Source organism: Marmota flaviventris, chromosome 11 (genome assembly GCF_047511675.1).
Source record: "Marmota flaviventris isolate mMarFla1 chromosome 11, mMarFla1.hap1, whole genome shotgun sequence".
NCBI classification, from domain to species: domain Eukaryota; kingdom Metazoa; phylum Chordata; class Mammalia; order Rodentia; family Sciuridae; genus Marmota; species Marmota flaviventris.
The window spans coordinates 108,836,673-108,980,851 of record NC_092508.1 but is presented as its reverse complement, the minus strand read 5'-3'; the positions used below and the strand labels follow the sequence as shown (position 1 = coordinate 108,980,851).

At 37.3% G+C, this 144,179-nt stretch overlaps 1 pseudogene; it reads right to left on the bottom strand.

The window, feature by feature from the left end:
- Positions 1-24,555: 24,555 nt before the first annotated feature.
- LOC114106863 (large ribosomal subunit protein uL30-like) lies at positions 24,556-132,364 on the bottom strand (annotated as a pseudogene).
- Positions 132,365-144,179: the final 11,815 nt, after the last annotated feature.

Genomic DNA, 144,179 nt, shown 5'->3' with positions numbered 1-144,179 from the left:
TCAAGAAAGCCAAAGAGCAGGAAGAAGTTGGTCATGTTTATAACAATCTACCCTTGTGAGAACTAACTGGAGTTCCACCAGAACCATATTAATCCTTTCCAAGGGCAATACTCCCAGTGATCTTATTGCCATCTGATAGGCCCTTCCTCTTAATGGTCCTACCACCTCTTGTATCTCCACATTGGAGACCAAGCTCCCAATACATGAGCCCTTGGGAAACAAAACACACCCAAAGTACAGCAGGCATGCTGTGTGCTGTGCTTCCTATGGCTTCCTTCTCTACAGACAGGGCTAACACATTGGCAGTGGCTTGTTCATCTTCCTCCAACCTCTGGGTGTGGAAAAAAGATGTCCCAGCATCCCAGACTTCCTGCTGCCCACATGTGTGGTAGACAGCTTCTGGTGTCCACCTGGCCGGAGTTCCCTGCTGTTCTGCTGTTCAAGGTGGTAGGGGAGAGAGGATGGTCTCACTGTGGAAGTGCCAGCTTGATGGAGGTCCTGCACACCACAGGCTGCAGACGTGGACACAAATCCCTTTCAGCATCATCTTCATGCTCTGTTCTGAGAGCAGCTCACCATACAGACCCTGTTTCTGAACCCAGGTGAGACTTCCTTTATCTAGAAGTCACTTACTTTCTAGAGCTTTGTTGGCCTTCCCTGTCACTGAGGCTGGGTTGGAAAGGGTCTACTTCGGGTCACCTAACCTCCCTGTCTTGGAATACTAGGGGGTTAGTATGTAAATTCTTTTCTTTCCAAATATATTTTATACTAAAATTAATATTCTTCCTATAGTGACCATCTTGGTACGGCAGTGTCGTGAAGGAATCATAGGCTGACTGGGTCACCAAACTTTGTTACATCTTAACCCCAGGGTGCTGGTTAGCTACTCATTCTTCCCTAGCCTCAGGTTGCCCCCTCAAAGGGCAGAGTTGAGTTTCTTTTACGTTAAAGCGGACAGGTGAACACAAACAAATAAGATAACCCAATGTCTTTCCAGAACAGAAAAAAAAAATAATTAAAAACAATGCAAGGTAGACATTTCTTTCAGTAACTTTACCTACAAGAGTATGTATTGCCTGGGTAGTGAATTCTTCAGAGAGTGATTGGGGCCATCTCTTATTTCTTTGGAAACCCCCAGGGTAGTTCATGATCCAAACCTAATAAACCTTGGTGACTGACTGCTTTGTGGTAAGCTTGTCACCTCTGAAAGCCAATGTAACTCTCTGGTGTCTCAGGTATAATTTTGTTACTTACAACAAATAGCTCACTGCAGACATGTGAAACTCCCTGTTAACCTCTAGGAAGCGGTTGCCAAGCAACCGAGAGACTGGGTGTGCGTCAGGTTCTGACCTCTGGGCTCCTCTTCTCCATGGGCTTCCTTGTAGCCCTCGTGGCTTTCCTGCCATCTCTTAAATCCACTTCTCATCACTATTTCAGAATCCAGACTGAAATGTTCCCTTCCCTGCAGGACAGATCTGCCTTGCTACATGTCCCTCAAATTAACACATATAATCCAAATGCATTGCCAATTTATTTTAAAATTGAAATTGTGTATATTTAAGGCATAACGGCATAAAATCTTGATATACACATACTCAGTGAACTGATTACTACAGTCACACTAATTAACATATCCATCTCTTCCCAGAGTTACTGTCACTATATATATATATATATATATTTGTGGCGAGAACAGTTAAGATCTACTCTCTTAGAAAATTTCAAGTATACAAGATTGTATTAGTCCTTATGCTCTAAGTTAGATCTCCAAAACTTATTCATGGTGCATAGATGTAACTTTGTACCTATTGCCCAACATCTCCCTGTTTCCTCCATATCTCCTCTGTGGTAACCACCATCCTACTCAAGGCTTTTATGAATTTGACTTTTTTAGAGGTATCACATATAAGAGAAATCACATAGGATTTTTTTTTCTCTGTCTGGGTATCTCAGTTGGCATAATGTTTTCCAGCTGTATCCATGTTGTCACAAGTGGCAGGTTTCCTTACATTTCAAGGCCAAATAGTACTCGCGCGCGCGCGCGTGTGTGTGTGTGTGTGTGTGTGTGTATCCAACTCTGATTTCTGTTTTTCTAACACTTGAATAAAGATAAAGCATATAATCCATCCATACTAACATCATGAGAATAGAAGAAATCAGCACTCCTGTGGCCTTTCCTTTACTGGAATTGCTGCAAAAATTCTCCCCCCAAAATTTTCCAGTTGTGCCAGTGAGTCCCCGGAGGTGTTGCCTATGTGTCTCCAAGTTCTGTGTGGGCTTCTATCTCTACCACTTTTTCCTTTCTTGCTCCAGATGTGAAACTTGCAGGTATCTTATTTGCAGAAGGTCTTGCTGAGGCCTTTCTTTCTTATGCAGGGTTGGTGGCCTTCAGTGTGAGGCCCGTGTTGTATTCCTGACCAATTTCCCTGAGGCCCAATTTGTGTGACAGGTTTGCACGCAGGACACTTTTTGCTCTCTGTTTTTTAAACAGACATGACTCAATTGAATTTGTATGCTTCAGTCTCAAAATTGTGGTGTATTTGAGTTACTTAGCTCTGGAATGGTGTCATCTTTCCAGAAGTGCGATTTTATAACCATATAGTAATAGGAAAATGACTCTGTTTTCTCTTTTTTATCTTCCTAAGAACATTCATCCGCAGCAGCACCTTTCATATCTTCTTTCCTCGCCTCAGTTTACTTGCATCTCCTGCTGCTTGGAGCTTCTCATTCACCACTTGCTTCTATTACTAGGCCTTTATTTCTTTTTCTTCTTACTTTTATCTGTAGACGGATATAACTTTCTGGGTAAGATGTGGTCATTCTCTTCATTCCTCCTCCAGGTCTTGTTAGTCTGTGTCCATTTTAAAATCCTAAAAGATAATGTAACATGGAGTTGGGCAGTTGGGCTCCTTGTCTTGCAAATTCGAGGAACGAAATACACACAAATTCAAGGAATGAAATTCATAGACACAAAGGTGAGAGCATAGTAACAGAAAGAAAGCAGAGCTCCTGGAGGGGAGGGGCCCCAAGAGAGGATGCCAAGGAGTGTCTGTTGTCTAGGGGTTTTGAAAGGCATATCTAATGGCCCGGCACAGGTTGGTGGAGGGATGCCAGCCTGGAACAATCAGGCTCTTCAAGCTCTGAGCTTAATAAATCAATCAGAAGTGCACAATCTCAATCTCTTATTTACATAATTAAGAGGACAAGTCCAACCTTGTGATTTGACACACCTGTGGGGGAGAGGAAGCATTTTAGATAGGGATCTATTTGTGGTTGGCCATTACTAGGGATAAAAGCAAGGGTAACTAAGGAAGGACTGCTGTGGTGAAGGTGTGAGGAACAAAACAGATATTTTTTTTTTGTGTGTGTGTGTGTGGGGGGGGTACCAGGTATTGAACTCAGGGCCACTCAAATACTGAGTCACATCCCCAGCCCTATGTTTGTATTTTATTTAGAGACAGGATCTCACTGAGTTTCCTAACACTTCACTATTGCTGAGGCTGGCTTTGAACTTGTGATCCTCCTGCCTCAGCCTCTTGAGCTGCTGGGATTACAGGTGTGCATCACTGCTATTCTAACTTGGAAGAACTCATAAAACAGCTATTCTAACGTGGAAGAACTCACTGTGTCTAATGCTGGCAGGGAGGAGTAAGTCACAGGATGTCTTTCAGGCCCAATGTCTGCTTTCAGGTTGTCATGAACCTCCCCCCTCCTGTCCTCCTGCAAGGCCCTTATCCTAGGTGTCTATGGAGATCTATCTTCCTACCTCATAAAGGTGATCTTTTCCTCTGTGGGCAGAGGTTGAAGCAAGGGAGTTGATTTAGTAATGGTAGAATCATATCTGGTGGGCTGGAGAGGAGAATGTGGCTACGCTTGTATGAATATGTTTTATTTAGCCCTATGGCTTGCATGCTGGGACAGAAATATGCAATGGAGGTTAAGAGAAAGAATCTTAGAGTGAGAACTTGACCTTCAGACTTTTCCTCCCTCACATCGGGACTCTGAACAAATGGCTTCAGTTTTCTCATCTCTAAAAGGGGTTTTGGTGAAGTGGAATGAGATAGTTCACATGAAGTGCTTATGGGTACCATCTTCATTCTCCAGGTTCTGACAATTCCAGCCCAGTTGTTGGGAGGTGGGGGCATTGATGTGGGGTTGGAGGACAGATCTTGCTGAACGTTTACTCTCCCCTTCCCTTTGACCACAGATAGGCTTCTGTGTTTTGTGCTTCCTCTTCTCCAGGATGAGCTACCTCTATGATCTTTCAACCCAGACTCTGTGGGCAAGAACTGCAGACTCACTGGTGCTGAGCCTGGAGAGAATATGGAGTTCCTTCCACCATTCTGGACTTCTTACTCTAAGTGGGAGACTAATAGCCAGGGAGTTCCAAGTCTAAGATTCTTGTTCAAGGTCCATACTAATTTGGAAAAAAACACTTTTCCTTTATCAAACAATTCCCAACCTACAAAATTAGAATGTAGAAACAGAACATTTGTAAGTCCTTCTATCTTTAGAAGAATTATAATTCTCATTGTGATGGGAGCCACTGGACATTGATACCACAGGATCACTCATGAACTATCGTTGCAGTGTGTCCTCTTGACGGTGGTTCCGGGAGGTGAGCAGACCCCTGGGGATGGAGATTAGTCATTCTGCACAGATTTGCTCCTCCCTCTGAAGTTCGTCTAATCCCCAGCATATCATCAGAATTGCTCCATGCGTACATTTATGATCTATGAATCATGAACCCAGCGTGATAACAGGAAGTTTTTATTAAGTGAGGAATAAAAAGTAATTTGGTGCAAAGCACTTTTTTTTTTCCTGTTTCAATATTTCTCAGCCTTTGTCAGTTCCACTGGGCAAATAATGTGCTCTGGCTCCCGCCTGCAGCCCACTGGTTTCAGTGCTTTCGCTTTGTCATGGCCACTGAAAGCCGGCCACTGGCAGCTCCTCATTGTGCCTCCGATTGTTACGGTGCCAAGAGTGAATAATGTACGAGTAGAATGTTCTTTCTCCTCCAAATGGTCACAAATGGCCTGCCACCGTATTATAATGTATGTGAGCTTTCCTCTAATGGTCAGAAAAGGTGGTTTGAATGTTGCAATCAATACTTTGATAGCTTGTGGCATTTTTCTCTGTTAGAACCCTTTTTTTTCAGAAGACATCCTCAAACTCTCAAAATGAATTCTCTACTTCTTCTTACCTACGCAAAGTCCATCCATAGTTTTCTCTTGACAACTCGAGTCTTCCTAAACCTCTGTTACTCTTAATCTTATAGAATTTGCATTACGATTTATTCTTTCATTCATACATCAATTTTTTCTTCCTAAGCCAGACTTGTAAACTCTCTGAGTAGAAATCATACAGCCTATCCTTTGTATGGGGGTAGCTTATAATAACTTTTGCATCCATATAGAAGATCAAGATGATATGTTTTTGCTGTGCAACCAATGAAACCTGAATATTAGTAACTTACATTTATTTTCTTTTCATATGTCTATAGGCAGTCAGGGTTTGACTGGGTCAGCCTGGCTGTGGTGACATCTTCTCTACATGGCTTTATCCTAGTGATCAGTCTGAGGGGAGAGAGGCTCTTCATCCCTGATTGTCTTAGGCATGTTCTTCATCCACAAATATTCATGGCTCACATGGTTCAGTTGACAGAAATGAGGTAGAGAAATTACTCTACCCACTACAGGAGGCACTACAGAGTTGAGTTCCCTATTTCAGGGATATGAAGAGATGAGAACAAAAATCCCACCACTCCAAAGAGCTAAATCACTGTCCTTTGAGCTAGAGTGGACCTGGAAGATTATCCACATCACCTCCTTGCCTTCTGGTGTATGGTATATGAAACTTGTTGTTCCAAGTATGATCCAAACACAAGCAGCATCTGTGTCACCTGGGAGCTCATTAGAAATGCAGAATCTCAGGCCTAACCTCAGACTTGCTGAATCAGAATCTTGGTCTTAAGATAATCTTCAAATAGTTCATGTGCACATTGAAATTTGAAATAGTCTAAAACAGCATTTCCAGAACACATTTCATGAAAGATTAATAGACATTTCATGGGAAAAAAGGATTCTCTAGTTAAATAAACTTGGGGTATTTCAAGACTTCTCAAAGCTTTTAACATGCTAATCTGCCTTACAGAATTTAAGGATGGGAGGTTGTGTTCATTTCCTAGGGATGGCTTAACAAATGTCCAAAAAAATGGGTTGCTTAAAAACATTTACATTTATTCTCTCACAGTTCAAGATCAGAAGTCTGAAACAAAGGGGTTTGCAGAGTGGGTTTCTTCTGGAAGCTCTGAGTGAGAATCTGTTCCATGCTTCTCTCTTGGCTCTTGGTATTGCTTATAATCTCTGGTCTTTTCAGTCTTTGCCTTGATTGTTGCATGATCTTCTTCCTTATGTGTGTCTCTGGGTGTCCTCTCCTCTTCTTATAACAATGTCCTTCATTGCACTTAACATCTATCCTAATCAAGTATGACCTCATCTTGTTTATATTTGTGAAGACCCTATTTCCAAATAAGGGCACATTTTGAAATTCTGAATTTCAGTGGGGTACCATCCTCTCAGTACAGAGGTGGAGGGTTGGGTGTGGAATGCAGCACTCCTCTAACAAAATTGGCCAAGGAACTTTTCTTCATGGAAGAACTCATAGTATGGATTTGGGGAGATAAGAATCAAACCCACCCTATGCATTTGATTGTTAGTTTTCCTCCCAGAGTTCTCTAAGTATGAAACCCTATGATGCACTTTGTAGCCTGTTCCAAAGTGATCCCAAGCCTCAGCTTTCTTTATTTATCAGCTGAAAATATGTAGCCTAAAGCTAAATATGGCTCTAATATGTTTTATTTGACTATCTCAAAAGCTTGCATTGAGAAAGAACCCTGCTTTCATATGAAGGTTTGATTAGATTTTTATCTGGAATGACTGTAATTTTTTAAAAATTACTAGCTCCTCATTCCTTCCCATCTTCATATGAAAAACTAAATACTGGGAATTCATAGTTAATTCATTCATGAAGCTAATGATCTCTAGTGTGAATAAAATCAACAATATTAAAGGAAGGTAAATTTGAATATCTAGCCTACAAATTTTATACAAAACAAATAACAGGTTCCCAAATCAAAACAATATTTTTAGAGCACTAAGACATGTTGCTTGAGGATCATTGCAAGTCTTTCTGAACCATTCTTTATGAATCTATGTTGTCTGGGGGAAGCAAAATTTTTGCCACTGAACTATTACCAATGGTTTGTGCATTTTTTTTCATTTTCAATAAAAAATTTATTGGTACAATTTTAGCTTGATTCACCAATTTTGAGCAATCACACAGAGAGATCCTGTGTACACAAAAAAACTACACTACAATATCACAGTCAAGATAATGACCTTGAAGCTAGATGAGGTGGTGCATGCCTGTAATCCCAGCAACTTGGGAGGCTGAGTCAGGAGAATTGAAAGTTTAAAGCCAGCTTTAGCAACTTAGTTTAGGCCCTAAGCAACTTAGTGAGAACCAGTTTCAAAATAAAAAAAATAAAGGAGGCTGTACATAAAGCTCAGTGTATGTGTGTGTGCACATGCGTGTGTATGCATTTAGCTTTATAAACTTTATATATGGATAGGTTCCTGAATTTACCACTACAGTCAAAATGCAGAACAACTGCATCACTATAAGGAGCTCTTGGGTTGCCCAACTTCTTGCATGTGCATTTTGAATTTAAATTCTCCCTGCAAATCTTCCTGAGTCATCCATGCTCATGGAAACCTGGAGTTAATTCTGCTTGGAATGAACAGTCTCCTCCTTGAATTGGCTCACTGAAAGTGTCAGTCAGCAATTCCACAACATTGCAAAGTCAAACTGGACAGTGTTGGAGACAAATCTGTGCCCTTGGCCTCCTTAGCATCAGGCATTAACTAACTGAGCTAACTGGCCAGAGATAAGGACTTCATTTCAAATAACAAATTAACAGTTTCCCATAACTCCATTAATGCATGGCTGTGATCCCATGAAATTGCATCTCTGACAAACTGGCTGCACTAAAATTTACTCTATGTAAAATGATTGTGCTAATTACTTTCTCTTTATGCTTTTATAATCGGCTGGCTGGCAATAACATTTGCAATGTAGTCATGCACTAATGAGAAAAGCTATCGGATCTCATGCTGCAGGTCATTAGCAAATGGCTTCAGGGGTCAAAGGGTAATTTCCCCCTTTGGTGCCATTGGAGAGGCTAGTGGAACTAGTGTCTGTTCTTTTCTTTAAAGACTCAGGTGCTAACCAAATCGAGGTTGATTAAAGAGTTTGCCAAGGCTGGGGGTCTCAACTTTCCTCCTTAAGAAATGGATCTCTGAAATATTAAGTATCTTTTAGCTCCACATCCTATTTCGTATTTCTGTTTTTTCTTCCTCTTACCCTTAACAGTGTGCATATGTGCCTCCACATATGTGTGCACATACACACATGAGACCAAGGCTATTTTTTTAGGTCTTGCTATACTGATGCTTCTCAACAAGATTGGTATTGTCCATCTAGTACTTCACACCTTTGTTGGGTGTGTTTTTGAGCTTTCACAATGAAAATGAATTAGGGTCATGGGTGTCAGACATCAGCAATGCCTAGAGTCACACTGTACACCAATAATCAGTCCTTCCATGAGTCTTTCAAAGGCTCCACGAGTCATGCATACATATTGATGAAAAACCTGATTACAATTGACAAAAACTGGAACCTAACTTCACTACATTAATTTATCACAAAGTGTTTATGCTTGGTTTTAGTAGACACTGACTCTTCCAGGAATATAATTGCTGTGTGAATTGCAAAAAGATCCATGGCATTTTATCTTGTTTTGGAACTGGGATTGTTCACAGTTTGGGGAATCTCACATCTCAATGGTGATGGCCCTTGAGAAATGTTTAGTTGCTAACATAGCATGTCTCTGTCAGTCAGCATTTGGAGCTCTTGCCTGCAGAGTAATTTTGGGTGATTCTGGATATGGATGAGTGCTGAACATGTCATTCCATCTTCTGGTCTAGTTGTGCCTGAGCCTTGGTGTTTTGAAATATATATATGATCTAGCCAGGTTCAAGGGTGCATGCCTGTAATCCCAGCAACTCAGGAGGCTGAGGCAGCAGAATTGTAAGTTTGGCAACATAGCAAGACCCTGTCTCAAAATAAAAATAAAAGGGCTGGGAATGTAGCTCAGTGGTAGAGAGCCCCTGGGTTTTATTTCTGGTGCTGAAAAAAAAAGAAAAGAGAAATATATATAATCTTTTATAAAGTTACTTTTAAAATTCATTTTTTTTATGAATGTGTAGGAAAAGTATGTAGGTAGTACATTGTCATTAACTTTTGTTTCATCAAGGTAAAAGGGTTTTAAAAATATTTAATATTAGGGCTGGGTTGTGGCTCAGCGGTAGAGCACTTGCCTAGCATATGCGAGGTGCTGGGTTTGATTCTCAGCATGACATGAAAAAATAAATAAATAAAATCAAGGTATTGTGTCCAACTACAAATAAAAAAAAATTTAGTAGTAAAGAAGGTACTGGACTTTCTAGAAGCCACACTACTTCTTTAGAAAATTACATTAATAATGATGACGATAATAATATTACTATTATTCCCTTCACCTGGACCTTCTCGCATGGGTTCTCTAACAGCTGCCAGACTAGTCCTCCAATGCCTAGTTTCCTCTCCCTCCTACCTACTTCCCCTAGTGTTTTTATTGAAATGAAAATCTGATCATGTCACTTGCCTGCTTCCTGGCACTTTGTCACCTTCAGGTGTTCTTCACTTGCTATCTTATGCTTTGTAATCTGATGTATTATAATTTTATACATATAAAAACAGTTTTTTGAAAGGGGATCCACAGCTTATTCAGAATTCCAAAGGGATCTGTGGAACAAAAAAAGGGTAAGAATCTAGATCAAATTAGACCGTTTGGGCTGTCTGAATACCTGTAATGATCTGGCCCTGCCCCTGTCCAGCTGTATCTCTCACCCTCCTTCTCACCCACCCACTCATTACCCCAGCCGAGCACACCTTGTGCGCTACTAGAAACATCCCCGCAGCCTTTTGCACATGCAGCTGTAGCTGCTGGAATGCATTCCTATTGCCCTAACTTGCCTGAGTGACAGCTTTCGGGGAAGGTCCCCTCTGCCTAATCTATGCTTGGTACAGATTTCAGTCTGAGCTGTTTTTAATAGTGTTTTATAACTTGATTGATGACCTTGTTTCCCCAATAGACATTAAACTCTTTGAGGTCAGAGTTTATATCTTCTAATTCCTGAATCCTCTGTACCTAGCAAAGTGACTGGCATATAGTTATTGGATAGTAAATAGGAGTTAAATGATTGTATAAGTATATTAAATTAGAATTAGGCATAGGTGATGGTATGCCACAGAGCCTTGGATGTAAGGTGTGCTGATAGAGGCCAGTAAGGGGAGGAAGAGTGAGACTGAAGACTGTAGACACTGGCAAGCCATAGAAATGCCATTGCAGCCTGGTAATGACAGTCATTTCCACACCTTAAGCTAGTGAATATCTCTTTCCTGACATCCTGATATTCTATTCCTGTCTCTCTGCCCTGCCCTCCTTTCCTGCCCATGACTGAATTTGTTCTCTGTTATACTACAGAAAGGTAAGGAGAAGTTGGAAGGAAATATGGAGTCTCTAGAAAGATAACTAAGGCCACATGGTAACTATTTGTGTAATTGTCAAATCTTTAATAATGTTTTTCAATCCAGGAGATGGGAAGAATGGGTTGTTACTGGCAATCAGGGGAGAAACTGAACTTCATTTTCACATTGATATGGGATAAAACCAAGGCAGTGAGATGAATGGGAGAGGGAAACCTTGGGCTTCCACAAAGTTTTGAAATTGAGGGTTGAGTCAATCTTAACGAGATCTGAATAGGATAAGGAATCATGCCTGACATTTATGTTAGACAACAAAAGACACACCTAAAATAATATCCTTCAAAATGCATGGTCAGAAGTAAAAGATTTAACTTTCTTTGGCACTTGTCTTTATGCTTGAATGTTTTCACCACTGATGCCTTAAAGAGAAACTCATCAAGAAGACTATCTCCTCACTGAATTAGTTGGGGTAAGGGGAGGCTGTTCTTATAAAGAGAATCAAGAATTCAGGGATAACACAGGGGAGTTAATTTCTCCCTTATTGGGAAGTTGAATGTGCCAGGTTGCTGAGCAGTTCTATTGTATAAATCATTCTGAGATTGATAGTCTTTATCTTGTTTCTCTGCATCCTCTTCAAAATACAGAAGATCAAGTAAATGCGGTTTCCTGTTCTAGAATGGGGCCCAAGATTCTGCATTTCTAGTTAGATCTCAGGGTAGCAAGGCTAAAAGGCATTATGTTCTTTACCTGATTGACCTTTGGTCTTACAGCTTGCACAGAGGTGGCAGTGTAGAAGAGACCACATGCAAGGTTTCAAGGACCAAGCCTGAAAGTGGCACATTGCAGATCTGCTCATGTTTCACCAGTTAGAAGTTAATTATGTGGCCATACCTGTTGCAAGGGAATCCTGGGAATGTAGACCCTGGGTAGGCAGCTGCATTTGTTAGCTTTTTATGGCTGTGACCAAAATACCCAATAAGAACAACATAGAAGAAGAAAAGTTTTTAGGAGCTTATGGTTTCAGAGGGTTCTGTTCATAGTCAGCCAAATCTATATCTCTGGGCCTGAGATAAGAAAGAACATCATGGCATAAGGGCATAGAAGGGGAATCCTGCTCAGCTGGAAGAAGAGGGTAGTGGCCAGGGAAAACATAACAATCAGAACCCCAGGGCATGCCTCTATTGACCTACTTTTCTCAAACAAGATCCCACCTCTCAGTAGTCCATTCAACTATCAGTGAATTAATCCAAATGCACTGATGAGGTCAGAACCCTTATGAACCAAGCAGTTCTTAGAAGCCCTACCTCTGAACCTTGCTACATTGGGGACAATGCTTTGAACCATAAATTTTTGGGGAACAGTCCAGATCCAAACCATAATAGCAACCATAGTCCCAAGCTTCATTCTGTGACTCTTGGAGAAAAAGAAAAGGAATATTAGTGTAGAAGGAGCAGATTCTCTTACTTTGCCAGATCCTGCCTTAGTAGCCTGCTCTGAGTAATCATTACATGGCTCCATTTTCTTAACTATGGTGTTATAATGCACTGGTTATTAGTAATTTATAGAATATGAAAACATATAAATTTGAGAGCACACATAAATATGAGTGTGCAAACTTAATTTTTTCTCACAGTAATTTACCTATCGCATGCTGAAATACCTTATATAAGGAAAATGGGAGGATTAGAGCTAGTGTGCTGGTGTGAGGTATAACGACTTGACCGGCCAAAGGATGTCCAGAAAGCTGGTAAAATATCATTTCTGGGTGTGTCTCTGAAGACATTTCTGGAGGATATTGGCATTTAAATTAGTGGACTGAGCAACAAGGGTCAACCCTTGCCAATAGAGGTGGGTATCATCTAATCCTCTGAGGGCTGACTTAGTGTTAGAACAAACCAATGAGGAAGAGTAGACCAATTCTTTTTCTTTTGTGAGTGGGGACATCCATAGAGCTCCTAGTTCTGGAGACTTCAGTCCCTCCATCACCTGCCTACCCAGCTTCTTGGGCCTTCAGCCTTGGACTGAATTATACCACCAGCTTTCTTGGTCTCTATCTTGCAGAGATCAATTCATGGGACTTCTTAACCTCCATAATCATGCAAATCAGTTCTGACAGTGAATCTTTCATGTATCTACATATATACTATTAGTCTGTTTATCTAGAGAACTCTAATGCAACAAGCAAAACCATATATTAACTTCATCATTCATTTGACAAATTTTTGAACACTTATCTAAAATTCACTGTACTTCGTGTTGGGGTGTTGTGTTTACTTATGAACAACATAAGTAGAGGAGGTAGGCTCAAGTTGAAGGGTTTACTTTGTAAACTGAGTTCCAATTCCATCCCTACCACTTGACCTTGGGCAAATTAGTAAACATCTCTGCCTCATCTGTAAAATGGCATAATGGTGATATTTCATAGATGACAGTGAGGAGTCTCTGAGATAATTTATCAGCCAGTATTATTATTACACTTATTCTCAGGAAGTTTTTGTTCCTCATGATGCCCATGATGGTTAATCTGGATTGTCAGCTTGATTGGATTGAGAGACACCTAGGATTTAGAGACCTGTTGGTATGTCTCTAAGGGTGTTTCCAGAGACCATTGGCATAGGGGATGGCAAACTGAGGGGGAAGAACCACCCTGAATGTGGGTGGTACTGTCCAATAGGCTGAGGACCTTGTGGAACAAAAAGCTGAAGAAGGAGAAAGTCGAGGTAGATACAAGCTCAATTCTTCTTGATCAGGGACATTGGTTGCTGCCATAATCCTCTGTGAACATTAGACTCCAGCTCCTTCACTCTTCTTATGTGCACTCCCATCAGTGATTCTCTAGGGAGTTCTCAGGACTCCCGGTCAGACTTGGGCTGCACATTTTTCCTGCTTGTTCTGGGGTTCCAGTTTCTTGGACTGAGAATCTACTATTTCCTCAGGCTCCCCAGAATCCCCCATTGTGGGATGCCCAGCCTCTGATTCTAAGTCTATTTAATAATGTACTGATCCTGTTGGTCCTGTTCCTCTTGAGAAACCCTGACCAACACAGTGTGTATCCCTGAAGAATATAAATTGGGATTCATTGCTCTATAAATTGGGATTGCAGAGACATGGATCTAAGAAGTTATATGCTCCCCTTTAGGCAAACTGGGAATCAGTTGGCTCTGGCTTGGGGCCCACTCTTACTTTCCATCATTTTCCTTGAGGGAGAAATGGTTCTCTTAGTAGGAGCAGGCTATATTTAACCAGCAGCTTTCAACTTTCTTTCTTTGATGAGGTATAAGCATTTTGTCAACCTTTCCACATCACCTCAATTTCATTTCTGATGTTAGAGATTACTCTGTCAACCATGTAATAAGCTTACTAGTAGTAGGTGGTCTTTCATTTCTCCTATATCCCCAAAGAATTTCCTCTTATTTACAGGAATGAAGTGACCTTAACTTGCGGAGATTTTCATATCCGCTTGAGCTCAGGGATTCTTTATGCTACCTCCTCTCATACTGCGCAGCTCTTATTTAAGAGTTCTGTACAGCACATCTTATGTATTGTGACCCCAGTGATTTAGAATTCTCATTTGGACTGAGGTTACAAAATAAGGCACCAGGGTCATTGTAGGTGTCTCTCAAATAGAATGTCTACAAATCATGTGTTAGTTTCCTGGTTGTTTGGTAATTTTCTAGTTTTTTTTTTTTCCTTTTTATTTACCTAGAAAACAGGAAAAACTGACAAGGGAGTTTAGGAATATGTATATGTGTTGGGCATTGTCTTTTATGGACCATACGTTCCTGTGACAATCTGACAGAATTCATGGTGCTCTTCCTCAGAAATATATACATACGCAGCAGCAGATATAACTACAGAAAACTCCAGGTATATTTTCCCCCACAGATCTCTTTATGTCAGTGGACTCCAGGCCAAGAAAATATCAAAATGGACATCCCTGAAAATGCACAGTTAATGGCAAATGCAATATATATTTGAGTCAATAATGTTAAAGGTTTTATTTTAAGAAAACAAGTCAACATGGATTTTATTGAAGCAACTGTCAACATTTATTTATTTCAGTCATATTTTTAAAGATCCCTTCAAAACCCACTTTTACTGATTGATTATTAGTCAATGTATTTCCCACTTTCCTACTGAGTTCATCTAATTGAATCATCCTGTTGTGTTTGCTGGATCATCTTCTCATCATCCAGGTCTTTAATAAAAGTGGCAAAAGCTTTCTTTGTGAAAATTGCTACTCAAGAGATCTGTAAGACTGGGCAATTGGATTACTTATTGCAATTCTCTTTTTATATGTTTTTTTCCCCCACATTCAAAGATGTTAGACAGTAGTTTGACCTCCTGGCTTTGGGGCAGGGCAGACAGTGGAATTTGCCTGTAGGTTGTTTTCTCTTGGGTTTTGTATTCTGAAAGCTGATGCAAGGGAGATATGATTGGGGTAGAGGAGATGAGACAGAGTGGGGGAGATTTTACCAAGAACTAGGGAGGTCTGTATGGCCTTTGGTCCCTCCTACCTGTCAGTACCTGGGAAGAAGACATGCTTAGATGCTGAGGGAAGATGAGGTAGGCTACCTCATCTGTCTCCTGTCAAGGGAGGTTTAGGATACCGTACTACCCACATGAGTTAGAGCTAGATTTTTTTTTTTTTTTTTTTTTTTTGGTATTAGGGATTGAGCCCAGGATTGCTTAACAATTGAGCCACATTCCCAACCCTTTTTAATTTTTTCTTTTTAATTTTGAAACTGTCTCACTAAGTTTCCTAGGGCCTTATTAAATTGCTGAGGCTGATCTCAAACTTGTGATCATCCTGCTCAGTCTCCTGAGTTGCTGGGATTACAGGTGTAGGAAACTGCACCTGGTGACAGAGCTGGTCTTGAAGGGACCATGTGCATGTCAGCAATCACTTTGGGGAATACTAAAGAAGATGCCTTCCAGGAGTTTTTTTCCTCATGCCTGGGACATACCAGGAGTGAAGGGAGGAAACATTTGAATGGTGACCATGATTGAATTTCCCGTCAGCATAGCCACAGTGGATGTCAGCATCAGTCCTACTATAATTTCAAGAGGATAAAATACCAGGACAAGTGCTGCACACGTGGCGGCGTGCAGTAAGGTCCATGCCTATGCAGAGATGCAGATTGCTGGTCTTGCCTCCATGAGCTCACGGGAAGTGGAGGAATAGGACACAGATGCAGTGATGATAGGCAGAAATGAGGAATTAGTCGAATTCAGAAGACAAAAGAGTGTTTTTTTGAGACAATCAGGACAAATCTCATGGAAGAAAGTTTTTTTGAGCACACTTTGAAAGCTCAGAACAACTGAGATTTGTGAAAAGGAAGAGGGGAATATGTGAGCAGAAACATAAATATGGGGTACTGTGAATAATAAAGGGGAAGTTTGGTTAAATCCTCAGTTGTGACAAGTCCACCCATAGGAATAGTCCTTGGAAAGCAAGGCTGGTTCCACTAAAGACTTAAGAGAAATATAGAATGCTGAAATGGAAGGACACAGAGGAGGTCAATATCTTAATGCTTTTGGCCTGGGGTAAGTTTCTTAATCTCTTTGAGGCTAAATTTTCTTACCCATGGGGTGGAAATAATGATACCTTGTAGGGTTGTGCTTAGATTGAGAGCTAGCACGAACTGAGCACCATGGTTTCTGTATCTGGAATATACTGGTGCTTGCTAAAAGTCATTCTTGTTATTATTACTGTTATGACAACCACAGTACTAGTCAGAGTGATGTAGTAAAATCTGTGAGAAATACTTTGCTAGTACTAGATAGACTTCACATCCAAATTTCTACTTCTTTCTTCCTGAACATGTAACTTCCTCAAACTAGGTGTAACCATGTAGCTTGCAATGGACAATAACATGTGGATGGAAACCATGTTCTACTTTTGTGCAGAGGTATTTCAGTGATGGTGCACAAGTCTCTGATGGGAGCTTCTGGCAGCATGGTCCCTAGGTGATCATGATGAACTGAGTTCCCCTCTTTCATACAGTCCTGGGACACTAGATTTGCTCATCAATCCTGCCCCCACCCAATTAGAAATACCACCTTTATGGTCTCTTTCTATTGCATCAATTCTATCTTTAAGCAATTCTTTTTGTGTGTGTGTGTGTGTGGTGCTGGGGATTGAACCCAGGGCTTTGTGCATGAGAGGCAAGCTACCAACTGAGCTATATCCCCAGCCCTAAGCAATTCTGATTTTAATTTCAAAACTACTGGTTTTATCATTTTTCTCTTTTTTCCTTAGCAATAATCTATTTCTATGTTGTTTCTTATTTTTCAATTGATCTGTCTGTAGCAGAACAATGAAATGTGCATCCCGTTTCACTGGGAAGATGGCTATTAATCCAAACTAAAATGATAATTACAGTAGCAGTAATGGAACATTCACTATATGGTAGGTATAAGTCAGCCCTTTGTGTGCCAGCTTGTGATTAATCATCACACCATCATGTAAAGGAGGTACAGCTGCTATCCCTGCTTGAAAAACTTTAGAGAAATGGAGGCAGAAAGCAGACAACCCAATTAGGAAGGTGGGGAACCAAGATTTAAACCTACAGGTTCTGACTCTGGAGCCCTAGCTCTAAAAAGCTCCTCATTACTACATTTCTGTAGGGTCCAACTGTTATTTTGCCAAGAGACTCTATTTGTGCAATACCTGCAAGGTATCCTCCCAGGTGTTCTTCAATATAACCAGTCAAGTAGCAAGTATATTTTGGATCGATCGACCTCCCCCTCCCTCCCTCCTCCCTCCCGATACAATAACTATTATTTTAAAAATTCCCCCCAAATCATAATCTAGCTTCTCTGGTTTTTATGAAGTCACTACTGAACAGCAGGATTCCAAACACACAGCTGAGTGCTGAGTTATCACACTGGTGCTGCTGAAGTGTGAATGAGCTGGGGAAGGGGAAGTCAGTGTGGCTGGGAGTGAGCAGGGACGCTTTGGAGATCCGGCCTTGGAGGATGGGTAGGGAGGGATTGGATAGTGCAAGGGAGGGAGGAATCACAACCAGTAATTAAGTAGAATCTGAGATTGATAAATGGATAATTTGAGGAGTTTTTACTGAGAAAGCACAATGGTAGTTAACTCTCAGCATGCAGATGTGCTTCTTAGACCTATGTCTCTGAAATTACTTCTCACCGTATCTTAAAATAACAACAAGGTTTCCAAATTATAGAAGCAGAAATTATAGAAATAGAGCTCAGATTTTTTATGGGAAAGTATTACTCACAGGGAGTTAAAAGCTTTTATGCTTTATAGATGCTCTTAGGGTTGAAGCAAATCTAGTATTCATTTATAGCCTAACTCATTTTTGCATTGCTGGGAGATTTTGCAAATCTAACCTCAATACTGCCCTTCCTTAAACTCTGAGAATGCCCTAGGCTGTATTTGTTCATAAAGGTGAATTTCACTTTGAAGAGCAGTTTGATTTAATTTTTGTTTTTCATGATGCCTATTACTCTGTGTGTAAAACTTTCAAGTTGCCAGGGCTCTGTTTTCTCCTTCTGTAATAAGGGAACTGTGCATTCATGTGCGCTTCTCTGAGTGCCTAGTTCCAATCACAGTCATGCTTTTAGAAAGAAAATGCAGTTGTCATGGGAAACAAAATCTTTTTTGGGGTTTTCATCAGGATCCGCCAGCATTTGTTATTTCTTGCAGTTGGCTCTCATGATCCAAGTGTATTTATGAATCATCAACCAGGATCCACTAAGCCCTGCTTTTATTGAGTTTGGAATTGCAAGAGTTCTTGGAACCCATCTGGTCCAATCACTTTGTATTAGAGGTGGGACTCCATGGTCTGGGAAAGGTGCCCATAGCCAGCAGCGACAGAGCTGAGCACCTGCCTCTCTGGCCACCAGTTCTGTCTTTTCCTTGCTCTCTGATGCTTTGTTCTCATGGTGAGATAGGGTTATGAGAATTGTGGGTGGATTAGCGACTGATTGTTAAAGACTTCCAAGGAAGAGGTATAGGGAGGAGGCAGATTACGTGGTCAGGAATGGTTTTTATTTGATTTTTCTGAAAATGGAGTCTTTCCTCTTGATTGGTTCTCAGTGGAGGAGCAGAGTGAGGTTATTAGGACCCATGATCATAACCTTGTATGTAATGATGCTTTAATCAACAAACACCTGCTGGGTGTTGACCCTGTTTACTGCCCCCTGCCAGGTGTTGTGACTCATGCTAAAGGGTAGGCCATGGCCCTGACTCAAAAGGATGGTATAATATTTTTGGGAGATGAAATTAAGCAATATGTATATGGAGTTTCAGATACATGATGAATGTGCTATTGGTGTTTCAGAGAAGTACAGAGGGGATCAGTATAGTTGGGATTGGGGCCAGCTTGGGGATCCTTAAGGAAGAAATGGGACTTGAGTGATATATATTGACAAACATCTAAAGATAGTAGTAGGGTGCCCCACCTGCCCTAGTCTTCTCTGTCAGTTATCACATCTGTACATACCCATCTGTGTTCATGATTTTACAGAACATCTCTGTTTCAATTAACTAAATTTCATTTGATCAAATTATATAATTTATTGTTAAACCAAAAGTGATTTAAAAACTTTTACATACATTTGTATGATTTAGATATGAGATGTCCCCCTAAAGCTCTTGTGTGAGACAGTGCAAAAAAGTTTAGATGTGAAGTGATTGGGTTATGAGACCTTATCTTAATTAGTTTGTTAATCCAATAGTAGTGATTAACTGGGTTGCAACTGTAGGTAGGTAGGTCACTGAGGAGGTGGGTCACTGAGGGCATGCCTTTGGGGTATATATGTTATCTGTAGTGGGGAGAGCTCTCTCTGCATCCTTATTGTCCATGTCCTGAGCTGTATTACTCCTCCACATGATGGAGGAGTAATGATACTGGTAATGATAATGATGGAGGAGTAATGATAATGCCCTGTGCCTCATCTCAGGCACAGGGCAATAGAGTTGGCCATATATGGATAGAGACCTCTGAAACTGTGAGTACCAAATAAACTTTTCTTCCTCTAAAATTGTTCTTGTTAGGCATTTTGGTTATGGCAATGAAAAAACTGACTAAAACAAATTTGAAAAAAAATTTCTTTGTCAGAACAAAAGGGACATTTTATTTAGAGAATATGGTTGCAGTCATTTTTTTTTGTGCTCAAGCTTTTAAATTCTAATATTTTATATTTTCATAAGATTTTATAGTTTGTAGTGTAATTTCTCAAACACCATTTTAATTGATCATGAAATCAAATTGCCAGAAGGTGGGATAATTTTAATATTCCTCCTTTATAGACGAGAAGGCTGAGACTCAGTGAGGTTCCTACCTGAGTACATAGAACAGAATTTGAAATAAGTCCTCTGAGTTCCAACCCAGGGCTCTTTTTCTCAAATTACTTGGTTAATCAATTTAATTGGTACTTTTTTCTTTGGTTCTTATTCTTTCCTGTACCTGAAGATACTGTAAAGGTAAACCAGCCAAATATGGTATGGTCTCCACAGAGATACGCAAAATAAAATTTTTAGTCTACAGTTGTCAATGAAACTTTTGGAATGACAAGACTTGCTATTAGTTCCAGCCCTGAGTTTTGGTTGGCTTTAGTCTACCACGAATTGATCCTTTTCTGTAACATTCTTTTCAGTTGTACTGAATCCAAGTATGTTTTTCAATTACACATTTTCTGATTCTTTCCCATTTCATTGTTTTTACCCAGGCTCCTAAGAAATTGAAAATCACTCATCACTCTTTTTATTCGTGACAGATGGTAGAATATTTTTATAGTTTTTTTTTTAAAAAGAACACCATCGCTACTTTCTGCAAAGGTTGATATTACAGAAATGCGGCATCTAAACTTTAGGAAATTAGCATCACAGAAGAATTGGGTGCATTCTCAGTGTTAGCCAACATCTATGACCTCTCTTAAGGCAATTTTTCCTTTGTGACAAAGTCATGAAACAGTTTTCTTGTTTATTGTTTGAAACCAGTCGAGGACCATGCTTCAACTTTATTTGTGTACCCTAAACTAGTCACTTGGATGTGTGTGTGTGTGTGTGTATGTGTGTGTGTGTGTGTGCGCTCGCGCATGCATGTGTACAGTAGGAATGAAAAATGATATTGAAGACACAGTCACTATTCTTGAAGAGCACATAGTCTATTTGGGGAGACAGAATTTACTTGCATGAGTGGCATTAGAATTGGTAGTGATTACTTGTGATGGTCAATTTTATGTGTCAGTTTGATTGGCTAAGGCATGCCAGATTAAACATTGTTTCTGGATATCTGTGAGGGTGTTTCTAGATGAGCTTAGCACTTGGATCATGAACTCAGTAAAGAAGATTGCTCTCCATGATGCGGGGTAGCATCAACCATCTTCTGAGGGTTAGAACAAAGAATAGAACAAAGGGCAGAGGAAGGAGTGATCTATCCCTGTTTTTTTCTGTCTCGTCACTTGAGCTGGAACATTTTATATCATCTGCTTTCAGACTGGAATTTGCACTATCAGCTGCTTTGGTTCTTATGCCTTTGGACTTGGATTGAATTATACACTGGCTTTACTGAGTCTTTAGCTTGCAGATATCATATTATAGACCTTCTCAGCCTCTTTAATTGTATGAATGAGTTCCTCATAATAAATCATATGTGTGTGTGTATTATATATATGTATATATGTTATATACACATATATAACATAGAAGATAAATACATATTTACCTATATCTATATTGCATATAGACGTATATGATATAGATATTTACTATTAATTTCATTTCTCTGGAGAACACTGACTAATTACACTTCCCTATTAGTTTAAGTAGAATTCATTCAATCTTTCAAAATATAATGAGTAAGGCCATTCTGTGTGAAAAAAAAAAGGCATAAACAAAGATTTTTTTGTGTGTGTGTGGCTGCACTCTGGCTGGGGAGATTTCTCATTTACTTTACAAATAATTATGATACAAGGCAATGTAATATGAGGGACTTAAGATAAAACAATTTTCCAGTGAAGAAGAAAACATTTTTGGAAGCTAATTACAAAGGTCTTGGAAAAGTTCAGATTTGAAAAGTATCTTGAAGGGTGGAGAGATTTTTGATAGATAGAATTGGATAAAAAGAAAAAAACCTGCTGGAAATCTTGAAAATTGAGTAAATGAATGAATGAACAGACAGATGCTGGACAAGGTCCATGTGCTCTGAGAGCAATGTAGCTGGGTTAAGGTGTGTGGAGTGAGGAGCTTGGGTGAAGAACAATATCAAACTTTTTCTACGGAGGGTTTTCTTTTACCTTTCATGTCTTCACTGAAACCAAAAAACTCAGTGACTGCATTTATCATGTTTTATTTTTAAGCAAATGGTTGCACAGTTGAACTAGCTAGTGTGAGGATGGGTTCTGAGGGATTGGTGAAATGATGGGTGCACATTCCCTGTGTTTACACTTTATATTCAAATGGTCACATTAATTTCCCTATTTGAAAAACCTTTGAATAGCCTAGAGACTTTCCTCTTCTTAGCCCAATAAAAAAGTTTGGTGTGTTAACCTTTACAAGGGCTCCAGTCTGATCAGAGAACAGCATGTCTGTGACGCTCAGGTGTTGATACAACCTCTCAGTGCTGGGTGACATCCAGCTGGCACCCTCTAGGATGGCTGTTGATGACCTGTCCATGACTATGCCTGTCAATTACTAGAGATGTCTAACATCACCTTTAAATGTAAGGATAAGTGAAATACTTTGTACTACTCTGGGCCAAAATCACTCATCAGAAAAAAAAAAAAAGTCATGTTGGTGATATGTCATGATTAGTGCTCTGTCAATACACTGAATGGGAATAATTTTTATTAAAATCCCAATTATTCAAAGGGTAACCATATTAGAAGTTCACAGTGGTAAAATTATGTCTCTTTCTTCAACAATGGAAGCAGGTTTAAAGTGGTTACTAGGATAATGTGACTAAGGTAAAGATAATAGGTTGAAACAGGCACATGATGTATTGTAGGCCCTGGACTGAGTTCAAATCCTGAATCTGCCATTTGTTAGCCAGGTGACCTTGGGCACTTTTCTTAACTGTTGTGTGAAATGAATGTGACCAGTGCATGCATTTCTTAAGATTGTTCTGAAGATTCAGTAATGTAATGTATGAAAAGCCCATAGGGAAGATTCCGATATATAACAAGTAATAATACTAGTAATTATCCCATCATTATGACTATATTTATTTGGAACGAAACTAGGAGGTACATTGTTCTACAATGAATGCATATAAATGAGGATTAGTGAACATTTGTTTCCTAGTTATACTACCACATGATTTTGAATGTACAGGAAGATCTTGGTTACCAAAGTAGAGTTACATTTTTATGGAAATTTCCCAACTAAAAGTAAAGAGTTGTCTTTGAACTGCACCCTCTGTCCTCTACTTCTCATGACAGATGAGTTATTTTAATGCTCTTAAACTTTCAGCAAAGAATCAAGGAATCATTCCCTAAATCTGGAAGAGAGTCTTCCCACCTCAAAGGAAGGGCACTGCAATGCTTTCTGACATCCTGATGTGACATGGAATGCTGAGGTGTCTGATGCAGGACACCCAGACCTCTGATCGCAGAGTAAAACTACAGGGCTAAGCATCTAGAAGCTAAGTCTTGTGGACTCAGGTGAAGGAAGCTGTCAACTTTCCCTGAGTATATTAGAGTGAAGCCAGTCTTCTTGGAAGCCAGGTGATAAGGATTCAGATGAACTCCCAGTAAACTCAGATTAATATTTCTCCTGAAAGGATGGGCCTCTTAGGCCGAGGGAATCAATGAGCACAGGCTCTGAGGTCTGGCTTGCTTAGGAGCCATGGGGAGATCTGGGCAGTGGAGCATAGGTGAAGATTCAAGAGGAGATAATTGAGAGTAAAAATAGGCTGAGACAGTTTCAAGAATACTGTTTATTAAATATTAGTTGAACACCTGCTATACACCAAGAACTGCTTTAGTAATTAAGATGGTCACAACCGTCCATGTTCATTGAGCTTATGTGATGCAGAGGACCTTGACTATCTGGCTAAGCAGTTTGTGTTTTATTCTGCAGGGGAGTAATGGAGGTTGCCGTAGTACGGCTGCAGCAAAATAGCCGGGTGGGGGGGGTGGGTGACGAACCACTTGTGTAGATTGATACAGCAGGAGTGGGAGCCGTTTATTGTAGGACAACAGAGGGATATTTATACATTCCACACAGCTTATCTTAATTAGCATAAACTAGATACAGCAGTCAACCAATAAGAAATCTCCACACTTAATGGCTCGCTGGCCTTACTTCACAAACCACTCCCTTTGCAAGATGCCAGGCGCCATCTTGACTTGTTTACAGACTCTAACATTTCCCCCTTTTGTTTAATTTAAATAATGACCATAGTGGTTTTTACACAAACACCATAAATAATCTGCTACAAGCAGAAGGGGAGGATACAAAATGCCACAAAACCAAGCCAATTGATGGCTCCATGCAAGAAGCCCTTGGAAAAATTATACCAGCAATGACACCATTAGCAAAGATACCGAGTTACAATTTGTTGTAGACTACAGTTTGTCGTCTCAGTCCAGGTAAAACAGTGTCTCAATAGATTAACTTACAGTCCAGGTAAATCACAGTCCAGGTAAGTTCTGCAGGCAGCTAGCTTGATCCGAAGTCTCATCGGTTTCTCAGCCGAAGTCTCGTCCGGTTTTCAGCAACACTGGAAATTCTTCCACCCTCGTCCTCACCGGCACTGGAATGAAGGCAGGAACTCTGGATGGCTAAAGAAAATCCTATAGTATTCCACTAAGAAAACAACCTTCTGAACAATTTAGTACATTATCTCAAGGTTTTTTACATTTGAAATAAGCCTCAATATAGTGCTCATTACTCATTAGCTTCCAGGTGTGGGAGAACCATTGTAGCTACTGGCCTTGGAAATGATCAAACTTCAGGGACGCAGGCCATCTTCCGTCTGCAGCGTCCCGGGCAGCCCCAGATGGCCCTGGGGAGAGTCTGGGGAGTGTTCCGGACTCAAACTGCCACTGGGCATGGGGAGCAAGAGCCTGTGCCTCCGGGTCAGGTTTGGGTTTGGGCTCTCGGTAGTGGAAGAGCCGGCTGCCGCCGCCTGGAAAGTCCTTGCTGCGCCATGACCGGCTCTCGCACATGGCAGCCGCCGCCAATTCACGCACCTTCTGGTAACGAAAAGTATTCAGTAATAGCCTTTTGCTGCAACTTTTTTCCTGATAATCCTTCTTCTTCTGAACTTTCTTTTTCTTTCTGACTAGAGTTCCTGGGCTCTTATCAACACATGCCCTAACTATTCTTGGTTCCACTGGGGTGCCTCCTTCCCTTAGTAATTTACTTCTCACCCCTTCCATATTTTCGTCACAAAGACAATACAACATTTCAAGACAAAACAAGACACAAACATACTGTATCAATCTTCTCCATTTTCTTTTCCTCTCGCCCTATCTGCCTAGGGACGAGCAGATTTGCTCCCATCCTATCTACGGATGGGCAGCTTTTTTTTTTTTTTCGTCACTTACCCCCGAGTGTCCCGGGGCTCCCCGTAACGGGCCACCATCTGCCGCAGTCTGGCTGGCTGGGCAAAATAACCGGGGGGTGACGAGCAACTTGTGTAGATTGATACAGCAGGAGTGGGAGCCGTTTATTGTAGGACAACGGAGGGGTATTTATACATTCCACACAGCTTATCTTAATTAACATAAACTAGATACAGCAGTCAACCAATAAGAAATCTCCACACTTAATGGCTCGCTGGTGTTACTTCACAAACCACTCCCTCTGGCATTTTGCCAGGCATCATCTTGACTTGTTTACAGATCCTAACATTTCTCTGGCAAAATGCCAGGCGCCATCCTGACTTGTTTACAGACTCTAACAGGAGGTGTATTAATTGATGCAATGAAATTATCAGAAAGGCGTTTTTGGAAGATCGCTGTGATAGAGAGGCAGCCAATGGGAGCCTCATTGTCTAGAAAGCCACTCCAGATGTCTACATAAGAGAAGGCTTACGTGTTAATGATGCAAAGCATAGATATTTAGAAAGTAGAATTGGTGGGATCTGATGACCAACTTTAAGTAGGTGGTAAGGTAGAAGGAGAAGGAGAAGTCAATTCTCAGAATTTAGTCCTTGGCAACTGGAAACAAACAATGATGCATGAAACTTCTAGAAGTCAGCTGTCTTATCCACAGTCAAGTTGTGCCTGGGCAGTGGGGTATACTGCAGGCAGGTCAAAGAAAGTGCCCAGAGATAGCATGGGAGACATATGGTGTATCAGGGAAAGCCTGCTCCAAGAAGAGTTCAGTGGTGATAGGTTGACAGATATCACCTCTATCCCTCTTGGTACTTTGTAAAGTGGTGCCTCCTCTTCCTCCTGGTGTTTTGTCTAATGGAAGCCAGCTGGATGAGTGATAAGTTCCTTTCCTCATTTTCTCAGTTTCACGCCTGTCCCCATTCAGAGGGGTTTTATATGTTAGACTTTAGAAGCAGGGATATCATCAATATTAGTTTTCTTGATTTGCTTGTCTGACCAGCATCCCAAGGAGCAACTGTCCTGTTGTACATGCTAGAAAGTAGTTTCCTATAGAAAACACTAACTTGCATAACAGCAATCCTTTAAGATAATATGCCTCTGGTCTTTCAAGCCCAGAATTGCTCTCACTGTTCCCTTAATTTGGCTAGGTTTTAGAAAAGAAAGGGGGTATTCAGGGACACGGTGTCTTACTGTCCCCTTTTGCTTTGGGGATGATAAACCAACACAGAGCTGGGTGAAAAAATTTGTACCCATTAATGCTTTCTGTGTTTAAATAACTTGCACGGTACTTAACCCAGTGTAGATACTCAATACCTGTTAGTAGAGGGCAAGATAATGTCATTTCATATTGATTAAAGTATGGCAGTTCCAGCTGGATCAAGGACAAAATCTACATGGCATACCACAATATTCAAGAAGGAAAAGCGTGGCTAGAAGAGAAATTGAAGACATGGCTACTATTCACGAATGGTACACAATCTAGTTGGAGAGATATATCTTTTGGCACATGGCATTGAACTCAATGGTCACAACTCTATTCCCTTGGGTAGAATTCAGTGTATCAAAAAATGATGAATAAAGTCCTTCCATGTAAAAAAAAAAAAAAAAAAAACAAAACCAAATAAACTATGGCTGTGCTTAATCTTTACAGGAACTCAACCTATATCAATTCACAACCCTTTGTTGTATATCAGAATCATGTAGAGGGTAGATCAAAGCAGATTGCTAGACATCACTCCCAGGGGTTCAGATCCAGGTGCTGTGGGACTAAACCTGAGATTTTATATCTCTAAACAATTTCCAGAGGAAGCTGCTGCTGTTCCTTTTTGGGGTCCCCATTTTGAGAACCACTTCTCCACACTCTGAGGCATTTTGCAACCATCTGGTAGGTTTTTAAAATTCTGAATGCTGAGATGTCTCTCCCATCTAGTCTACCACAATCTCGGAGGGTGGAGCCCAGGCATCAGCAGTGTCTACAACTTCTTGGGTGATTCCAGTCTGCCCCGATTGGAGAATCAGTTCTCCAATTCTTTGATTCTCCTTCTCCCAGGAGTGCAGCTCATCTGGGGGTTTGACTAAAATGCAGATTCCGATGCCGTAGGTCTGAGGTGGAGCTGAGCTTCTGCATTTCTTTCTTTTTTACTTCCTGAGGTATGATTTACATACAAGAAAGGGCACCATTTTTAAGTGAACAGTTTGATGTGTTTTGACAAATGTGTATATGTCTATGCACAACACAGTCAAGATATAGAACCTTTCATTACACTACAAAGTTTCCTCATGTCCCTTTATGGCCATTTCTGACCTCCCAGCCCCAAGAAATTGCTAATCTGCTTTCTGTCACTCTAGATTAATCTTGCCTGTTTTAGAATTTCACACAAATGGAATCATACACTATGTATTCTTTTATGTCTGCCTTCTTGCTCACTCAATAGAGAGCCTGAATTTCTAATAAGATCTTAGGTTTGTAGACCATACATTTTTCCAAAGCAGGTATTTAAGGATTTAAGAATCTTTGATTTATAGCATTTAGCCCAGAGACTTAAGCATGATTGATACTTATTAAATAGATGTACTGAAGTGATTTTTAATTTTTAACTTTTAATATCAAATATTTAGCATCAGAGTCTACAAAGACTAGAAGTTCTTTAGGAGAATAAGTCAGTTACAGTCTATCCCATGCAGGAGATCCTTGGGACAAAAGCAGGGAGATGAGTATTTCAGAAAGGCTAGGAGTGGGTGCAGCAAGGCTGCTGATTAGGAGGTAAGATCTGGGGGTCTCCAAGGTAAAGCAAAGACTCTGTACCCCAACCTGAGCTCGGGTTTTTACTACTTTTCACTTTTATGCTTCCATATCCAAATGATAAGGTGCTTCTTTTCTTGGCTTTGACAATTTTGGGGAATTGCAAAGCTCAGGAGAAGGTAAGATAAGATGCCTGCAACTGCATTTTAGAAAAATGATGTGTAATATCCACTTTATGACATCTAAATGAGGTCTTTTTTTAGCTCTTTCCCAGGGTCGTGCCCACTCTAACTTTAATACACCCAAATGCTCATACTCATCTTTCATCATGTCACCAAACTTAAAGAATACTTTGTTTGTTTTTATCTATCATGTCCCTTGTTAGATGAGAGTATATTTTATATTTCTTATTAAATGGCAACAGTTATTTCTGAAGGCTGATAATTTATAGCTTCACTACTAGGAAAAAAGTGAAGGGGTTGGTGGGAGAAATAAACCTTTTGTTTTATTATGCTCTGGGAACTGATTATGGGCATAAAAAAATAAAACAACTCATACATCCACCAGAGCTTATTGTATTATCAGGTAATTCACCTGCCTCTCTGATAAATAGGACTCCGTAGAACAGTTAATAAAAGCCTGAGAGTTATTTGGTGCAGAAATACAACAGTATAAAGTTGCTTGAGTTCAATCTACTGCGATTTTTTTTTTCATCGTAAGAAAGGGCTTGAAATTCTAACAGTAATTGAAGGTAGTAATTGAAGTAAGTGAAGTGCTTTCCTTGTCTTTAGAACAGAGGGAGGACATTTCATGTTTTGCATGGAATTTTTCAGGGAATCTAAGTCCCAGGAGTTGGAGATTTTTGCAAACACATAGAAATAACAATGCACCACAAATCACACTTGAGTTTTTATTAAGTTTTTCCATACGTGATCTCTTGAATTCTAACAATTGTTAGTCTCCTGACTAGCAATTCTAGTCAACAACTTGCTACAAACACCTTCCTGGGATTCACCTCTGGGTTTTTTTGTCTATAAACCTGGTGCATTTTCCTCTTCTAGGCTTTTCTAGTCTTTGGTTCTGTTTTTTTATTTTCTCCCTTTATCATTTATTTATAGCCCAAACAATGTTCATTTTAAGGTAATTATTTCTTTCTTGCTGATTATTTTTTCCTTCTTTTTGATCTTGTGGTTTATATCAGAACAGTTTCCCAGCAGGAAAAAATGGTAACCGTTGCTTTAATCACTAAAGGAGAAATAATGAAATTTTAACTTGCAGTTCAAACACACATACGGAAATGCCAACTGGATCTTGTGAAAATGAGGCCTTAGCAGAGAAGGGTACTCTGTGCCTTTTCAAAGGGCAGCCAGAGATGGGACTTCTGCAAGAGTGCCATTGTCAGCATTCTACTCTCAGGGTGAAAGCAAAGTTCCTTGAAGCCTTATGGTATTTAAACACTCAATTCAATTCTTGAATCAAATTCTCATTTTGATAATTTTGTCATCAGCCTGGAATTCAGTCGGGGCAGAGGTGACAACCGATTTGTAGAGTTCCATCATTTGCATAAATGCCTAGTTGCACAGAGAGCCCTATCCAGGATCTCATTTGGTTTCAGAAGGTTTGTAACTCTGATGAGTCATTTATTTTCTTTGGGCCTCATTTTCTATGAGGTCATTTATTTTCTTGGCAAATAATGATTTGGTATTAGCACTGTCTTAGCCTGTCCTTTGTGCCTAGAAAGGATGCCAGGGCCCAGAGCATAGTGTCTCTGGGTGAGAAGAGTGATGGTTCTGGAAAGAGCCATAAAGAAGTGCAAGATTGGAGAGATGTCCTGCATATAAAAAGGTGATTGTAGGGGTCAGAATGACCACAATTATTCCTAAACTGAAGAGGAAGTATCGATGGAGGAATTGGTGGTCTTTTCAAAGCCATTAGCATAATTATGAGTTTTTAAAATTCAATCAGATGGAGTAGGATTCCTGGACATTTTCCTCATCTGTAAAACATAGCACTGTGTTGGCATCTCACTTGCAAGGGCTAAAAAGTCCAATGATACCAAGCATTGGTGACACTATGGAACAAGACAAATCCTTAGACACTGCTGGAAAAATATAAATTAGTACAGCCTTTGATGTTTGCAGGACTAGTCTTATACTCATGCATTCTTCATCCCCTTGCCTTCTCACTTATAGTTATCAAGAATAATTGTAGAATGTTCTGGGAATGCAACACCCTGAGGCAAGGAAGAATGGGCAAAAGAGCCTGGTCAGTGTTCCTGTCCCTCTTTTTTGCCCAGGGAGTACTCTTTCCCTAGAGTAAGCTTACCAGTGCGTCCACTCTGGACAACTTTCCTGGGCTGTAGGGCAAGGACTCACCGTGAATCCTAGACTACTCCCTTGCAGCCTATCTGTGAGTAATAAGGTTTTTCCATGTAATTTGTGTGAATGTTCTGTTCTCAGAGACTCATGTTAGTGACGCAGCAATTGGCATCCTGTGATCTTGCTTTGCAATGTTATGGAATGAAGCTGAAAATACACATGACTTAAGACTGCTAATTCCACTTCTAGAGAAGCTCCTAAGCATGAGTGCTAGGAACTTCTCTATGAACACTCTCTTCATGTCTTACCCTACCCCATTTCTTTTCTCTAGTCTACTGATTTCCCTTTGATTTTCATGAGATACCACCCACCTTTCTTTATCTTTTTCTTCTCTATCTTCTACATATGAAAGAAAACATATGACCCTTGATCAGGGTTTGACTTATTTCACTCAACATAATGTTCTCAATAGTGTTCTCAACATAATATTCTCATAATGTTCTCATTGTGCCAGACTGTTCTTAACAGTTATACACTGGAAAAGAAACCCTAAATGTCCACCACTAGCAGAATGAATGAGTATGCTAGTCACATGGTGGATTAGCTTCTAGAGTTAACAAAGTGGATCAACTATAGTCACATGCAGTGGCAAGCTATGATTTCGTAGAAATAATGTTGAACAAAAGAAGTAAGATATTCCATTTATTTGTACATTTGGGGGAAAAGGGTGATACCAAAGTATATAAAACCAAAAGGTATATGGAGATGAAAAACCTACAAATAACTGCTAGGAGATAATTGTTGTGAGATTTAAGATATTGATGACTTCTAGAGAGAGAGATTGGGCTTTAATGAGGGAAGAACACAGCACATGACCCCTGAGAATGGTAATGTGTCTGTTTTGTGTTACCTAGATATACAGTTTATATGTACATAGTCTTTTTAAAAAAATTTTTCACATTTTTATTGATTTATTATAGCTATATACAATGATAGGATTTGTTATTACATATTCATATATACATACAATATAATTTGGTCAATTTGGCTCACCTTCCTTACCCTACACCATCCCTTTTCTCTAGTCTACTGATTTCCCTTTGATTTTCATGAGATACCACCCACCTTTCTTTATCTTTTTCTTCTCTATCTTCTACATATGAAAGAAAACATATGACCCTTAATCAGGGTTTGACTTATTTCACTCAACATAATGTTCCCAAGTTCTATGCATTTTCCTACAACTTTTTTTTAAAGATAAACTATTTTTCCCTTTTGGGGGTTTTTTAATTAATTACAAATGACAGCAGAATGCATTTCAACTTGTTATACACAAATGAAGCACAACTTCTCATTTCTGTGGCTGTACATGACACAGAGTCACAGTGTTCGTGCAATCATACACGTACATAAGGTAATAATGTCCATCTCATTCCACCACCCTTCCCACTCCAACATCCCCCTCCCCTCACTCCTCTCTTCCCAATCCAAAGTACCTCCATTCTTCTCTAGCCCCTCCCATTATGGATCAGCATCTACATATCAGAGAAAACATTTGGCCTCTGTTTTTTGGGGATTGGCTTATGTAACTTAGCATGATATTCTCCAACTCCATCCATTTACCTGCAAAGGCCATAATTTCATTCTTCTTTAAGGATGAGTAACACTCCATTGTGTACATATACCACAGTTTATTTATCCATTCATCTGTTGAAGGGCATCTAGGTTGGTTCCATAGTTAACTATTATGAATTAAGCTGCTATAAACATTGACGTGGCTGTATCACTGTAGTATGCTGATTTTAAGTCTTTTGGGTGTAAACCGAGGAGTGGGATAGCTGGGTCAAATGGTGGTACTATTCCAAGTTTTCTAAGAAATCTCCATACTTCTTTCCAGAATGACATAATTTCATTCTTCTTTATGGTTGAATAAAACTCCATTGTGTATATATACCACATTTTAAAAAATCTGCTGATAGACACCAAGGCTGGTAGTTTGGCTACTGTGAATTGTCCTGCTCTAAACAAGAGAATGAATGCATCATGACAGAATGCTGACTTTAATTCTTTAGGATAAATACTGAGGAGTACTGTAAGTGGGTCATGCGATGGTTCCCTACCTAGTCTTTTGAGGAACATTTATACTGAGATCCATAGTGGTTGTACCAATTTATAATCATACCGAAAGTGTGAAAGTGTTGCTTTATTTCCATATCCTCTCCAGCATTTATTATTTGTGTTCTTGATGACTGCCATTCTGATTGGTGTGAGATGAAATCTCAGTGTTGTTTTGATTTGCATTTCCCTAATTGCTGGAGATGTTGAACATTTTTTCATATATTTCTTGGTCATTTGTATTTCTTCTTTTAAGAAGTATCTGTTTAATTCATTTGGCTATTTATTAATTGGGTTATTTGGTTTTTGTTGTTAGGTTTTTCCTTTTTATGTTCTAGATTTTAATATTTTAATATTAATATCTAGATATTAATGTTCTGTCAGAAGAGTAGTTGGCAAAAAAAAATTCTCCCATTCTGTAGATTCTCTCTTCACATTCTTAATTGCTTTGCTGTGCAAAAGTCTTTTTAACTTGATGTCATCCTATTTGTTAACTTTTGACATTCCTTAACAAAGGTGCCAAAAACATTCACTGGAGGAAAGATAGCCTTTTTAGCAAATGGTGCTGGGAAAACTTATTATGAGTATGTAGAAGAATGACACTAGACCCTTATCTTTCACCCTGCAGAAAATCAAAACAAAATGAATCAAAGACCTAGGAATTAGAGTAGAAATTATGCAACTCCTAGAAGAAAATGTAGGGTCAACAATCCAGCTCACACGCACAAGATACAACTTTCTAATAGGACCCCTCAAGCCCTGGAATAGTCTTTACATCTTAGGTATGTTTTAATTGTCTTCTGTAGGTTTGATATGCTAACATTTTGGAAGAGACACTGGTGACTGCCTCTATGTATATTGATAGGCATGTGTGTATGTATGTATAATGTTGTTGAGAAACTGAAGAACTTGCATGGCCTCAGCATCATTATTACAGATATTTATGCTTTTGAATAAGATGAAAGATAGAGAGATAGATTGTACTGAAAATGGGATTGAAGACACTCAGACTTAAAACATCCTATGGAGTTTTTTTTTTTAACATCAATATTTTCAATTTTCCTTTTTTTTTTCCATTTCCTCCTAAAATAGAGAGATGGCAGCAGGCCTGGTGCTATAGTGTAGATCCAAAATGTTCCTCAAGGACTCACGTATTAAAGACATGATCCCAAGTGTGTGGTGCTATAGAGAGGTGGTGGAACTTTAAGAGATGAAAACAAGTTAAGTCTGTGGGGTTATTCCCCTGAAGGGAATATTCACACTTCAGCCCCTTCCTCTCTCTACTTCTTGGACACTGTGAGGTGAGCAGCTTCCTTTACCCGACACTCCCACCATGATGTGCCAGCCTCCCCACAGGACTCAAGTAACTGAGTCAATCGGTCATAGACTGAAACCTCTAAAACTGTGGACCAAAACCAAACCTTTCCTTTATTAAGCTGAATTATCTTGGGTATTTTTTTATAGCGATAGTAAGATGACTAACACACGTAGATGACAGTGAACCCTAAACGGTTAAATTAGTAGAATATTAGTATCTTGTAAGTAGAAAACCACAATTTTTTTTTGTTCAAACTGGACTACTTCTGAAAGTGAAATGTGGCCCTATTAATAGTAATATTGGGAAGAAACATAAAGCAGGACCATCTATGGTACAAAGGATGTATGATCACTTTACTTGGGACTGCCTTGGAAATCACATTGACTTAGTCCACATGAGGGAGTGGTTCTCTTTAATCCAACAAGAAGAATGATCTTTTTTTTTTTTTTTTTTAAAAAAAAAAAAAGAGGTAGAAAGAAGAGCTCCTGATGAATGCTTCTTGTTTTTCTCCCCCACTTTCCCCAGAATGATCAGTTTTGATGCTCATTGTCACCATTTTGTCTAGGCTACCTGTAATAGTATCCTGGAACCATCCTAACAGTTCCACTTAACAGAAGAATATTGCCTCGCAGATCTGGATACTGCAAATGCAGAGTCAAGGTGTTGGCTGGGCCATGCTCCCTTAGAAACCACTAAGTGAGGATCCTTAGTTACCTCTTCCTGCTTCCCATAGCCCCTGGCATTCCTTGGCTTGAGGCGGCCTCACTCCAATCTCTGCCTCTGCCTTTAACCAACTGTATTTCTGTGTGTCTCTATTTTCACATGGAGTGTCCCCCTTCTTACTAGGATGCTAGTTCACATGGAACCAGGACCACCCTAATTATGTTCTGTGTTGTTATGCATGGAAAGATGCTATTTCTAAATAAGTAGGTGGTGAAGGTGTCAACAAACTTCTTTGAAGGGACCACAATTCAACTCAGAAAACTGCCCTTCTCGAACAAAAGCTTTTTTTTCTTCTTTGGCCCATTGATTTGTTGCACAGTTCAGATAAGCTAATATTTCAAAAGGAACCTTTGTGAAATTCAAATGGGAAAATAACAACATCACTTCCAATGGCTATTTCCAATAAAAGCAGCAGAGAGTTCTTTGTGTCAAGATAATCAGATTATCAGGGATAATGTCAGGGATGCTTGCTGTATTCTCCCCACCTGAGATTCTTGTCTCTTTCATAGATAAGACCTGTGGGAGCCATCTTGTTTTCCTAAGACTAGAAGCTGTTGTTCTTTGATAGATCTCCCTGTTCACAGTCAAATCCCAATTCCCCCAAACTAATCCCTTTTCCTCTTTCAAGTGGTCTTTTCCAACAAAACATATCACACTGAGTTCTGTGGGAGGAATCTGTCTAGGTTACTATTAATGGATACACATAGACATAAAGGGAATGATCTTGCTTTTTCCTGACGTAGGTTATAAGCATGGTTCCTTCTGGAGATTTCTGAGATAATACACTAATTATTTTTCTTCATTTTCCTCCAAATCCCCACAGGGGAAAGTTTATATTATAATATTACAGACAGACCCCCTTTTATTTGATAAATTGGGACTAGTAGTTGTAATAAAAAATAAGATAGATTATAAAACTGCTACATACAATTAAAAAATATTTTTTAGTTATAGGTGTCCCTTTATTTTTTATTTATTTATATGTGGTGTTGAGGATTGAATCCAGTGCCTCACACATGCTTAGGTAAGTGCTCTACCACTGAGCCATAACACCAGCCCCACATACATACATTTTTAGGAGTGTCCCTCTTCTTACTAGGATGCTAGTCACATGGAACTAGGTCCGCCCTAATTATGTTATATGTTGTTATGTATGGAAAGATGCTGTTTCTAAATAAACACATTTTAGAATAAGCATATCAGTGCATATTAATTTAATAAAATATAGAATTTACACTATAAGAGAACTTATTTTTCTAGTATGGTTCAATAATTTTAAAAATGGTTATAATATTAATTAATATTTAATATTAATTCAGGTTTTTTAATCAAAAAGTTAATTTGTGTATCTTTTTTTTACTATGTTAATAGTATTTGCAGTCTTGATGTCATATCTCTTACTCCCGTTCTTCTTCCTCAACTTTATTTATTTGTTTATGTCATGAGTGACATAATTTCTAAATCATTCGTGATTCTCTTTCCTGTATATAATCTCCAGTAATCTATTTATTGTTTGTTGTTTTCCTTCAGTATGTCACAAATCTGGTGGACTATTCAGAGTAAATGGATATTTTATATACTTTTCTTTTTTTGGTATTGGGGATTGAACCTAGGGCCTTGTGCATGCATGCAGGCAAGCACTCTACCACTGAGTTACATCCCCAACCTCCCAACCCCTTTTTTAAAGAACATAAAAGTTACCTATGATTTACAATGACACTTTTAATTATGACAATTTTTTTTTTTTGTAGAGGGGATTGAATTCAGTGGCACTTGACTACTGAGCCACATCCTAGCCCTATTTTATATTTTATTTAGGGTTTCACTGAGTTGTTTAGCACCTTGCTTTTGCTGAGGCTGGCTTTTGAAATAGCTATCCTTCTGCCTCAGCCTCCCCAGCTGCTGGGATTACAGGTGTGCATCACTGTGCCCAGCGACAATTATTTTGACAGATGAATGATCTTTCGGTTTGATAGCCATAGCTTTGTTGGCTGGAGTTTTTTTTTTTTCTTTTCTTTTTCTTTTTTTTACATTTATCATATCCATATTGTGTCCTTTGTTACTTACATTTTGGATTACAAAGTGGATCTAGAGTTATATATATAAGAGATATGCTATTGCTGGCTGAAGGAACCCAGGGAGACTAGAGAGTGTACTTTATCTAGCGGCTTCTTACCTGCGAGATGGTTAAGAGAACTTGTACTACACACGTACACAATCTCTCAGTAGCCATTCTCTCACACTCACTGTTCTCACAAGTGAGAAAATGAAGGCCCAGAGAGTTTTAGTGACTTCACAAAAGCATGGAGGCAGTGCTGAAGACACAACACATTTTTCTAGTCTCTGTCTTCATGAGCTTTTCTGTTTTGGTATCACAGGATCTGATTGTTAAGGTCCTGGCTGAGAAATCCAACAGGAAGTGTGGGACTCTTTGATCATATTATATTTGTAGTCTGGGTAACAAGACTGATTTTAGCTTGAGGAAATTTGTAAAGTATATATTTTTTTCACCAAAAGACATGCTCGTTCTTGCTTGATCTTAAAAACGTTATTCAAGTTTGAAAGCTTAGACATTATAGGAAACTCTTCTCATCACACTGAAAAAGAATTTTAAGCAGTTCTGATGTCCGTTGGGCCTCCACATCAATTACTCTGGTCTTCTTTCTCGGGAACATTAAGCTTCTCTTGCAGAGATGAATGACTTCTTGTGAGGTTTTGCTTCAGCGGGATTTACACTGCTGCTCTCCCAAGGCGGACAACTTTCCCTTTCTGAGAATTCCCAGGAAGAAGAGTGATGGTGCAGGGAATGGGTAAAAACTGGGAAATATGCATCAAAAAAGTAACAGGAAATACTTGGGTTTGAAAAATGAGATCTTCCCATCTTTCAGGGGGATTTTGTAAAAGCCAATAATGTTTAACCAAAACCCAAACCAAACCCCCCACAACAATATAAGGACATTTTACCAACAATAGCAAGTCACGTCTTCCTGATTATTTTTAACATGGTATGAGCAGCTGGCACAAGGATCAACCAAAAGAGAAAAATCCAGTCCATGGTCTACATGGTTAGACAATTTGAATGGAGGGCAATTTTTCAAGTTTTTAACCCTTATTTACAATAAACAAGCTTGCTATCTGGCAAAAAATAATTCTGGCAAACTGTAGTTTAAACTAAAATTAAAGGCTCTCCCAATCTCTGCCAACCCTTGCCGGTGCTGAGGTTCACTGGGAGTGAGAATCTCTAGAGACTGCAGTATAAAGCCATTCTCAATTATATTTCTTCAGAGAACTTTTTGAAATCATTCAACATGTCTTCAAATTAATATTGAAAGAGATTAGTGTAGGAAGTCCTGGTTTTTCTTTTCTTTTTTTAAAATGTTTTTTCCCCTTCTGACCATATTCTTTAAATTGATGTCTGAAACAGAAAAAGGGACAGATACTTTGGAAATTATTTTTACTATTAGCACTTCAGTGTCATTCACAGAAGGAAGTAATTGCTCACTGGCCCAAATGCAGCCACCACTTTGAGAATCTGCTTTCTGCATGATTTCTGGTTAATTAGACACTACAGTTAATTTGATGTGCTGATTCATCAGTCTAATATTTTCTTTTCTAAAAATTACTTCTCAGAAGTATTTTTATATTCAGAGCTTCAGTTTCACCTTGTAACTTATTTTAAAAATGGTGTTGTACATATTTTTGTCGGAGTCTTTTATGAAGAGATAATAAGAGTGTGTCCTAATAGAATTGGGCTGGAATGGGAAAAAAAATTCCTTTATATAATACTACTGTTGGGGCATAGTAATTAGAAATATATTGTCTATTAGGTATTATTGCTAAGGTTATATTTGGCAGAGTGGAGGTGGAACTGGAGGCTGTAGTTTGACAGTCTCTATCATAATAGAGCATAAGATAAAAAGATTTGCTTTGGATATGTCAGTTTCCATGATTGCAGAGAGTTGCGTATAATCATGTTATATCATTGCTGGCATTTTAAATCTCTCATGGTTCAGGTGGAATAGCGGGAATAGCAAAATCGATAAACAGTTTGGTTAAATAGTCGACCCTCAATGTGATGTTGATTGCTTGAAAAAAATTATTATGTGATAAAGAACCAGATATGCTCTGGTACCCCGGAAGGGTCTTTGCCTAAATTGGGAAAGTTCATTTGAAAAACTGCTGGTTCCACAAGGACAGACTTGACATGCACTGAGAAAGGTGGTTTTAATTAAAGCTGTGATGCTTCATCATCTGAACTTTGTTTATTGCTTCATGGATCTGATTTATGGAGAGCAGGGGATGAATAAATTCTTAAATGTGAAACTCTGGTTGAAAAAATTAGAGAGAAAATTAATTTTAAAGTGTAACCAGGAGCATAAATATATTTTCTTCTGTCTGGAACCAAAATATCAACTTGGTTTCTGCATACGAAGAAGCCAATGCTGTTGCCACATCATGCCGACAGATCTGCTTTTCTGACAGCACGACACTAAAACAGCTGGAAGACAGGCTAAGTTTTAAGCATTTCCAGATGACTCTGTCCATATATATCACATGAAAACCCTAGAACTAAAATTAGCACTCACCTAACATCATAAACAATATTATTGTTCTCATAGCTTTTAGCAAAGCTTGACCCATCTGATTTCCTGTAATGTTTAAAGCTCGAAACTCGCTGGGATTTATTAAAAGTTGACTGCTTGCTTGTAGCCTATGCCTAGACACTAAGTCTCAAGCAAAATAATTTATACATGTCAATTATGTAAAGAAAGTCAATTCTGTAGGCTATAACCCAGAAAAAAATTATTGGTATGTGTATATTTGTGTGTGTGTGTGTTAAACAAAGGATAAAAGTCAAGATGCAGGGTCCCTTCTGGCAAAGACTGGCTTCTGGGATTTGTCTCAACTTTTTCTTTTGGTGTTAAAAGAAATAGTGCTCATCACTGAGGTATTCTGTTCCAAACTTCAGAATTCTCCCCGGGTCTCCAAAGTGCTTAAAAATGGATTCTCAAGAATCCTAAGGGAAATTCTGTTAAGGTGTCTTTCTTCTCAGCTGCACTGATAAGTCTTCAGGGTAAGAATGATGTCTTCATCAGCTCCATGCATTCAGTGATGAATGTGCTACTGTAGGTGCTCAATAAACATTCGTTGCATGAGGGAATGAATGAATTGGGTTCCATGAGATAAATACTGCCTTCCCCATGAACCCTAGAGGGTGGTGCTTCTTAAATCATATGGTGGTTAGTGTGGTCTCTGAGGTACCTGCATCTCAAACATTGGGAGACTTTCTGAAAACATATTCCTACTGAAACAAACTCTGAAGTTGAGCTTCAGAACCCTGCATTTTCTGCAAATTCCCAGGTGACCCTCATACTCTTGGTTCTTAGGCATCTCTACTTCCCACCTCCATGCAAAAATAACATCTTCGCATCTTAAGATCACACAGATTTCATTAATGAAACTCTCTGCAGAATCATCTTCCTCAGTGTTAAATTCCCTGTGTTTTCTGCCATCAGGTGAGGAGCAGATAGTGATGATGGAGCTGCCATGTCCTTTAGCTGAAAATCTTCAGCAGGTAAGATCTGTGATATTGAATTCTACAGGCCAAATATATGGCTTCTGCTTTAACACAAAACAATTCCAAACAGTTTAAAATGAAACAACTTAAATTATCTTTTAAAAATGTTGATGTATTTAACATTACAAATGACAGTCTCTGGCACATAGGGGTGTTTTCCCCCAATGGTTCTATTTCTTTTTGTCAAAGTAATACAAATAAACGATTAAAAAACAAGCAAGAAGTGCTCAAAATCGAAAGAGTGCCTATTCTGTCTCTCACCGTGTTACCTAGAGACAATTTCTTTGAGTTATTTCCTCTTTCGGGTCTGATGGTTACTTCTATTGGTTAAGATGTGTTTATCTACAATTAATAGAAAACCCCCCAAAGTAACTTCAACAATTAGTTATCTATTATCTTACTTAAAAAGAAGACTGCATATGGCTTGTTGTAGGCCTTGTTCAACTGCTGAAAATTTTAAAAAATATAGTCCAATCTCTTTTTAGTTTCCATTTTTTTCTATGCTTACTTCATTCTTTTATTCTATTCTTATATATACGTCCAAGTTAAGAAGAAGGACAAAGAAGTCTTATATCTGAGACTCTTCTTGGAGAACCCCTAGTGGTGCAACCTTTATGTCTTTACATTTTTTTTTAAATTAAAAGCTGTCTCTCCAATATAACTTAAATACAGAAAAAGGGGGAGACATAGTTAGTGTGATGATGTTTATATAACAGTCCAATTTTTCCATTGATCAATTCATTCCTTCTCTTTAGAGATATGTCCTCTTGGACTTTTTCTAATGGTGGTTGGTATTTCTATTGGTGATGTGGTATCAGGTATCAAAGTATGCTCAAAAGGTGGGGCAGGGTGTGTGTGTGTGTGTGTGTGTGTGTGTGTGTCCCCACATGCGTGCACATGTGAGGAACTGGGCAACATGGATTGCTGGCTGATACAGTGACTGATAAGCAGAGTTTCAGTTAGTGTTCCTTCTTTGGGAATTCTTTTCCATGTCTTTTTCCTTATTGACTCAGGGTCTGGAAATTCTGTTGGCTTTTATGGAAGCCGATGGGTTTTTTCTTTTGGTTACAGCTTTCTGCTTCTTCTGAGCTTCCCTAACTAAAGATTTCCCTCCTTTTTCCTTTTGAAAATTTGTTGACATCTCTTGTTTGCTGATGGTTTCATCTTATTCTTTTTATGTTTGTTTTTAATTCTGTCACTTTCATTTTATTGGAGCCTAAGAGTAAGGTGACATGAAAGCTTTTCTGCTTTCATTCTGAACTCAGAATTCTGCTTGAACTCTTATGAATCATAATCATCCTTTCCTTTTCTCACAGTAGATATGGAAAAAAGTTCCCTCTTCCTGTTTTTGTAAATTTCCTGTTATTATAACAAAATGCCAGAGGCTAGATAATGCAGAAGGAAAAAAAGTTTTATTTAGCTGCAGTTTTGGAGAATCAAGAGTATGGTGCCAACATATGCTCAGTTCTGGTGAGGACCTCATGTTGAATGGCATCACAATAGCAGGATTGTGTGTGGCAGGGAGAGATCACATGATGAGACAGGAAGCCAAAGAATTGGGAGGGACCAGGCTTGTTTTATAAGAACACTCTCAAGAATGAATTTCATGAGAACTACCTTCTGAAGACAATGTCCCCAGTGACCCAGCTACCACTCATTAGACCCCACCTCTTAAATGTGCCACCATCTCAACAGCACCACACTGAGGACCAAACTTCCAACCCACAGACTTTTGGGAGATAAACTCAAATCACAGCTAAGCTATTGTGGTTCCTTTCATAGACCCAATTTTCTTAACTTTATTTTAAGAATAACTTACATTTGTAAGGCATAATTCTAATCTGTTTAGGTTATTTTTCTACTAGAAATTTTCTTAATTATTTGTTTTTAGTTCTTTTTTCCCCCTCAACTTGAGAGCAGTGATTGTTTATTAACTGAACAGGTTACCCAAAGTTCCATGGTATGGTAGACACATGAGCTCTTCCTTCTAATAAGCCTGCTGACCTGGTCTTCCCTGTGGCCAGTGTCTCCACCTTCTACCAAAGGAGTGGTCTTTTACTTCATTCTACCATGTGGAGAAGATGATTTGAAGGTTCCTAGGAAGTTATCTTTTTCATTGAGGCATTTCCAACAGGATAGCTCCTGTGAATCAAATCTTTCATGCAAATGGTGACATATTTACCAAGAGGTGAAGCGAAGTTTTGTCTGTCAAGGCAATGTGCTTATTGATTTTGCTCCAGCCATGCTTATAGATTAGATAACTTACTGACTTCAGGTTTGGACACCCCCATGCAATATATGGTTTCACAACTGAGATTAGCAAAGGTGCCGTTGAAGATCTGGCAAAGGCAAAGAAGCTGTAACACTTTCAGTGCTTTGGGCTCACAGCACTGCTACCTCTGATCCTGATGACAGTGTTGCCCGCTTTTCTTGCCATCTTAGCCATCCCGATCTCAGTTTTGTATATCTGCTTACGCACCTGGTGACAGCTCTTCCATAGATTAGCTTCTTTCTTGCCTTTTGAAGCTCCTTTTGAAGAAGCTTCTTTGTCTGATGCTTGATCTTCAGCTCTGCAAAATTCCTTGACTATTTAATAGGATTTCTGGCATGACAGCAAAGTTCTTTTTCTGGTCTTGGCACCCTCCATGGTTCCAACTATTAAAGAGTTTCTGTTGTGTTTTTAATAATCACTCTGCTCTCAGCAAACCCAATTGCTTGTCTTATCCCCACCATCCCTTGCTGTCTGATGACTCACTGTTCTATTCCCATGTGCTCTCATGGGCACTGCCACCCTCCTTGACAATCTCAGCTCCAGATCCCTGTTGGGTGGCCCTACATCCATTAAAGACCTGTGAAGTTCCATTTTATTTGGGGAATTTGTCTTCGCTCCTCTATGAATACATGACTGACGGCTTGTATTATATAGCATTTGTCATGTTTTTAAAAATTGCTTATCTGTTTCCCTCCTGACTCACTGTGCACCCAGTGAGGATGGGGACTCTTCTATCTCTTACTACTCTTCACTTGGATCTGCCACACAATGAGTGTCTTAATTGCTCACCAAATAAGTTAATGGCTGCATTCAAATCTCCTTCTTGACCAGTTTCATCTCTGCTCAGACAGAAGACAGTTTATCAAGGAAAGAGAACATGCCTTAGCATTTTCATAAGCTCTGCTTCTGAGTTGTAGGAAAATACCACCAGAGGAAACACAACTGCCTCCCCATTGCCTTCATCACCTCCTGGTGATGTCGCTCCATCACTGCTGTCATTTCCCTGGCCTTAACCTTTACTGGGAAAACACAAGATAACCCCTATCAATCTTTAGCTCCTTTATTTAATCTATCTGCACTGGTCACATTTGCTTATTAAAGTACAGAAAGAATAATGAGCTTTTTATGGGTCTTAGAGTCATGGAAATGTTGAGCTTCATGGCACCTTAGAAATTAACTAGAATGAACATTTCATCATGGATCAGGAAACTCTGTGTGACCCAGGAGAAAGAACAGACACCCCAGGGTCATGCAGTGAGTCTGGGATAGAATTAGAATTAACCCCTGGTCTCCAGATACAGACTTGGTGCTTTTTCTAGTTTGTGCAAAAAAGCATTTACTCACACAATCAAACAATCAATCAATCAATCTCTCTCTCTTTCTCTCTCTCTTTCTCCCCACCCCCTGCTCTTTCTCTCTCCTAGAGGGTTTTCCAGTTATAGAACTCTTTTAAATGAAGGAGTTCATTTAGCTGCTTTAAATGGAGGAAATTGAATGAAAGTTTATTTAGTGCTAAGATATTTCATCTTAGAAATATCTTTGAATTTTTTCATTCTTAATGTACTCTAACAGATTTCTCTAAAAAGGCGTAAAGTTAGGAATGCTAATGAGAAGATTCTTCTTTATATAGGACTGTTACAAGTACTGAAGGTCATTTGGCAACCTTGGCTACTTCCCACTAAATCCCTAGGTATAGGGACAAATTCTGCCCCATGCCAGTTTACTTTTCTAAATGCCCTTAATGGAGATATTATGGTCTCCTTGAGAATCACTCTGTGATCCTGGGAGCATCTTCACCTATTCCATCCTGTCTTCCTCACCCCGACTGCAACCCCTAGTGACAATTGATCTGTTTATCATTTCTGTAGTTCTGTCTCCTGTTTAATGTCATATAAATAGAACCATAAAGTGTGTATCCTTTCAGAATGGATCCAGAGCAAATGTTGCCCCTGTGTAATGATGCATGAGACCAAGAGCCCACAGTGCAGTGCCCAGAGCTTGGAAGAGCCAACCTAGCAGCTTACCTGCTAAGTGCTTGGCACATACTGCTTATATATATGTTGCAAGGTCTGACTCAAACTTGATTGTTCTTCCTTCCTTCCTTCTCTCTCTCACTCTCTCTCTCTCCTTCCTTCTCTCTCTCTCTCCTTCTTTCTCTCTCTCTCTCATTTTACATGTAGACATTTAATTTTTTCAGCACCATTTAATGAATACATTGTCCTTTCTTTGTTAAACTGCCTCTTTGTAAAACTCAATTGTCCATACCCACAGTGGTCTAATTCTTTTTTATTTTTTATTTTTCGTACCAGGGATTGAACTCAGGGGCACTCAACTACTGAGCCACATCCCTAGCCCTATTTTCTATTTTATTAGAGACAGGGTCTCACTGAGTTGCTTAGTGCCTCACTAAATTGCTCAGGCTGAACCCGTGATCCTCCTGCCTCTGCCTACCCAGCCACTGGGATTACAAGGCATGCACGACCACACCCAGCTCACAATGGTCTAATTCTTGACTATTCTATTTCCCTGAACCCTCGGAAAAGCCAGAGGCAAATCTTTATGCTGATATTATAGTTTCAGTTTCTAAAGTTTTACAATAAATCATGAAATTGGGTGGCATTAGCCTTTCAACTTCATTTTTTTTTCTGTATCCCTTTTAGTGTTTTACCCATTGATTATTAATTGGCACAAAGTTTCACCTAAACCAAGTGCCTTTTGTAGACAGAAAGCATGTTTTATTCATTTTTTAAAGTGTAAACTAGACATGCCACACTTTTTCTCCACCAGCCAATGGCATCCTACCACCCTCACAAAAGTGCTAGATCCTAGAGTGACTTTTTGGCACAGGCAAAGACTTGGGTTTTTTCTCTCTTGAATTCCTACCATGCCCCAGCCATGCTGGGCTCCCATCCGGCTACTTCACACACCAAGCACATTTCCATCTCAGGAACTAAGTGCTAAGATAGTTCATCTTAGAAATATTTAAAAAAAAATTTTTTTATTGGTTGTTCAAAACATTACAAAGCTCTTGACATATCATATTTCATACATTAGATTCAAGTAGGTTATGAACTCCCATTTTTACCCCAAATACAGATTGCAGAATCACATGGGTTACACATCCACATTTTTACGTAATGCCATATAATTAACTGTTGTATTCTGCTACCTTTCCTATCCTCTACTATCCCCCCTCCCCTCCCCTCCCATCTTCTGTCTCTACCCCATCTACTGTAATTCATTTCTCTCCTTGTTTTTTTCCCATTCCCCTCACAACCTCTTATATGTAATTTTGTATAACAATGAGGGTCTCCTTCCATTTCCATGCAATTTCCCTTTTCTCTCCCTTTCCCTCCCACCTCATGTCTCTGTTTAATGTTAATCTTTTCCTCCTGCTCTTCCTCCCTTCTCTGTTCTTAGTTGCTCTCATTATATCAAAGAAGACATTTGGCATTTGTTTTTAGAAATATATTACTTCTCCCTCTGATTTTCCCTTCTCTGATTTTTTTTCTCCCCAGAAGACTTCTTATTGTATATTCATCCATTGTTTTGACGATTATTTCTTGCATTAGATAGTTTATTTCCCTTCATGATGTAAAAACTTTGGTCTGATGTTTTTTTCCGGTGTAATCCAGCATTTGGAGCTGTGGTTTATGCATAGTGAATGACTAAAAGTTAAGTCTTTGTGACCCCTTCCTTTGTAACACCTGTTGGATATACGGGAGTGCAGAAAAGAGCTGACACACTACGCCTGAACTGCTGTCCTTAGAAGGGCCCTTGGCTGGCATGTGGGAATGTGGATCTGAGGAGGGTCCCCACCATTCCCAGAACTCAAACAGTGGCTCACTGTGGCTAATCTGTTTGTACAATCAATATGTTTATGCTGAACATTTTCCTTCCTGCTGGGAGTTTGGTATTTTGGTACATTCTAGGTGGAAGGTTGCCTATGTGACCATTCCCCCAAACAAAGGCCCTGGGCACTACATCTCTGATGACTTCTCTGCTAGATAGCATTTCACATGTGTTGTCACAATGTGATGCTGGAAGAATTAGGCACATCTGTATGAATCTCAAGAGGCGAAGAGTCTTGGAAGCTTGTACTGGTTTCCTCTAGCTCTCACCGTGTGCCCTTTTCTGTTTGCTGCTTTGACTTTGTCTCCTAGACCTCACCCCAAGCCATTTTCTATTAGCTGCTTTGACTTTGTCTCCTTTCACTGTAACTAACCCTGGCCATGAACTTGACTCTGTGCTGAGTGTAGAGAAGGCCTTTTAGTGAATTGCTGAAGCTGGGAGTGGGCTTAGGGACTGAAAGTTTTGTTTCATATTTTTAATGAAAAGCAGTTAGCATTAAGAAAAATTTCCAGGATGGGACAGGGACTGGGATTCAGGTTTGTATTCACCACAAGGGGTCACGAATGCAAGTCTGAGATGATCTAGGAGATTTTGCCTGGAACCAAAGTAGAGGTGGACATTCAGGAGCAGCAGTGTGGTGAGCAAGGATGCCTGGTTCCATAGCTCACTTCCTCTGCTTAGTGGCTGTATGATTGTTTGATATAAAATGAGGACCATAGCAGTGATTCCTTTAGAGTATTTTAAAGAGGATTAGAGGTCATTCATGTAAAAGAGAGCTTTCCATGGGAGTTATTATTCAGGAGCACTGTTTGCAAAGCATTTATGAAGTAACTTGCAAGCTGGGCTCTACCGTCTTTGAGTAGTGAGTACACTGTGGGCTCTGGGTCTTTGTACATCTATCACACATAGTACCCCCAATAACAACAAGACCTCCATATGGTTTCATATGGGAACTTAGGGAACCAATTGGCCAGAGGGGAAGGAGCAGATGTGGAGGCAGCAACTTAATTTGTAGGTACCATTTCAGATAAACAGAAGTCTGGGTCTTTGGGGCATCTAAACCATTCCAGGATCAAGTCTCGTGATTCATTTCTTCTCTGCTAATTCCAAGTATGAGTTCCTTCTGAGTTCCAGGAATATGCTGTATCTTCTCCCTTCTATATAAACTCAAATTTCCATATATAAAATCTTCATATGGGATCATTTAGTTTTCAGCCTTGCAGGAAGAACTGGAAGGGCAGGATCTTTGGGATGATGTAGCTGGATCCAGGAAGCAAGCATCTCAATAAGATGGCCTGGAGCCAGGGCTTCTTGGTCTCTCCAAAATTTTTCTGCATGGTACTGAGCAATGGGTAGATCTTCATTTCTTCTGCTTATGTTCTGATGACTAAGGAAGCCTTGTGTTGAGATGCCCCCAGATACAATAATCCCAGATCACATAGTGACTGCATGGACACCAGATGTCCTCAAAAGCTTCCTAGGCCAGAATGAGATTTGTATAAGTAAAAAGTAAAGTTTTGAGGCATGAAGTCATTTGCTGCCCAGCATTACCTACCTTAGTCTGATGAATACTTTTCCCTACACTTTTGCTTCATTCCAACCTCTAAATCATGCCAACTACTGTACTATCATTCAGTTGCCAATTTTGAGGCAGTTTTCCATAAACCACTTTTTCATAAAGAGGCAAGGAAGAAGTTTTGTTTGGAGAAAAGATAGAAGTCACCTTCTATTTATTTAGGATTAAAAACCTTCTAAAATCATAAACTATATTCCTAAGAATGACTGAGTGAGTATTTAACTAATCTGCAAAGCATTTCTACTCCTTTGAGTCAGGCCAAGTCCCCAGGAATGTCACTTTGCTAAAGAAGACAGCTCTCTCTGCCATTTGCCCATATTACTGACTCATCCATCATCTGTCCTTGTTATCTTCCCATCAACCATCCAAAGTGGGGAAGAGTACCATCACCAAATTCTGTTCCTCTATTTTAATGTCTTTTTTCTTAGTCCATTTTTCAGAGAGCTCCTTTTCAAATGCTAACAACCATAGATTAGCTTTAATAGCCTCTCTCATTAATTGTCTGACCAGAGTAAAAATATGTCTCGGGAGACAGATTTTACTTCCACACGCCTCTGATAATGTCAAGGTACCTGTGCAGTATCTCTAGGACTGAGGCCGACCCCAGAATACAAATTGCTCTTTCCAAAGTATTTGACTCAGCTCTTAGAGTCACTGCAATGTTGGTATGTCAATTTTGACATTTCAGTTAGTAGGCACTGCAATTTTTTTTAATAAGGTAGGGAATTATTAAGGGTACATAAAGGGAGACACAGAAATTCTAAGCAATGTCATTTACATTTATTCTATCAAAAGGGTGAGCAACAATTCCTCATACAAGGTTTACATGCCCTTCTTCTAAGGGTGAAAGCAGAGATGGTAGTAACACTATTAAACTAGACGATGCCTTAAGATCCTGTTTACTTTAAGAACACTATTGCATTTCAGAGATAAGAGTATCATTTCAGATAAATTCTTCATACATGAGGAAATCAAATACTATTGGGCTTAGCAACTGTCATGGTGAGGTGAGTCCAGAATCCCTGTTTTATTCAACATTTAGTAATCTTGATTGCCTACAATGTGCCAGGCTGGGGCTACTACTGTGGAAAACGTAGAGTTCCTGCCCACATTGATCTCATGCTTAATTATTCATTCCTATCCCAGTTTATATTGCAACAATTTTGTTGAAAATGGCTTCACTTCTAGATCATTTTTAATTCTGAGCTGCCAGAGTGGCCTAATATCTTTCCCACCCTGATATAATTACCTTAAAATAATCACTACTTTATGCTAAGCATTGCCCTTCACCAGGTCTTATTTATCAGTGCAACAGCCCATGGGAGAGGGGCTTAACCCCTTGCTGCTAACTGGTTTATCTTGTCATTTTTACAAGTGGGAAAACTCAGGCTTAAAGAGCCTAAATTGCATGTAGAGAACACAGAAGAAGTAAATTAGTGAGTTGGGATTCCAATGTACATCTGACTGATTTCAAAGCCATCAACCATCTTCCCTTCAAGCTACTTCAATATTCTATACAATATTCTATACAATATTCTGTACATACCTGAGGAATTCTTTCTAGAAAATCATACATAGAGAATCTAGTTCTTTTCTTCAATTCTTTCTTTTCCAGTGCCCTTTCCTTTATTATTCTGATGAATTTTGGAAATAGGTCCAGTGAAATGTTAGGTGTGTTAAATCCTCAGAAGGTAGAAAAGGATGGTTACAAGGTGAAAGGTCAGGGCAATCTCCTAGTATTACAAGTCCAAGATTCCAAATCTGTGAGTAAGAGGTTGACCAAAAGGTCAGAGTATTTGTCTGAGAACTGCCCTTAGTGAGTGGATTCTAAATGGCACAACGAGGCGTGTTGCTATGACACCAAATGATTCCATATTCAGTGCAATGGAATCCCCATTTGTGTTCTTAAAAAATTAAAGCAGTTTTATGGATATTAAATGTTTAAGTGGCTCCAGCAGCTAGAAAGAAAAATCACCTTATGAATAAAACAGACCAATGCCTGATTGCTTGCACGGAAAGTATTTGAAAAACGTGTTTGTGGAGTATGGAGCTTGGCAGATTTTGTTTTATGGTGTGCAGTGATAGGAGGAAATGGATGAATGAATATATAAATGATTGTAGGCAAACTACAGAATGTAAAAATTGTGGGAGAGAAATTAAATTTACTACAACACGTTTTTCCTGAGCACTTATTATAAGCTCAGCAACATGCAGGGCTTACTGAAGCATGCAAAAGCAGCCCCTGGTACTGTGTTGACTTCATTTTTCCTTCTTTCATTCATGAGATATCTACAATGACACTACGTATTTAGCTATGTACCAAATAAACTTCAAGATCTCAGTGTTTTCACATGGAAGGTTTTATAAAAATCAGTTTTGTTGAGGAATAATTTACATAGAGTAAAACTTATCTGTTTTAAATGAACAGTTCAACGAGCTTTGCTAAACATTTACAGCTAAGTATCTGCCACCACAATCAAGGTGCTGAATGTTTCCATTACTCCAGAGAGTTCCCTAGGAGCTCTTCTTTTGAGTTCCTTCTGTCCACTCTGTTAACAATCACTGCTCTGATTTTTGTTCCTATGGTTTTACCTTTTTCAGAATATTAGATTAATGGAATCATCCAGTTTATAGATTTTCTGTGTCTGCTCTCTTTTGCCTAGCATAATACATTTTGGGATTCATCTGTGGCTTTGTCTATATCAATAGTAAATTCCTTTTTATTTCAGAATAATTATATTCTGTTGTATGGATATGCCACATTATGTTTACTCATTTACTACTAGTTAATGAACATTGGGGTTGTTTGTGGGTTTTTAACTCTTATGAATAAAACTTCTATAAAACAGTTTCGGACAGATCTTTGTGTTAATAATAGAATACACTTTTCTTACTTAGGTAATCATTCAGTATAGTTTTTCCAAGTGGATAGATGAATTTTTTCCCTACATAGTAACTTGGGGATCAAGGCATTTTTGTTTTCTAGTGTCCTAATGGCCTACATTCTTAGACCTTGGGTTAGTTATTTTTTTTTCAAACTGTGACAAACAAATGAACAAACAAACAAAAACCCTGACAAGAACAACTTAGAGGAGGGAATGTTTGTTTTGGCTCATGGTTTCAGAGATTCAGTCCGTAGATGGCTGATTTCATAGCTCTGGACTGGAGGTGAGGCAGGACATCATGGTGGAAGGGTATGGTGGAGGAGCACTTCTCTGTTCCTGGCAGCCAGGAAGCAGAGAGAGAAAGGGGAAGGGACTGCAGGGGAGACAAACCCTTCCAGGGCATACTCCTAGAGACCCACCTCCTTCAGCCATGCCCCTTACTACCCAGTGAGTCCATTCAAACTATAATGAACATATTAGATTTTAGCTCTCATAATCTAACCATTTCACCTCTGAGTATTCCTGTATTAACACAGGAGCTTTGGGGGGACACCTCAGATCTTAATCATAACAATGCTCTTTATTTCTGGATGTTAAAGGGGAAAGAGAGCTGCTTCAAATACTCCATCCCAAGCAGGGACATACACCACTGCTGCTTATATCCTCCTGGTAAGCACCAGACATGTGGTCAGCAAGATTCAAGGGGGCTGGGAAATCAATCCCATAGCAACTCTATACTAGGCACAAAGGTTCACGAATTTTTTAGTGGACGAATATCTATTGATAACACAATTTACTTGTTTAGCAAATATTTGTTGACAGCCTGTCAAATATCTAGCACTGTGTGAGGTGCTGCAGATAAAGTCATCACACACACACACACACACACACACACACACACACACACACACAGAAAAACAAGTCCAAACTATAAACATCAGTTTTTAGTAGCTTGAATTTACAGTCTGGGTAGATTTAAAGGAAGTACAGTGTGTTTCTACAGCCAGGAAATAAGTAAATAGGAATTCAACTGCCATATAGGAAGAATAGGGGATGGTATAAGCATAAAAATTATAAAATGACAGATGATTGCAAGTAGATCAGAGAAATCTTCCTGGAGGAGGTAAGATTTCTTCTGGGTTCCTAAGGTTGTTAAAATTGTTGGTAGGCGGATGGGGATGGAGTGGGAACTTCAAAAGAGATAAATGATTGGGAAAAGGGAAAGGGAATGAAAGAAGCAATATGCCATCTGTATTCCTTGCTTGAGGGTGTGTAAAGAAATTTACCTGACTTCTCAGCTTTGCTAAGATGCCCACAAGCTGACCTTAAGGCCAAAATACAAAGCTCATTTAAATTGCTTTCAAAGGAAGCTCTATTCATTCTACTGTTTCAATGGCTGCTGCTCTGTTTTATTGATGGTGATTGATGCCATAAAATGTGGAATTGAATACCCCATGGTGGTAAAGTTTTTCATAAATTGAATAAGTAGTGCGTGGCCTAGTGGGTGTTTTCTAAATATTAATAGAGCTGAATAAATTAAGATAGTGGGAAGAAAGTTGCTTTTCTTCCTTTTGCAGAACAGTTTGGAGAAAGGTCATGCTGATTGCAAGTAAAACCATTGCTGTATAAATGTAGAGATCTAGGAATACAGTTGATATGTCATTAAATTAGTCCATAGTTAGTGAGGGGGAAAAGAAAGCTCTGATAGGTACTTAGGGCAGGACAGATTTCATCCAGGAAATTGATGCTTTCAAAATGATTCAAATCAGCAACGCAAGAGCCATCGCAGTAGCTGTGATTTGCTTCTATTGCATCTAGAACTGCTGCCCCTATGACACAAGAAAGTAATGAATAGAGGAACGCAGCAGTCAGCCACCACTTGGCTTGTCTGTTGCTGCAGCCCTGTTTACCCCCCAAATCTTGCTTGGGTTTATATTGCTCACAGAGCCTCAATTTCATTCATATTCCTATGTCTAACAGGTTTTAGTCTTCTAGACTCTGTGATTTAGGAAATCCGCAAACATAGTGGGGTAGTAATTGTAGTTATGCCCAGTTATCATCTTTGTTTTTCTGGTTTCCTCACTTGTCTTTGTCTCCCTTTCTGGTACTCAGAGTAAGATTTTAATACAAAAATGCCACATAAAAAGATACTGAAGTCGTTATTTTAAATATGTGAGTTTTTGTATACCTTTTGATTATGAGTTTTCATGAGAGTAACATTGTCAGACTGTCAGAACTTCTGCATCCGGACCCACCAGCCTTATCATTGGGTCAACTGTGCTCCTCCCACATCTTTGATGCATCTTCCCCAAATGATTTTCAATCAGTCATCTCTGAGGTCTAGATATTTTACTAAAGTTTTCATTGTACAATGGGGAAGAGACTTCGGATTATATCATATCTAACGAAATTGCTGAGGTGAGGTCACTCTATCTTCCTGTTGAAGTTTCTCTTCCTGCCGACTTCCTGCCTTCCCAGGAGTTCTAAGAAATCCTCTGTAGTGTGTCAAGGAATTTAGCTACCATCCTCAGCTTACCTATAAATACCACTCAGCAAAATAAGAACTGGGTAGTTAGCAGAACTGTCACTATCAATTGTTCCTCAAGTATGGCCTCTTGGAAGGAAGGTGGGCCCATAATGGAGTGAGGTTTCTTTTCAACTTGCACCATAAATGGCTTTTTAGAGTACTCACCTGACAAAAGAGCATGTTTTTACAGGAAAATTCTATTTCTTAAAAAAATGGTTTATTTCCTTTATTGCAGCTATTATAAGTTTTCTTTTTTTTTTAAGAACAAAAGACTGATAGGCATCATGATAGGAAAGTTACCACAAATTTTAATAGTATACAAGAAATAATGATTGTACAAAATAAAGATTTTTAAATTATGCATTAATTTACCAGAACCCTACATAATAATGGAACTATGATTTAATCAACATACTATGACTTATTTCTACACTAATAACTAGATAGATAACATTAGATGTGTAGATATCATATGAAGGATTAACTTGCTCAAAACCAAAAAAATTGGTAAATTCAAGGAATACCATTCATACGCAAGGATTTTCCTCCTTCTGTTTCTTGTTTCTTCTAAGTCGATTCTAGACCCACACAATTCAATTCAGTTAAATGAGTAATTACATGATGATGATGGCAGGACCCTTTGTTAAATTAAGAGTTTCAAGTACAGTAGAAGAACTTCAAACTAAATGCAGGGTCTTTCTTTTGAGGGTCCCTCTGTGACAATGTCCCTCTCATGTCCGTGAAGCTGGCCTTGGGTGTAGGCTTCTGTGACAGTTGCTGTAGCAGACCCTGCGGGTGTAAACAGCAATAAGCTGTCATCATCCTTCTGCAAGGGGAGCTTTCAGTTATGGGGGGGGGGTGATTTTTCTGCTGGAATTACCTGTAGAGTCAGCATCATATTCTTTTGAATATCTTCAGAGACACCAGTTCTTTATTTGAAACTTAAGATTTCTTGAAAGAGCCAGACTCACTGTGCTATCATAACTTTACAAGACAATCTAAGCAATTAGTAACTGAGCCCTTGGAACAAAACAAAGTGTGACTATAAAGAAGAAAGTTTGATTTTCTTAGGAGACCCTTGACTTAAAGATTCCAAAAATACCAGAAGCTACCAGTTACTCAGAAGGATCAGTCTATACCGAAAGCAGAGCTGATTTGGTCTTTGCTAGTCAGCAACAGAAATATCAGTTTCAGCGCCTTAACATCATGCTTTCTTTGCTTGGTAGATTTTTATCCTGATATTTTCCCTTTTAAAGACTATTTGCCCCTTTGCACTATCAGCTTTCATAACCAAGATTCACCAGAAACTGGTAATGTTGAAAATAAGCATGGGCTCAGGAAAAAGAACAAAACAAAACAATAAATGCATGATTCTTGTGAAATGATAAAGTGACAGAGTGGGTAGCATTTTTTGAAGTTGTTATGGTTCATACGCGAGGTGTTCCTCAAAAGTTCATGTGTGACACAACACAAGAGGGTTCAGAGGAGAAATGATTAAGTTGCAAGAGCCTTAAATTAATCAGTGAATTAATCCCTGGTGGGATTAACTGAGCAGTAACTAGAGGCAGGTGGGTGTGGCTAGAGGCGATGGGGCATTGGGCGTGGCTTTGGGGTCTATATTTGTATCTGGCAAGTGGATTCTCTCTCTGCTGCCTGATCACCAAGTGAGCAGCTTCCCTCTACCACACTCTACTGCCATGATGTTCAGCCTCCACTCAAGCCCAGAGGAATGGAGCAGACTGTCTATGAACTGAGACCTCTGAAACCATGAGCCCCCAAATAAACTCTTCCTCTTCTAAAGTGGTTCTGGTCAGGTCCGTTAATCATTGAACAGCGAAAAAGCTGACTAAAACAGAAGTTTCCTGGGCTGGGCTGGGCTTTTGAGTCTGTCTCACTGATGAGTTTGTGAGGATCACATGAGAAACTGTTAATGTGCCTTGTAAAGTGGAGAAGTAGAGAAATATAAGGAATTACATAGCCTATTCTCATTTTGCAGGGAACAAAACTCATCTCTCTGGGCCTGATCATCTGTCTTCTGATTCTCTTTGTTCCTCAAGGTCAAGCTGTTTTTGGTTGGGTCCCGCTCAACAACCAAGGCTGGGGCTTTTAGTTATAACCCAGCCGCTATCTTCTCACCACTACAGTAGCAGGGCCCTGTTTATTTTCTGGGTGATGAATTGGACCTGCCTAATCCCTTGGCTTCACCACTTTCTTTCCTTGAGTTAAAGGCTGGATGACTTACATTTATAGATTGGGTCAGCTATGAACGAGGTGTGAGCTGGGAAATGAAATGAAGAATGGACTCAGTTACTCTAAAGTTTATTTTCCCTACCAGGCACAGGAGAACTGTTTTTCTAAATAGGTAGGCTTGGGCAGCTGCCAATTTTAATCATCTTTTGACATAAGGTCGGTCTATAAATGCCCAGAATCTGAATCCCATGCCAGCCTGGAAATCCCCAAATAATTACCATCACTCTACTTATGAGATGTGCATGCTTTTTTAGTAAACACTTTGGCTAAAGCAGGTTGTGGACTGAAGACTACATTTTTTTTTTTCTGTTTACCTTCTGGCATTTAAACGCATGTGTGCACATAGTTGCATGTTTGCATGTCTGTGTTTGCATGCACACACACACACACACACACACACACACACGGCTCTGATATTCCTATTATTGGGAAATATGCTATTGTTCCATCAGTTAAAAGGAAAGAAAAATACCTCCTCACCATTGTGTCATTGCTGTTAAGAATTCAGGATTGAAATTTCTGAGGTAGAAATGCAGTGTAAACGGACTCACTCTTAACAGTTTGAGAATTTTATTTCTTAAAGAATAAAATCTAGTCTGCAATAAGTCTTGCCATCAGTTTGCAGGCTTCTCCCCAAACAGTCCTTATACTGGAAAGTCACTCTTCTATAGCTTGAACCAATGCTTTAGAGTTTTAAAAATAGGATTTAGTTCAGTATCTTTGGTTTTTAAATTTCTCATCTTTGTTGTGAAGGATTCAAATAACGCCAACTTGGAAATCTTGGCTTTGAGGATTTTATTCTTAATAGAAAACAACTGGCTGAATGATCTCCCTCTTCCCCCCCTACCCCCACAAATAACCTGATTTCTCAGACAATCTCTAGAGTTTTATTTCCCTTTGATTTCCTTTACCACTTTCTATCTTATCTCTCTGGATAATCAAATCCCCATAAATGTAAAAGCCTTCTCCTTTGAAGTTGCTGCCATTTGGAACATGACAGGCTTCTTATCTCTATTCCCTGAGCTGCTCCCTCAGTTCATGCCAAGCCTGGATTGAAACTAATCTTTTCTTCTTCTCTGTTATGACCCAATACTGAAGTTAACCTTGCATAATTTTGGGGATATGATGTTTGCATATATTTCACTTGAACTTGCTCATTTCTCTGGGCAGCACTAACAACCTCACTGATAAGGCTTTTGAATCAATCAGTCAATCAGATATATTCACTTAGCTGCTGATTTGTGTAAAGTGGGAACTAAATCACATATCAAATTCATGTGGGGTTCCTGGGAAAGATTTGCATTCGAGGACATGCAACCCTAGGACTTTGCGATGCTGCCCCAGGGCAAGGGGGGTTGTTTGGTATTTTGCCTCCTTTTTGTGCACACCCTGAACTTTGCCTTTGTTGTGACAACTTCACCCAATATGACATTTGCTGGTGATTGGCTCCCTTCCCTGTACTTCCAGCTTCCTTTTATCTTTGTATATTCAGCAACTAGCAAAGTGTATGGCATTCAATTCACCCCTGAATGATTGATGGAACGATTGTGCATTCAGATATTCTTCAAGGTCCATTTTCCCCAGTTTTGAGCTAATACTCCTTATTTAGAATCCTGCTAAATTCTAGTGAGGCATAATTCCTGTCAGCTGTTAAATTTGTGGTTTTGTCTCTGTTGCAGAAGAAGGTGCCAGAGATTTCCCCGGCATTGCCTTAGGTAGATTTGTATCATAACAACTGTCTTTCCCACCCCAGGCTCAACAGACTTACATTTGGCATTGTATTCTCCCCTGGGGAAATCAAGCGCTGTGCACTGGATGATCTGAATTGTTTTGGATGTCAAGGTTCAAGGGTAGTAGGATACAGATCTTGAGGAAGATGGGACAAGGGAAGAGGAGTGATTGGAGTGGCGCTTCTTACCATGGCAGATTCCTGAGGCCTTCTGGTGTCTGAGCCTGCTTCGTAACCCAGGAGTGGCTGGCTGTCTGGAGGGGGGCCAGTAGTGCAATAACAGTATTACCCTTCAGGTGAAATAGAGACATTGCCCCCTTGGTCCCTTATGCTATGTTCCTGGGGAACAATACCGCTGGGCTGTAGTTGGGGTCTTATTTGAGGAATAATGGTGAATTTTGAGCTAGAGGGAGACATGGTAAGCAGAAATACAATCACCTCAAATCAACTGTACTGAGAGGCTTTATTTCCTTTGCTGCAGCAGAAAGAAGTGACATAAGAAGATGTAAACTGCTCAGGCTCTAGATGCTTCTAGTGGGGAATATCTTCCTTTAGTGCCTAGCACCACTGATTCTCCTTCTGGAAGTGTTTGGGGCCCGGTGTCTACTCTCAGTTCTTCCTTTCTTATTTCTTTTCTTGTCTCATGTGCTCACAAGAAAGAGTAGGATACTTGCTGCTGTCTGTTGACTGAGGAAACTTTAAACTGAAATGTCTTTATCAGGGTACATGTATTTAGGTAAGCACAAGACCCACACACCAAAGCATTAGAGTTCAAAAAACGGATTCAAAGTCTTGAACAGAGTGTCCTATGACACAGGAGTTATTAAACACTTTTGGTCCTCCTGAAATTTGGGAAGTCACGTATTCTGCCAAACCAGTCTGGACTATCACTGGCCGTAACTCTTTTGTTTAAAGTTCTTGTTGACATTAAAATACGTTTACAGGAGTTTTAAGTATCCCCCATGATGCTAACTTCCAAAAGAAAGAATGAGTCTTGAAGTAGATCTTTCTAGAAATGGAAGCCACACATCTCTCATACTTTATATCACTGTTCCTAGGGGACGAAGTGAAAACTGGGGAGGTCACCAACACTGCAGTCTGGTGTTAATGTTTGAACTCAACTTGAGGTCATGGAAATCCATGCTGGCTCTGGGGCAGAGAAAGTGAATGGCTGCTGCTGGCTTATACTTGGATCTTCTGAGGTTAGGGCCACTAAGGTGGTACAGTGGAAAGCAGAGGAGATTACAAAGAAATCATTAGTTTGCTGCCTCAAGAAGTCCTTTATTATCTCCTGGCCCACTTCTTATAAAAGCTCTGCTTCTCCATGCTTTTGAACTGCCTCCTTAGTTGGGGTGTGTGGGACATGCACCAGCCTGCATAGAAACCTGAGTCACTACTTAGCCAATTGAAAAGGTCAGATCAGAGGCAGGAAGCAGAATCACATACAGATGTGCATGGCATACAGATTTACCAGTCCAACATAACAAATTTATTATCTCCTAGTTTGCACAATAAGATTTGGTCAAGGATTAGCTTAAACCTCTGCTTAGGCATTCAAGAGACTTTTAAAATATTTTCAGGGACTACAAAGTCTTATCAAAAGGATCAGGATCCTTTTCCAGTCTCACTGGTTATTGGAAGAATTCAATTTCTTTCAGCTGGTTGATTCAAGTCCTCTTGCTCCTTAAAGGATAGTAAGGGAATCTCTTAACTTCAGGAAGGTTTCTGGTCTATCTTTTAAGGGACTCACCTGATTGGGATAAGTCCACCTAGGAAAATTTCCGTTTTGATTAACTTACAAAGATTAATCAGACCTGCAGAATTCTTTCTATATATAATGTAGCATAATCACAGAGTGATGCTCCATCATATTCACAGTTCCTACTCATACTCAAGAGGAGATTATAGAAAATATGCATATCTTGGAAAGATGGCAGTCTTTAGGCTCATCTTAGAACTGTGTCCACCAAACCAGAAAAACAAACAAACAAACAAAAAAAAAAACACAGCATAGTCCTGGGGTTCAGACTGTCTTGAGTTCCACTCCTACCTTTGGACTCTCTTATCTGTCAAGTAATGTTGACATCTGGTACCCCATCTGTCCAATGGGAATAATAATGCCCACTGTGCAGTCTGACTGTTCAGGTTTGAGGTGATGTGTGTAAAGATCTTAATGGTGCCAGCCACCCGGTGAATCATCCATAAACATTGATACTGTTTTAAGTGAGGAAGACATTGGTCTTGGCCAAGAGGGGTGATGTATGAAGCACCAGAAATGCTGATATATTACAAGCCTAAATATTGCAGGAGAACTTTTGAAGGATGTTAGAATGTTGAGCAACATAAAAAAGTCCATGTTAAAGGTAGAAATTTGTCAAAGAATAAGTGGGTAGTTTTGCACTTATTTCTGTTTCCAAATAATTTGAGTATAAACCACAAAAATCAAACAAGATGTAAAAGTCCTGCCTAGGTTGTACATCTGAGTAGAGTGGTACACGGGATGAAAGTGATTTTCATATTTTTGTGATACAGTTTACTTTTTTATGTCTAAAAGTAACATATGCTAATTATAGAATTTGGGAACTACATATAAATAAGACAGCCACTATTAACACCTTGTTTGTTCCCTTCTAGTCTTTTCTCCTTACTTGCAAAGTTCATGTAATATTATTGGTTATTTTTTTTAAATTGTAGGGATCTACAGTTACAGATTCTTATTTAATATTAGATCCTGGAAATTTTATCTTTTCTGGGGGAGCAACTTTCAAATTTTAACCATATTTTAAATGGCTGCAGCCTTCAGGGGTTGCAATTTTGCATTAATTTGTTTGATTATTTGATTAACGTCTCTCCTCGTCAACTAGAATGTAAGTCCCATAGGGATTGCATTTTGTGGGTGTGCTGTAATTTACTTTGCACTCTATTGTTGTTGAACATTTTTTTATTATTATAAATGAAGCTGCAGTGAGTATTGCACATAAATCATTTTCCATGTGTACATTGTTTGCTTCTTTCCAGTAGGAGTGCAAATAGCATGTTCCATTTCTCAAAACACAATGCAGGAGTACTCACCCATGAATAATAGGAGAAATTTCAGAAGACCAAATTTTTTGGGGGGAGGGCAAGTTAGTAACCCTCTTCCTATAGGTATTAAAAAATATGCAAGTGTGAATAATATTTTTGAGAGGAGTAGTCCAGTCTTATTGATTTGTCTTGGTTTGCTGATAAGACAGATGGCATACTAGTTGTTGATTACTAACTGAATTTAGCAGGTGAAGCCCCAAAAGATAATCTACAAAATTATCCTGTTTCCTTTCTGACCCCAAAGTTCTTGGGAGGAATTTTAACCTACTAGAGATATTTTATGATGAGACTAGTGACTAGAATTCTAAAAATGGACCAAGCTCCCTTACATTAATCTCTAAAACCTGTGTATATAATGCTGCATGAGCTTGAATACAATTCCTCTCCCCCAAAAAATGTCTAGATGAGAACCTAGCATGGCCAACAACTTGATTTAAGCCTTGTGATTCCCTGAGCAGAGAACTGAGCCAGGCTGTGCTATTATTTGACCTATTGAATTGTAAGCTAATAAATGGGTGTCATTTTAAACTGCTCAGTTTGTGGCAATTTGCTACATGGCAATAGGAAAAAAAAATAGAAACTACAAGTTTTTACCCTAATGTTAAACCTCATGAAGCAGGCTCTCAGAAGCATAAATTCTTTTAGCTACTAGGTCTGTATCAAAATTGTCCATGAATCTAGTTCCCAGTTAATTCTTGGAGCTCTGCAGTATAATTAATCATTCCTGATTCCTGTCTTAAGGCATCTCCCAATTATTAAATACAAAGATTTTTAGATTTTTCAATCTTCTTTCATCCCTGGAGGTACTACAACAAAACCAACAGGAAGTGTTTGAAACCAGGCTTTCGAATGACTCTCAATAATCGCTACTGAGCCAGGACTGGTGGTACATGCCTGTAATCCCAGTGGCTCTGGAGGCTGAGGCAGGAGGATTGCGAGTTCAAAGCCAGCCTCAGCAAAAGCTAACTCAGTTAGAGTTGTTTATACAAAACATAAAATAGGGCTGGAGATGTGGCTCAGTGTTTATACAAAATATAAAATAGGGCTGGAGATGTGGCTCAGTGTTTATACAAAATATAAAATAGGGCTGGAGATGTGGCTCAGTGCCTGAGTGCTCCTGAGTTCAATCCCTGGTACCCCAAAAGGAAAAAAAAATGAAAGACTATTAAAGTAGTTGTATACAAACTCCTGTAGATTACAGCTATAAAATCTGCATAAAGTAAAGCAGGAAAATATTCAGAAGCAGAGATAAACTAGAGGGGAATTTGATCTACCAAAAAATAAAAAGAAAAAGAAAAACATCAAGCAAAACCAAAGTTGTACAGCAGAAAGAACAGGAAGGGCTAAAAATTGTGCACTTGTGGTTTGCCAAGGGCACTGCCTGTCTCACACAGTTGGGGATTTGGAAAACAGTGGTATTTTCCTTCAAAACCATAGAGGCTAAATGCATTAGAGTCTAAAGCAATGGAGTTGGAGCTTTTAAAAAGAAATCGTGACAGGGCAAGGTCCACAGAAGAAATGAGATCCAAATTTAGAGCATAACCTGCTGGAATCTGTTGACGGCTAACTAAACTAAGCATGTCCTGGGGACACTTTTAGGAGATAGGACATAAAAGAAGGCAGCAACCAGAGATCAATCTGTTCTTGAGAGATAAATTATGGAGAATCAGATCTGTAAGTTTAATGCTTTTCTTAATTCACATTTTTCAACCATGCACACTTTGTGGCAGAAACACTAACAGGTCATAGAACAGAGTCCAAGGCTAGAAATTAGAGCAAAGAAATAAATTAGGGCTTAGAAACAAAGAAATGGCAGAGGGATGGGCTACATTAGTACCCAAATTCATGACTTACCACTACATTTGATAGGCACAAGGGAGATGTATGAGGTTCAGATTTAAATAGCTGTAATGGGAAGGCATGAGAACAGGAAAGAAGTGTAAGAATTGTATATTATAGGAAAAATATTTGCAGTTACTTTTTTTTTTGAGAGGTTGCTTGGATTTTACTGAAAATGAAATATGGGGACATTGGGGAACATTGAGCAAGGCATGGCATCATCCGATTTACCTTTTTTTAAAATTATTTTTTTATTTTTAAATATTTATTTTTCCTTTTAGACATACATGACAGTAGAGTGCATTTTGACATGTTATAAATACATGGAATATAATTTATCCTGATTAGGATCCCATTCTTGTGGTTGCATATGATGTGGAGTTTCACTGGTCATATAGTTTTCAGGCAACTTAGCTGCCTAACAACAAAAATCAGTTTTCATGAGAACATGGCAGAATATAATGTTACTACTATGTATTATCTATGATGTCCAGTCTTCAACCAAAACTACTATTTAAAACTGGGTGCAGTGGCATGTGCCTATAATCCCAGCAACTTGGGAGGCTGAGGCAGGGAGGACAAGTTCAAAGTCAGCCTCAGCAAATGTGTTCTCGAAATGTGATCCCTCAGCAATTTAGTGAGGCCTTAAGCAACTCAGCAAGACCCTGTCTCTAAATAAAATATAAAAAAGGGCTGGGGATGTGGCTCAATGGTTAAGTGCCCCTGGGTTCAATCCCTGGTACCGCCTTCTCCCCCCCCAAACCCCCCAAACCAAAAACTGAAAACCAATAAACTACTATTTAGTGTATGTGATAAATCACCTCACAGTTTAGCAGTATGAACAAAATAATTTTTATCAGACTCAGTTTTTGAGGGTCAGGATCTAGAAGAGGCTTAGCTGAGTGATTTAGACCAATGTCTCAGAAGGTTGCAGTGAAAATGTTTGCTGGGGATGCATTCATCTGAAGGTAAGACTGGGGCTGGAGGAATTCCTTCCAAGTGTGGCCATCTGGTTGTTGGCATGTGTTCTTCAGTTTGATGTAGTCTCCAGTTGCCCCAAGTGGTGGTAGACTTGGATGATAAAGCACCAACTCTATATTAAGCCTGTAAATTAGATATGCAAAACAGGAACTTCAGTCAGCTATGTGTAAAACAGAGTGCCTCTGTTTACTTCTTTATAAAACTTAAATCATCTTCTTTTTCTATTTCTTTATATTTTTGAATCTTTTAAATTATAACTATTAGTGCATATTAATTTTATAGAACAATGGGTTTCTTTCTTTTTTTTCTTTTCTTTTTTTTTTTTTTTTTTTTTTTTTTTGGTGCTGGGGATTGAACTCGGGGCCTGTGCGTGTGAGGCAAGCACTCTACCAACTGAGCTATATCCCCAGCCTCTAGAACAATGGGTTTCTTTGTGACTTTTCATACTCATGCATATAATATACTTTTATCATATCCACCCTTTCTATTACCATGTCTTAACATCTCTCTTCCCTTACCCTGGTCTTCTCACCTTTCCTAATAGATTTTATTTTCTATTTTCTTATCATCTTTTCCCCCTTACATTATACATATAGGAGAAAACATAAATCATGTGTTCTGATAGAGATTAAATTAATACAATGTAGAAATAAGATGAGTATAATACATAAATATACATATATGTATATGTATACACACACAGATGTATATATGTGTCATATTAGTTGGGATTATGAAATGTTATGATATGGGTTTTAAAGATTTTTTTTAAAAAATTGAATTGATATATTGCCAACATTCAACTTAGGAAATTGATTTAATTTAATGTTGTAATTTGAATTGCAGTGGTTCTGGCAATTAATTTCTTGAGTTTGAGGTCATAATCTCTGTACAGAATGTACCAGCCTGCACAGGGTAACCTCAATTGAAAGTAGCCTTGATTTTTTAGCTTCTAGATCCTTCTCATGGCATTTTCCTCTCAGTAGAGTTTTTCCTATTTCTTCATCCTTCTCAGCAATATGAACTCTTTTAGCTGCATGTATGATCCTCTTATTCCACACACACCTGACTAAATTACATGTCCTTGAGATTATGAAGAGCTCCTCTTCTATGGTGATTGTACTTATGGGGGTAGATATTAAATAGGTAAAGTATGAAGTATTTATTCACTGGGGTTATTTCATAATCTTCTTAGGAGCAAAGTGAATGTTAGTTAATAACTCTTGAAAATAATGGCCTTTCCATATGGCAGCACCAGTTCCCATTAGAGCATTCTTGGCATTGCATACCCAGGACCTGAAAAGTATGGATGCTATCAGACTTCACCATCTTTTCTCATTTCTTGTCTCTAAAGATGTTAGGCTTATTTATATGTGGTTGGGTTCTCTACTCAAGTCCCTGCTGAGGATGCTTCCATTCTTTATCCCTCTCAATTTCCTAAATCCCTTTGTCTCTAGCTCCCCTCTGTGACTGAGACATGGGCCACCAGGTGCTTAGGGAAGAAGTGGTTTTTTCCTATCATCCAAGGACTATTAATCTTTTTCTCTGTGAACGATGCTTTCTTTCTCTTCTAAACCTTCTCATTTGTACACGTGTAACTACTAATTTCACATAAAGGGGCTCAGTAATCTACTCTCTTCCAAAAATGTGTAAGCAAAAACTAGCAAGTGCAGTGAACAAAAATGAAATTCATCAAGAATGATAAGAAACCATGGTTCCCAGTAGCTATCCCCTGCCTTGGTGATAAGATGAACATGAATCAAAGAAATAGGGAGCATGCAATTAGAAAATAGATATGTCCTCCCTGTTACACAGAATCTTAAAGAAATGGAAGTGTTGACCTGAGTTTAGAATTATCTTCAAGGTTTTCTTCTCATTTCTTTTTTATTGGAGTCTATTAGGAGAACTGTTAATGTGATTGTAAATAGTTGTCATAATACTATTAGAATTCCCCTGGCAAATGTGTTCTTGAAATGTGATCCCTCCTTCACCTTCCCACTTGGACTCAGGGTTATACTTCAACTTTCTCCTTGAATTCCCACATCTCAGTCCAACACAACTCACCCCTTGATGCTTGGAGGGAAGACAGCCAGGAAATAATGATCCTGCCAGGCACAAGCCAGCTGGCTGATGAACCCGGATATCAGTAGAAGGACACTTACCCAGGAGACCTGACCTGTGCTTAGAATTTAACTCCCTGCTCCCTGGGCTTAAAAGTGGCTCTAAGAGTGGGCAGAATAACAATAATTAACGTGCAAAATGATGGATGAACTGCATATGGAAAGGTTTGTGAGTAAAAGAGAAACTTAATTAAAAGTGAAAGTGCTGTATTTCAAGGAGGAAGAAAGAATTCTAAAGCATCTCAATATTAAAACAATAACAACAGTCTACTAACCAACAGTAAAAAACAGATATCTAAAGAGAAAAAGGAGAATCTGGATGGATCTCAGACTTCTTTGAAGTGTAGATGCCAGAAGATAATGAAACAGCAATTACAATAGTTCATTGGAAGAGGTTATGCCCCCCATTCTATCCTCAGCCAAATTGTCATTCTTCTAAAAGCAGCAAAAAGGGATGTGTGGGTTAGGACTACAGCATGTTTTTGCGTGCTTTTTAGAAACGAAACTAGTTCAAGAGGAAAGTACCTAAATGAATCAATTGAAATAACTGAAAATGTACAGTGAAACAAAGAGAAAGAAGGAAAGGGTTAATAAAAACTAGAGCACAATTTTATAAATTAGGAAACAGAAAAGAGTAAAATTGATAATTTAATCCTCAGAGTTTACTTTGTAAAAAACAAATGATGTAGATAAAATACTATATAATTTAATCATATTTAAAGATATGCAGAATTAGCACTGATGAATATAAGCAATTTAAATCAATTATACAAAGATACTTTGTAAAATTCTAGGTTAATTAATATTTAAGGTTTATTCAGAATATATGTATATATTTTGCAAAATTACCATAGTTGGTGCATAGTGAAATAGAAGACATCAATAACCTTAAAACAAATCAAAAGTTGCCTCAAGAAAGGTATCTGCCTAAATGGCTTCACAAGTGTTTGATGGTCCTCCAAGGGAGAGATGAAAGTTTCTGGTATCATTTCTACTTAACAAAGCATAGATAAAGAAACCCCTTGCAATAATTTAAAGTAAATCTGGTGACTACACCTTGAAAAGGATGGCATGAAATTTAACAAAAAATAAATAAACAAAAAAATAAGCCACTAAGTTTTCATTTATATATGGAGTAAAGATCTTAAGTAATATATTAGAAAATCAAATCCAGCAGCATATTCAATGAATAATTCATCATGACTAAGTAGGATTTATTCTAGGAAAGCAAGTATGGTACTTTATTAATAAAAATCATGATATTAACAGGTTAAAGGGAAAACATTACTTTTATAGTCTTCAAATGTGCATTTTATAAGATTTAGCTGTATGTTTTAAAACGTGTCTTAGTTCTTTAGATTAGACTGCGAAACAATCTGCAGAGGCCACCAGTTTCCAGCTAAAGAAAAATACACTAAATTGGATGAGGTTTGACAAAATAAAACAATACCTACTGTCATCTCTACTATTTAACATGGTTTTGGAAATCCTAGTTTATTCAAATGAAAATTAAAACTAGAACAAATAAAAGAGACATGAACGTCAGAAAAGATGAAGTGAGTTTATTATTTATAGGAGATGAAATGATACAAAAGACTGGAAAACCTAACACAATCATCTCAAATCAGCTATTAGAAATATTAGTGAAGTTCAAAAAGGTTTCAATAGTTTTTTTTTTAAATTTGTTTATTTGTTTTAAAACTTTTCTATTTGTTCAATGGTTGTTTTACTATATAAACGATAGTCCATCATCATAGAATAAATTGAAAAACAAGTTGTATCATAGTAGTTCCCCAAAGAACCTGGGGAAATGCTTAACAGGTCCTGAAGTTCTAAGCTGACTCCACTAACTAACCCAAACTTGCATCCTTTTCTGTCAAACTGAGAGCATGATATCTCATGGGCTTTTATGAGGATAAAATGAGACAATGTATCCAAGATGCTCAGTAAAATGCAGGCATATAGATTACTATTGAGAAAATTCTAAAACTTCACTGCCACTTGTAAACAATCCATTTCAGGAAAGATTAATCAACTGAAGAAATCTGTATGCATTTGTAGTATTTTCTCTGTGGTTTTGTTTTTAAAAGAGAAAAATTAAAACTATATGTCAAAATAGATACTGGATAATACATTATGATACATCTAAGTGATGTGATATTTGCTTTCATTTCAAAATACAACATGATAGTATATTCACTGAAGATTGTAACAATACACCCAATGAAAGAATAAGCAAAAATAGAATTCATGATCGTATTTTAGTGATAAAGTCTATATATAGACATATGTATTTAACTGCAAAGATAAAATTGTAAAGACGTATATTCAAATATTAGTAATCTTTTTCTATGGGTTGCAAGACTTCCAACCATTAATCTTTTTTTGTTTTATTATTAAGATTTTTAAATAATTCTATAACAAATAGTAATTCTTTGCGTTAGTAAATAAGATAAAGATTGCTGGAGGGCCTCTTGCACACTGAATTAAATTCCACCCCCATAGGCCCCAACACATTTTTTTACGGTTGTCAATGTCTTTAGTCAAGATTGCTCTCACTTGGGACCACTCCATCTCTGGTGTGACTTGTACATCTCAGCTCTCATCATTCATTCAACACAAACTGATGGAGTGAGTATCAAGGTACTTAGTGTGAGCCATTGGCAGCGGGTGCTTGAGGGATCCAGTGAATGACATCACTCTTGGTTCTGCACCAACTGAGAAGTGAGATAAAAGAGAGAGCAGATGGAGAAGCAAACTTTTAATGTGTTTGCTAACTTCTTCCTCTTGAACAGCTCAGTTGGAGTCTGAAGAGCAGGCTGGCTTCCCTGAGTCATTTCCACTCTCCAACCTCATCCAGAAGGAGAGGGATGGAAAGAGTCCACATCTTCTATGCAAGAGCATGGCTGTGCTAGCTCCTCCCATTTTAGAACTGTAGATAATGGGTCTCTCCAGATAACTTTTCTGCCTCCCTTGAAGAACAGAGAGGAAGAGGAGTAGAAAGAAATCAGGGGTATGAGTCTAAAATACTTTTCTTTCTTAGGAATAAGAATACCAGGGATGTGGACACCTTCCCTAAGTACGTGATCATGGTCTCAAGGAAGTTAGCCCTTAGCTTCATCCCCCCATTCCTCATCAGTGTACTTTGGGGTATCTTTTGAGACCCCTGGTGGGCATTACATGTTTTAACACTGAGTAGCGAGTGTTGAATGGGGCAGAAGTGTATATTAATTAAATTAATTCTGAGGCCACTATATGCCCAAAGCTGAACATTCATTCACAGTTCTATTTCCCATTCCAAATGATGTCTAGCCATATTTTCCAATATAACCCACCAGAGATACTACAATAAAATTAAATGACAACATGAAGATACTCTCAATAATAAAATGTCAAGAACACAGAGATGCCCCAAATTGAATATAAACCCCCTCTCATTATCAGATTCCTGGGGAGAAATTAGTCCAAAAATTAAATTGCTTTGCAAGTTCAAGTACAAAGGAATTAAAGTCAGAAATAGAATGGGTTTGCCCTTGTGAATTAAAAAGTCTAACAGAATAAAAGTTCTCCCCTATTTCCTATTTTGTACTCTTTTAGCCAAAAGTGTCCTTTTGGGTGGAATTGAGGTTCTCTCAGAAGCTTTCTCTGGAATGATTATGATCTCCTCAGGAACTCAGAAGATGAGTTAGTATAATGCTTATCTCTGAGCCTTGCTTTTAAGACTCCAAAGTTACTGAGGCACTAATGAGTATAAGTACCGACCCTAACTGCATCACATTTAGAAAGCATGCCAATCCCTGGCCCTAACAGTGATTATTCCGGGCCAAGCTTTGTTTCCAGAAAACATAGTAAGTACTTTGTGTCGTCCAAGTCCTTGGCAGGAATTCAGTGGTTCTAAAGAGGTTGACCACAAGTCCCAATTTCTCTGGATAGTTCCAATGTCCCAAAGTTGTGGTTGATGACATCCAAATTTCACTCTCAAAAGTGCTATATTTGGAAAATAAATTATGAGATTATCCTATTGAGTAAGGAAATCTAACTTGAGATTTATCAGAAAAACACTCAACTTATGCTGGTTTTCTGGAGTTTACTACCTATAAGTTAAACTCAGCTGGGAGAAAATGTTTAAGCAGAGGTTAATTTGGGTAATAAGTTTTTACTGTGACCTGCGGGGAAGAATCTAGCTATTTATGCCATGTCTTCTCCCAGGTTGGAAAGATTGCTACTTGCTCATTCTGGTAGATCTCATCTCTTGCTCTTATTCAGGGTTTATTCCCCACTTTGATCCTTCTCTTCACTTTTAAATATGCTTTTTCCTTTTTTAGTACAAGTGCTTAGGGTTAACAGTATAAACTTAGAACCTTAGTAATGATGAGGTGACAGAATCTGACTTACCTACATTTCAAAGGGGCAAATATTGATTGTTTCATAAGATCTAAATGATCTATATTGGGAATAATTATTCTGTATTATTGACTTTTTGTGTTACTTGTGACTATGTAAGGAAATTTTGACTGGCATTGTTGAAGGAAAGCTGTAGCAATTGAACTGAACCTGCTAAAGGCTTAATAAATACTTTCAGCCTTATCTTGTTAGGTCTGTATGGCCAGCATGTGTGAAGATTGTGTTTTGAGCCAGTGCCTTACCTGTACCCTGACTGCTGTCTTTACTGAGGCTGAACATTTCACACTACTGCTTTCCTGAAGCAAAGTCCTCCTACATTTTTGCTAAGATCTTTGCTAGATTAAAATCTTGTTTCTGCAGCTATGCCCCTTCCCAAAATAGTCCTCACCTGTGGACCAAACTACCATAAGCTGCAGGTACCCAGCATGGTGGAAAGCCCAAGGACCTGGTAGAGGTGACTTGATGAAAAGCCAAATGCTTAGGAGTATTCTGGTAAACACCTAACAGCTAGCTCCCTGGAGAATGAGAAAACCAAGCAAACCTGATTTTTAGGGTTTGCTAAGTTCTGTGTGGCTAATTTTACTTTATGCTTTTTTTGTGTCCTAGCTAATAAATCTTTGTCTAACTCAAGGTAACAAATACTTCCATATTCTATCTAGATTGTTTTCCTCTTTCTTTTCTTTTGGATATTTAGTTTATTCAAACACCATTTGTTGAAAAGGACCATTTTTTTTTTAACCAATGACTTGTCAAAAATCAATTACCTTTATAGGTATGGTCTACTTTTGGACACTCAATTTTGTTACCTTTACCTATATGTTTATCCTTATGCCAATATATGTTGACATAGTCAATATTGAAATCAAGTAGTATGAGTCCTTCAAATTTGTTCTCTTTCAAAACAGTTTAATTTCCTCTAGGTCTTTCATTTTCCTACATAAATTTGCCATCTACTTGTCTTTATTCCTGTTTTGTTCATGTCTCAAGGCTACCTGCTCAATCCCAGAAGTTTGAAGTTGAATCTCATCTTCTTTTAAACCTCTGGACAAGGTCTGGTCTTATGATTTATTGCCTAGAGGAAAGTAATTGTGAACACCTGTTATCCATAGGCAGAAACAGGAAAAGGAAGAACTGGTTTGTAAGTCTAAAAATAACTTGGAATCAGGCAGATTTTCACAAAGCCCTGGGCCAGTCCAGCTTCTTCCACTCCCAGAGGAGAGAGAAATACATTATGTGCCAAAAAGATAGAGAGGAAGAGGCTCATGTAGAAATGCTCTTTTGCCATTTCCTTCAATACTCCTTAGGAACAGGTAAATGGATGGAAAGACCACAAAAATATATGATAATGTAGCTGTCACTCCATGTAAGAACATGTAGTTCTTCATAGAAGTACACACAGGGAGCAAGGAAGTTACACTCTCCCCACCAATGACAACTTAACCCATTCACATCAAGGGGGCAACTATATTTCCCATTGCCTTGTGCACATGGGAATCTAGAACTTGTTCTTTTGCATCTCACCAAACAGAGACTCTTTTTCATGGGGACATGTTTTAAAAAACACACGAAAGCAGTCGTGGTTTATTGCAGACACTGCAGATAATTTTATTCCATCTGCATTCAGCTGGCTTCTTTGTAAGTCATTACCACAAAGAGAAGTTCCATGATTTAAGGAGGGAGTTGATTTATTTATTTATTTTAAAATAAAGCCTAGCTATAACATAGCTATAAAATACCAAGATTCATTGATTTTTGAACAAATATGCTAACTTCTTCTCCCCCGCAAATAGTAGTGTAGGCTTGTCATCTTTTCCCAAATCAGTTTCACTTAACAAAACACAGCCCTTCCCCCCAAACATCTTCCCTAGTTATTTCTGTTTTTTTTTTTTTATGGGTGCTTGACTTGTTTGCACTCTGGTTCCATTGAGGCTCAATCATTGCTCTGTGAAGAGGTGGAACCCTGGGCCAAGCTTGCCACCCCTTAGTGCTCCATGACTGATCTTCATGGCTCAGGGTGTGTCATAGGAGAGGGACAAGGTTTTCCCCAAACTTTGTATTCCTGGCCCCTGATGCAGCCTTTCTTTTGTAGGGTTCCCAACATTTTTTTTTTTTTGCTTCATTTTTGTAAAGCAGGTCTTTCCATTTCAGAAGCTACCTCTCTTTCATAAAAGCTCTTGACAAATTCTTTTCTGATCCCCTCAACAGACGCCCTAATGGACATGAACTGTTTTCTTCAGAACCAGCCCACTGGTGTCTAAAATGTCTCAGTCTTGGATGAGACACTCTGCTATAGTAAATTTCCTTCTCTTCCTACTCTCAAAATAGAAAAACTAATGGACTTGTAAGTGTGTAGATTTGTCAACAGTTGAGTTTTCTAGAGCAACTTAACCCTAACAATGGCTGTTCCACAAGGCATTTGTATTTCAAGCCTATCACAAATTGAAATGCAATATATTTTCTTATATTTTTTAAGTGGTCCATGCATATAGATATCTTCAAAAAAGCCCTGGAAAAGTCTCATTCCCTGATGATTTAGGTGTTAGCTTCAACTTCTTACTGCATCTGAGGAATTTTGGTTACCTCAGGGGTAGGAGGTAAAATGTAAAATTTTGGGAGGTTATTATAGGTTAAGAAATGACAGTCCATGATGCTTTCCAGGGGTTAGACACTTAGCTAAACTCTTTTACATTCAATTTTTCCTTTCTTGTTTTTTTCTCCACAGAGCTTATTGTTTCCTCAAGCATCACTATGTTAAATTGATTTATTCTTTTTGTTTGTTCCCTCACTAGAATACAAGCTCCATGTGGTCAGAGATTATTATCTTGTAAATTTCCTGCTATATCACTAATTCCTACTTCATGGGAATTACTCCAGAGATATTTATTACCTTAGTAAATCTCTTATTCCCTTCAGTGAGTAGTATAGTTATTTATACATAAGAAAAATAATAGGAGCTTAAATAGGCTTTATAATTTGTCCAGTGTCATTGTAAAGCCAAAAATGGAAGCCACAGTTAAATTCTTGAGTCCATGGTTGAACCACTTGTCTATGCTGCCTCCTGTCTCTTTCAGTCCTGACAATAATACATTTGTGAAACAGATTCCACATGTGTTAGTCAGCTATTCATCACTGTGACAAAATACCTGAGAATATCGACTAAAAAGGAGGAAGGGTTCATTTTGGCTCATGGTTTCAGTCCATGGTCATGTGGCATTGCTGCCTTTGGGCTTATGGCCAGGCAGTACATTATGATGGTACATTAGTGTGGTGGAGAAAGCTGTGCACCTCATGGCCACTTGGAAGAAAAAGGTGAAAGGAAGAGACAGGAGTTCCCTTCAAGGGCATGCCCCCAGTGACTTCATTTTCACCCATTAAACCCCACCTCCCTAAAGATTCTACCACTTTCCAATAGTGCCACCAGAGGGGGGCCAAGACTTTAAAACATGTTTCAGAGACATTCGAGATCCAAACCATTACACCACTTTCACTTTATATATGAGAACACTGAAGCCCAGAGAAGTCAAGTATCCTGATACATATAGGGAAGACAGGTGCTGAACTCATATTTTTCTTTTTAACTCCAAAGTCCACGTACTTTTCCCTGTACCTTGGCACATTGACAGCAATTAAAAATGAGTACGATTATACATTTTGGGCTCAAGTTATGATGATGTAGAGAATAAAAAAAAAACGGTCATATTTGGCAGAAACCACAAGCCAAATGTGGTGCAAATTGAAGATATGAGGTCCTCATGTGTCATGACTCAGAATGCAGATCTCCTGGGTGTCCACCTCTTGCCACATAGAGTCTCTGGTAAGGAAGGCCGGTGTAAGCCCTGTGTGTATGCTCACCACCTCTTGCAGCAGAAATACACCTTCTTCTCTCCAGTTAGTGCCACTAAAGACAGATTTGTTTGCTGTCTACTTACCGCGGTGATAAGTCACTGATCCGAGTCCCGCTGGGAAGACTTGTGCATTAACCAGTCAGAGTTGTGAAGGGTGCCATAAAAATGATGAGGAAAGCCACCGAGGGCCCTCACAGTGCCCTGAAGGCACTAAGGATGAGCGCTCAGCATTCCTTTTCTGTGCTATTGTAGTTGCTGAGATAAATATCAAGTGCTGCTGAAATCCACCTGTTCAGATTCCAGCAGACACCAGCTCTTTAGGGAATCATGGTGCTTAAGAAGTTAATAATGTTTAGAAATCTCTGGGCCTGTCAGAATAATGAATGCAGCTAATAAACATTCTAATTAGTTAACCTGGAGAAAAATCTTTGCCCTTGTAGAGTGGACATTTTCATATTATCCTGAATGTAAACATTACCTTATCATAGACGGCTGTTTAAATGTTACTCTATATCTTTTTCTTGGGTTTAGACACCGTTATTGACCATGCAAAAAAGCAGCCGAAAAGGACTTAATAAAAAGTGACAGCAGGCAGCTCTCTCTGCCGGCAGAGATTAAGCGCTTAGCTGTTGGCATTTCAATTACCTAAAACTAATGGAATAAATATTTTACAATATTATTGCCTTTTGGGGGGTAAAGCACTCAAAAGGAAAAAAATATACATGAAATGGAATTCTGTTCTTTTCTTAATGAAATAATTGAAAATGGATTTAGTATCTGCATGTGATCATTAAAAAAAAATAAGAGAGACTACAACTAGTATCAGTGTGAAGAGATCAGGACGTAATTTCTTGTATGCCTGGCCTTCGCTGCTGTCATTTTTGCCTCCAGCATAATTTTAAAATAATGCCCTCTAACTATATCCATAAAACCATTTTAGCTGAGCTCAGACGATTTTATGATGGCATAAATTTATTAGGGTAATTTTTTTTTTTTTAAACATGAGGCTAGTCAAGAATTTCCATCCTCAGAGAATATTGTATTTGGGTGTCATGGGGTTGAGAGAATATAAAGTTGACTTTTTTTAATTGGCTCCCAGTGATCCTGGCGTGTACTTTTTTTTTCTTTTTGGTCCCTTGGCTTATGGAAGATAGGAAACACAAGTAAGCCAACTGCTGCCCGGAGAGTATGCTTTTTCAATGAAATGATACTTTTCTTATTTTTGAAGGTGACACTTTTTCTCAATACATGGGAATCCATGTATTGAGAAAGGTGATAATGGTTCTTCTCTATTGGTATAAAATACTGGAGACCAAAGATGAATTACATGTTGCAAATTTCATTGTTTGATGTTGGGGGATAGGGAAATTGTCTATTTTCCCTTTAGGTATATCGTCATTTTCACTAAAATTAATAAAAATAATGTTAAAACTGAATGTGTAAAGAGTTGGCATGCTTCATAATGTAACATGATGTCTGACAGGCCACATTAGGAAATAGCAATTGTTTATGGAATTTATGACATTGTATATATGTGTGTAAGTAGGGAATATTTTATGATGGGATTAATTAAAAAAAAAAAACCCTTCATCTTTGTAAAGCTCTCTTTCCCTGATCAATTGACCTACCTTCTGCACATAATATTCTCAGGAGACATCCTGACAGAGGCCTGAATTTTACAGGATTTTAATATTTGTTGTATCAGTGATAACAGCACATGATTTGTTTATTGAAATGCATTTATATATGTGGGAAAATATTTCAAAAGAAAGCACTTGTTATTTTACCTGTTTGGTTTCTCTTTCTTTTAATGGAGAATTTATATATACTGACAAATCTATACAGAATGAGATATCTTTGAAATTAATTATCTAAAAAGACTGCTTGAGCTCTCAGGAAAAATACATACTTGAACAAAGAAAAGTGTTTGTTGGACACTGAAAAGCTGAGCAAAAATATTCTTGCCAAAAGATATATTAAATTTTGGAAGTAATAATATTACTTAATGTAATAATATTATGCAATTTTCATCTACAGATTAGAAAATTAATATGTGGCCTAAATTAAGGAATCATCTAAGATCACTTGCCCAGAATAAATACCAGAATCCAGACCTTAACTACCTAGAAATTTAATCTGTCAGCATGTCTTGAATTTGCTTCCTAAATCTGTCCAGTTTTCTGTGACTCCATTTCTGGGACCTAACCAAAACTGCCATGGTCTCTCTCCTAAGTCACTAAGAGAAATGATGTTAGCTGTCCCTCTACTCAAATCACTCCTCAGTACAATGATCAAAATGTTCAGTTAGAGATGTATATCCAGTCCTCAAGTCCCCTGCTCAGACTACAGTGGCTTCCCATTACTCCAAAAATTAAAACAAACCTCCTTCATTCTTCAAGTCCCTTCCTGCTATTTCCAACCACCTCGTCCCTCTTCTTGCTCTCAAGCCATTCTGGCTGCCTTGTTCCTTCTTCCTGTGGTCTCCTCCTTTAGACCTTTAGAATGTCATGCTCTCTCACTTTTTTGCATTTCCAGTCCACAGCCATCTCCTCTCAGAGCTCTTCCTGACACAAAATTAATTATCAGTTTTCTTCACAGATCTTTTCAATAATTTATTTAATGATTCATTTATTGTCACACTTTCCCTCCTATATGTGATCTCTGCCAAAAAGCAAGAATCTTACCTCTTTTATTCACTTTTATATACTCAGTTCCTAGAATAACACCTGAAACTCTTTGGTTCTCAATGTGTGTTCATTTATTGAATGAATGAATGAATGAATGAATGGCCTAAAAGTTATTTTAGAAATTTTGGGATTGTTTTTTTGCTACTCCACTACTGTAATAGCCCATTCCTAACATACATAATTAGAATATGCTCTTTTCTTTGACATGTTGATCTGAATGCTTAATTGTGAAACATTTTTATTCAATTTAGAGTGGCTAATTACAAAATAAATGAGAATGATGTTAGAATTTCTTGTGATATTTAGGATGAATAACATTTTTATTTTTAGTGACATGATGAAAAGATTTCTTCTAAAGGCGCCCTGGCTGGCAATTACCCTATGAACGGGGTACTCCTCACATGTTTTATTTCAGAGCTTCACATTGGACTTCATGATCATTCTTGGGAGTCATGGGTTATTATCCTCATTCACTGACTGATTGATAGGCTCCTAACTGTGGTCAAGATTCAGGCCCAACACCCACCTAAGGTGTGGGTTTGTTCCCTAGTTTATTATTTTTCTCTTCTCCGTATTTATAACCTAAGTATATAGGCTCAGAGGTTTCTGTTTTCTTTCTTTTTTTTTCAAGATTCCTTCTTTTCTCCATTGACTTAAAGTGGCAAATACTCAATATTCTTAGGCCATTTTCTAGAATTTGTTTTATTTCATTTACCTGTCAAGTTCTCTATTCTTCCAGTACCACATGGTTTGGTTACTAACAGTTTACTATGTTTTGTCTTTAAATTTTTTTAATTTTTTTTTAGTTGCCAGTGGATTTTTTACTTTATTTCTTTATTTATATGTGGTGCTAAGGATCAAACCCAGGGCCTCACACATGTCAGGCAAGCGCTCTACCACTGAGCCACGACCCCAGGCCCAGTTTACCTCTTTTATTAATAGCAAGGTCAAGGTCAAGGAAATCTTCCTATGACTTCCTGCCTACTCTTTTCTCAAGGCTTCAAAATTCTTGCTTGTTACCAGCAGTATCTCTCACATGTGTTTACAACTTGAGGCAGCAGGCAACTTTTCTAATGGTTAATGCTTCTCACGTAATACCCAGCGTATGGGTTGGAGAGTCCTAAAAACTAAATGTTTGTCTCTTCAGACATTCCAGGAATTCTGTACTGTATGGCAGAAACAGACTCTGGAAAGAATGAAAGAAAAAGAGTTCTGCTGTATAAGAAGTTTTCCATAAGGTCTGTTTGGATGAAGCATTTGATGAAAAAAAAAAAAAGATGATGCTCTTGAAACAAGATTGAATTATGTCTATGAAAAGTCTAAAGACAGTGTTAACATTGTGGAAGCATTTTGTTGAAAATTTCCTGGTGAGTCTCACTGCAACAAATGTTTTTATTAACAGCAATTATTGACATCACAATGTCTCCTTAACATTTTCCTCCAAAGGATTTAAAATCAGCATACTACAGTGACACAATCATATCAATGTTTATAGCAGCTCAATTCACAATGGCTAAGCTATGGAACCAACTGAGGTGCCCTTCAACATAGATAAAGAAATGTGTTGTATATGCATAAGTGAGTATTACTCAACCATAAAGAAGTATGGCATGATGACATTTGCAAGTAAACTATCATGCTAAGAGAAATAAGCCAGTCCCCAAAACTAAAGATTGAATGTTTTTGTTGATATGTGGAAGGTAACCCACAGTAGGTGGGGAAGAGGGGAAGAATAATTAGACAAAGGGGAAGAGAAGATTAGACAAAGGGGAATGAAGGGAAGGGGAGGGAGGATAGGAAAAGGAAAGAAAGTGAAATGAATCTGTAAAAATTTTCCTGTGGACTTAGTGAGATTCACAATGGTATATTCATATATATATGTACATCCATAAGAATGAGGTACTAATTAGAATAAGATATATTCCAGGCTTGTATAATTACATTAAAATGAATTCTACTGTCATGTATAACTCAAAAGAGCCAATTAAAAATTATTTGGAAAAAAAAAAAAAATATATATATATATATATATATATATATATATATATATATATATATATAAATTTTTGCCCAAATTTCCTGGGTAAGAAATGTTCTTTCTGTGGCTGGCTTTGTTGTGCATGATTGGACTATGGCTTTACTTGGGTATCTTCTACATCACTGCATGTCAACTATCTTCTCCTTTCCTTAGTTTATTTCATACCTCTGAGTCTCATTGAATGTGTTAAAATTCATGGAATATTTTCAAAGGATTTGCTGCTATTAAAACATGGGAAACTATTGGTAACCAAACCATGTGGTACTGGAAGGAAGATTAGAGAATTCTAGAAAACGGCCTAAGAATATTGAGTATTTACCACTTTATGTCAGTGGAGAAAAGAGGGAATCTTGAATAAGACTGGAGAAAGTGCTAGACATTAAAAAATATTGGAGGCCTTAAAATTATGCTTAAATGTAAAATTCGTACCAAGTACATGAAACTACATGAAACTATGGGTTTGTAGTTATTTGTAGGGCTGAGGAAGGCCTTTTAAAGTGTAACATCCCAGGTAGAAGCCACAAAAGAAAAGACTGACAGATTTGAATACGTAACAAGATAAACTTTCACATAGAAAAAAACGTCAATAAAAAAGGCTTAAGGAATAAAAAAAGTGAGGAAATATTGGTAGTGTAGTCAGGATTAATATCTCTAAAATATTTCCTAAAAATTCTTACAAAGCATTGAGAAAAAGATGAATATCCCCATAGGGAAAATATGAAAAGAATATAAGCAGGTAATTCAAAAATAGGATAAATAAAAATGGCCAATAAACATGAAAACATATTTAACATTCTAGATATTTTACAACAAATCATTTTTTCCTCATGTGTTAGATTTGCATAAAAGGAACTATCAATACAACATATAAATAAAAGAGAAATGTACACTCTCATATCCTGATGGTAGGATACAGATTAGTAGGAGTATTTCTCAAGAGGTATTTAGTAGAAGGCACACAAAAGAAACTTTGTATCCTTTTGACTGTAGCAATTCAACATCTAGGAAATTGTCTCAAGGAAATAATAAGCCATCTGTCAAAAGATAAATGTTAAATAATGATAGTTACAGAATTGCTTCTAATATTGGAAAAGAAAATAAGGAGATTCAAGTTCAATGTCCATTAATAGGGATAGACTAAAATAAAAATGACTCATATTTATTAAAAGGTAGTATACATCCATTAATAAGGATATCAATCTTCATTAATTGACACAGAAAACCACAATATATCATTGAATGTGAAAACTGACTGCCCAATGGCCTGTATAGTATGATACCAATTATTTAAAAGTATGTATATGTACATTTGGTAACATAAACCATTTTATGCACTTGTTCAAAATAAGGTGTCATATCTACTTTTAGACTCTCAAACTACAAGGTCCAAATCTAGATTGCCTCTCACCTTTCTTCTTCCTAAGGCCCCTTCTCCCATGAGGTCCATGATGGTCTCAGCAAGTTACCAAGATGCTGTTTATGTTTCTGGAGTTTGTTTAGACTATTTTAGGCTCACAGCTGGGGCCCAGTCTCAGGTGTGTTCCCTTGATGCTGGAGACTGCTACAAATACTAATTAAAGCTATTTCCTTTGAAGAAGGTCATCAGTCACCTGGCTCAAAACTTGGAAATTGCAGCTTCATTCGGTTTGATATTGCCAGATGCACAGCTGAAGCAGATCAAAAAGTCTGAGTGGCATGACCTGGTATGAACTTCCTGTTCTGAACACTGATCCTGACCTGAGAACATATTCTCTCAACAAGGAACCAAAGATACTCCAATGAATGAGGGAAGAATATTCCCCCTGATGCAGTTTTGCACACCTCTCATGATGGACGTGCAGTCTTGATACTTCAGCTTAGAAGGCTGTGCTGCTCCCATATCCCTGGCCCAGCCTCGGCTGCTTTCCCAAGGAGTAGTCCAGGTATAGTGGATTCCAGTGTCCACCAATCATAGACCTTAGTGCTTGGAAATGCCCACTGGCCTTGCCTTTCTCTATCCCTATGGAGACTTTTTTTTTTTTAATAGTAGTCTTTTGAATCAAACTAGATCTACTCAGCAAGTTTCTGTATCTTCCAATATTAATGAAAAGGGTTGAGCTGTTAAAGTTCTCCTTAAGAAAGTTTCTAATACTTCATTTGTAGCATTCTTCTGTACATAGTCATACTCAAACCCAGAGTACCAGTAGTATGTTTAGCAAAGAATAAATTAAAACTAATGCTTTTCTTAGCACCTACCACCTCCACTAGGGGAGAAGAGGTGTTGAGGATAGAGAGAATGGGAGTTATTCAGGGATACATTTCACCAAAATTTCAATCATTTAATTCTAGGTCATAAGATTTCGGTGATTTGTTTATAGATTTTTCTACATTTTAGCTTAAAAAGGAAGCATGCAATATTTTAAAAATAAGATAGATATTTATTTTGGGGAAAATGAGTTTCCCCAAGTCTCTTCATGCAAATTTTTGCTACAATAGCTGCAATCCAATGTTTTTAGGTCCTAGTTAACCCACATGTAAAAGGGAAGGGTATGATTACTTATTTTTAGCTGAAAATAAATGTTCTCTTGTTTTCCTAAGAGAAAAAATTTACAGTGATATAAATATAGTAGGGAATCAGAGATTGAATTTGGTTTATGGAGGAGGTAGCAGAGGTCTGGAGAAATTATCAGTTAAAACCATCCCTCGTCCTCTGATCCCTGCTCCTCATTGAGTTACACAGCATTCTACCACTTTCTGTGTCTGTGTTTTTACTTTTTTTTTCATATTAAAAACAAGAAGTTTTTAAGATTGTCTCTAAGGTCTATCTCTGCTTTAAAATTAATGACCTTTGAAAAAATTAACTTAGAAGGCGCATAAGACAACCACTTGGAATATGTTGGTGCAGCTAACTCTATTGACTTAAATGATCATATTCAGTCAGAGCTACTTCAGAATCAGCTCTCTTATTTACCAATTGCAGAGATTTATTTCCTTTAATTGTCCAGCTCAAAGGCATTGAGAAAAATGAGGTCAGTTCCTCACTCTCCAAGACAGCTCTCACTTCCCTCCCACACCTATTAGACCGAGGGCAGGTGCAACTGATTTTATTGCTGTCTTGGAATCCATTTGTAAAGCAAATTTGACCAAAGTTTCTTTAAAAAACTCTGTGGCCCTTTCAGCAATCATTAGCTGTTCTCTTTGCTTACCTTGTCCTTTGTACCCTCATGACCTGAGATCAGATTTGACTGAGATGGTTTGATTTGTCTGATCCCCTCCCTCTGTTTCACTCATCTTTCCATCCTGGACTTTCTTTCCATGATTATTTATTGGGGGAATGTTATGGTTTGGATGTGCAGTATCCCCCAAAAACTCACGTGTGAGACAATGCAAGAAGTTTTAAAGAGAAATGATTGGGTTATGAAAGCCTTAACCCAATCAGTGTATTAATCACCTGATGGGATTAGTTGAGTAATCTGAAGGCAGGTGGGGGTGCCGATGGAGGAGGTGGGGCATTGGGGGTGTGGCTTTGGGGTATATATTTATACCTGACAAGTGGAGATCTCTCTGCTTCTGGATCATCCTGTGAGTTGCTTTCCTCCCTCACACTCTTCTGCCATGATGTTCTGCCTCACCTCAAGCTCTGAGTAATGGAGGCTGCTGTCTATGGACTGAGACCTCTGAAACTGTAAGATCTTAAATAAATTTTTCTTCCTCTACAGTTGTTCTGTGGAGGTCCTTTAGTCACAGCAGAGAACAAGCTGACTAAAACAGGGTTCTGTACTTTTCAACAAAGTTATTTAAACCCTGTCTCATATTATTAATAGATTTCCCTCTAGCATACATATCATTATATGTTAAAGCATGCCCTTTGAACTCTTACAAAGCAAGAGCTCTGAGAAATCTCCACAGCAGTGTTAGGATTGGAACTCAGAAGTCAGGCTCAAGAAGAAGCAGGAGCATTGCTTGACAGGTAGTCATCCCACCCCAATTCAGAGGCAGTTGCTGTGGTCTGATGTTTGTGTCCTTGTCTTTCCCCATATTCCTATTTTGAAATCCCAACCCCCAAGGTGATGTTATTAAGAGGGAGGCCTTTTGGGAGACATTGAAGTCTTGAGGGTGAAGTCCTCATGGATGGGATTACTGCCCTCATAAAAGAAACCTCAGAGAAATCTCTTGCTCCTTCTGCCATATAAGGACACAGCAAAGACAGTCACCTGTGAACCAGGAAGTGGTTCCTCACCAGATATCAAACCTGATGGTGCTTTGATCTTGAACTTCTCAGTCTTCAGTACTTTGAGAAATAAATTTCTGTGGTTTATAAGCCTCCCAATTGATTGTGTTATTAGGGATGCCTGATCAGACTTAGACGATGAATAAATTTAGGAATCATCCTGTGTTCTCTCCTCTTTCCTCTCCTTCTTTCTTCTTGTAAGTAACTTATTAACTTAAAATTTTAAATAATTTCAGAATGACTAGAACAAAACGTGAAGTACTCTACAGAGGATCCTCCATTACTTATAACAGCTAACATTTTGTTATGTCTTGCTGACCATTTTTCTCTATATGTTATAAAAACATATAAATTCACATAGAATTTTTCTTTTTTTTGCATTAAAGTTGATTATATATAAATTAATACATATAAATTTATATATAAAATTTATATACATAAATTTTACAACTTTTGAAAACTGTAATAATTCTTGAGATTTTTGACAAGTAGATATTCTTTTCAATATAACCATGAGATTATCTTCAATTACTTTGCTATTAATAGCTTTTCCCCTTTTCAGTTATTTTTTTTTAATTTAAAAATAAAAATAATGCTAGAGACTGGAGTTGTGGCTCAGTGGTAGAGCACTTGCCTAGCATATTTGAGGCCCTGGGTTCTAAGCACCACATATAAATAAAGGTCCATTGACTACATATACATATATATATATATATATATATATATATATATATATATATATATGTAACAAATGTTTATATATATATAATGGTGTAACAAATGTTCTTTAAACCTATGTGAAAGTGTTTTTTTTGTTTTGTTTTGTTATTTGCATTCATGCTGGGTTTAATTCATGTACTCTGTCAAACTTGTTTGGTTGTTTTCTTCTGCTGGGTGCAAATGGTGACCTTCCAAGAAGATAATGTGTTTCGAGCTATGTTTGTATAGGCCCCAGAGGGGAGCCTTGATCAATGCCAAACAGCAGACATAGGGAACTGGTGAATAAATTATTCTCCCTCCCCCTGACAGGCTACTGCCAGATGTAGTGCTTCCATATGCCCTCGCAGGAGATGGTCTGCATGATTGAGCAACCAGGTGTATTTTCTGGTAAGGCTGCGGTCAAATTTATAACACATCACTTTGTCTTTACTTTCCCTCCATGTCTTGTCTTCTTGTTTTCCTATAATCTGGCATCTTTGGGATTACATCGTGGGACTCCCCTGTCCCTGTCAACAACTTTACATGCAAATTTTGTCTCAGATTTTGTTTTAAAAAATTTAGGCTAAGAAAAAGGTATATTTTTAAAAAGAGAATTATTAGGTCATAGTCTATAAGAGCTTGTGCTTTTAGTCAGATATATCCAGTTGCACTATATGGGTAGTTTTACTTTCATTTTAATAATTATTAACATTTTCAGTGTAAGAAGAACTGTGTTATTATGTTTATCATATATTTTAAAATATAGATTGAACATCCCTACTCTGAAAATCCAAAATTCAAAATGCTTCAAAATCTTTCTGAATTCTAACATGACACTACTCTGGAAAACCCCACACTATGTGTTATGGTTTAGATATTAGGTGTGCCTCCAAAGCTCATGTGTGAGACGATGCAAGAAAGTTTAGAGATGAAATGATTGGGTTATAAGAGGCTTAACTTAATCAGTCCATGAATCCCTTGATAGGGATAAACTTGGTGGTAACTGTAGGCATGTAGGGTGTGGTTGGAAGAGGTGAGCCACTGAGGGTGTGTCTTTGGGGTATATATTTGTCCATGGTGAGGGGGAATCTCTCTCTCTGCTTCCTGGTGTGATGTCCCCAGCTGCTTTTTTTCACCATATTCTTCTTCCATGATGTTCTGCCTTATCTTGGGCTCTAAGGAATGAAGTAGGCTATCTATGGACTGAGCCTCTGAAACTGTGAGCCCCAAAGTAAACTTTCACCCCCTCTATATTGTTCTTGTCAGATCTTGATCTCTCAGCAGCAAAAAAGCTGATTGAAACACTATAAAACTTAGTTTCATGTACAAAATTATTAAAAAATATCATGTGAAATTATTTTCTGGTGTTGTATATAAGGTACATATAAAACAGGTAAATCTCATGTTTAGATTTGCATCTCATCCCTAAGATATTTCATTATGTATATACAAATATTTCAAAATCTAAAAACTGAAACCTGAAACACATTTGGTTCTAAGAGTTTGGATTTAGGGACACTCAACCTGCTATGTGTTGTTACATTATGAGCATTCAGAGGCCATAAATAACTTCTCAGTGTATGTTTCACGAAACCTGTTAAGTAATGAGTTCCAGTGCTTTAATTTTGTAGCTAAATAAAACAAATCCTGAATTAGTTCTTTATTCTTCTCTCAATTACACTATAAACCAGTTACTGCTCTCCATAGAATCCATCTTTCAGAAAATATGAAGTCACTCAAAAGAGCATCATTAGGACACCGTACATTTTTGTTGTCAAAAAAATTTTATAGGGCATAAACGTTCATAACTTCATGATGGGGAGATAACTCAATTAGCCTTTCATTCTCATATTGGCACACTGTTCAGAGGGTAGAAGAAATTAGAGAAGGTTTCTCATCTTAATGTTTCAGGATACAGAAGGTGTAGGCAAGGTGAGGAGTGGTTAGAGTCTGGAATAAACAGGATCTCTCAAAACTTAGGAAACTGAGTCTGATCTCTGCCTTGTTAACTCATCCTGATACAGAGTACCATCACCAGCAGTCCTAATGTAAACCCACATTTGTAGGTACTGTTAACCTCCTGGGAACAGTGACCATGTAACTCATTCCACTGCATCTTTTTATTTATTTTTATTTTTATAAAGTATCTAATAAGATTTAATTACAATTTCAAAAAGTTAAACTGGGATTCCTGATTTAAGTAATTTTGAGTTTATGTTTTGATATTCATTACTTAAAATATGTATTTTGTCTTTTCTATTTAATAGACAATTTTTAACATTTTAAGGAAAATAAAATTAATGTCATCTTTTAAGTAGGCTAACAGGGTCTGGGAGTCCCTTTATGAATATATTTTCAAATGGGTGTGTGCATTCAGAATGCTCCATTTTCTGGGAGAATGTACGTAGTCATGGACTAGAATCTACTCTGTGAGTTGCTGGGTCAGGCACATGCTTACATAAACTTGTCTTCCATGTGTTTGCCATTCATATGGAAATGATTCCTAAAAAAGTTTTCTGTTGAACCATTAATGAAGGACCATTTTATATATTCTTCTCCATTCATTGGGTGCTCTTATGAGTTGGCTGTACTCTCTGGACCCTGGGGCTTAGTTACGCAGTGAGCAGTAGGAAGAACCTGAATTTCTCTAGAGATTATCCAAGTGAGATCCTTGCATGATCATATCCCTAGTTAGATAAGGAATGTCAAGACAGTAGGTATTAAAATAGGTGGACATATGAGAATGATGCTTTCATTTTATTTTTGCTTAAACTGGGAAAATTGATTATATGGTGCATTGGTTAACTCCTGAAGTCAGTGTGTTCAGCCAACCATGAGTGTGAGGGTCTTAGCACAGATGTGAGAGGAGGGGAAATTTTTAATGAAGTGGAAATGCTTCAGCCATGCCTGTAGTTGCCAGTGAGCCAGATACACCTGTGCTGTCTTGGAATGAAGTCTGCATGGGTTTACAGAATGGAACCTTCATTTGAATTCTAACTAGATTAAAGACACTGATGAAGCCAGGCCAGTTTTATCCTGTAGTCAGTAAAATTGGGACTCTCTTTTGCGGTCACCTACTGGTGCACAATGCTTTGTAATGCTTTATTGAAGAGGAGAAGGCAGTATTTATCTAGCTGCTAACATCCTGGAAACCAGGTTTTCAATCCAGAGCATTGCCACTTCTCAAATTGCAGCATGCCAGGTCATATAACAAAGGAGAGAAAACTACATACACATAGCACCCTTTCCATAATCTAGCATGTTTTATTTGACTTCTAGTTTCTGAAATAAACAGAATCATTGCAATAAAATAGTAATAACATTTTTTTTTAAATTTTATTTTTTTTTCTAAATAATTAATGCACATGGTTATGGGAAATAGAAAAGTCTTACAATGGAAAACAACATTCTTCTTTGAGGTATCAGTACCTGTGACATATCATAAATAATTATATATATATATATATATATATATATATATATATATATATATATATATATAATATAACTTGGATATATATATTTTCAATGTTGTATTTTAGGAAATCTAATAAATTAAAGTTGGCTGCTAGTTGATGCTTATGTGTGTGGGTAAGGTCTCTGTCTATATCTCTTCAAGTCTGAGTGGGTTCTGTGACTGTTCCGAATATGGCAGAGGAGATTCTGTGCCAGTTTTAGGGTTCAAGCTTTTAGAGACTATGAGTTTCTACTTCCTGTCCCTTGTAATATTCACTGGTGGAAACCAGTTGCCATACTGTGAGAAAACCCAATTATCCCAGTGGAAAGGCTCATATAAACATCACCATCAACAAAGTTCATTGGCTGTAGCCATTGAAGTGAGCTGTCTTGCGGCACATGAACTTGCTTAGCTAAGGCCACATAGAGAGGAATACAGCTGCTTAGCCAAGCCTGTGCAAATTCCTGACCCACAAAATTGTGCAGTAATTTGGGGTAATTTTTTATGTAGCAATGTATAGCAAAATGATATAAAGACAGAGTACAGAGCTTGTAGACATACAAGTCCAAATTTCAAATTCTGGCTCCAACATTTAATAGCTATATGACATTAAGGACTGCTACTGTGCTCTTCTCAGCCTTAAGGAATAGTTTCCTAATGTATAATGATATTCCTTAAGGACTATGGTAGGAGTTAGAAACAAAATATGTAGTATAATCATCACATTTTATAAAATAAAATTTCTCAATACAGAGGTTAATTAATTAATTTATTTTTATTTGTTTTAATTAGTTACACATGACAGTACAATGATCTTGACATATCATACATTTGAATCAGATGGGGTATAATTTCTCATTTTTCTGAGTGTACAGGTTGCAGAATCACATTGGTCATACAGTCACGTATATAAATACAGAAGTAATAATGTCTATTTTATTCTGCTGTCCTTCCTATCCACCCCTCCCCTCCCCTCCCATCACTTCTCTCTACCCAATCTAATGTGACACACTTTTTTTCTCCCCTCACATCGTCATACATGTATTCTGTATAACGATGAGGATCTCCTTCCATCTTCCGTGCAATTCCTCTTCTCCCTCCTTTTCCCTCCCACCTCTCTTCGTATTCAGTGGTAATCTTCTTCTAATTTCTATTCATCAGTTAACCCACTTCTGCCTTCCTTCTTCCTATGTAGGTTTTCCAGACCAGAGTATTACTGAAGGGAATACCCTTTTTGAAAATCAATTTATCAGAGTGATTCAAAACTTTAAAATGTTTATATGTCTTTCATCAAGTAATTCTATTTTATAATGCTTTTAAAAAATATTCCTGAATAGTGACCATAAAACATCTATCCATGAAAACGCATGCTTATGTAGTTTCTTGATCTCTGTGTGAAAGATCTTTCAAAGTGCATCACTATGTCTTATGGATACACAAGTTAAGGTTTTGTGTGGCAATGAATGGACCTACTTCAAAGGTAACCCCAACGTAATTAGAAAACATCAACCATAATTGGGAAGATCATATACAAATAAAAGAATTCAAGGAGGAAGCATAACTTTTGAGAAGTGCCTTTTCTTTTAATCAAATATTTACTGAATAACAACAAAATACTAACTCTGGGTAAGTTCTGGGAGAACAGAGATGGCACCATAGCCTTAAAACTTTTCTAGAGTGTCTAACAAGTGACTGCTCTGGGCAGAGTTAATCCTACTTCTCTTTTATGTCTTTATCATAATGCCTTCATTATTAGTCTGCCTTATGATACCTTCATTTTCCCAGTCAAGGCATTTTGGTGCTCTACGTAAGCACCACCTCCTCCAGGAAGTCTTCCTTGGATCTGTGCTACCTGATTTCTTATTTTTAGGTATTCCATAGTGTTGATTTCTTATAGCACTTAAGTGTCTTCTGTGGCTGCTCTGTGGAGCTAGTTTTCCTTTTAAATATTTATTTACTAATTCCACAACTAGATGAAACATTTCTCATCAGTGCATAACAAACATGTTTTTTTTAATACACCTATAGAATACCTTAGAATTGTGTTCAAATGAAGATTCTGATTCAGTAGTTTTGGGAGCATAAACAGATTTTTCAGTTAACAATCTTCCAGATGATGTCGCTGCTTTTGGACTCCAAACTACTCCTTGAAAAGCAAGTAGCAAGGTTTTAGAGGCAGAAGCCATCATGCCACTTTTCCTCTAGCATCTTGGACAGTGCCTTGAACATAGACTTTTTTTTTTCAACAAATGTTCCTGTTAGTATGATATAAGGGAAAGAGTACAGATCTTAGAATGATGCTGACCTAGGTTACAATATCAGTTTCACCACTACATGATCTGAATGATTGCTCACATTTTATTCATCCCAGGGTTTTTTTTAAGTCAAAATTAAATTATTCCATTTAGAGCACTTGGCATAGTGGTCATATATAGCAAGCAACTGACAAATGAAAGATACTTCCTGTTAATAGCATTGGAGGAAATCTATACTTTTCCAGCCTCAAAAAGATTTATTCAGTGGAGCTGGTCTTGATAATGTGCAGCAAACATCCTAATGGGAAAGAAGGTACTAACAGAAGCTTTGGCTGGACTTTTAAAGATTTTTGCATGTCTATTGAATCAAGTCTAACATACATACCAAGATAGATGATAGAGAAAAAAAAAATCATGCCACATAAAGGTGCCAAGTGTAGCTACATGTTGCTTCTAGTCTTTGACAATATAAAGGGGCCTGGGAGGCAATTAAAGCTGATCAATAATATCAAAGGAGACAGCAGTGTCACTCTTTCTGTTACAGTGGTTCCTACCCAGTCTGTTTGGCAGCGATAGTGTCTAGGTATTCCCCAGACAAAGCTCAGGCGAAGACCCTCATTAAGATGACTCAGGGGGCAAGCACAGTGAGGGCTGCTATGAAGCATTCAGTGCTCAAGTAAATTGCACTGGAAACAGTGCTGCATGTTGAGGAAAGCCTCCTGTTCTTCCTGAATCAGCTCCCCTTGTCTATGGACAGAAAAGGGGTTTCAGTATCTCCCCGAGTTGAGTGATTTGCATTTCAAATGGGAGAGATTAGTCATTTTTCCTGTATAGATTACATTTTAGAGCAGCAAAATAATTGGTGAGGGAAAGTTATTATCTTTTTTTAAAGAAGCATAGCTAATAAATGAGAAAAAATGATAGAAACAGAAAGCCACATTTGTAGACTTTAATGGATCTAGGTGATGGTCATCAATAGTTGCTAAAACTATTAGATAAGTAATATTCGATGTGAAAATTTAAATAGATGGGTTAGGCTGACATGACCTGAATTCACTAATTAATCTTTTCATCTCTAAAGTTAGAGAGACAAACAAGATTTTATTTTTCTTTTGATATAAGGCAATAGAGACATACAGAAACACTAAGTGTTAAAAAGAAGTATCAAGTATCTAATAAATCTTCTAATCTCACTCCCAGTTTACAGAAATAAGGGAGATGTTCATGTTAAATGACATCACAGTGCTTTATTGATGTAAAACCAAATGTTCTACAAGGTTGTTCCATACATCCACAATACTGTTAGATTTTCTTGTCACATTTGTCCTAAACTATGTAAATAGCACAAAAAAATTAGAGGCTTATTATACGTATAATCCAGATGCATTCTGTAGATCTTGATTGTATTCTAATTGAAACAAATTAACTTTAAAGATATTTTGAATAATGAGGGAACATTCAATTTGGACTAGTTATTAAGATGCTATAGTAGAAATATCATTAATTTCATGATATATCCATTGAAGTAAAATTTTATTAAAAGTCCTTATGTGTTGAGATCTGACATACTTATTGTTAAAAAGAGTCTCCTTACTGGTAATCAGTAACATGGAAATTCAAAGAAGTAAAATACTTCTATTCAAAGAAGTAAAATTCAAAGAAGTAAAATACAAAAATTATCATGTTTGGAAGTTAATGGAAAAACAAGAATAAATAAAAACTCATGCATTAGTGAAACCGTTTGTGGGAGCAATTCACATTATGTAACAAAATCAAGGTTGTGTCTTTTCTACCTCAGGAAATCTTTTCTCCTGTTTCTGTGAGAGCTGATTCAGCTTGGATAGACAACTCTGCCTTGTACTATAAGTCTGGCTGGATTTGGTTTATCATAACCGTTTAGGTATTTCTCTCTTTTAGTTTTTTTTTTAAATAAACTCTATGTTTTACAGTAGTTTTAGACTTACAAGAGCAGTACTAGGAATTCCTATGTACCCCCCACTCCATTTGGTATAAATAATGAACCAGTGTTGATGTGCATAGTTTATCCAGACTTCCTTAGGTTTTACCTCTTGTTTATTTGCTATTGCAAGATGCCATCTTACATCTGATTGTCATGTCTCATTAAGCTTTTGGCTGTGACAGTTTTTTAGACTTTCTTTGTTTTCAGTGACCTTGACAGTTTTGAGGAGTATTGATTAGGTGTTTTTGAGGAAGCTCTTCTATTGAAAATTTTCTGATTTTTTTTTTTTAAAACTCATGATTAGATTGAGATATATTTGGGTGCAGAAGATCACAGAAATAAATGATTTACATCAAATGATATCAAGTGTACATAACTATATCAATATGATTTATGATTGATTTTATGGTCATTTTCCCTGGTTGAGGTGTTTGTCAGTTTTCTTCATTGTAAATTCACTCTTTTCTCCTATTTTTTATACTCTAGCTTTTTCCATGTGGTACACTCAGCACCCAGCTGAGTGTGGACTTAGGCTTTTCTTCCTTTAGGATAGAGCATCTCCATAATTTGAGATTCTTCTGCATGGGATATTTGTCTGTCTTCTTTCATTTATTAATCTATTCAGTCATTCATTTATATGAATATAGATTTATGGATTTGGTTTATGTATCATGCTACAACTCAAAAGTACATGATTTCATTATTTATATTGCTCTAATTTTGTATGTTGGAAGTTCTTTCTTTTGTCTTTTGTCCCTGTGACATACCTTCATTAGTGTGTGTGTGTGTGTGTGTGTGTGTGTGTGTGTGTGTGTGTTTAAGTATTTCCTTGCTTCCTAGACTGCAAAATGCTACAGGCTCATCTTGTATTTTTTTTTCCTGACCTAGTCCTAGAATCAACCATTTCACCAAGAATCTATTTTTATATGGAAAATAGGATTAGAAACTACGATCTGGTTGCTAAGTGTGCTTATTGCTACTGTGGTGCAATTCCTTGTAGGCTCTGTCAAGTTGATAAGAAAGAAGTATGTGTGGGCTGGGGATGTGGCTCAAGCGGTAATGCGCTCTCCTGGCATGTGCGGGGTGCTGGGTTCGATCCTCAGCATCACATAAAAATAAAATAAAGATGTTGTGTCCACCGAAAACTAAAAAATAAATATTAAAAAATTCTCTCTCTCTTTAAAAAAAGAAGTATGTGTGTATCCTAATTCATAGTTATATATATAATTATAAATATCCTATAAATAATGAGCTGCATGTATATTAAGTTAAACATGGGTTCATACTAATGTCTCTAACTCCACAGCATTACCACATGGATCAAGTAAGCTAGTTCCCCTTGCTTGTCTATAACCTCTCACTTTAAAGTGACACCCACTACCCACCTCCATTTATTTACCTGTTCATTTTCAATATATATGTATACCAGTATTAAAATTATTAACCCATACCTCAGATCAAACACTTTTATCAATCATAATGCAGAGTTTATGTTTTTCTGTGCTGTTCTTTCTGTATTTAGATTCCACTCATTTTCAAACCTATTTAGGCCAACACAGCCCCTCTAACCTGCTTCACTGAGATTGTTCCATACATCCACAATACTGTTAGATTCTCTTGTCACACTCTGCATCCTTTCTTAAGATTCCTTAATATCCTAAATGATTTTTCAAAATCTGCATATATTAAGTTTCACTCTTTGTGTTGTAAAGTTCTTTGAGTTTTGATAAATGTATAATTTACCACCACGACAGTATCATACAAACTAGTTTTATGAGGCTAAAAATTCCCTGTGTTTATTTCTTTCCCTCCCTCTGAACCCCTTGCAACCACTGAATTTATACTGTCTCTGTAGTGTCACCCTTTCCAGAATATCATGTAACTAGAATCTTACAGAATGCAGTATTTTCAGTTTGCAGAATTTCTTTCACTTAACAGTATGTCTTTAAGTTTCCTCCATATTTTTTTTAATAGTTTGATGGTTTGTTTCTTTTTACCAATAAATATTAATTCTTTGTATGATGTATCATAGTCTATTCATTTACCTATTGAATGACATATTTGCTGCTTCTAGTTTGGGTTGATTATGAATTAAAGTGCTATAAATCTTTGTGTGGATATTTTTTTCTGTAGACAAAAATTTTCACCTCATTTAATTTCACCTCATTTGTATGGTGGGACTATTCTGTCTATGAAAAACACTGCCCGACTGTCTTTCCAAAGTGGCTATGACACTATACATTCCCTTTAGCAAGGGAAGAGAGAAAAAGTTCTCGATCGTGGGGTCTACAGGGCAAAGTGGAGTACCTCCTAAAGTGGAAGGTTTCTCAGGTGAGCACAACACACAGGAGCTAGAAGAGAACATGGCCCTCATTACTGAGCTTCTACAGTCACAGAAAACAGCAGGTGAGACATAAATCAGACCCAGGCAAGTGTAGAGCTGATTCTGATTCTGAAGATAAGGAAGAAGTGAGCAAACCAAAGAAGAAGAAGAAGAGGGGAAAAAAGAGTTAGCAAAGCCACAGGGCTTTGCTCAGGGTTTGGAGGCATGTGGATTATTGGAGCTACAGACTCCAGCCGAGAGCTCCTGTTCCTGATAAAATGGAAAAACTCTGATGAGGCTGAATTGATCCCTGCCAAGGAGTCCAATGTCAAGTGCTCACAGGTTGTCATATCCTTCTGTGATAAAAGGCTGACCTGGCATTCCTACCCCTCAGAGGATGATGACAAAAACGATGACAAGAATTAACTCTCCTGAGTACCAGCCTCTGACTGTGGGTTTAAGTGGGAAGGGAAGGAATTCGACTCGTCTTGACACCATAAAGGTGGTATGAGAAGACATCCTTTGAAGAGCCAGTCTGGTTTCTGTGCCTGCCGCAGCCCCAGTGCTTTAAAGCTATTCCAAGCTGTACAGTTTGCACACCTGCCCCAGTAGAGGAGAAGGGCATGTTTCAAGGCAATCCATTCTGTACTTTACTGAGAAAGGCAAAGGGCCTTCTATGAAGGACAAAATTTGAAGACTTGGGTGTGTGGGAAGACAAAAAAGGAACTGTTGATCTTCAAAGAGTGTCCCCACAACCCATAGCCTTCCAACCCACAGTGTTAATTCTGCCTTTTTACAGCATAGTATGTGTGTAGTTTTTGGCTATTACTGGTATATTATTTGAAAGTGGAAGGAGTAGGGAGGGGATGAATGGAGAACAAGTAGGATCATTTTCATTAAAATTTAGGGCCTGATTGGGAAAATGGTGAAACAATGGAAATAGCAAATAACTAATGGAACTCCCATGCTCTTGGATAGGCAAAATTAATATTGTCAAAATAGCCATACTTCCCAAAGTGCTATACAGATTCAATACCTTAAATCCCAATGTCATTACTCATAGAAAAGGCAATCATGAAATTCATTTGGAAAAATAAGAGACCCAGAATAGCCAAAGCAATACTTAGCAAGAAGAGTGAAGCAAGAGGCATCACAATATTAGCTATACTATAAAGTTATAGTAACAAAAATGACATGGTACTGGCACCAAAATAGACATGTAGACCAATGGTACAGAATAGAAGACACAGAGGGAAACCCACATAATACACTTATCTCATACTAGACAAGGGTGCCAATAACATACAGTGGAGAAAAGACAGCCTCTTCAACAAATGTTGCTGGGAGAACTGGAAATCCATATGCAGCAAAATGAAAATAAACCCCTATCTCTCACCATGCACAAAACTCAACTCAAAGTGGATCAAGGACCTAGGAATTAGTCCAGAGACGCTGGGCCTAACAGAAGAAAAAGTAAGCCCAAATCTTCACCATGACAGATTAGACCCTGACTTCCTTAACAAGTCTTCTAAAGCACAAGAAATAAAATTCACAATATCTTCAAAAAAAAAAAAAATAAAATACTTGGGAATCAACCTAACAAAAGAGGTGAAAGACTTATACAATGAAAACTACAGAACCCTAAAGAGAGAAATAGAAGAAGATCTTAGAAGATGGAAAAATATACCCTGTTCATGGATAGGCAGAACTAACATCATCAAAATGGCGATATTACCAAAAGTTCTCTATAGGTTTAATGCAATGCCAATCAAAATCCCAACGGCATTTCTTGTAGAAATAGAGAAAGCAATCATGAAATTCATATGGAAAAATAAAAGACCCAGAATAGCAAAAACAATGCTAAGCAGGAAGTGTGCATCAGGCGGTATACCGATACCAGACTTCAAACTATACTACAGAGCAATAGTAACAAAAACAGCATGGTACTGGTACCAAAACAGGCAGGTGGACCAATGGTACAGAATAGAGGACACAGAAACCAATCCACAAAACTACAACTATCTTATATTTGATAAAGGGGCTAAAAGCATGCAATGGAGGAAGGATAGCATCTTCAACAAATGGTGCTGGGAAAACTGGAAATCCATATGCAACAAAATGAAACTGAATCCCTTTCCCTCGCCATGCACAAAAGTTAATTCAAAATGGATCAAGGAGCTTGATATCAAATCAGAGACACGCCGTCTGATAGAAGAAAAAGTTGGCTCCAATCTACATACTGTGGGGTCGGGCTCCAAATTCCTCAATAGGACACCCATAGCACAAAAGTTAATAACTAGAATCAACAAATGGGACTTACTCAAACTAAAAAGTTTTTTCTCAGCAAAAGAAACAATAAGAGAGGTAAATAGGGAGCCTACATCCTGGGAACAAATCTTTACTCCTCACACTTCAGATAGAGCCCTAATATCTAGAGTATACAAAGAACTCAAAAAATTAGACAATAAGATAACAAACAACCCAATCAACAAATGGGCCAAGAACCTGAACAGACACTTCTCAGAGGAGGACATACAGTCAATCAACAAGTACATGAAAAAATGCAAACCATCTCTAGCAGTCAGAGAAATGCAAATCAAAACCACCCTAAGATACCATCTCACTCCAGTAAGATTGGCAGCCATTATGAAGTCAAACAACAACAAGTGCTGGCGAGCATGTGGGGAAAAGGGTACACTTGTACATTGCTGGTGGGACTGCAAATTGGTGCAGCCAATTTGGAAAGCAGTATGGAGATTTCTTGGAAAGCTGGGAATGGAACCACCATTTGACCCAGCTATTCCCCTTCTTGGTCTATTCCCTAAAGACCTAAAAAGAGCATGCTACAGGGACACTGCTACATCGATGTTCATAGCAGCACAATTCACAATAGCAAGACTGTGGAACCAACCTAGATGCCCTTCAATAGACGAATGGATAAAAAAAAATGTGGCATTTATACACAATGGAGTATTACTCTGCATTAAAAAATGACAAAATCATAGAATTTGCAGGGAAATGGATGGCATTAGAGCAGATATGCTAAGTGAAGCTAGCCAATCCCTAAAAAACAAATGCCAAATGTCTTCTTTGATATAAGGAGAGTAACTAAGAACAGAGTAGGGACAAAGAGCATGAGAAGAAGATTAACATTAAACAGGGATGAGAGGTGGGAGGGAAAGGGAGAGAGAAGGGAAATTGCATGGAAATGGAAGGAGACCCTCAGGGTTATACAAAAGTACAGTGAGGGGAAAGGGAAAAATAATACAAGGGGGAGAAATGAATGACAGTAGAAGGGGTAGAGAGAGAAGAGGGGAGGGGAGGGGAGGGGAGGGGGGATAGTAGAGGATAGGAAAGGCAGCAGAACACAACAGACACTAGTATGGCAATATGTAAATCAATGGATGTGTAACTGATGTGATTCTGCAATCTGTATATGGGGTAAAAATGGGAGTTCATTACCCACTTGAATCAAAGTGTGAAATATGATATATCAAGAACTATGTAATGTTTTGAACAACCAACAATAAAAAAATTAAAAAAAAAACAAACCCTAACATAAAAAAAAAAGAAATAAAATCAAGAATTAATAAATGAGATGGACTCAAACTAAAAAGCTTCTTCTCAGCAAAAGAAACAATCAATGAGGTGAAGAGAGAGCCTACATTTTGAGAGCAAATTTTTGCCATACAATGACAAAGCACTAATCTCCAGGATATGTAAAGAACTCAAAAAAGGTTTTAAATTATTCTATGTCCAGAATATTTTATCTTTAAAAAAAATTCACTGACACCATAAATGAGGACTGTGAAAGACTGAGACCATTTAAAAGCTGTGAATTCCTGAAACCTAAAAGCGAAGGTTTTTCCTGCCTGAGTTAATGTTGTTCCCCACAAAAGACTAAGCCAGTTCCTAAGTTACCAAAGCTGCCATTCCAGAGATAGAAACTGACTGAGATGGGAAGGTCTTTTATTGGTGAGTATACACGGGCAGACCATTCTATCTTTTGTCTATATTAGACAGTTTCTTTTCCAGTTATGAATTAATATATAAAATCAGGTTGTCTATCTGAGCCACAGTCTGAAGTCCTAGGGGAAGAGCCAAAGGGGATATAGGAGATGAAAGAGTAGGGAAAGAGGAGAGCCTATTCTCTTGGGATGAAAACTGTTGGAGCCTCTGCTTTTTTAACTTTGAACTCTGAAACCTTTAGTGGCAGGGTTCAGTCACTGAAAGCACAAGTTTCATGAAGTCAATTCAAGGGTAGTTTTCACATTGGGACATGGTTCACTTTAAACACACACATACACACACACACACACACACACAAACCCACACACAGAATTTTTTGAAGAAAAAAAAATCTTACAAATTAATTGATTTCCAAAATGCTGTCTTGAATCATGAAATCTGAAAGTTCTTGATATCATCTAGACCTTCATCTAGAGGTACAGTCTAAAATCTTTTGGGGCATCCATTAGATTTCTGTGAAATTTTTGTTTCAGTGTGAACTTCATACACACTGTCAGTTTTTGTCTTAATTTTATATAAATCTATAGTTTTATTATCTATTCTGTTAGGTTTGTAGAGAAATCTCATGATTGTTTTAATTCCCAGTTCCTAATGACAAAAGATATTCAGAATCTTTTTATGTATATGCATGTCATCTCTATATCTTCTTTGTTGAGGTGTCGGATTCCTTTACTCATTTTAAAATTGAGCTGATTACTTTCTTACTGAGTTTAAGAATTATTTGTGTAGTTTGACTACAAAGTCTTTTTCAGATATGTGGTTTACTAATATTTTCTCCCAGTCTATGGCTTGTCTTTCAGTCTCTTAACACTCACTCATTTTTACTATTGGGTTTAAAGATGAGAAATGTTCAGCTACCTGCTATTCTTCCAATAGTAAGAGCAGAGCCAAGAGTTACACCCAAACTTGGGCTCATGCTAGAAGCCCCTGATTAAATTACATCTGCTAATATTCTATTGAGCCATGAAAGTTCCACAGTTAAATTCTGCATTAGCAAACTGAGGTAATATGTAGAAATGGGGAAGAATGAATACTCTTTTTTTTTTTTTAAACTAGGGATTTAATCCAAAGATGCTTAACACTGAGCCATATCCCCAGCCCTTTTTATTTATTTATTTTAAAATTTTGAGGCAGGGTCTTGTTAAGTTTCTTAGGGTCTCACTAAGTTGCTAAGGCTTGCCTTAAACTTGCGATCTTCCTGCCTCAGCCTCCCAGTTCCCTGATTACAGGTGTGCACCATGATGTTCTGCTGAATACTTCCTAACAATAATATAATCTGCAAACCATCCATAAACCTACAATGGCTTTCTATTATCTTATTCTGTGTTCTATTTGGTGTTGTACAATTCTTCAATCTCCTGGAAGATCCTAATTTTAGAAAACAATCGAAATGTTGGGGTTTTTTTGCATTATTTTAATTCCAGATGTTGTACACAGTGCTCAATGGTATAAAAATAAGAACTCACCCAACATGTTTCTCCTTCAGTTAAGTTCATTAAAAAATGTTAGCTTCTCCTCACTATCTTTTCAAAGTTTATAACATGTAATTATGTTCTGTAACAATTTTCACAGTTGTGTAACAACTTTAATATATTGGTTGCTTACTGCCAGTTGTCTTTAATCATGACTTTTCCGATTATCCATTATTTATCAAAATTATAAGTAATTTTGTAACAGTGGTTCAGTCTTTGTGTATTTGAAAATATTTTCTAGTCCTTTATATTTGAACAACAACCTGTTGATTGTAGTTTTTCACACTGTCTTGACCTGTTAAACTTTGTAGAGATCATTTAATCATCATTATTTTTGTTGTGGTTATTGTTAATATTCTTTTCATTTTCTATTTCAAAAATTAAAAATTTACAGAAAATTTGATTGTCCTTCGAATTCTAGTACATTCTTCAAAGAAAACCAATGTATCAGTTGTGTAGTTTATCACTTAAGACCATTTTATATGTCATATGCACATATATAATTCCATTTCTTCTAGCACTGAATACTACTATGGGATGCTGAGAAATATTTGACTTTTGAACAAAACAATTTTTTGTCCATTAAAGAAAGGTTTCTCCTTCTTTTAATTTCTTTGCTATCCATTACATATATTATACATTATATGTATTACATAATAAATGTATATTACATATTAAAGAAGGGAAACCCTTCTTTAATCCTTGAAGTTGGGTAACATCTTTAAAAGTGTGTATCTCAGGATGAAGGTACAACTCAGTGGTAGAATGTTTACTTATCATATGTAATTCCCAGAGTGTTAGCCCTGGCACCTCAAAAAATGTATATATCCCACTCATTTGATAGAATTTTCTGGGGACATATTAACACAATAATGAAAGAGAAAATGTTAGGAAATATGGTAGAGGAAGAATTTCTTGAAAGAAAATATTCACACCAATTTTTAGTTCAGAAAATGTTTCTTTTACTCGATCTTTGAATACTTTTCTTCTATTTGGATTTCTTTCTTTTTTACTTTAAAAACACCTATTACATGTACATCATATCTCCTTCTGTTTTGTGTATGTCACTCTCCATAATTATCATGAATTATTTCTTAAATTTTATTTTTCTCTATTCACTTGTTGACAGCCTGTCCACAGTGTCCCTGGCTGTGTTCACTAGAGTCAAATGTTCTACTTTTTACTGCTTATAATTTGTTGTTCTTTTCCTTAATTGTTTTATTATACACTCTATGTCTTTACTGAGATCTGTCAGTTTGGTTTTGATATTTTTTGCTATACATTATATATTTTTTGATTCAGGTAGCTATAATGTGATTTCAAAGAGGTTATATTTTATAATCTCATATATAATTTACATGTGGTCATAAACAAACCTTTAAAATGTTTTCCTTTCTGGTATCTTGAAGAATGTTCTTCATATGCTTTTCCTTTGCTGTATTATTTTCCTTCATTCTTAAAATTCTAGACTGAATCCTAATAATCTGTTATAAATTATATTTGTATAGGCCCATTTTTGGGCTATATGTCTTCTAGAAACTATATGATAAAGAGGTAAGGAAATCCACGTGTCTTCACAATAAGGGGGAAGGTATAGAAGTTCATTGGATTAGACAAAGGGAAATGAAGGGAAGGGATGGGGGATGGGGATAGGAAAGACAGTAGAATAAATTGGACATAACTTTCCTATGCTCATATATGACTACATGACCAGTGTAACTCCATGTCATGCACAACCACAAAGGGAAGTTATACTCCATGTTTTTATGTCAAAATATATTCTACTGTCATGTATAACTAAAAAGAACAAATAAAATAAATCAAGGTGTCCTGTTTCCAAACACCTTCTAACCATCTGTACCCCAAGTCGTCTCTGCTCTGTGCTCTGCTCTTTCCCTCTGAGAGTGTAGGGAATCTCTGTGCCAAGTACAGATGTTTCTTGATTTATGTCAGAGTTGCATCCTGATAAATTCTTGAAGGTTGAAAACATCCTCAAGTCAAAATTCCATTGAATACCCCTAGGCTTCCTACTTTCACACATGAGCAACATGGAGCCCTACAGAGTAACAGTTGTCTACCCTTGTGAGGGCTCACTGCCTGGCCCTGCCCACCCTCACATCACTAGTCTGGGAAAAGATCAAAATTCACAATCCCAAGTACAATTTGGAAGGGGATTCGCTTTTGTACCATTGTAAAGCCCAAAGAGTAGAAGTCAAATTGTGGTTCAGCCAAAGACTGTTTCATTTTCTGTTTCCTGTGGAGACTGTGTGGAAACATGGAAAGTGTCCTTGATTACCCACAGGGAACCCTGTGTCTGGATTGTAATTTGGCTTTTCAGAGTCTTCTACTTCTCTCAGTGGCCTGTGGTAAAGAATCCCCTGGCCAGGCTCCTTGTCACTCAGTTAGTGGAGGACTCCTGACTTGGAAGGGAAAAGAAACCAAAGGCAAAGTATTAATGGCATAAATCCCATCTGATTCAAATGTATGATATGTCGAGATCACTGTACTGTCATGTGTAACTAAGTAAAACAAAGTAAAAAAAATAAAATTATTCAAAAATAACAAAACAAAACAAAACAAAACACAATATTGATTGCTTCATCCAGAAAGATTATTTTGTCTTTCTAGGCCCAGATATCAGGATGGTTTTGAGCCTCCTTAAACCAAATTTTCCTCATATGGATAAGCAGTGTGTCAAACTGGGTAACAGGTAAAGTCCATTAGGGATCTAAAATGCTCAGATTTTATGAAAAAGGATGGGAATCATGTCATTGATGTCATTCTCTGAATTATATGAGCAATGTCAGATTACCCCAGGGCCTCTGTCTCCCACCTCTAGTTGGTGCATACTCCTAGAAATCACACAGATGTCCTTTTAGGGAGTGCCTAAAACAGAAGGAAAGGGGACAAGGGAAAATGTAGAAGCAAGATACTTTGTCTATTACAAATTCTTGAAATATAAAAATATGAAGATACTTAGGTATTCCTGGAGTTGGAGAAATAAGTAGGAGGTTTCGCCTACAAGTCCAATCTCTTTAAATATCTGGAGAGACTCCAAATTGCCTGAAAAAAAAAAAGTATCAAGACCACTTTCTTAACCCGCTTTGGTTTTATAAGCATCATAATTAGGGCAAGGAGTGAATCATGAGGAGCTGAGCAAGGTCAGATCCATCACAAAAGCAGGAGAAGTTTATCCTCCAGTTCTTGCAAAAAACATAGCAGCAGGCTGAGGCCTTCTCTCCATAGAGAATTCATTTACTCCTTTAGTCAGAATTGTCATTCAAAGGTTTTAAAAGCAAAATAAAACAAAACAATAACAAACCCTTGATACTTGTGATACATTTGCTTCGTAGCCTTCATTATCTTAGTTTGTACTCTCTCCAACCATCTGAATGGGCTGACCAATATTTCACCATTTAGGAGAAGGGGTCTCTGAAGCACAGAAAGGTTGCATGACTTGCCTAATATCACACATCAGTCTTTCACAGAGCATAAGGGCATAAGTTTCTTGACACATCTACAGTTTCTCCTGCCTGCTCACTATGTGACTTTGCCAGTTCATTTACACAAGTGGCTCAAGGAAAAAAAAAAAAAAAACATATAAGTGCCCTGTGTAGGTGCTAATAGAGAGTAGGTACCTAGTAAATGGTAGAGATTCTTTCAGTTTCAGCCACTCTTTTTAGGCCTTGTGTGGTAGAATTTTTCTCAGTCATCCCTGCAAAGAGGAATTAACCAGGCACTATATTTGGAAAAATGTAGGCTATGGTGTCTGCAAAAATTTGCAACTGAAACTAGGAAAACTAACTCCATTGTCATTTTGACAATTTTTTCTTTTAGGCTTCATTTCTTCCTATTTCATTAATGCTTAAGTCAAATATATTCAAACAAAATATGCTTATTTGCATTAACATTAGTGAGATTTGTTAAGCTTTATCTTCCTTAAATAAATGAGTAGACTCCAGTCGTCATTGTGTATTGCTTGAACTTGCACATATTTTTCAATCAGCTTCTAGTCATGCCTTCTCTGTGTACAGGGCACATATTTGTTTTTTCTTTTTTCTTTTTCCTCAATTATTTTACATTGGCTTTGAGGCTCAGGGGTCACAACACTATTGCAAGATTAATTTTGCTCCTCTATTATGCTGGAGTTTTTGCAAAATTAACTGTGCTATTTCCTTACTAGTAACGTCCTCTGATGAACATTTTATTTTTTCTCAATCTTCATGTGGTTGGTTTTCCTTGATATTTTATGGTACTTTTGCAAATAGCAAGAGCTTCTGCCCCATGGAGCACTGTGCCTTTGTATGTAACGCAGATGTCAGCCAAGAAAGCTTTTCTTGCTAACCACAACTCTATTCTCTCTAAGAGCACAGAAAATGCCCAATTCTCATGCTTGCAAGATGGGAGAGAGACTTCTCTGACTTCCACAAAGCCACACACTAGAAACTACAATAGCATGAGCACAGAGGAAGGGACTCAATTACATCCCACCATCATGAAGATGTGTGAACAAGCCAATTGAGTTTTCTGCTCTTCTGTGACTAGAAAAAACTACATGGGTTTCCTATTCTCCAAAGAGCACAGAGCTAGCTCTTGAATATTCAATATAGAATTTCCTCTGGCAGCCCTAAGGACTGTGCAGCTGTTTTCCTAAGTTGGGCAAAAGTTTAGCAACAAGAAAAAAGAAAGCATATTGAAGGATTGACAGGTGCAGGTCCATGTAAGGGAGAGGAGAAAATGGAATAGCACTAACTACCACTCATGGTGCTATAACAATATTATCTCTTTAATTGTCATAATCACCTGTAATGGGGTTTCATGCCAATCTGTAAATAATACTTCTGAAGCTCAAAGGGGTTAAAAAGCTGAATAAAAATATTTGTTGAATCAATGATCAATGAATAAATGTTATACAAATAATAAAAGAAAGTAACGAAGGAAGAACCCTTTATATGAAGGTAAATATACCCGGGGGCAATGGGAAGAATTGGCAGATTAGGTGTTCAACATGCAAGCTGTTTTTTCTTGAGTGACTCAAGAAAGGTGAGGACAGGATGTGTACCTAGTTTCCCATGGTTCTCTGTAGGTTCTAACCTTTGGACAAAATCTTGAGCACATGGCTCTGTCCTTTCTACCTCCAACTCCATCCCTATTTTGCCAGTCTCTGGGAAGCTCGCAGAACTAAATGAGGTACTTGACATCATCTAATTGTGACATAATCTTGTCCAAGAACTATGGACAGCCATGAAGGTCCTAAAAGATTTCTTTCTGGTACACTGAGAAGCAAGATAAGTCAAAGAATCAAGAACTTTAGGGTTAGACTTCAACTGTAAATGATACTATGTGTGCCTGGCAGTCTTGCTCATAAACTCTGATTTCCTTTTCAAGCCCTGTTTCTCCTAAATCTTGTGGTTTTCCAAATTGTGCTAATAGCAAATCCCACATCCCCTTTGAAATGATTGGGTTTCTGCACTCAAAAACTTCTACTATTGTGATGGTCTGCAGGGCAAGCTGCTGAGAAAGCTTTCTTCCCTGCGAATTAAATGCTCTTAGGCAGGAAGAAAGAGTGTGAGGGAGACCGGTTGTACCTAGTTGAAAGCGGGCAGGTATCTCCAGCATCCATATCAAAGCCTTCGGTGCCCATGGTGACATTAATAATAAATGAAGAGTCTCTTGCAGACTTTCAATTCAGCAACATTGCTTTTCCTGTGGTTAGGTCAGTTCTAGTGTGTTTAGCTCTAGGATTTCAGGCATCTCCTGCCAAATGAATGCAAAAAGAATTAGCAGCATGCAATGCTTTTCTCACCATAAGTGATCTCTTCACCTAAGAAAATAGTGTTTTTCAAGTGCCTTTTGGTTATGAAAATCTTTATGAGGATTATTGACTTGAGGCTGGAGTGGTCCTGAGTCCTCTTCTGATATCGAGCAAGGACTGACTGGGCCACAGATATTGGGAGGGTCACTCCAGTTTGGACCACAAGTGAGATTGCCTGGGCTTCGCCTTTTGGCAATAGCAGAGGGTCATTGTAAAAACAATTCCCTCTCCTTCCTATTTCCTGTGCGTGCAGGCCCCGTGTAAGCTTTCTTTTGACAGTGGTGCAGACATCTTCTAACTGTTCTGGCTTCCTCTCTCTCACTGCTCCAATTTAGCAAGCCAAGGTGAGCTTTTAAAGAAATGCTAAGTCAGTTCACTAGGAGTTTAAAACCTTCCATGGCTTTCAATTTCACTTGGTTTAAAAACCCTAATCCTGCCATGGCTCATGGAGCCCTGCCCTGTCCCAGTTGTCCTGTTGATTGCTGTCCTGCTCCTTTGCTGGACTCCTATCAGATCCCCAGGTCTGCAGAAGCCCCCCTGCTATTACAGCCTCTGCATAGCTCCTTGCTGCCCTCACTCCCTTTATTCCTTTCTGTGTCTGTCTCACCTCCATTAATTCTCCAGCTCACAGTTTAAAGTGGTTCCCTAGAAAGTCTTCTCTGCTTCTAAAATAAGTATAACTGCACGCCTTGCTTCTTGTATTTCCCTTCATAACACTTAAGACAGAACCTGTTTGTCTGTGTATATTTTATACGTGATAATTTTCTAAAAGTCTCCCTTCCCACCAATTTATAATCTCGGTTAAATAAGAACTAAGTCTGTTTTATACAGCACTATATCCTTAGCACCTAATGGCGTTCTTGACACATAAGAGGTGCTATAAATATTTACTGAATCAATAAAAAACTGGCTTCTTTTGTCATATGTCAAGTTAATCTACCTTTCTTTTTTTTTTTTTTTTTTGTTACCAGAGATTGAACTCAGGGGCACTCGACCACTGAACCACATCCCCATCTCTATTTTTGTATTGTATTTAGAGTCAGGGTCTCACTGAGTTGTTTAGCACCTTGCTATTGCTGAGGCTGGCTTTGAACTCATGATCCTCCTGTCTCAGCCTCCCGAGCCGCTGGGATTACAGGCGTATACCACTGCGCCTGGCTCTACCTTCATTTTTAAAACCACAGTATGGATACCTAGTGTCAGCCCAGGAATCAATGGGTGCATCCTTGCTGGGTCATTGTGCTATTTCAAGACAAGGTAATTCTCATTCTCTCTCTCCTTTATTCCACAAAAAGACCTAACTCCAAATTTTGCAAAAACTTTTTTTATATTATATTTTATTTTACTTTGATAATAAGACAACATGAGATCTATTTTCTTAACAAAATACCCAATAAGAACAACTCAGAGGAAGGAAAGTTAATTTTTGCTCCGAGGTTCATAGGTTTGGTCCATGGTGGGCCCATTCATTGCTCTGGGCCCAGGTGAGGCAGAACATCAGGGCAGAAGGGAGGGGTGGAGGGAAGTCACCCACCCGCATGGCAGCCAGGAAGTAGCAGAGGCAGGTCAAGGGGACACAGAGGAGACAGCCATTCCAGGGCACATACCCAGTGACCTGTCTCCTCCAGCCATCCCCACTGGCTTACAGTTATCACTCAGTCAGTTCATTCAAAGTAGAATGGACTGATGAAGTTGTAGCTCTCGTAATCTAAACTTTATATCTCTGAATATCCCTGTATTAACACAGGAAATTTGGGAGGATACCTTAGTTCCAAACCATAACAGATAAACAAAACAAATGACTGTTGCCTATAGATATAATGCATAGCAGATCTTTAGAAGACATTCATCTTGCTAGACTAAGACTTTATGCCTATCTATTAATGACTCCTCATTTTCTTCCCTCATCAGGTCATGGTAACCAACATTCCACTCTTGGGTTCTATGAATTTGGATAGTTTAAATACCTCAGATATATAGACTCATATAATATTTGTCTTTCTGTCATTGCCTTATTTTACTTAACATAAAGACTGACTTTTTACTTACTTTAAACCTAACATAACAGTTCATCTAGGTTGTCTCATATGGCAGGATTTCTTTCTTTGTGAAGGCTGAATAGTATTCCATTATATTGCTATGGTTTAGATGTGGTGTGTTCCTCAAGAGTTCATATGTTAGAAGCTTGTTCCCCGTTGTGATTAGGTGGGAGGTGAAGTGGGGGGCTGGGGATGTGGCTCAAGCGGTAGCGCGCTCGCCAGGCATGCGTGAGGCCCGGGTTTAATCCTCAGCACCACATACAAACAAAGATGTTGTGTTCACCGAAAACTAACTAACTAACTAAATAAATAAATAAAAGGGGTTTTGGGGCCATTTCTCTTAGAAAGTATTAAGTTAGTTTTTATGGGACCCTATCAGTTAATTTTCAAAAGAATGTTGTTATAAAAGAAGCAAGTCTGCCCTCTCTACTCCAATTTCTTTTCTGCTCTTATGATCTCTCCTGCTACTCTGGTGTCATTGCCCATGAAGCAGTGCAGTCAAGGGGGCTCTCACCAATAAATTTATTTTCTTTATAAATTTACTGAGTTTCAGATAATTTGTTACACTAATGGAAATCCAATGAAAACAACGTATATGTACCTTGGTTTCTTTATCCATTTATTTGGCAATGGACAATTAGGTTGTTTCTATATCTCACAGGTAGTGAATAGCACTATTATCAACACAGAGAACTGATATCTCTTTGAGATCCTGATTTTAATTCTTTTGGATAAATAACCACAGATGGGGTTTGTAAAAATCTGTATTGTCTTACCTTTGACTCCCCACACTTCTCACTCGATATTTTCTCTGTAGAGGAGTCCAATTACATTTACTCCTGAACTCTGTTTTATTCACAAAAACTACAATATGATTAATGCTCATATCACTTATTTACTGATTTTGTGGCAAAGAATTTCCATCACCTTAATGCATCATGAAGTGAAGGACAAGACAACAATACAGAAAATTCAAGGATGCTAGTTCAATTTCTTTTCCCTTTTTTAAAAAGCAAAACAAAACAAAATAACAATCCTCAACTTCTCATTAATAAGTGTTATGTGCCTGATAGAAAGTAAGTGTTCTGGCTCATCTGATGGCATTTTCTATCAGTATAAACAAAATATCAGTGAAAGGATGAGCCAGTTTAAAAAAATAAATATTTATTGGTTTGGTCATTAGAGTTTAAACTATTGAACTGAAGACACATGTTCTTTGAACAAAAATTTGAAAGTGGAGGATGATCAGAAATTCTCACAAGACCAGAACTTGAAACACTGATGTTTATAGTTCCTCTTATCTGTCGAAGGTAGGGCAGAGAGAAGTGGCTCTAGATTTTCTGAAGATGTGTGCAGTGTGACCAGCTAGCAGGCTTTGGAAAACCTTTTTAGGTACTTTTCCTATTTATAGAAAAGTAGATCATTCCTGAGTTTTGCTTTGTGAACCAAACTTTATGACACTTGCAATGCATATATAATGGAATGCCTCAGTCCCTGTTTGTTCGGGGGGTTCAGTATACATTGCATTGAAACCAACCAACTCAATGTCAACACCACCCAGAAAGAAATTATACTGAAAAATTTTTTTTCTTTCTGCTCCTCATTTAATCTATATGGGAAAGGAGTTGGGATTGTTAGGGGAAAATAGAAATTGTTCATTGTAGTCAATAACCTGGGTGGCATCCTGTTAGGAAGCAGGTTTAGTTGGAGAGATTGATTACACACATCATGACTATGCTAGTGTTGCAAAGCACAGTTTTGTACCTTGTTTTCCCTAGACACACACACACACACACACACACAATCCCAGTTCAATTAAAACACAGCACAGAATTCTCCTGGTGTCTAAAAGTCCATCATAAAATTTTACTGCTTGGGGAAAGTGAAATTTCTTGGTAGTTATTCTGGTTGAAAATGGACTCCCTTTAAAAAAATCATAGAGTGTGAAGAGGTTGGTGAGACTAGAGGATCAGAAGGAAGGAGAAAGGGAGATAAAGCAAGACTCATTCATGACCTATTTGGAATAGGAGGGATGGGGCAACAAGCAAAAAAAAAAAAAAAAAAAAGGATTATGTAGTGAATCACAGATCTTCTTCCTATCTCAGCTCAACTAAAGACACCTACCTGGATGCAGCAGGGAAAAAAAAATCCCCCCAAATGAAAACAACATTATCCTTTGTAATGCTCTAGGCAACCAACAATAGAGAAAAAGATTTTTCAAATGTTGGGTAACTGAATGGTTGATTTAGCAGACAGCTTTATATATAATTGTGCCACACATTTCATGTGGAATTTACTTAGCAAAATAGTAATTCCCATCAAGTCCAAGGAATTCATCAACCATGTATGAGACTTTCAAAGCATGGAAAGAGACACAGAGAGAGCAGGGAGACACATCTAGATGCTCAGAGTATGCAGGGGCACCTGTCTCCATGTGGCATTCTCTGACTAGAAAGAAACAATTTGGAAAGGGAAGGTATGATCATGATTGAGGAGCAAAGGAAAAGGGGGAAGTTTCCCGAGTTCTTCCCTTCACGTCGGTCTTTCTGCTTTTACTTCTATGAATATTTACAGAAAATTACAGTCCTGCTCTGTATTTTGAGAGAGGATGTAAATCTACTGGCTCCGAGCTTGTCACAGCCACCATTTGCCACTGCCAACCACCTATGGATTTCCTATGAGCAGGGTTCATTCATTGTGAAAATGAGATAATTGAAACAATCTATCTGCTTCAGGCTGCTGGCTTCAGGGGTGATGCTTACCCGTTGCCATGACAAGTAATTTTCAGAGAGAGATTTTAGCCACCATAAGTCACTGAACAATATGTTGTTGCCCTGCTTTGTTTTTCAGAAAGAGAAGAACTTTATCTTTTTTTTTCAAAGTGAAATTCTTTCTTTCTTTATCTATATTGGATTCTGGAGATGATAAAGCAACCTAATAATTAGTCTTCTAGCCAGCACCCCCTCTTCTGGATATGATCATCTCTCTTTGAGCCCAAAGAAGATACAATAAAAGTGGACAATCTTGCCAGTGGTGGTTGGCTGTGCTCTTCAGTCATACCTTCTGGATCAAGGGACATTGATTTTTTTTTTGCAGATCTTGAAGGGATTAAGTCAGAGCGGGTGGAAATCTATACCTCCAGTTGGTTCACAAGTTTTGCATGTGGCATCCCTTTAGGAGGGAGACACAATCTTAAGAGTGGCACAGGTTTGAAATAATCTACCTTTGAATTCTGTACAATTAGACATAGTCGGCAAAGGAGCTCCCTATTAACTGGGATCCCAACTGCTTTGGTCTCTGCATTGTCCCATATGTCTGGAAGGTTCGTGTCCCATCAAATTCACTCAAGAAATATTTACCTAACAAGTAAATGAATGAGAAGTGACTGTCTTCCTATTTCAGTTTGGTCACATTGGCTTGTTGTGTTCTTCCCCTTCTCCTTCTCATCCAAAGCTGCTGTTACAATTCCATTAAAGCAGCATTTCCTGAAGCACAAGTCCCTGAGACCTGCATGGAAAGAGGGTTGTAAGCTCCTGTGAGTTTGGGATGTGGTGCACGCTCGATTCTGTCCTTGGTGATTGAAAGTACCCACTGGGATACTAAAGGCTCTTCCTCCAATAATTAACAAATCTGATTAACCGTGAGTCCTAATCTTTATGAATTCATTTCATTGTATTTCATTTGCTAAATATTCGTAAAATATCTACAGTGTGCCAGAAAATGGTCTAGGAACATGCATGAAGAATCACCTAAGTGTCTCTGCCCTGTGGAAAAGACAGAGTCCACAAATAAATAAGTAAAAATTTAACCTATTAAATGATGATAATGGCAATGGAGAAACATAAAGAAGAAAGAAGAAATCTGATGGAAGTTGCCAGTTCAGGTCGAATGGTGGGTGTCTACCATGGAAATGATGCTGGTGCAGAGACTGAAAGGAGGTGAGGTGGGGTGCCAGCAGGGGGAACAGCGTTCCAGACATGGGTGGGATTGATTTTCTGATCTTTAAAATGGGAAATATTTCTTTCCTTTCAAAGATATTTGATGGATGAAATAAAAAGTAGCTATAGTGACAGGCATATGGTTACTGCTGAACAAATGTTCAATCTCTGCCTTCTTTTTCATTTTCACTTGATCTCCCACAAACCCTTGTCCAAAACCTTAATGGACAAAATGTAGTAGATTTCACTCATCAAAAAGCTAAGGAGCAACTAAAAGTTTCTGCATCAGGAAGAAAAGAGCAGAAGCTTCAGAGTTCAAGGTTTTGAGCTGTCCATAAGCCATCATTATATTGTAGAACCAACCTTAGTGGAGCCAAGGAGTACAGTGGAGATGGTACTTCTTGCTTCCAGAGAGATTTCATGGGATAGTGAATGTAGGAGGTTTCTTGGGGAAATGTAGGAAGACAACTAGACATTTTTGACATGCCATGTTGAGTAGAAGCAAATGCCCTGACCAGAAATGTGGGGATACAGTTGTTCCCCCTTATCAATGGTTTTGCTTCCTGTGATTTTAGTTACCAGTGGTCAATTGTGGTCCAGAAATATTACATGAAAAATTAGAGAAATAAATAACTCATAAGTTTTAAGTTACATACCATTCAAAGTAGCATGATTAAACCCGTGCCAGCCTACCTAGGACACAAATCATCCCTCTGTCCAATATATCCACAGTGTGTACACTACCTACCCATTAGTCACTTAGTAGCTATATAGTTTGTCAGTCAGACCATCATGGTATTGCAGTACTTGTGTTCAAGTAGCACTTTTTTACTTAACAGTGACCCTAAACTATACAGTGGCCCAAACTATAAAGTGCTTCCTTTTAGTGAAAAGGTGAAAGTTTATCATAGGTAGGCATGTATAGGGGAAAAGGTAGTAAGTATATAGAGGGTTTGGTCCTATCCTAGGTTTCAGGTATATCACTGCTAGGAATAAAGGAAGATAATCTATGTATATTCTAAAACCAAAAACTGACAACCTTATGTAAAAATTAGTGTTTATATGGGATTTTCTCCTTTTTTATGTCATAACCAACACACAGTATTATTAGGATCTGTCAATCCAATGGTTATGAAAATGAATTTCATTAATATTTTACTTTGTATTTTTCCAATTATTTGTCATTGAACATTTTGTCATCTATTTGTAGGAAACTGATGTTTTAATTCTTTGGCATTTATTGAGGTTACTTATATGTCTGGTCTTATTTCCTGCATATAATGTTTTCATTTATTTTACTGTTGTGGTATTGATAGTAATTTTTATTGTTGTCAGACTTTTTGTATTACAAGCAATGTTTCATGTCATCTTGCATATGTTTAGGAATATTTGTTGGATAAATTCCTAGAAGTAAAATTGCTATATCAAAAGTATGTGTGTTTAGAATAATTTATAGGAAATATATTTTAATTTATTCTCCAGTAGGTAATAGATAATGTCATAGTTTTTAAAGGATCAGAGGATAAATTGTATAAATTAAATCTTTTGTTAATTTCTTTACTTCTAGATATGCAATTCTACAAGTATTATGACCAGTTTGCAAGGAATCTTTCAAAAATATTCCATGCTTATGTAGACAAATATGTGCATAGGAGAATTCCTTTTATATAGGTGAATTTGTGTTTTCTTTTGTACTATAGTTTTTAGGAAGGGTAACTTTTGCCAGGACACCAAATAAAATGAAGACACTAGACTTTGTTGTGAACATTTCTGATAGGAACATATTTCATTATTGTCTTCTCATTAGTCTCAGCCATATACTGTCATCATGATGGATGTCATCAATTAAGTGATTGCTGCTTTAATTTCAGAATGATTAACACTTCACTCTGGAGAAGAGTCTGGCTATCCTACCCAAGTACAGGGTCCTACATTGTTCCTGGCTCCAACCTGGCTTGGTTGCTCACTGAATTTGGTACATGGCAATTATACTGGGATCTCATTACACCATTATCTTGTGAATTTTTTTTTTTTTGCTTCTCCTTTGTGTTTAATTTCCTGTTATGTCTCAAAGTATGTTATATCTTGGCTTCCTTTTTCATTTTGGTGAAAAGTATTTTCTAACAAAGTATAGTATAGGTAGTAAATAGCTTAGGATCTTAATAGCTAAAAAACATATTCAATCTATTTTTTGTTCCTGATTGATAGTTTAGTTGGGTATTGAATTCTATCCCTAGGAATATTTTTCTTTAGAATTTTTAAAGCACTTATATAGCTTCAACTGCTACTTTTGAGAAATCTGAAGACCCTTTTTTTTCTGCCTTCAAGTGTTTTAAGACCTTTGAGTGTCTTCAATAATTTGTATCTCTATAGTATAATAGCTTGTTTTGCTATATTGTTGTGATATTTTTAAATCTGGCAATTGTCCTTTAGTTTTGGAAATTTTTTCTTCAACATTTATTCATGATTCTTCTTTGTTGATTTTTGTCTTCCAGAAACCCTTATGATGGAATTTGTTCTACAGTATTGGACTTTCTGTTTTTGTGTATTTTCTTTCTTATTTTATCTATTTATGCTCTATTTTCTGGAAAATTTTTCAAGTTTATATTAAATTTCTAAGAGGTATTATAATTTGTTCTCTGAATTTTATTTCTTATCCTAGATTTTCTACATTTGCTTTAGAATTAACCATTTTACTTTCTTTTTTTCTTTTCATAGGAAAAAATGATCCAGATTTCTACTTATTGGTGGGGGTTGGGGGGGTGACATTACATAGAACTGAGGAGGATATCTAGAGATATGATTACTTTTGAACTGATTTTATCAAATCTTTATTTTAAGTGACCCCTCCTCCTTCACTGCCAATTCCTTTACTATCAGTGTTCTCAGTTCCTGGGACTTTTGAGGATAATCTGGCATGAATTAGATTGATTCTTTACTTTTCATTTAAGGTTTTTTTTTGTTTTTTATCAATTTTTTTGGAGATTCCAAGATACTTTTGCATTCTTGGAATCTGTTTTTGTTCTATTCTTATTGTCATTGTGGTTTTATACCTTTTATATTTTGTTATAAATTTAGAGGGACTTGGAGAGCATGATATGACTGAATGTTTGTCCCTTTAACCCCCAAATTTGTATGTTGCAACCCTAACCTCCAAAGTGATGGTTTTTGACTAGGTGAGGCCTTTGGAAAATAGATTTATACGGGGTCATTAGGTTGTGGTCTATGTGACTCCATTTGACCCTTCACAGGAAAAGTTTGCCAACCCCTAAAATCAAATAATTACAGAGGAAGATAAGAATATTATAAAAACAAGAAAATGGGAATTAACATAATGAGTAGAAGGCAAAAAATTATGACAGAATTACTGTCCTTTTAAGGGCAGGAATATCGACCAGGACCAGGACTTGCTCTTTCTACTGTGTGAGCACACAGCAAAACTACTGGCTGTCTGAAGGCCAGGAAGAGGTACTCTGCCAGGAACTGACTGTGCCAGCACCTTGATCTTGCACTTCCCAGGCTCACAGTCTTCCCAGAACTGTGAGAAATGATCTTTATTGGTTAAATGACCTAGTCAGTGGTATTTTCTTACAGCAGTCTGAGTTGATTAATACATGGATATACAATTACATTTGTGTTCTTAATTCACCATTTAGCTAGAAATTTCTTTGATTGACTTTTTCAGGAGTAAGAATCAATGAAGGTCCACACCATGAAGTAGTGTGGAGGGAGAAAGCTAAAGTATGGGTAGGGTAGAGTGTCCTTGCAAGTCTGAGGGAGGGTTGATGATCCATTCTATCTTTTGGGGATGGGATCACAGCAATGGAACTCATTGAAGATAAAATTGCTAAGGTCAGTCTTTGATTTGTTAGAATTCCTGAGTCCAGGCACTGCTCACCACATTTAGTTCACTTAGGGGGACAGGTATTTTCTGTCACAGTGATGCACCAAAGAAGACTCCATTCCATTTTTAAGGGGGATTGTCTAAATTAAAATGGTTTTGTATAGGCTGTAAGCTGGTCATTAAGTGCTCATCATGTAATCTCACAGCTCCCTGTGGCATGTTTTTTAACTACTGTACTTGCAGATGACCTTTTACAAAAGTAAATTGCATATAAGGGGTTGTATGTGTCACATTTAATAATGTTTCAGGGACATTAGGAGGAAAGCAACAGTTACTATTTGGTGATAGCATCTCCATTATTAACTTACAGGTCAGTTGCTGAGCATAGAATTTGGTTCAAGAACAGATGTTTCCTCAAGGTTTAAAAATTAATCCCAATCAGCCAAACCACCTTTACCAAATTAAGGGGGAGACAGAAAAACAAGGTAGGCAAAGAAAAACGCTTGGACTAAGAAAATCTCATCAGCTCACTTAAAAATATATATTGATAAATTGTTCACATGTGTGAAACGGACTGGGGTAGAAGGGAATCTTAGGTGTAAATGAGTTGGCTCTCTTCTAGTGTGCTTAGCTCATCTCACATGCAGTTGCTCATATAAAATATCATCTGCATATTTACTTGTGAAAGATCCTTCAAAAAGTTCTTTTTTTAACGATGGAAAAGAGTGAAAATTCTTCAATTTGGTAGTCAAAACTCTATAATAATAAACTTTCCAATATGATACTCTTCCTCTCCAAACTCCTTACTTCTAGATATTTCTATCTAGAGAGAGGTTTGTTTTTTCCTTTGCCTTCTAGTGCATTATGTTCATTCCCAATTTCTTGCTTTTGTTCTGGTATTCTGAATTCCTCCAGAGTTACTCACTCTATCTCAGGAACTGGCAAACTTTATTCTGTGAGGGTTCATGTAGAATAGATTCAGTTTTATGGACCATATGGTCTCTGCCACAAAAACTCAATACATTTCTGCTGTTGTTGCATGAAAGACCATAGATGGTGGCCCCTGCTGTTACAGTTACTGACCTCTGCTTCAGTCTTCTTAGTCCTGTTGCTCCATCACTGGTAATCCCAAGCCCCATGTTCTCCATGAGACTGCCCCCTCTATAATTTCCTTTCAGGTCTCTGAATATCCCACCCTTTTGTCTTATAATGTTGCTGAGTCCCAATTTGGCTAGAGAATGCTACCCTTTTGTGGGGGGAGGGGACGAGGTCATTTTTTCTCTATTTCCCCGGTTCAGGTCAGAAGCTGCGTAACTGTAACTGAAGGCCTTTGCTTTTGTTCATCTCTTTCCCATCATCTTCTCTACAGTATTTTCTTCACCATATTATGATCCTTGGATAGGACAACCTGAGTTAAACCAGAGGAAATTTAAGCACTCCCGTCACTGTCCAAAATACATTATTTTAGATTCTCAGTTTAAATTCTTCAGTTCTCAGTTCAGTTCTCATATTGGACATGGAGAGACACAGAAATAGTCTCCTAGAAGCTGCCAAGAAACGATGCTGGGATCAAGTCAGGAATGGAGATGGAGAAACCCAGTTAAATACTTGTATCTTCCTCTCATCTTCCACAATTAAACAACAAAACAAATATAAAATATGTAAGAATGTCTTCACTGAATCTGTTTTTGAAATTGTACCTTCCTTCTGTTCTTTCTTTTGTCACCTTTGTGATAAAATGCTTGAATTGATGAATCAGGAGAGACTAATGGTAAGTTGGATAAATTTGGTCAGACCTGGATTCTTCACAATCCTGAACTTCTCATAAAATACTTAGGCTAATATTTATTTGTTTTGGTTCTTACAGCAAAAAAATATCCTGAGTGCTAGGACTCAGTGACAAGTATATTTATGTTTGCTGGGTGAGATCTTTGCTGTGAGTGATTATTGCTTGGGAACCTTACCTTTACATTTTTCCATTTAGCAAACTCTCTAGATAGTATATAAGAACTTACAGAAAATAAATTTCCGTTGAGACATACACTCCCATGAGATTTAAAAAACATGGGTATAAACATATGAGAGTCAAAATGATTTATTCATCATTTTAGCTATTAGATAAGATGTGAATATAAAATTGGCAAATTAAATGAGATTGATATCTCATCTGGTTAGTAACATAGTATTAATAGCAGAGTTAAAACCATTAATTATTTTTACACCCCATATGACTAGTTCTTGTTTATAAGATGGCTATAAGGGAAGGAAATACGAGCAATCCATTACCAACAGGCAGAGGTGCTGTGACTTTTTAAGCACCCAGTAGAGTCTACGAGCCACATTAACACCTGATTAGGAGAGTTTTGGGTCATCATTAAAGTCACTGAGACAGGGTGTGCTCTACAAGAAAGACAGCTTGTTATAATAATAGTTAGAACAATGCATAAAAAAATCCCTCATCTGACTTCCTCTTGGGTGTTTTCTATCAAAACTCCCACTGCTGCCTCCCTTCTTATCATATCATTACTCAGAAAATGATTGTAGTGTGACTTGAGGTGAAGCCTTTTGAATTTTCATTAAAAGAAAAAAAAATCATTATGAAAGGAAAAAATCATTATATTTGCAGTAATATCTCTCTCACTTTTTTTTCACTAGAAAAGGATCTCAATAATTAGGGAAAAATGGACTGGTTTTATCACACTGGGATTTCAATATTATATTACATCAGAACCATATGGAATTACCATTTTTGACGGTCAAAAAAGAGTTGAATATTAGCAATTTTCAATGTTCCAACTTAATAACAAGAGCTCTTAGTCATTGATCTTTTGGTCAATGTGTTAGAGACTCTTCCATGTAAAAATCTATATTTTATTATTAATCATCATAAAAGTCATATGAGTATTGGTAGTAGATCTTGACAGTCCTTATGCCACCAACATTACCAAAGCCACCTCATATGGACATTCAAGGTCTAGCCTTGATTCCACTCCCTAGCCTATACTTTCTACCAGATTGTCTCTCATAAGCTCTGGGTTATCAAAACTTTTGTCATCATATCACCTAAGAAGTAGGCATGGTTATCATCCCACAGTCATGACACCCAGGGAAAGGGAAGCTCAGGGAATTAGAAAGGGAGAGATTTGAAACATAAATGAAGCAGAATTTGAGCCTAGGTCATCTTGGTTACAAATCTTTAGCTCCTTAAAATATGTCATAATATCTCTATGCTTTCTGACTCATTTTCCCGGTATAAATCACTATGAAGGTGACCTAACACATATCAAATTTCATGAAGTACCTTGTTCATATAGTCATATGAGACAGATAGAGATGGTTGTTCTGTTTTTATCCTCAGGTAATGTCAAAAGGAGTTGGAATCAATCTCAGAAACTACTGGAACAAGTGGTTCTCAAATGTTAGTGTGTTTCAGTGTTCCTGGGAGAATTTTCTATGAGTATCCCGAGTTACTCCCCTCATAGATTCTGAATCTAAGTCTAAGATGATTCCATAGGTTCATGTTTCAATAAACACCTCAGGTGAGGCAGGCAAAAAACATCAGGACAAACCTAGGAGAAAAGTTAATTAGTACAAATTCTCTGTTTTGTAGTTAAAGGAAAGTCATTTCAGAGATGTGAAGCTACTTACTTCTCAGCAAGTCGCATGGATGCTGGAACTAGAATTTGCGTCTTTGTACTCCTAATCGAGTGAAATGATTTCTGAACTTTAGCTACAGACCACAGAAACACATAAGTGCACTAAGAATTATTATAGATTAAATAAATGTCATGCACAGAATTTATCAATATGGGCATGAATGCTTTTTATGCTAATCAATTTATTTAAAAGCACAACTTAATTCATTGTAGTGTTTTAATTATATATTTTCTCCATCGTCAGTCTGCAGAATTTTCAATGTTAAATTAGAGTCCTTACATTTGAAAAGAGCCACAGGCCAATCCAGGGTCCTTCTACTAGCTTTCACAGCTACTACATCCTTTTTATTGACTCAAAGTGAGCTGTGATTAAGCTACCACTTGCCAGCTTGCCTATAGCAGCTGGGCGTATTAGAAATAAGTCCAGGCCTAAATGTAATCCAACTGCAGATTGGCTAAATCTTGTAATGATATCTTGAACAGACAGAAGTCACTATTTCTGGACTAGCTTGGGTTGGAAATTCAGGTATTTAAAGTAAAAATAAACCATCTTTTCTATAGACATGGATCAAAGACAGACCTGATCCTTGGATCCCTTAAAGGATGCTATGTGTTTGCAAAGGTCTTGGAATTACTTAATTAAATGCATACGGGGGTGATGTTGTAGCAGTCCCTTTTACATGGTCAATGGGCACACTGAACAAGAAGCTCCAGATCAGGGATGTGGTGAGGGAACAGATGAATATAACAAATCCCTCACACACATACACCAATACCATGTGCATGGCAAGTGTGAGATCCTTGAATTTGGCAAAATGTTCACACCACGTGTGCACAGATCCACAAAGATTTATAGACCTGGGAGCTCACACCTCCATTTGAGAGCATACTGTGCTCCCTCTATATAAGTTTTCATATCTCAGTTCAAAAATAAATTTGGGGAATGAAGGGAAAGCAGGGTGGATGGGAATAGGAAAGACCATAGAATGAATTGGACACAACTTTCCTATGTTCATATATGAATACATAACCAGTGAAACTCCACCTCATGTACAACCACAAGAATGAGATCCTAATTAGAATAAGTTATATTTGGTGTGTGTATAATATGTTAAAATGCACTCTACTCTCATGTATATCTAAAAAGAACAATTAAAAATGTAAAGACAAATTTAAAAAATTTTTGCACCCTTTAACTGTGGTTGTTGGTGTCTTTCCATCAATCATGCCCACATGCTTTAGGTTTCACCAGGTAGGAGACAATAAACAGGAGGGAATAATGAGAAAAAAAGAACAGTAATAATGATGGTGATTTGGATATGTCATCTCTGCTAATTTTTTCAAATCTCTTGAACCCAACACAAGTCCTAAGAAGTCTGCTGGTGCCCCAAAGCATCCTTTGCTGTAGCCAGTTCTTTGATTCTCTTATCTGTTTAGTCTTTGTTTCTCCATACTTTGCCCTCTTGATGTGCATTTTGTTTTTCAACATTCTATTTCTTAGTCTATTTTGTGGGCATATATTATTTAGGCTTCTAGGCTGCTAATCCTTCCAGAAACCCCTAACCCTCTTGTGAGGAACTGCATGCCTCCCACCCCTCAGTGGAGAGCAGTGTAGATCACTAGTTACTTCCTTGGCATCCCTTCCCTGCCTCAGATGGCTGACTGTGCCCAGGGCTACTAAGGTCAGTCTTCATCTCATGCTGATATCTTCAATTCCCTTCAACCAATGCTTCCACACAGCATAATGAGTTTTGAGGTATAATCAGAAAGAAAAATTGCAGGTGCTCACAAATCAACTTGGACATGGTTTCATGCAGAAATGTGCCTTTTCAATTCCAATATGTTAGATTTCCTGGCAAATCAATTACTTCTTAGGAAATTAGGAACTAAATTCTGGTGGGATCTCAGAAATGATTCAAGGACAAATTGCTTGAAAGCCTGAACTAACCATTCACATGAACTATATCCCCAAACTCTCATTCAGAAATGTCATGTTATCTACTTTATAAAAATCTTTCTGAGTAATCACTTTGATTACTTGTAATCATCAATATGAAGAATTAAAATATATTATTGTGTTCAGCCTAATTTTGTCAACCTTGTTCCTAAAACTCTATTTCTCTTTGATGTTTGTGTGTATTTTGGTGTATTTCCTAAGTCTTTTGATGTTTTCTGGCCCTGTCTCTTCTTTCCTTATGTAACTATCTGAAAAGAAAAAAAAATACCTACTTTATACTAAAGTATATTGAGGACAAATAACTTACTCAGGTATCAGGAAATTATTATAAAATAAGATAATGATAATCATAAATAGCTCAGGTCAAATACTCTTGAAGGGATTATAAGACATTCTGATTTTAAATGGCCTGAAATTATTATAAGTTTAATACTTGTAATTTTTAATACTTATAATGCTTATATTAATCGATAATTTTTCTAAAACTGCATGATAACATGATTACTTGATTTACTGCATACATCATAGATAGGCCCTTTAAAAAGCAAAATCATACATTGAAAAAAGTGAATTAGATAGTTTGCAAGTATGGAAATAAAGAAACATTTACATGGCTGGAAATAGCTACAGAGCTTATTTCTGAGATAGGGAAAGAATTTTTTTGAGAACAAGTCTTTGAAATACACTATGAAGCTAGAGAGGAAAGATGTCAGATTCTCTTGAATATTTGGACTTAGATATAAATGGACTTATCTAAATGTAGGGAAAATTGTTTTGAAAGCTGAAAAGACATTAGGAACTTTTACCCTCCACTCCTATGGGAATGCCTTGTTCGGTGAAAGAGAGGTATCTGCACCCCAAATTGTGTTTGGTGTGAAAGGAACTTGAAGACTGAAGGGCAAACTTGGTTCTGCCTTGATTATTAATAAGGCCATCACACTTTCATGGATGCAAGCCTGGTGTCCCCAGGTCAGAAGGAATTGCATTTATGTGATGAGAGATTATCTGGATGAGGGGAGGACCACATGGCAGCCTATGGTTTTCTGCTGTATTTGAATTAAATGTAAAAAATGCATGTTTGTTATTTCTAGGGTGTCACATTGACTCTAGGTGATTCAGATGCAGCTGAAGAGTCCCCAAGTACCTGTGGACTCCCATAGTACATCATGTCTTGACTTAAGGTAACACGTAAAGCAATGAGGAACATCAGGTGTGCTTCAAAAATGACCAAACTGGGGGAATGAGATCATGAAGGGGGCAACAGAAAGCCCTGGCTCTCTGTTGTCTTAGTTTAAATTATCATTCCACATTCTATGGGTCCTTAAATGCTACTTCGTCTCCTTAGATGGTGGATTAAAGTATTTCAATAGGAAGCAAAAGTAGAAATATTTTGAAGCGTCTCATGGAAGAAAAAAAACCATACAGTTTCAAGTTTAGAAGGAAAAAAAAAGAGGAGAAACACATTGATTAGGCCCCAAGCACAGGCTAGGAAGCAATCTGTGTGCTCTGATGCTCAGAGCAATTCTTATATTTAATTCTCCTACCACCTCCACCAGCTTCATGTTATTATCCTCATTTTGCTGATGAGCCAAAGGTCAGAGCAGTTTTTCCAAAGTCACAGAGCTAATAACCATTCAAGAAGACCCTTCACTACTTACTACCTCTGTCTGGTAAAGCACAGAATTAAGCTAAACTCCCAGCTCAAACTCAAGTGGTTCAGCCAGTTGAGAGTCTCAGTTTTCTCTCCAAAACAAACACGTTGTTTTTTCACAGCCAAATCGGCCTTGTGTTTACAACTCAGGACTTAGTCCTCAATATCTGTGTGGTTCCAAGCACGTTATTTGTGTAGGTGGCACACTCCACAGGACAAAGCTTCCAGTGAGCTCACCCTCCTTTGATTATATTCATTAGTCAGCCTATAGTCTAGTCCTCTTGATGGACTATTTATGGGGTCCTGGTTCCCTGTCTAGCTTTCTCCACTTTCTCATTGCCTGGTATACAACTGCCCTAACTCTCTATCCAAAGGTTCATAATATCTTGAGCCTTGTTCAAGAACCTTCAGTGTGTGACTGTTACCCATAAATGTCTCAGTAATTTTGTAGTCTATGCTTGAAAACCTCCAGAAAAGAATCCCCTTTGGAAGATAAGACCATTTATGCTTGAGCACTCGGACCTTTAGAGATTGCTTATTTATACTGAGTGTAAATTCTTTTGCCTACCTACAGTTTTTACCTATTTTTCTAACTCAGAGAAGTAATTTTTCCTCTGCAAAGGCTCATAAGAAGTAGGTGAGAGAGTTAATTTCTATTCCTTACTATTGCAAATGAGAACTTGGAATTGAGGAATGTTCCAAGGCTCAGAGTAACATTTATTCGTCCAACCATCCACTCATCCACCCATCCATCCATCTATCCATCTATCAATTTAAAACATACTTTTTGAGTATCTAAAGGTACAGACATGGTTCTAATCACTTAAGATCTATCTGTGGACAGAGTCCATATGAGAAAAGTGTTTAATACCTATTTCATAAAAAAACCAGTAGATTTTAAACACAGTTGTCTTTTTTTTTTTTTTTTTTACCATTGAGTCATCTCTAGGCTTAATATATATCCATTTCTTTCCAAATACAAAATGGCATCCCTTATATTGAGCCTCATTAGAATATAAGTACCCAAGAGCATGGGCCATTTTTATTACATCCCCAATGCTGAATGCATAGATACACTCAATAAATAGCTTTAAAACAATAAGACTGCATTATGCTTATTTCAGGATATTTTCTAATTTGGGCTAGAATTTGAATGGAATCTCTTTGAGCAGGAATATATACGCTTCCTGTATAAAATAGAATCAGGGAATGAAAATCATTTTACATTAACTGGGAAAAGATTCATCACAAGGTGTTAGAGTCTGTAAACAAGTCAGGATGGCTCCTGGCATTTTGCCAGAGAAATGTTAGAGTCTGTAAACAAGTCTGGATGGCGCCTGGCAAAATGCCAGAGGGAGTGGTTTGTGAAGTAACGCCAGCGAGCCATTAAGTGTGGAGATTCCTTATTGGTTGACTGATGTATCTAGTTTATGCTAATTAGATAAGCTGTGTGGAATGTATAAATACTGCTCCTGTCCTGCAATAAATGGCTTCCACTCCTGCTGTATCAATCTACACAAGTTCTTCGTCACCCCCTGGTTATTTTGCTGCAGCCGGACTGCGGCAACAAAGTATTTTTTTAGAGAAACAAACAAGAAAAGTGTCCACTCTCTAGCAGGGCAAAGGTAGGCATCACGAGAAAAGCTAAGCTGAGACAGCTATAGGCCAATCAGAGATCCTGGAACCAGTGAAAATGAGGACTGTAACACATCTAAAAGGGTTGAAGATACCTGGAGCTTTAGGTTTTTTGTTCAAGTGAAGGATTTCTCAGAAGGGCAAAGCCCTTAATAAGTGATTTTATTATTATCAGCACCATATCTTTATTTTGTTGTTGTTTAGTATGGAGGTTTGAACCCAGGAGTGCTTTCCCACTGGGCTACATCCACAACCCTTTTTTATATTGGGGCAGTGTCTCACTAAGATACCTAGGCTGGCTGGGAACTTGCAATCCTTGTGCCTCAGCTTCCCGAGTTCCTGGGATTACAGGCTGTGCCACCATGCCTGGCATCAACAGCTTATCTTGATGCTCTTATCAGCAGTGCTTACCATTTTTCTATGTCTACTTTTTTTCCAATAAATATTTATACTTTATCTTTGAAGTCCTAGCATTTTGTGCTGATGCCAATTATTTGTCCATTTACTCTTGTACTGTCTTCTGACATCTCAAGGAATATTGTTTGTTATGTATTTTGGGGTTGTTTTCCTTTACTGCATGCATTCTTTGTTTTTTTAATCAAGATGAACTTATTTTTTTTGTAAGAAGTACAAAGTCTTTCATTTCTGTATGTTACTCAGAGAGTCACAAGAATGCCATCATATTAGATGGCACTGGGCAAAAGTGCTGTGACTGATAGACCCACAGGTTTGTAATGGTTTACACTCTGTAGAAGCCTGCATCTTACTCATTTAATCAAGGCTTGGGGTTCTGTTTGCAAACACCTGTTCCCCACAGATAGATTCAGGGCCAGCTTCTTTCAACATGTGTTTTTTTTTTTTTTTCTTCCCAATATTTTGTTATCATCTCTATCAAGCTTGCAGAAGCAAAAGCGCCTAGAGGACCCACATCTCATTCTTGAAAAACATGGCTTACAAACGTGAACATCATTTCCAGTCAGTGCTATTGGAGATGAATCATGTGGCTCACCAGAAGGGGACTGGGATGTAGATCTATCCTGGACAGCCACCTCCTCGACATAGGTCTATACTCTGGAAGTCAAAATAGATTTTTATGGACAACTATGTGTTTCTGCTACACACAAAGTGGGGTTTAACAAATATTTGTTGATGTATTTATATCAGCAGTAAAGATTAAATTGCTTATATTTCTCCTTGGAACAGTGCTATTTAACATCTCAGAAATTTGAGAAAGTTCCGTAATGGTGTGCACTAGATTATGTATTTCTTCAACAACAATTTGAAAGATTGCTGATGTTTATCTAGGGAGATGTGAAGCAATTTAATATTATTAATTGCTAACAAACGGATAAGATTTACACGAATTGTCAAAGCTTAAAGCTCCAAATAATCATTCCTCACACAAGAAAATTTATTATGCCATTATGCTTATTTCTATCAGGGTTCCTATAGTGCAATCACTGTTCGCTATTAAATTTTTATTGCACATTTAATTTATCTTTCCCTTTAGTGAGGAAAACGTATTAGAGAATTCATTTGACACTTGTATCATCTCCCCTTCTCTTTTTCTCACCACTTCATGCTCCCCTTGAAATAGATAGGAATATATTTGTATCTTGGTATTAATTATACAGGAGCTGAAGAGAACAATGCTTGCTGCTGCCTGAAGGGAATTATCAAGCCAGAATTAGCTTTATGGAGAACCAAGTGGACTTCCATTATAAACATCCATTTTCAGGGCTTTACAAAGAATTCTGGGGAAAAAAAAAGTCCATTTATAAGCTGAAGCTTGCTTTTCATCGATTAAAATAGAAGGCAATTTTGGTTTCCAAATACTAAAGGCAGACTGCTTGTTAAAAGTTGGGGCTGGGGACTATTTAGTTTGAAAAGTGTTAAATTGAAAATGAAGTTTTATGTTTCTAAAGGTCTACCTTTTATGTGCAAAGCCTAACAAACTTGTTCTCCATTCCTCTGCCTGCTCCAAAAGTCATACATAGTTGAATCAAGAGGAAAACAATGACGCAGGATCAAAAAAAGCACCTTTTCTGTCACGGATGTCTTTTATTAAAGGGGCCACATTCTATGAAACCCTGTTAGCTCTGTGGAAGTGCTATTTTGATTTTCACAAAGACTTCTAGCTCTTGGGCCTAATTCACTGAGGCAGAAGTCAGATCGTATTATTGATTCATCTGAAGATTTCGTCTCTTGCAGGATTTGATAATATACCACAACTATTTTTCCTCACATTAAATAACTACCAAAGTTTTGCTTGTATATCGGGTAAGAGATTAAGCTGACTAAATAGCAGTGATCCTATTTCTTGTGCCAAAGTAAGGTTATATATATATTTTTTCCTTTGACTTAACAATGAGGGCTGCATGTTTGGTCTGCAGAAAGCAGGAGGGAGTATATGGAAGTCTAACATCTTCCAGGAAGAATATTTGAATCCTTCAAAGAGTACTGGTTATTGCTTTAATAAGCTCTCATTCCCCACTCCAGCGGGAGCCCATTTCCCCTTGATCACACTGAAGGTATTTAATCTACATATTTGCCGATGACTGTATTTTTCTGTTCTTTTTCTCTTAGACCTTGACATTAATGCCCTGGAGGACAATACAGTTCGTTCTCCAGAAGAAGTAGGAATTAAATTAGACACTTATGGGCTTTGATAGTGGACTGTAGCTTGCGGCTTGACATTTTTCAAAGAAAATTTTCCATCTGTCCATTAACCTGGCTATCACAGCTAGTTGAGGAAGACAGAGAACCTCGCCAAAACTGAACTGCTTTCCCATTCAACTTTGAGGACGTTGCTTTGGAACCTCCTAAGTTGTATTCACTGTGGTACATCATCCAGCATGGATTTGTTATGATCCTGGCGTCTCTTGCACCTGACACTCTGAAGAAATATCAGTGGAACAAACCCTTCCCTCTCTTGCTGATTGTCAGGGTAGAATGTCAGGGCTCTGTTGTCAGCCTAAAAAGGCTGCATCTCTCTTGAGGTGCCAAGCATCAGCCAATGCTTAGTAGGTGTGCAATAAATGTGTTTTTAAATACGTTCACTAACTTGTTCCAAAGACATAGAAAAGCCTTCTTTCAACCCCTTTTCTTGAACCAATTCCCAAGTTCCCTCCTCTGAGATTTTCCCAAGTCATATAGATACAACCCCCTCCCGTACCCCTAAATTAGTCTTAAGATTGTTCACTGGTTATAAGTAAGTGAAGCCTACTTCAGCTAGATCAAAGTAAAGGAGGTGGTTGGAGCAGGTTTGTTTTAAGAATAGCACAGGCTGTATAGGGACAGGAAGTAGCAAGTCAGTTATGGTAACTGTGCCTCAATCTTTCATGGAATTATAAGGACTTCCTTAGCCTTTGTCTATATATTTGCTCCATTTTCTTAGTGTTTCCTTGAAGAGCGACTCTTTCCTACTTAAGCCCACTCTTTCTGCTTCTCAATTAATTTAACTTGCAAATAACTTTGTGTTAATGGTATTGACTCTCCACGAATGGCTCCATCACATTCCGTCCACGGTGTTTAGTTTGACATCCTCTTGTTCAGATCCTTAAATCAGGCAATGCCATGAAATATGTCTCCTGCCCACTGACAGCCTTCTGTAGTCAGAATCTGTCAGTTAGTTAGTATTCTGAAATCTTTTAAGTGTCATTTACTAGGGATAGGTGACTTTATTACATAAATTAAAATAAATTAATGGTTTCATAACTTGAGAATTTATGAAAGAAAAATAACAGGAACGGCAGGGAAAACAATAAAAAGTTATGCCAAATGTTTTCAGGTAGAAATGAAATAAAGCTTTGGGTCTTTTCTTCTCTGTTTCTCATGTTTCTGAGATTTTTTTTCCTACGTAAAATCTCATTCATATTCTGAATTTAAATTATCTCTATAATTTGTATAATAGAGAATTATTTTTCCGTCTTTGCCAAATAAAAATTGAATAAGTACTTAAAGACCGCTAGTTTGAAAGGCTATTGGAATGATAGCCCCTCCCAGGGTACCCACCTTTCATGCTGACCACAGTTACACGTAGCACAAAGAGCAAGTTTGACCTCAATTGTTATCTCCATGAGCTACGTTTAGGAACTTGATCAGCCTCCTAAGTGCATTTAACCATGGCTGCCCTGGAATGCTGGCTGAGGCTATACTCTGATCAAGAGAAGTCTTGGATGGAAGAGCATCTGTCAAGACAAATGGCAGGAGATTGTGCAGACAGCTGTGCACTAACCCTTGTCTCTGCCAGGATAACAATGGCACCACCTACAGCCTCGGAGCAAGAGGGATTCCTGGACCTGATAGGAGGCTGATCCTTTACCAGTTTGTTCTTCTTTTTAGTTTGATTTCCTCCCAGTAAACTACTTCCCTAAAGAGTCACACAATGCCATTTTGATTTGGTTTGCAGCATTAATTTAAAAACATATTTAATGGTCCAGGAATGGTTAATTGCATTGATTTTTATTTATTTATTTGCTTCCTTTGTAGCTGCTGGTCACTGTAGGCCTTGAGGTTGTCAAAGCCTTGCTTCAGCCTGGAGCCCTGATGTCTCCTCCATGCTGTTCCCTATCTGCCGTTCCTGCCCACATAACATTGTGCTTGTGGACATCTTCTGATTTGGGACCACTGCCTGATGTCAGTGTGGAGTTAATGTATGTGGTAGGAGGGGAGGTGTCAGCCCCTCTAGGCAAGCTGTTTTCCTTGCTAACTCATTGTCCGCCTTGTGGGGTCAGACTCCTCTAATCCCCAGGGCTGTGACTCTCCAGGCGGGGCTGTCTTAATGCATAAACGATGGATTGCACTGTTTGGAAATTCCTGGCTGAAGCTGCTGTCAAATACACTGAGAGCAACTGTTGTCTATGGAGAGTGAGCGAGCCAAAGTTTCACCTTTGAAGCTGTGTGCTTTCCTTTCCAGATTTGCTGTTGTTGGCTATTAGTGTTGACAGAACATGGCCATAGAACCTTCTCCTCTTCTGACTTCCTGAATTCTGTCCAAGGCTACCCAAGCTCTGTTCCCTGGCAGCTGTTCAGACTCAGAATCTTGGTGTTCTCTTTGATATTTCCCTCTCTCCAGACTTCCAACCCCCAGCCACTTTCTGCCCAGCACTACTTTCTGGACAACATTTTTTCCTCCTTAGTCAAAACCTTCTTCTTTCTACCTTGCAATGAGTGAGAAATCACACCAGAGAGCCAGTAAAAGGAAATTTTTATGTAAATAAGAAAACCTTGGCACTGAAATCAAGGTGTGCCTCTGAAATGAGGCTTTTTATCTAAGGGAAGAGGGTCAAACCATTTTCACCTTTAGTCCTGGACTGATTTGTCTCTCTGATGATGTGCTTGGTGATTTCTCAAGGTGCTACTCCTGGGTACAGAAGTTCTTACCACATGTAATTCCTCCAAAGCTGAAGGTTTCAGATGGGAAGTTGTATATAGAAAAATAAAATTAAACAGACAACAGAAAAGAGGCTCATGGGATACAAATCCCAGCTACTCTACAAGGTTCATTTGATCTCATCTTCTCCATGACACCTTTGTTTACGGTTCAAGTGTCACACCCTGATACTTCTCTAATATGCATGAATCCTACAACTGTACAAGTAAATATGTGAATTCAATATATACAACTTTGGATCATTTTTTTTTTAAGTTTTAAAAATTATAACTTTTCCCCCTTAAATTGGGTTGGAAATATCTCTGGGGCAGAGACCTTATTTTCCCTGGCAAAAACTTAAATCTGATATACATTGGATGTATTAGTCAGCATTTTGGTTGCTGTGACTAAAAGACCTGAAAACAACCATTTTAGAGGAGGAAAAGTTTATTTTAGGGCTCAAGGTTTCAGAGGTCTTGGTCCATAGACAGCCAACTCCATTTCTATGGGCTTGAGGTGAGACAGAACAATATGTGGAGAAAAAAAGCAGCTCATATGGTGATCAGAAAGCATAGAAAGACTCCGCATAACAGATACAAATTATATTTCCCAAAAGGCACACCTGCCCACCTCTTTGAGCCACACCCTGCCTGCCTTCAGTTAATCTCAGCAGGATTGGGTTAAGACTGTCATATAAAGCTTTTAGGGGACATCTAACATCAAAACCATCACAGTGGACTTTGAGCAGTTGTTCATGGATTCAAAACAAATTCTAAAGCAAACATGAGAAAAAGCATATTAGTGGAGGTAGTGTTATTGATGTTGTTATATGTAGAGCATTATTAATTTATTTATGCTTCCAAATCATTCCAGAAAGTGATTTGAGACAACTTATCTCTACCTGTCTTTCTATCTACCTATATACAGAGGGATATATTTTTAAAATAAAGGTGAAGAAATGGCAGCAAAGGGAAAATGAAACCAGGAAAATAGGATAAATAGAGAAATTTGAGAACACATAATGAATATCATAAGACATTATCAATTGTGGGAAATGAACCTCAAATTTTCTTGTAAATTTACCAGCAACCACAACAAAGGGGAAATACAATCTGTTGGGGAAAAAAATATGGTGCTTATAAAAAGAAAACTCAGCAATAACAGGAAAGCCTGCTATTTCTGTTTCTGAGATCTTAATGACTCACCACTTATAAGCTACTACCAGTTAGGATTCCTGAGAAAACACACTGATAAGGTGGACAGTCTCATTGCCAACATTTTCTAAAAGAGGTAAATTTTCCAGAGCATTCCTCGGGGCATACTAGTGGCCCACAGACCAATAGTTGTAGTTCTGCAATGTTTAAAACTGTACATCATGCAGTATATCATGCATTCTCTTGAAATAAGAATGCAGAAGTGCTATGTTGTTTATATATCAAAAGCATCAGCAATCAAGCCAGTGGAGAGAAATATAATAACAGATCAGCTATGGACTGATCTTGAATTTTTACATCATAATTACTGTGTGTCTCAGTAGAAGATCATAAAATCTCCTCCAAATATGTAAGTAAACATATAGATAAGAGAAAGCATCTTTTTTGAAAAAAATGAAAAGTAATTATGATGTAAAGATTCAAGACCATGTTTTCCATAATAGCAAATGAGTAAAACAGGGTCAAATCTTATCAATAAGTACTCATCTAAAATCTCAAGGGAAAAACATTAAGAGTAGAAAATACTTAGAGGTCTCCGTGAATCCCCATTTAAGAAATAGAATTAGGAGTCTTATAGCTTTTGTGTTGATAATGTCTTGGCGATGGCAGTGCCATTGGTGACCAAACCTCTCAACACAGGTGTCGGGTGCGGTGCTGTGGAGAAAAATCCCAGGACATGGAGAATGCTGGCTGAACTATGATAGGCTATCACAAATAAGAAATTTGCTAAAGAGAAGGGAGAATGGGCCTGATGACAGGAGAGAGGGAGAAAAGGAAGAAGGGAGAGAAGGAGAGAAGACAGAGAAAATATGAAGGAAAGAAGATTTAAAGAGACAATAGGGAGCTGTGGCTGTGGCTCAGCAGTAGAGCGCTTGCCTAGCCCTGGGTTTGATCCTCAGCACCACATAAAAATAAAAAAATAAAATAAAGGTATTATTTCCAACTACAACTATTAAAAAAATTTTAAAAAAGAGAGAGAGACAATAGGCAAGAAAAAAAACATCTATTTGTAAGCCTTGGATAGTGGTCAACAACTTCAGTGTCATGGCAGAAAGCTGTAGAGAATTAAAAAACCTTACTTATCCCAAAAAGGAGGCAAAGAGAAAAGGGGGACTTTTTTCTTTCCTCTCTTCATCAGTCTTCTTTCCTTCTCATGACCCAGTGGTAGAATGGTACAGGGGTCCTGGAAGATAGGCCTGAAGCAAAGGAGTGCAGGAGATAAGAGTTTTAACTGATGTGATTCTGCAATCTGTATACGGGGTAAAAATGGGAGTTCATAACCCACTTGAATCAAAGTGTGAAATATGATATATCAAGAACTATGTAATGTTTTGAACAACCAACAATAAAAATTAAAAAAAAAAGAGTTTTTGTTCCAGAGAAGAGATCAAGACCCTAAGAAGATGGTTGCCTGTGGTATTCTAAACTCTGATACGTGTTTCTAAACTCTGATAAATGGATTTTTCTTTTTTATTTTCTTTCCCTCCCTCCTTCCCTCTCCCTCTCCCCTTCCCTCCCTTCCTCCCTCCCCCCTCTCTCTATCTATCTATCTCTATCTCTATCTCTCTCTTTCTTCAATTTTCTTTTTTTGGTAAGAAACATACCTTTTCTTCTTGTTCTTACACTCATTAAATGTCATCACTGTTTTATGTTGTAGCCATTTTGATAGTTCTATAGTGATATCTCCTTGTGGTTTTGATTCACATTCAAGACATGTCTAATGATACTTAACAACTTGTAATGAACTTATTTTCCATTGTATATTCTTTGCTGTAAAATATCTATCTTCAGTCTATTTTCTGATTGGTTTAGTTTTTATTGCTGTTTTCTTTTATTTTGGTTTTTGTTCAAGTGTTGAGAGCTGTTTCTATATCCTAATTCTTTTTTAGATATGCAAGTTGGAAATATTTTCTCCCACTTCATAGATTGTCTTTTCATTCTCTGCAAAAGTTTATTTATTTTTAAAAATAAAATCCAATTTATCTCTTCTTCCTTTTATGGATTATGCTTTTGAGTCAAGTCTAATAACCAGTTTTAAATCCTCAACAGCCTGAAGATTTTCTCCTACTATTTGGCTATGAGTAGGGAGAATGGACATCTTTGCCTTATTTACAGTCTAAGGGGGGAAGGAATTCACTCTTTTATCATTATATGGAATACTATTTGTAGGTTTTCAGTAGATGCTCCTTACGAAATTGAGGAAATTTCTCTTTCCTTTTATCTTTTTTATGCATCAATAGGTGTTGAATTTTGTCAAATACCTTTACTCTAGAAGTTGATGTGATTTTGTGATTTTTCTTCTTTAGCCTGTTTTATGGTTTATTATACTAACTTTCAAATATTAAATAGTTCATACATCTTTGGACTAAACAGCAGTTATGGTATATAATTCATTTTATATGTTACTGAATTCTATTTGTAAACATTTTGTTGAAATTTTTTTGCATCTAGATTTATAAGGGAATCTGTCTTCAGCTTTATTTGTTAAATTCTTTTCACAGAGGAAGAGATTAAAAATCAAACACTACTTCTGGAGCCCAGAGAACCTTGTCCCAGACCGTTGTCTGTTCTTCAGGCCCATTCACCTCTTTAAGAATCACTGACAACCCCTCTAAATTATCCCCCACCCTGCATTTCTTTCTGCCCTTAAGGAAGGGTATATAAGTTTCCAAATCTCATCTGGTTATTGGGTACTCACCTTCCTGTACTGCCTGTTCACGTAAATATGTTTGTTAGGCTTTTCTCCGGCCAATCTGTCCATTGCCAATTTATTTCAGTAGATTCAAATATCCAGCCTTCAGAAAGAAAAGCTAAGCTTCCTCTATTTCATGAGGCTCCCATGCACACATGGTCATTAATAAACTTGTATGCCTTTTCTCCCGTTAATCTGTCAATACCCTGTATATATCAGCAGATTTAAAAGACAAACCTTTAGAGACAGGAGGGAGGAATTCCTTTCACTCTTCCATGGAATTAGAGTGTTACTGGCTTGCTTACACTTTTCCTTCCGATTTGGCTAGGGGCTTTTTTTTTTTTTTTTTCCCCCTCTTGTGCAAATATCTTCAGCTATAAGAAGATATCTGGGCATCTGGGATATAAAAAAAGAATAAAGAAAAAGCAGGGATCTAACCACTGTGATTTTCTCAAATTCAAAGGTCCCAATGCAGTCTGTCTTATTCTGTCTACCTGTGTGTGTCTTCTTATGTTGTTTTATATAAAATACCCAGGGATTTTAATGAGACTACTAGGGAAAAGTATTTCTATTCCATATTTCTGGAATTCCAAGTTCTCTGTGATATTTATGAGGTGTTTGTCGATAGCAGGAGCTAAATAGTGTGGCTGGATCCTTTATTAGAATATTAACTTCTATCTCTCTCATATTTCTTTTTCTTCTTTATTTCAATCTGATTTTCTTTGTTTTAGATCACTGAGGTTCTCACAGCCTTTATATTTTATGAGTGGACCGTTGTGCTAGGTTTGGGGCAGGACCTAGAGAAGAGTTTTTCTGGAATTCATAAGATTATTGACAAAGGACTGGAGCATGATTAGAATGGAATTTGACCCAAGAGTCACATTTTTTAAGTAACAGATCTATTTATTGGATAATGGTAGTTGGGGAAAATGACTTTGTCTTGACTTCTCTTTTTTTTTTTAATAACTGCCAATTTTTTCCTTCTTGGATTTTAGTTTTTCATGTCAGACTCTCTAAATTTTTCAAAAATGTTTTTTCTCTTGTTTTAAAAAAATTAAAAATATTATTAGTTTTAAATGAATATCACCCGTGGTGCTGTTAGTTGGAAGAGATAATTTTTGTTTCATTATTGTAATTCAAAATTAGTTTATTAACCTAAAGCTCTCAGATTATTAGAAATATCAGAAAAAGGGTAAAGTCTATGGGCTGGTAATAGAGGGGCTTTAATACATCTTGAAGAGTTTTTTCAGTGGAACAGACAAAATTATGTAAGGCATCACTGATGTGAAGAGTAATGAAAGCAGCTTGTACTTTTGTGTGTTTGTATTCTAATTTGTACCGTCAGTTTTAAAATATTGGTTAATTATTTTAAATTTTTAGATAAATTGTGTATGTTCACATGGAAAACTTACAAAGGTACAAATAAGAAAATGTAAAACAGAAAACCAAATAACTTTATGAACAGAGAAAAAAAAAACAATGTGAACATTAATGCCACCCCTTCCTATTTTTAAAGCTCCATGTATGTGTACATACCCTTGTATTTTGCAGTATGATTTCTGCAAAATTGGCATGTGTATTTTGTAGTCTTTTTTTTATGTCTATAAACTTCATTTTTTGGAAAAGTGTTATTAGAGTAAATATGCCACTTTTTTATTAAATCATTTTCTTAATATAAATATAAAATTCATAAATTTCTTTATCACCTAACAGTTTGTGAAAGTTCTTGATTATTTGTCAAGAGACCATTTTTAAAATATCATTATTTTATAACACATAAATTTTGAAAAACTTTTAATGCCATCTTACATTTTTTTTAAGAGAGAGAGAGAGAGAGAGAGAGTATCTTTTTTTTTTTTGGTAGATGGACACAACAAAATGCCTTTATTTATTTATTTATTTATTTATTTATTTTATGTGGTACTGAGAATCGAAACTGGGTCCCTGTGCATGCTAGGCAAGCACTCTACTGCTAAGCCACAATCCCAGCCCCACAATTTACATCTTATTGGCAGGAAAGTTGTGCCATTTTGCAAACTCATTAAGACTTCCGGTGCTTGCTTATGCACCTTCCAGCATTGAGTAGTATTTTTCAGTTTTGCTTTAAAATTTTATACTAAAACATGTAAATATAACTACTGCCTTTTGAATATGCTTTGTAAATCATTATTGAGGTGGGAAACATATTAGCCAATTACATTTCTACTTTTGTGATTCAGTTTTACATCTATTTTCTACTGGACTTTTAATATTTTTAATCTTATGATTTAAAAAAACATGTATGTATTGAGGGCACTAAATCTTTGCCATATTTGTTACAATTATGTTGTTGTTTACTACCTTATTTCTAAGGTTGTTTTAAAATTTTAATATTAAAGAATTTAAGCAGCTTAAATCCCTTTACCTTTGTATTCTCATTAACTTCTACTATGATTGGAAAATGCATAGATCTGATAAATAGCATCTGACTTTATTCTACATTTACATTGTTATAATGTTTATATCAAATTCTTATCCATCTAGATAGGGTATGAAACAAGATCTAGTGTTATTTTTCCAATTACTAAGCAATTGCTATTATTTGTAAATAGTATTTTCCTTCCATATTTGTTTGAGATGCCACAGTTGAAGCTTGCTAAATTCATACTGGCTAAATATAACTGGCTGTTTCTCAGTTTTTATATTTCTTCTCTCCATCTATGTTAACAAAGAACAATCTCAAATGTAGCATTTTAATTGTATTTTTTTATATTAATGGGTGGTACTTGGAGTCTCCCCCTATTTTAATTTTCAAGTTATACTGATCTTTCTTGGATGTCTGCTTTTCCAGATGAACTTTAAAAATTACTTTCTCTATTCTCCTACTCCTCCATATAAAACAAAACAAAAATTAAAGCAAGCATATAAGCAAACAACACCCACCAGGATTTATTTAGGATAGTTGCACCCTCATTCAGAGGAATTAGTTGACATTGTGATATAGTCGTTCTTCACATCCAAGAGAAGGAGGCAGATGATACTACACAGCAGTCTTTTGGTCACTTGGAATCTCTCCCATGGTCCAGCTCTCAAACCTGAATTGACAGGTACCTGGAATGGACCTGTCCCTCAGGAAGAGACTTACATGAAATGTGCTTAGAAATTGAATATATAAAATGAGAAGGCAAGCAGATTGATTCACAAAGAGAAATATATGAGGGGAAACAGGACACTCATGTGCTGTAATTAGAATATCATCTCCTTGTTTGTCTGCTTGAAGGGGAAGAAACACATGAGCAGAAGATGGCTTTGTGAGCCTGGAGTCAGAACAGAGGATTTGAGTCATGTAATTTAAATACAGAACATACTCAGGCTACATCAGTCTTATAAAGTAAAACTCCAAAATGCTAAGAGAAGGATTTGGGTTTTTTTTTTTTTCCATTTTTATTTTTCTGTATGCACTGTATTTTCTGTGTTTTGTTTTCCTTTATGCATTTGGAAAACATCATCCTAATTTATGCCTTATTTTCGAATTTTGCTTTACTTAAAAACATACTTAGGCTTCTAGTTCAGGATACTGTATTGAAAACCCATGCTTTTCTCCCCTCTTTTCTGCCACCTGCATTAAAATTATTGTAAAGAACAAAACAGGCATAGGTCCAAGAGAGCAGCAAAGAGGTTCTTCTCATCTACTTATGAGAGAGCTTAGTAAGTAGCTGGAAAACAGAAAACAAATGAAAAATCTTATCATAAAGTGGAGAAGGAGCCAGAGTAAACACATGCAGTCTTGTCGGAAAGCATCTGTTCTTTCCACAAGTGGGCCAGGTTTGGATATTTGGGAGGTAGAGAGCAGGTAAGACGCAGCCTGATATTGAGGGGCTTGGAAGTCAGTCCAGATTCTAAAATTGGCATCCTTTGTTCACAACTGGTGTTCTGGGGGAGGCAAACCTGGTGTTTTTCTAGGAGACATTTTTTTTTTTTTCAAGAACTAGAGGGATGAAAAAATCTCACTCTTACTGTAAAGCCCTTTGACTCTGTCGTGGTGTGTGTTGATGCACTGATTCCTTATCTTGGAGCACTCACTAGGTGAAAGAGGAAAGCCTGAAGGACAAAGGGGATGGGACTTCAGGAGGTCCTGTGATATAGCTAAATTCTCTTTTGCAGGGTAGGGTAAATAAATAATATCAAATATCGAAGAGTTAAGCAATAAAAGAATAAGCATTACAATTCAAAATATGTGTTAAATTATATAGAAAAACCAAGTATTTAAAAATTGGTCTTTGATATTGAGATTGGAAAACATTGGAAAGTGACAGGATATTTACTTCTAAGAAAAACTTCCTGGCGTTCTTGACTTTTGAAATATGCATATGAGCATTGGGAAGTAAAACAAATAAAAACTTTTAACTTGCCAAAAAATTTATAAAGAATAAACAAACCGATGTCAAAAGAAGACATTTTCCACTTACATTTCTCTGATTTTTAAAACTTTAAAGATGAACTACCTTTTTGATGGGATTATCTGGCAAAATATCTGACACATTGGTAAATGCTTAAAAAGTATTTGTTGAATAAATGAAATCACTAGCATGTCTTTCTTTTTCATTTACATACTTCTTGCTTTTTCTTTCAAAAAACTTTAGAAACTTTAGGTCTAGATGATGATGATGATGATGATGATGATGATGATTACTGTTTTTTATATCTTATAACTTACTTCAGTAACCATAGCCCATCCTTTTAAAAATCATAATAAAAAACAAAAACACAGCTTCCTCATTCTTGAGTGCTTACTTTTAAATAACTTTCCCACTGGCTGGTCTACACCTTTGAGTACTTTTCTCAGAAAAGATATTTGAATATCAGACTTTTTGAGCACTTAAATATCTGAAAATAACAATATGTAGCCTTCCCACACAAATGACCAGTGAATGAATACAGTAATCTTTAGTTAAGTTTTAATTAGCTTTTGACCTAAAATTTACACTGGTTGGTTGTAAATTTTTAGTTACTTCTTCTTTTTCTTTCTTTTTTTGCAGGTTGTGAAAGTATAGTCTGAGTTTCGCTAGAATCTGATTCCTTTGTGATCCAACTGCTGATCCAACTGTTAGTATCTGTAAGGTCCTTTCTTTCTACCTAAAATTAAAACATATCTCAGAAAGCTTATTTTCATTAAATTTTACAAATTCTTTGTTTTGCCAAAGTGAGTTAGAATAAATCCAAAATGGAATATCATTCATTTGAATGAGAGGTTTTCAGAAGCACTTGGAGTAAAGAATGAGTATATTAAATGAAGGAATATACTCCATAGATATATCCATGTTATATTACTGTGACTTGTTAATGGGATAATTTTCTTTAGCTTAACTCCATTCAAGAAACCAACATACAGAGAGTGGCTATGATTTCTAATTCCATGAAATATGTTCAAAGTCTGCCAAAGAATGTCAGCAAATAAAAGAGAAAAAGAACTCATCTACAGTTCCACAGGACTATGCCTAGATGAATATTTTTAGCCTGTGCACTGCTAGTATTCTTGGTACTTTATCAGTATGTTCCTGCCTCTCACCAAGTCAAAAATAAATTCAACAAAGGCAGAGACAATAACCACTAATTGTCTGCATCCCACATAGTGGGATACATAGAAGATGATCAATTAATTTTGATTGACAGATGTGCTAATCATTTACTTGGATGAGTAATCTTGCAAAGTGTCCCAGCTTGAACTTAAGCTATATTTACCTATAATTCAGGCATGTTTTGAAATGTTATGTGGAGAGATAAGCTGAGCTTTCTAGGTATCTTTACTTGAAGCTCCTAGGACTTTCCTAGTCAGTGTAGTTTGGGGACCAGCAATATTGAGGTCTCCTGGTAGCTTGCTAAGTGATGTAGAATCTCAGTTCCCCTCATGGTTGACTGATTAGAAACTTCCTATTTTTACATTTTGAGAAGCAATATATTCAAAGATTCCTGCACCAGATATAGATAAAGAAAAAAGTTAAAGCATGTACAGAGGTATTGTCGGGGGGACTCTGGACACTCTCTGGCTCTGTTCTCATGGTTTGGGTATGATTAGCTTAATAAAACAACTGGTGGAAATTAAAATCTGTATGGGCTTTGAGTTCAGCATTCTCCCGCAGCTTTGGTGCATGCAGTTTTGGCAACTGCAGACGACAGCTCTGGAGCACTTGGCAGTGCTGCGATGTCCTTAACACTGGCACTGGTGGGCTTGCTGGCATCTGCACTGGCATCATCTGCATAACTGCTACTCTTGACTTTGCAGCAATAAGAGGCTTTAACCCAGCAAGCCAGAGAGGAGAGAGGAAAAGTACTGTTGGTCTCCTGTTGCCAAGAGATCTAGTTTTTGGAGTAGTCTCACTTCCTACCAAAAAGATTAAATAGAGCCATCTGATGTCTGTCACTTACCAAATTGCTTTCATCTACATCCATCTTTCCTTCATCTTTAATGTCTATATTCTCATTCCACGATGTCTTGCTTTCTGAAGGATCACATGTAATTATGTATATTTATTACTTATCCCCTATTCTCTTATGTTTTTGATGGTTCTTTTAATACTGGCACCTCCTAATGAACCTTTTAAATAGAGTCAAATATTTGTCTTATTAAAAAATGTAATTCCTTGGACTCCACCTTACAGTAGGTACACCTCTTTTTTAAAGATACACTTCTTAAAACGTTATTCACAAACAGTACTTTGATTTGTTTATCTTCCATTTATTTTATTATCATAGTTTTTAAAATCTGTGAAACATAAAGGCCAAAAACTTCCAAAAAATGTGTATATTTTAATCAGTAGTTAAAAGATTAATGCAAGTTTAAACCCCACCTGTCTCAAGAAATAGAACATTACCAATGGCTGACAACAATGAAATCTGTACTTCAAAATAGGTAGTAGGAAGGATTTTGAATATTCTTAATACAAAGAAATGATAAATGTTTAAGGTGAAATGCCAATTACCCTGAACTGTTCATTAAACATTCTATCTATCTATCTATCTATAACATAATTATATATATTATATTTATATACACATTATATAGATATATATCACTCTGTACCATTATATTTATATATATATATATATATATATATATATATATATATATATATACACACACACACACACACACATATCAAATTACTATGTGTCAACTAAAACTTAAAAATATATTTAAATAAAAAAATATATTCAAAGGAACTTTTGTAAAAAGAAAGAAATAGAACATTATTACCAATCCAAAGGCCCCCAAGCATCTCTTTGTGTAATTATCTCCTTCCTCCTTAGGTAACTTTCTCATGTTTATGATAATGGTATCTTTATAGTTTTATTTTATATATATATATATATATATATATATATATATATATATATATATAATAAATGACAGAACAATATGGCCTAATTTTTTTGTTTGTTTTTCAGTTTTAGAGAAAACAATCCCCCTCCCCTCTCTCTCTTCCTCTACTCCGTGTTTGGGAGATTTATCCATTATGTTGAATGCACCTATAGTTCGTTGTCTCTGCCGTATAGTATTCTGTGGCATGAATATACTGCAATTCATTTATCCATTCTACTCCAAATGGACATTTGCATTGTTTGCAGCTTATAGCTATTATGGACATTGTTTGTATTAATGTGCTTATATAAGTAACCTGATATATATGCAAGAGTTTCTATAGGTATATTTCTGGAAATGGAATTACTAGATAACAGTTCACATGTTTTTAATTGGACAGATAATACCAAATGTCTTCCATTCCATCAATTATGTTTAGTGTTTTCCTTTTTCAGAAATCCTTACAAAGATTTTGTTTGGCTAGATTTTTCACCTTTTCCCTAACTGTGATATCTAATGGTAATGAGTGTGCGATGACATTTTATTCTAGTTTAAACTTTTATTTTCCTAATTATTAATGAGATTAGCATGTGTGTGTGTGTGTGTAATTTTGAATTCTTTCATGAATGACGATTCAACTCACTTGCCCATTAAATAATGAACTACCTATTACTTAATAATTTTTAGAAATTCTTTATATATCTTGAACACTTTCTTTTTCAGTTCTTTTTGCTGAAAATACTTTCTATTAATCTGAACTTCTCTTTTTATATTATCTTTATGGTGACAAGATGAACATGAGTTCTTCATTTTAATATAGTTGAAATTTTAAAACAATTAGAAAAAATCAGTAACATGTCTTCCTTTACAGATAATACTTGTGTCTTTAAAAAAAATGTTTTACCTAGAACTTCGGAGTTCTGAGTTTATATAATTTTTATACTTTTACCTTTCATACTTGAGGTATTTAATCTGTCTGGATTTGGTGGCCAAGTATGAAGTGAGGAAAGATTCTAATTTGATTTCTTTTTGTGTACATGTCCTATTGTCTAAGAACTATTTATTGTAATGTCTGCCATTTTCAACTTATCTGTAATGCCATCTCTGTCATATATCAAGCATCCATTATGGATAAGTCTCTCTCTGCTCTTTATTCCATTGCTGTATTTGTCAATGAATATTTTATTGCTAAAGTTTAAATATGAACATAATGTACAATAAAGGAAGCCTTCCCAATCCATTTTTCTTCTTTGAGAATGTCTTAGCTATTCTTGTTCCATATTTCCATATAAACTTTAGAATATGTCTTTCAAGTTTCATAGATGTAATCTTGATAGGATATCATATGGTATTACCTCAAACATATAAATCAGTTTGAATGAAGTTGACATTTTAATTTTGTTTCAATCTAAAATTATATTTCTACATTCACTTACTACATTGCAGTGAAGCTTAAATATATATATGTAAATTTATAAACAATAAAATTTACATATGTATTATTTGTTGAGATACTGCACATATATTTTTATATTCGTTTCTGATTTCTGTCTATGAGAATATTACTAATGGCATTTTCAAAATTTAAAACTTTATTTTCTAATTGCTCTGAGATTTTGAAAAATGACAGCTGTTTTCAAAAATTGATTTTGTATTAAGCAATATTATTAAACTCACACATTATTTTTAATCATCTATAGATTAGCTTTAGATTTCTATATACACTATTAGTTCTGCATGTAGATAAAGTTTTAATTTTTTTTAAATCCTTATAAACTTTATTCCTTTTTCTTATCTTACTGCATTGGTTTAAGTCTCCAATTCAATGCCGAACTAAATACTGACATTAAGAATCCTTGTTTTTTTTTTTTTTTCTGGTGAAAATTCAAATATTTTAAATATCATGTTTGGTCAATTGTTTTGTATATGCTTTTTACATGAATTAAGACAGCTCCTTTCCAAAATTGGTTTTCAAGGTTTACCTTTTCATTTTTCATAAATATATATTGAATTTTATTGAGCCTTTATTCTAAGACATCTGAGATGATTACTCTTTTAAAATCTGTTTAAGTAATAAGTATATTAATTAATTTCCTAATGTTAATATGTTACTTAAGACATTTACAGTCATTCTAATGAGTATAATATCTGCAACTTTTCTTCTTATACGGTCCTTTTTATGTTTTCATATCAAATCTCTGCTGGCCCCATACGAGTTGAGAAGTATTCTGCCATTTTCTATATGTACTTTTCTGTACTTTCTATATAATGCTTATATATTTAAAGCAATATCTGGTAAATTGCATATTAAAGTCATTTGAGCTTTGAGGGTTTTTGTGGAAAAATTTATAAGTTATTGACTCATGCACTTTAATATGTCTGTAGTGCAATTGAAATTTTCAAATAGCTCATGATTTTTTGGGTAAGTTTCATATTTTAGACTGAATTTATTTGCTTTAAAATTATTGTCATAAAGTTGATTTTTATATCTTTTAGTTATTCATTTAATGTCTCTACATTTGTGATGATATTCCCTTCTTTATCCTTTGTATTAAGTAATTATTCTTTAGTCTGTTGAGAACTATTTATCATCTCTATTGAAAGTTTGTTTCCTTCAGTGATTTCTAGTCATAATTTTGCAGTGAGATGTTCTGCACTTTTTCTAATTTTTTGAAATATTATGGGTTGGATTCTTTCAACACAGACACTGAGGTAAATTTGTGATGCAAAATGAGAGAAAGGAGGATTAAGGGACAGGGAGAAACTAAACATTATGAAGACCCAATAATTCTCAACCAACTTGTGGGGGAGTTTTGATAAAAATTTGGCTTGTTGGAGTAGTTCTTCATTGGATTTTTTTTTTAGTACTGACTGGCACTTTTAAACCCCTTCTTTGCTCAGTATTAGGTACAGGCTGCCTCAAGAAGAGAATGGTCCTGGGGTAACAAGTTTTCTGTAGCTGAGGTGCACCATGAAGGAGCTGATAGACAAATATCATCTGCTAGGTGCACTACCCACACCTGTGCAACAAGTCCTTTTCTAAGGAAAGATCTGCACCAGAGGGATGGTGTTATGGTTTGTATTATGAGGGCTCCAACCTCATAAGTGAATTAATCCATTGATGATTGAATGGACTATTAGGAAGTTGAACTTAGTTGGAGGAAGTAGGTGATAGAGGCATGTCCTGGAAGAGTTTAACTTCTTTCAGGCCCCTTCCCCTCTCTCTAATTCTTAGTTGCCGTGAGCTGAGCAGCTTACCTCTTCTATGCCCTTTGGCTGTGATCTTCTGACTCACCTCAGGCCTGGAGTGAAGGAGCCAGTCAACCATGGACTGAATTCTCAGAAACCATGAACCAAAATAAATCTTTCCTCTTCTACATTGTTCTTAAAAGGTGTTTTAATCACAGCAACAAGATGCTCATTAATTTGTACACATCTTTGACTTCTAATATATGCACCATTTATAAATATCCCCTCTAATGTCTAGTTTATTTGTGTTCCATAGTTTTGTGATATAGTATTTTTGTTACTATTTGGAACACAATTAAAAATACTTTTATCATTATAATTTTTTTCTTTGATGCATAGGTATAATTCAAAATATTTTTATTCATTTCCAAAATATAAAGCATTTTCTAGTCATATTTTTGTTACTGGTATTAGTTTGATTGCAGTGTGATTTAAAATATGATTTTCATCATTTAATTCCCTTGAACTTTGTTCAGACTTGCTTTATGTTCCAATATATGATCGTATTTGTAAGTGATACTCTTAAAAAGAACATTCCTTCCATAGTTAGATGTTCCTATTTACCAGGACATAAAAAGGCATTCTAACCATCAGAAATAAAATCAGACTATTATACTAGCAGACTATCATGGACTTTTTCCTGTACTACCTTCCTTTAAATTATAAATATTGGGGCTGGGTGTGTTTCTCTGTGGTAGAGGCTTGACCCCCATGCTTGAGGCCCTGGGTTTCATCCCAGCACTACAAAAACAATAAGAAAAACTAAACAAATTTTAAAATACAAATATTCTTTGGAGTGTTGAGTCACTAATGCCAAACACTTGGAAATGGGAATGAGTTCTGTAACTGAGGGAATGGCATTTGTGGTAAAGAAAAAGGAGATGCCAGTTGGAGTCTATTGATATTTGGGAAACTGAAGTTCAGTGAGTTTAAAGGGCTTGCCAAGATTTGAACTCACGGTGTCTGATATTGGATTCTATTCTACTAATTGATTCAGGTCAGTCCCCCTAATGCCCTAGTTTGGTCACAACATTGTAGTTTTAGATTCCTAGATCTATAAAGGTCTGATATAATAGACATTTGATAAATGATAGCAGCTTCAATTAAATTTGGATTTTTGAAAATTATTCGTTAAGTTCTTAGCAAATAACAATTATGCATACAGCATTATACCACGAGTCCACGATTACGTTATGAGCTCAAGAAATAGAAAGATAATGGAAACACAATCTCTTAATCCTGAGGGACTTCAATCTATCAGTGGAGTTGGGGAGAGAGATATTTTTACACACAATG